The sequence below is a fragment of the Sphaerodactylus townsendi genome, linkage group LG05 (assembly GCF_021028975.2).
Source record: "Sphaerodactylus townsendi isolate TG3544 linkage group LG05, MPM_Stown_v2.3, whole genome shotgun sequence".
Classification (NCBI taxonomy): domain Eukaryota; kingdom Metazoa; phylum Chordata; class Lepidosauria; order Squamata; family Sphaerodactylidae; genus Sphaerodactylus; species Sphaerodactylus townsendi.
Window position 1 is genome coordinate 100,217,232 of NC_059429.1, and position 144,179 is coordinate 100,361,410.

Sequence of the window (144,179 nt, forward strand, 5' to 3'; positions counted from 1 at the left end):
TCAAATCAACAAAATGAACATCTGTCAGAGTCAGAAGGCACCCCTGATGGGATCCACATGGATGCTATGCATGGATACAGTACAACATTCTAGGCCTCAGGCTCGAATTGTAATGAAAAGCCAACAACTAGCTAAAGAACCAGAATCTGTGATATTTAAAAAATTAATAATAGCAATAATAATAAATACCCCACCCTCCCCCAGGACTTCAAACATTGCCATTAAGAGAAGTGTAAGTATATAAAGGATAGGCAAAATCTTTGTTCCACCAGCTTTAGGCTTCCTTATCATCCAAACTTCAATTTTGTCTAGATTAACCTTCGGTTTATTAGCATTCATCCATTCCATCAAAGTGTTTCAGGCATTTATTCAAGGAATGTGCTACTGCTTATGGATTTGATGGGGGGACGAGGAAACAAATGTGGGTGTCATCTTATTGATGACAACACTCAATCCCAAATAGCAAATGTTATTACCAAACAACTGCACAATGTTTTTTCAGGCCACACAAATGAAGTGAGTGAAATGCTTTTTAGGACAAAATTTTTATTGCTCAAAAATGAAAATATTTCACAGGATTTTTTTCAGAACTCCCTAAGAGTTCCCATTTTTTCATGCATGCTAAATGTAAATTTTTCATGCTACGCATTTGAAATACTTTAAGAAGCCTTCACAAATTCTAAAAGAGAAATATTTCAGTTTTGGTAATGCTTCCCTAAGTTTTCAGTTTGTAAAAAAATTGGAAAATTTTAAAACATCCAAAGAATAAAAATTTCCCTTGACCCCCCCGACCACATGTTAATCTCACTAGAATTAAAATAACTAGCACATAACTAGAACTATGTACTAGTTATTTCTGAGTAAACACATCTAGGTTTGAGTCATGTGTTTATTTTATCAGACACTTTGATTCAGTTGAATATTATTTACTGGATTGAGTTGCCAGCATTCAGCTTTTTCTGGTAAATTCAAAATAAAATTTACTACTAAACTATATTGCTTCTAGCATCTGGCATATTTTTAGGAACTAGGGGTCCAGCGTCCCCAGTTTTAGTCATCATGCCCCAAAGTGTGAGAGGAAATGCACTGCCTATAAAAATGATTTTTTAATTGGATATCAGTTAAAATTTAAGTCACCACGAACTCACTGCTTTGTAACTTCATTTGCCACATGCTGGACCCTCTTTTTTTTTAGAAAGCTCTGCTTGGGTCCTAATGCCTACCTAAATCTTTTTTATTTTGCAAAACAAAGAGTCCTGTGGCTCCTTAAAGACTAACAAAACTTTATTCCAACATAGCATTTCATGAGTCACACCTCACTCTGTTAAATATGTCACAAATGCACTAGCAGTGCAATCCTAGTTTCCCTTCTAAATGCATTACTATTCAAGATTTCACTGCAAGTGAAGCTATTTTCAACATCAGCCCAGTGGTGGAATTCAGCAGGTTCGCACCACTTTGGCAGAACCAGTTGTTAAAATGGTGCTTGTAAAAACCAGTTGTTAAATTATTTGAATCCCACCACTGCATGATCAGACCCTTCTGCAGAATCAAGATAACACCAGCCGTTGTGAATATTTCATTGAGTGAATGTATGTGAAGTTCTTTGAACGTGCGAAATGCTAACATATATAAATTATAATATAATAGCAGTGAAATTACAAAATCGGCTGAAGAGAAAGTTCCAAGTCTGAAAATGCTGTTGCTCATCCCTTCCCATCAGAAATATCAATGTAGCTATTGACTGGGTAGGTAAGGGGAACCGATTGCTGGCTAGGATCTGGGATTAAACGATAATGACTTTCTGGATGGTTTAAAATTCATCGAAACGTCTTTACCGGCCTCCTTTGAAAGGGCGTGTGTACAGGGTTAACAAAAAATAAAAGGTCGAAAGAAGGAAAGGCGCATGCGCACATCACTAAAGTCCCCAAACCCTTTCTCCTACTCCTTTCACGGGAAATGCCACACGCATGCGTACTTCCGGTTGAGAACGACGGCGAAAGGGGAAAGAAGACTTCGCACGGCAGGGAGGGCGTCAAGGCGCACGCGCAGTGTGTGTTGTGGAAATAGCGCTCCGGAGCGTGAATTTTCTGGCGCGGCCGGAAGTGTCCGGAGAGATTAGAGCGGCGCGTCCGATTAGCGTCCCCTCACCCTCTGTGGGCACCATGGAGCCGGGCGCTTGAGGGCGAACCTGACGCCTTTACCCCAGACATGTTAGCTGCTCCCCTCGGCGCAGGTGGGTAGTGCTACGAGTCCGTCCTCCGCCTCACTCCCCATCCCGATCGTGGCCCGCAGCGCGCTTCCTCTAGGTGGGCCCGCCGGCCCCCTCCGTCACCCGCTTTTGCGTTCCGTCCTGGTTCCTTCGTCTTCCCCGTCTGGAGGCCTTGGCTCCGGAGAGCAGCTCCTTTTCACGTGGGGGGCATGTGAGGTGCAGCTGGCCACAACGGGTGGGGGGAGTGGCCCTTGGCGGGCTTCCGCGGCCGCCCGTGGCTTCCCCACCTTGTCTACAGTCCGCTTCCTCTTGACTTTAAGGCATAGAGTGTGCCAAAGGAGGAACTCCTTCTTATAGTGGAGCGGTTGCTATTGGGAGAAAGTGTTCCCTAAGGAGGAAGAGCCATCCGGTCGTCGAATCCCGCTTAAAAGGGCGCTGAGGAACCACTAGGCCATATCACCCGACCTCCCCCCCCCCCGTTCCTCCCGTAACCTGAGTGACATCGAGTAAGTTAGTAGCCGTGGCAACCTGGAGAGTAAAGGTGGTCGGAGAACTTCTGTAAGAGTTCACTTCTAACACTCGGATATGTTCATTCGGGTTCTCTGACTTCATCCTGGAATGAATTTTGTTCACCTTTAAGGGCTTCTGTTTGATCGAATGTTAAGGTAGTTCCTATTTTTACTCGTTGGAGTACTGACGCTCATATTTTTAATCAGCCTGATGTAAATTGTACTGATGCTACCACATGATTTGTCTGAAAATGCAGTCCTGTGCCCACTTACTTAAATGTGGCAAGTCTCATTCAACTTTTTTTGCAAATGCACGTGCACAGGTGAATTGGGAAGTTCCTGGTTTGAATCTGTAGGTGTTCTTTCTGGACATGCATGCTTGTTATCTGATCATCTTTTCCCCTTTATATCATAGGATAGAAATGCTGACTTACTGTGCAGTATTGTTGTAAGTGACATGATGACAAGATAGCGTAAGTGAAGTTTTTATAAATGCATGAAAGTGATATATAAAAGCTACGAAGTATTTTCTAGGTAAGGCAATTATTTCCAGAAATTAATTTAGTATATATAGCTTGTGTATATTTATTGTCCTCCTTCCCTGTCACCAGTTGCCTAACCTGAAATCTTGACTACTTCAGAAATGAGATCTTATCAGGATTTGATGTCATGCCTGGCAAATAGCATTTTTGTGTCCATAGTTCTAAAAAAAACCAAAACCCATTCATCATTACTTGTGAAAAGCCTGGTGTTGTAGACAAAGGGGGTGGGATGAAGAAGAGGGGACGGCTGTACTGGCTAAATTCATTGAAGAAAAGCTGTGCCTTGATGGCTCTGTGCCAGCATGTCAGTCCCTTGAGTGGAGATCTGGCCCTGTGTACTGATCAAAACATGTTCTGTTGTTATGCAGTATGTGTGCCAGAGGTGCCATCAGGGACATAGTCTTGTTGATACTAAAGGATGGAGCAATCTGCCCATTTTGGGGGGGGAAATAAACAACGTTGGGTATGGGTGAGCTGGCAAACTCCATGTCAGTTTCTAGTTTCCCCTTTTTTAGGGTACATTGATTGAGCATATAGTAAAACAAAAACTTAAATGCCTCTGGATGAAGTATCATTTTGTGATTCTTTTTTTCAGTCTGGATTTTTTCCCTGATTTTGAAATGTTAACAGCGTTAGGACCCTTGGTGACAGTTCACCTTGAAATTGCTGGTAGGAATATTTCTGCATTGATCTTGCTTGATCTCTCAGGAACTTTTGATACTATCAAGCATAACCATTCTTGTTAAATGATTGGAATGGCTGGTAAAGTTATCTGGACAAGTGATCCAGTGCTGACCTTTGGTAATGCCAGAGCAGCGTCTACCCCAGGCATACATTTTTATCATGCTGTGGGGCTCCATTATTTATCAGTTCTATTTAACATCTGTGAAGGCATTGAGAGATCATCTGAAACTATACTGATGACACTGTGTTTTAAGTGCCTAGGAGCAGTTACCTTGATCCTTAGTATGTCGATAGAGGCTGTGACCAAATGGATAAGATTAAACATGTTGAAACTGAACTCAGGCAAGATGGGAAAAGTGCTGATGGGAAATTCCAGTGTTCTGGAGATCAGTGAAACATTAGGCAGCTTTTTCCTAACTTAGCAGGTTTGAAAGGTCGAGGGTCCAGCCCAGTCTTTAATAGAGCAGCAATACTGTTATCCGGCATGTCGTTTTAGCAGCTGTTTTTGCTTCAAATGTGCACACTCTTTTTTAAAGAGAGTAAGAATCCTGTCACATTTGGTCATGCTTTTGGAGCCTCTAGACTTTTGATCATTGCAGTGGTTATTGTGGACGGGGATTTTCTCTGGAGACTGCTGGAAAGCTGCATTAGGTGCAGAGTTCAGCTGGTTTTCTTCTAACAAATACAGGATAGCAAGAGTATGTTCAGGTAATTCTGTTTCAATGTGAACCTCAGGGCTGTTTTCATGTTGTAGGTAAGGCCATGCTATGAGTCCCCTTACAGTATGAAACTGGGTATTTACTGTACTTGACCTCAGTGCTGTAGATCATTTGTTTTGAGGACATATGGTCAGAGGCGTTCCTCCCATTGGGCAAAGTGGGCAGTTGCCCAGGGAACCCCCCCAATAGTAGGTGTGAATTATTACCTGCAAGAAAAAACTACAGGAGTTCGTTTGTGGGATTTTTTGTATTTTCAGTGTTTTTCCGTTTTTGGCCTGCAGAGGGCGCAGCTTTTAGGCTAGCACAGGGGTAGGGAACCTGCGGCTCTCCAGATGTTCAGGAACTACAATTCCCATCAGCCTCTGTCAGCATGGTCCAATGTGGCCCATGCTGGTAGGGGCTGATGGGAGATGTGAATTCTAGGCTGGAGTATCTGGAACCATGATTTACCCTTCTGAGCTAACAACCTAAACTTTCAGGGGATTTTTTCAGGGGAGTCTACTCCCTGTTGATTATCCCTACCAGGTTTGGAGAGGTTTGGTTTAGGGAGTCCAAAGTTATGGACTCCCAAAGGGAGTGCCCCCATCCCCCATTGTTTCCAATGGGAGCTAATAGGAGATGGGGGCTACACCTTTGAGGGTCCATAACTTTTGACTCCCTGAACCAAACTTCACCAAACCTGGGTGGTATCATCAGTAGGGTCTCACGAAGATACTCTGATATTTTGGTGCTGCTATCTTAATAATTGCTCCCCTGACAGCAGACACCCCCCAAATTTCCCCAGATTTCCCTTTTTAATTCACCCCCTTCCTGCCAATGCTTGTTTTCTTTCTTTCTTTTATTCTCTCAATGCCTAATAAAGGTTATTATTATTATTAAATCCACCCCCTTCGGCATGGATTTAAAGGGAGAATCTGAGGTCCCCAGTTTAAACATTGAAAGGGATGCTGTTTCAGAGTGGGGGATAATCCATCCCAAAATAGCATCACTTTCAATGTTGTTTAAACTGGGGACCCCAGATTCTCCCTTTAAGGTGGATTGAAAAGGAGAATCTGGGCTCTCTAGTTTAAACACCACTGAAAATGATCCTATTTGGGGGTGAATTTCAGCACCACTTGTTTAAACTAGGGAGCCCACAGTCTCCTTTTAAATCCACCTTAAAGGGAGAATCTGGGGTCCCCAGTTTAAATAACATTGAAAGTGATATAACACCATAAAATGTTTTATAGCAGTAATATACCTCCGGGGGGGGGGGGGGCAATATATAAATATAACCAATAAATAAATAAAATAAAATAAATCTTGAAAGCATTTTGAAAATGTTTTTTAAAAATATTTCTGCGGTGTGACATGGCTTATTGCTGTGTTCAGATTTGTGAGTTGGGGCATGTTCTATTATGTGTTGGTGACTTTTAAATGACCTGGTGGAAAAAATCATTGCTTGGTCACGGTGGGAGAGGGTGGCTGCCCATTGGGGGGGGGGGGCATCAAACTCAGGTTTTACCTAGGGCTCCAGTTTGCCTAGGACGGTACACCACTGCATATGGTGGTGTTCTTCTAGAAGGCAATGAGGAAAGATGTATAACATCCACTTACTTCAGAAGGCATTTGCTGATAAGGTTCTAGTTCTTCTGCTTTTGCTATGTTTTGTATTCATCTATGGTTATATGTTTTGTTTATCTGAGCTAGTTAGGTATAGAATTGCAGTTCATACATAGCATTTGTTTCTTGCTACATATAAGCGGTATGATTCTAGAATCTTAGAAACATAGAGTTGGAAGGACCTCCAGAGTCATCTAGGCCAACTCCATGCCGGGAATTCATAACTATCCCCCCCCCCCCCCGCCCCACTGAGCAGTGCTCCATGCTTCTTGGCCACTAAGCACCTGCTTCTATCATTTTGAACATAAACAATTTTGAGCTGTTTCCCCTTATTATCAACTTTGCCAGTTAGTAGAAATTGTGGACTTCCCAACTCTTCATGTTTTCTAGCAGCTCTAGCTGCACCAGTTTCACCATGTGTATCAGGCCTCTTTAGGACTCCATCCTGGTTGGCTGGTGCTTTTGCTCAGGGGGTTCTCTTCATCCTGGTTTGCTCTTCCTTGTGAGCTGTTGTGTGGATTAAATATTCCTATAAGACCTTTCCCTGAAAGTCCCACTCATTTCAAAGAAATCAAAAGTATTAGACGGTGACAAGTGGGGGAGCTGTGATATTCGCAGGGAATGGAAATCCCATCTTCCCCTTGCCCCAGTTCCCCCCTTCTTTCCTGTCCCTTCTCTATCTTCCTCCCCTCCTTTCTTCAGAGTGACCACTTTCTATCTTACCTTACCCCTCCTTCCTCCCCAACCCTCTTGCTCCCTGCATCCTCCATTGGCTGGGCACTGGAAGCAGAGGTGTATGGTCTATAGAGACATGGGGTCACCCATGTCCCCAGGCGCCTCCCCCACTTGACCAAAAGGCATGCGCCATGGCCACACACCACCAAGACGGCCTGCAGGGAGGTGGGGGTGGTGGGGCTCGGTAGCAGGCGACCCCCACAAATTGGTGTATCTTTCCCAATTACTGGGATTTTATTTGTTTTACTTAAAGTATTTATGTACCTTCCTTTCTCTCAGGCATTCCTTTCTAATTGAGAATCAAGGTGGATTACATAATGTAAGTCAGTGCAATCAACAGAATAAGACATCTGATAAACAAAGTAATAGGTAGGATCATATAAATCTGAAACAAAGCAAGAATATTAGAGATTATGTATGAACCCTGCCAGAAAGTGGAATTACATAGGTAGGAAACAATGTAGTTAATTCATGCAATTAATACATACTACATACAGCAGTGTAGCCCAAAATCCTGACCATTTATCAAAGCATCGTTTCGAACCATTGCATTATAATGCAGCCCTATTACCTTTTAAAAAATGCCATTTTGTACATTTAAATTTTACAGAGTTTGCAGAATGCCAGAAATGTGGGGCCATCCTGACCTCTTCAGGCAGGCTGTTCCAGAAGGTGGGGACCACATGGAGAGAATGTGCAAAATGATCTTGCCCATTTACAGGGTAGTACCTGCAGAAGTCTCCTCAGTTGAACAAAAGTGTCAGGATGGGAGAGGCAGTCCTGCAAATATGAATGTCCAAGGCCATGGGATAGCCAGTACCTTAAATTGGGTGAGGTAACTGATTGACAGCCAACGGAGTGACTGTAGAATGGTGTAATCTGCATGCTCCTCCTATCTTCTGATTGTAGCCAAGATGCAGTAATTTGTACCAATTAGAGTTTCTGAGTTTACTTGAAGGACAGACTTATGTAGAGTTCATTACAATCATCTGGTCTTGATGCTGCCATGGCATAAATCCAAAGGTTAATTTTTTTCTTTTTATCTAACATGGTTGATTGCAGCACAACAGCTATAAGTAAAGAGTCTTTATATAGTCAGGGCAAAACTTTTCTATGCAAAAGTGTAGATTGGAATTTTTTCTGCCCCACTGTCCTGAAAACTATAGATAAAGAGACGATGGCCATTTATGCATGCATTACTGACTTCACTGGGGAGAAGCAGTCAGTTCTCTAAGGCCCCTTCCGCACACGCAAAATAATGCGTTTTCAAACCACTTTCACAACTGTTTGCAAGTGGATTTTGCTATTCCGCACAGCTTCAAAGAGCACTGAAAGCAGTTTGAAAGTGAATTATTCTGCATGTGCGGAATGAACCTAATTTTGTTTTGCAGAGGGTTTACACCTGTTTACACCATTCTTTCCCCCCTCCTTTTTTGTTTTACACAGGTTACTGTCCTTCAAAGTGTCTCTATCCAAGCTGATCTGCCATTTGCTCACCCATGTCCATGTTGTTTCCATGCAACCTCCATTTGGGGAGTTGCCTGCCACCGTTGCTGTTGTTGTTGTTGCTGCTGCTGCTGCTGCTGCCACCGCTGCCATCTTTGGTCTAGCAATAGTTTGCAGAAATGCCTCAATTAAACTGGGCTGCTGATAAGAAAAAAGAGCCTGCCATGCCAAGCCATAAAAACTTGTCGTGTAGGAGTCATGGGGGAGGGAGGATGGAAAGAAAGTGGCGGCAGCTGGGAAGGAGAGGAAGAAGGCCCGCTAGAGTTTTGTTAGTGAATCCATCCTTGTCAATTTCACTGAGTTCACCACTCCAGCCATAGATCTTTAGTGTGGAAATTTAAAAACAAGCCCTTTTTGTCCTGAAATGGCGGCAGAAAGAGTGGGAGGAACTACTATGATGTGAGTGGAAAAAGGCGAGGAAGAGTGAGAAAACCTGAGGAAGGCTTAATGCATGGTGATCTCCTTCGTTTTCCCTGCAAAGGGGAAAAAAAGGTCTCACTTAAAGAGTTTTCAGAAACAATGAGGATTCTCTGACCTGAGGGTAAGGTGACTGCGAACAAGAGCAGAGGTGTGTAACTGAGAATCAGACCCCAAGGAAATGTATGCTCAAAGGGAAGGAGACCACATGTTCATAAGTAACCTGCATTTACATATGCAAGGCAGAAATTTTTTTGCACAAAAATGTAGCAGTGGAAAAATTTCTGCCCCACATCACTGGTTCCTAGTATGCTTCCCAGGTTGTGTTCAGTGTCTGCACATATTTTTATTAAAAGGAAATAAATGTTGACTCCATAAGAAGTTTGAGGGTGTAAAGGATATCCTTTTGATAGTGTTAGTTTTATTTTTGGGGAAGTCTCTGATTATGGCAAAGGCAAAGGAAGAAGTTTGTGTGTGAGACATATGCTATTGCAAATATCTGTTTCAAGCTACCACTTGGATATCCCAGGCCTTATTTAATTAGATTTTTTTCTTCTGTTAGCACACTGGTTTCAAATGAGGGTTGGGTTTTTTGCCAGTTCTTCTTTGTCCTCTTCTCTGGTGTGAAGATTAGAGTGAAGGAGGGACTGAATATAAATATGATGTTAAAGAGATGTGGAAAATATGCTTTACTGCTTCTTTTTTGTGGTGTTGTAGAATAAGTACTAATTCTGATAGTCTCTGATCTGTGGAAGACACTTAGATAATTAGCATTGTTGAGTAGGCTAAAAACTTATTCTGAATGAAAAACCGTAAGATCTGTGAGTACAAAATACTGTGACATGAATGTTCTGTGTCTGAGCTGTCTGGAGGCTGCTCAGCATATCTCAAATACCCAACCTTGCGCTGAGACAGGCTATATTAATATAACAAAATGGTTCAGGAAGACACTTTTATAAAATAATATACATATTATCTGTTCTTGAATGTGTTATTCTACTCTCACTACTTTGGCTTTATACTTATGTAATACCATTTTCTGCTTTGTTTAACATAAGGTTAATGCTCGATACTTTTTTATAATGCTCTGTATACTTTTATAATGGTCTATACCGGTGGTTCTCAACCTTCCTAATGCTGCGACCCTTTAATACAGTCCTTCATGTTGTGGTGACCCCCAACCCTAACATTTCTCTATTTTACAGATGGAGAACGCTGATGCAGAGAGTCTTAGGCGACCCCTGTGAAAGGGTCGTTCGACCCCCAAAGGGGTTGAGAACCACTGGTCTATACTTTGTTCTGCTTTGTTTAACATAAAGTTAATGCACTTTGTTTCAGGTCAGTGTAATCCCAGTCCTTCTGTGTTGCTTATAAGGTGTCCCATTTTATTGATTGCATTGACTTATTTTGTAACCTGCCTTGAGTCTCAGCAAGGAAGGTGTGATGAAAATCGTGTCAATAAATAAAACTTGGTTTCAAGGGGCTTTGTTTTGTCTTTAGTTGCATACTTTTGATAGTTTGATAGTTTGCATACTTTTGATAGTTTGATAGTATCTACAAAAAATTGCAATAGCTTTAACACTTAGACATTTTGAATCCACATAGGAGAGAAGATTCTTCATAGTGCCCACTATTTCAGTGCATCATTGTATGTTCATTGAAGTTTATTCACTGCTTCGTTCTGTCAGAGTTATGAGCCACAAGTGGCAAATGGCAAATTACTAGACCTACTAGAAGCAATTACTAGATCAGGCTTATGCAACTCAAACCTTTACCCAGATCACAACTGTCCGCACCAGGCTAAGTAGGTTACTCGGAGCTGTTCTGTGACATCTCCGGATGTTCTATCTGGCAACAGTGAGAAGGCTTCTCCTAAGAGATCTCTGTTGCCGTCTGCTATAACTCAGACCTTTTAGTGAAAGGGGGAGACAGGTTATGGGTACTGGCTGGGACTGTGGGCCAAAGGTCAGGCTCCCACCTCGTGTAACTAGACTATTATAATGGGCCATATACTGTGTACTTCTGTTCCAGATCCTACTATAAATGATGCCAGTCTGTGAACAAAAATCGCTGATCTGTTAGCTTTTTTATAGGATTCAGTGTCATACCTCTTAGTGGTGAGAGCCTGCAGTACACTTGATAATGTTTTTGTGGAACTGCAATCCTTTTTTTTAAACCTCAAATGATATATAATACTTTTAAACTGTTTTCTTTTTTTCTTTGTTCCAGGTACAGACTACTTTGCAGCATAAAGGCACTATGTACTCAGAGTGGAGGTCTCTACATCTAGTAATTCAGAATGATAAGGGTCACACCAGTGTACTTCACAGCTATCCTGACAGTGTGGGTAGAGAGGTCGCAAATGCTGTTGTGCGTCCCCTGGGCCAAGCCTTGAACACTCCATTACCAGCTGAGAGTGTTCTGAAAACAGACAAAGAAGTGAGTGTTTATCTGCAGACCTTTTTAGTACCACTTCTCTTTGGATGTAATTGTCAATGAGATGCTTGCAGTAAGTTTTTTTTAAAAGTCGTAATCCTGGGCCCACTTACTCAGTAGTATGTCCTTTGTTCACATAGAAACTTTGTTCTGAGTAAACATGCATACGATTATCCTGCAAATAACTCATTCTCTGAAGCATATAATAGTGCTGTTCATAGGAAAAAATTCTATTTTTTTCATAGCCAAAGCAAATAATGTCTGTTGTGTTTCTGTAAACTGGGGTACAGACTTTTCTAGTCACTACGTATTTGCATCTAAATGTCTTATTTAGCTAACTTGGCTGGATATGAGGCATAATAACAAAATTGTTTTGCTGTGTTATCTGTATAGTATAGCCTATCAACAGCCATTGATATGATCTCTCATGCCTCGTTAGACTGGTTGGAGCAGGAATTTGGAATTTCTAGCACAATCCTAGAGTGGTTCCAAGTGTTCCTAACAAGACCTCTAGATGCTGTGATCTCTATCCTGAATGCTTTGTTGAAGTTGATGAAAGCAAACGGTCTGTCTGTGGAACTCTACTTTACAGTCCCTCCCACTTTGCATTTCCCAAAGTGCTGCCCCCAGCCTTGACAATACTTCCAGGAACAGCATGATTTACAACATGGGGGGGGGGGGCCTTCAGAGGGAGGAGAGAATTACTAAAACTCCTCCAAAAGCAGAAATGCCCTTCCAGAAGTCGGAAACATATAATAGATCCAAACGGCATGGGAGCCAGCATGATGTCAATGTCTCTAGTCAGCGTGTTGTAAATGCTTCTAGTATTGGAGTGATCCAGCTTCAGGTCTCCGCTCGGTCATGGAAGCTTGCTGCATGGATGACTTTGGACCACTTACATCAGGGGTGTCCAACTCTGGTACTTCAGATATTCATAAACTACAATTCCCATCAGCTCCTGCTGGCATGGCCAATTGGCCATGCCAGTAGGGGCTGATGGGAATTGTAGTCCATGAACATCTGAAGTGCCAGAGTTGGACACCTCTGACTTTCATGCTCTCCATTTAACTAATCTCACAAGAGTTATTGTGAGGATAAAATGGAGAAGGGGAGAATGCTGTAAGCTATTTTAGGTCCCCAGTGAAGAGAAAAGTGGGATACAGATAAAAAAAGTATAATGTCCAACAAATCACACTTTCGAGAGACGGAAGGAAATAAATAGGTGCTAACTCTGCAAGACATTCTCTCTGTTATGGAAAATATAACAGATGTAGTCAAAACCGGGCATGATGAGATGCTTATTCTTTCACATGCTGCATCCAAAGTGATGTCCAGTAACAGAACTGGAATGTATTTACAAGCGCATGAAGATTAGGAAGAGCTTGGTGATCTGAGCTGTAACTCAGACCTGTAAAATGGTAGCATATTAGGAAAGTTTGGGTTGTTGTCTCTTTCCTCAGTATAGTGCTACCATCTTTTCAAAGCCTGAAGATGGGTGGAGCCCAGCTGAGATGAAATTCTACAAAGATTCTTAAGCCCTCCTCCAAAGAGACAAGCCCATGTTTCCAAGGAACTTAAATCTTCCGTGGCTTTAGGTCATTTCAGTGTGGTTATATAAAAATAAGGGGTGCTAGAACAAAAGACTGTACAGCTAAATTCCGAACTGACAAACATATATTTTGTATAAACTTCAAGTGATTTTGCTGCTTCAGGTTCAACAAAGAAACAAGAATTCTTATTTTGTCTCCCAAAAAGGAGTGGTTCTGACCACTTTGTTCATGCAGTCTTCACACTGGCTAAATTGTTCAGTGCTCAGTAGATCAGCAGTCCAGTCCATAAATGTCCCCTTCACCCCACAGGCAATTGTCGTACTCTGTATGATATGCGCATGAGCCAGTATGTTAATTCATTTGTCCACCAGGCATTGGCAATTCTGCTGACCTCTTTCTGAGGTGGGCATATGATTGTCAGAACATACCTTAATGAAGGAAGATATTACACGTATCCTGTTGGAGGCTTGCATGCCTTCTTGCCAACGTGATCTTTTCACTGCAGATATTTATAGTTCTCTGTATAGCTGGTGGGTTAGGGCTGCCAGATGAAACAGTGATATGTAAAAAAAAAGCAACAAAAACCATGTGGTGCTGTAACACTTCACTTTTTTCTAGGTAAAATGGACAGTGGAGGTGATTTGTTATGGCCTTACCCTGCCTTTAGATGGTGACACAGTGAAGTACTGTGTTGATGTTTATACAGATTGGATTATGGCTCTCGTCTTACCGAAGGATTCAATTCCTCCACCCATTGTGAAAGAGCCAAATCTTTATGTTCAGATCATTCTCAAACATCTGCAAAATCTCTTTGTACCAAGGTGAGTAGCAAAAATTAGAAATAACTTTAATTTCCTGCATGCAGTATGGTTCTTAAGCAAGTGTTTCAGGCAGATAGGTAGCTGTAACACAAATTTAATCATATTTCAGTTTAATGTATCCCTCAGAATTAGCATAGAATGTAGAAGATTTTTTCAACTTCCTGTTTTGGAAGATGAATTTTAATAGGTGTAAATTTTAAAGTCAAAGATAACAGAAATTGCTAGCTGCAAGAAAAAAGGATGTATTCGGCATAGGGAAATGTTAACATTTGAAGTAGTAATTATTGTGTATATATGTTGTACACTATATGTATAGCAACTCTGATAGCCCAGACTAGCCTAATCTCATCAGAACTCAGAAGCTAGTTGGATGGGAGATCACCAAGGCAAACAGGTTGCTGTGTAGAGGAAGGCAATGGCAAACTACCTCTGCTTATCTTTGAACTTGAAAACCCTACAAGGTGGACTGCCGTGAGTTCACCTTGGGTTGGTTGTGATTCAATGGCACACATTACCTTTATAGTTTATATATCAGTGTTGCTGAATTCTATACCGAAGCTTACCAAACAAGTTCTGGCATCCTTTTTTTTTCCGTGAAAGGATTATTTACATCTGATTGCTTAGGAAGATGGAAGCTGTGATGTTTTGGGAGGTTTAAAAATGGTGGAAGTATGAACTGGTCAATAGTACTGTCTTCCTGTGCTGATTTTGATAATTTGTTTAGGAAGGAAAGGGGCTGGCTTTTGGCACCGTGGAGACTAACTGACTTTTTGAAGCATAAAATCTTTTTGGATTACAGTTCACTTCATACACAACTTATTCCTATAGAAATTGTATTGAGTTTCCAGCATATCACCATATGTTGTTAGTGGGTTATTTTCAGCCTGGTAGCTCAGAGGTTCATAAATAAATTATATTAATACAATGTCTTTCTTCCATGGAACTCCAGATAGGCTGCCTAGTGTTCTCAGGTAAACAGGTTCAGATGTACTTAGCTTTATCAGGACTGTGGCACTGGGTGTGACCTTTAGACTGTGACCTGCAAATTTGTACATGCATGCAATTATTTAATGATTTTTATTTCTACAAATCTATGATATTGTAATGCTGTTAAAATGATATACCTTATGAGGATTTCAGCTTTCATTAAAAAAAACCCTGTCTTAAGTGTAGATGTTCTGCAGCTTGTTCTTAAGAGCTGTTTCTCTGGCTACAGGCAGGATCAAGGCTCCAGTCAGGTTAAACTGTGCTTGCAAGTTTTGAAAGCCGTCCAGAAATTGGCTCATGAGTCGACCACCATGGCTCGAGAAACATGGGAGGTTTTATTATTGTTTCTGCTGCAGATCAATGATATTCTGTTGGGCGCTCCAACAGTGCAAGGTTTGTATCCACATTTTGCCATATCCGCTGCTTGCAGTGTATGAGTTTCAGTGATATGCGATCTCAAGATGCCTCAGCACATTCATTCCTATCATTAACTTTAGGCTTATACCCATTAAATGAATGAGGTCAAACTGATACTTACATTTTTAATTTCTACAGAATGATCATACACTTCCATTGTGATGATCACACAAGCATTACCTGAGTTGTTGATTTTTATGCTTACAGATACTGTGGACAGAGCATATGATTTCAGCATATGATTTTAATAGCCATGAATAGCTGAACTTTGATTTATCATGAGGAATTGTCTAATTGAAGTGAATCACAGCTATCATTTGCTAAAGAAATGTCTGCAGATATTAAAAAAATGAATGTTGCCCTTTAGAGGCAACAATACAACCCTGAGGACCCCAGCCCTTCATTTTTAGTGAAAGGCCTCCACTTCTGTTATGTTACAGATTGTAGACTGCTCCTAATGCTGTCCTAAAGCCTTTTAGTTGGTCAGGATTGGATGTACTGTGTGTTCCTATTGTTCTCTGAAACACCTCTTGTCTGTATTCCTAGCTACAGGGTTATAAATAGGTCTTTCCAATCAATATGGGGGGTTGTATTACACAGGCATGGGTTGAAGTGTTCAGTACAATGGCTGCAATGACTTTAATGGTCCAAAGCATAGGACTGTTCCTCTATGTTCCTGTGGAGTTTTTTGTTTCATCTGCTGTCCCAGGGTACTTTTGCACATGCAGAATAATGCACTTTCAATCCACTTTCACAATTGTTTGCAAGTGCATTTTGCTATTTTGCACAGTAAATCCAGCTGCAAAGTGGATTGAAAGTGCATTATTCTGCATATGCGAAAATGCCCCCAGAGTTCCATAAAAATAGTATTATGAGCTTATGCTTTCAGAAAAAGGAACAGATTCTCTTGCTGGGCCATAAATACCTCCCACAGTTGTCAACATTGTTTTTGCTTATAGCAGGAAAATACTTTCATAGAAAAGAGAAACTGATCACAAGTTGACTCACGCATAAAAATATGTGCAGGGAGAGATACTGAGGAAAAGTCTACATGGTGTAATTTAAAATTTGCCCCAGATCTTTTGTGATGACAAATGGCTATTTGTTGAAGGAATAAGGTTAATTCTCAGGACAGACTTAAATATGACATTTGATTATAGTAGTGCACTTAAATGTTTGAATAACTGTTTTAAAAAAGCAGTATAGGATAACCCCATATCCAGGCAACTACTATAGGAAATTCAAGTTATTCCCTATTTAAAATGGCTTTTCAAGTTCCTCCTTGTTTTTGCTTAGTTGCAGAAGTAACACAGAGTGGTGCTGGTTTTCTGGAAGGATTTGAATCTGAAAAATTTTAGTGCCTTAATTCGACCATGATCTGGTTTAACATGTTTATTCTGACTTCTATTTAGTTAAATAAAAAACTTAAAAGTACTCCAGACTAATTACTTGTTCCACTAGCAACAGATTCTCAAGCTGAAATGTTTGATTAGGAAAACATTAAGTGTACTTTAAATTTTGTGTTTAAACATGTTCATTGCTTTGTTTAGAAACTCTTTTTCTTGGACTAACACTTGTAAAAACGTTAAGATGATATAGCATGTTCCTTTAACTGTTTAAATTTAAGGGGAAAAACCCGAAGGCACTGAAAATTGTTGTCACCAACATTACCACATCCACAGTAATGGGAATTTAAACCTGGTTCTCACAGATTTGTATGGCACTGTAGTTGTAATACCGTGATGGCTTCCAAAAATAAAGCACTGAAATTTCTGCCCCCCATCTCTGATAACAGTATAGAAACTTACATGATTCTAATTTCTCCCATGAATCTAATGGCTTATGCAGAACTTCAAAGCAGTGGTACTCACTCCACAGCTTGCAGAGAGCCATGTTTCTATTTACTATCAATCAAAAGAACCACATTTGCATCAGTTCTGCCCCTCAGGAAGTCTGGCAGCTTACCCATTCCTTTGGCAGTTTCAGGGTGGGTACTACCTGCCAAGCTTTGGCCATTTGGCTGATATATGGGGCAGATGGCCCATTGGGGGATAAACTGAGAAAGAACCATGTACGGCTCCCAAGGCACTGAAAGAATATCGTTCCTTCAGAGTAACATTGGAGAGAGTTTTGAAAAAGTTTATTGGTGATTCACAAAACAGAATTTCTATTGTGGCTCGTAAGCATGGAATTATAGACCATTTCGTGTTATACATATTTGTACATATTCATGTTATATATATTCATCTTTCTTTTGGACATCTATGCCTGCTGGTTGGTATCCTGAATTGTATGCGCCTCTTCTTGTTCCACATATTTCCAAGCAGTTTTCTGGACTGAGGAGAGTTGCATAATAATCTTGTCATATATTAAGCTGATATCTGAATGATGTTTGACTGGTATGGTACAGAGATGATGATGACAAACTACAAACTTTGTCAATATTCAGTAGTCCTGAACTGTATTTGTACATCTGAATAGGCTTCAGGGCAAATAATAGGTAACAATCCATAATGAGAAAATATTTAAAAGGTCTTAAGGGATTTCCAGAGATGGCGGTAATGAGATGTTCACTAGGTCATTTAGAGAAATGAAACTTAGTTTTTTTGCTCCAATTATAGGTGGAATTGCTGAGAGTCTGGCCGAAAAGCTGATTGGTGTGCTGTTTGAAGTATGGTTGCTAGCTTGTACTCGGTGCTTTCCCACACCACCTTACTGGAAAACTGCCAAAGAGATGGTAGCAAACTGGCGGCATCATTCTGCAGTGGTGGAGCAGTGGAGCAAAGTAATCTGTGCCCTTACTGCTAGGTAGGTGAAACTTGGCCTTTTCCCATCATTCACTTTAATGCTATAAACAACATACCGGTAATACAATATAAGTTAAAAAATTCCAGCAATTGAATTTACAATGACAGGTAACCTTTTTAGGAGTTCTTGCCACAGCATTCTCTCCCAGAAAAGGGATTGCTGTTCACTAAGCATTGGGCTGATGAAAACACTTCTTCTTTGATGTCCAGTTTCCCATGTGGGGGCATTTTTTTGTATGTGGGTGCATTATGGCTGTCTAGAGGGAAAAAAATCCTGCCCCTTCAAATAGAGGAGGGACCGAAGCTTTTCATGGCAGAAGGTACTCCGTATCACCTGCTAAATAAACTTCTGCCTTGAAAAGTTTTGACTACCCATTTCCACACATTAAACCTCAAAAGGGCCAGAACGTTTTACTTCAGATGTGTTGGTAACCCTAAATATTTTCTGAAGTGGTACAACCGAGATACAAGTTGATCAGTGAGAAGTAGGCCTCTTCTCTGGTCAGTGATCTAAATTAGAAAGGAAAGACTGAGAGGCACTGTAGAAACAGCCATGTTGCAGGACCCACTCAAAAGTAACGTGGGCCAGGCTAATGCCTGCTTGAGCAAAAGGAGCAGCAGCAGAAGAATGTTCTCACTGTTCTGTTTGTGAGATCTGGTTTAATGTCTTTTTACTGAAGCCCAGACCACATTTTGTCTCTTGCGTAACTAACGGTTGTTTGCACTTGCATATGCAGTAAATGGCAGGCGTCCTCTGTTTACACAAAATATTCTGCCTTCATAAACTTTGATGTTACATCTGTTGAATCTGAGAGCTATCTTATTTTTTTGTACATGGAAGTTTCAGTATTCATTACTTTCATTTATTTGAAAGACATTAATTTCAGGCTAGGCACATATAAGAAGGAATTAGGTAGCTAGGAGCCTGTAGGGTTGATTTGCTGTATTATTTTAGTTATAAGCGACTTCATCATTCTCTGTTACATTTGATTTCATGGAAGGAAGTGTGCTGTGTTGTGCCTTGACTTCCAGATGGTTGAGTTTCTGTTACTACTCAGGTATACATTTGACATGGATGTCTTAAGATTGGAATTATTTATTTTATAGACTTGCTTTCTTACTGAGACACAAGGAAGATTCCAGCGTCATCAGATAGCATTAAACACCCAGTAAACATTACAATAAAATTAGGGTTGTAAAAGTTAGAAAAACTGTGCAGAAAAGTAGTTACATGATGTGTCATAAACAATGCAGAAAAAAGAATTAGAAAAGTAGGAGTCAATGTAGTAAGAGCAGCATAATAAATGTGATAAACATTAGAATATATTACAGTCCTTTTCATACTTCAGCCACATCCCTTTTATAAAAATGCCCCTGCAATGGTAGAAATGGCTCTCATCAATGAGACAGAGAAGGTCAGCTGAACTCCATTAAATGTGGGAATCATGCTGTCTTTCAGGACCTTTAACCTTCCCAGCCAGCATTACTGCTCTCTGGTCACAATTCAATTTATACTTGTTCACTCTCATCCATTTAAATACAAAAATCAGGCAGTGGCTCAAGATCTCTTCTAAGTCACCAGGCAACCTGGTAAAGAAATACAGCAGTGGTGGTGAACCTATGGCATGGGTGCCAGAGGTGGCACTCAGAGCCCTCTCTGTGGGCACGCGCACATCTAGTGTGGCCTGGGCTGCTGGACTCGATTATTAGCATTAAACCTAAGACCTAGTTTTGTGGAAGCAGTGTAGGTAACCATGTTAAGCGCTGTTAAACCCCGCTGATTTTCATGCGAAGAAGTAAAGTGCAATCCTTTACCTGGGAGTAAGCTCAGTTGCTGGCAATGGGGCTTGCTTCTGAGTAAACCCTCCTAGGGTCGTGATTCATCCGTTGGAAGAGTTGCACGGTTGCTTCAAAGCAAAGCCACCAACTACCACCAAGTTTACTCCTGAATAATGCACGCCTCGAAGCCAACCATTTTTTCTAAACTAAAATCTCAGTATTCAGGTTAAATTGCCATGTTGGCACTTTCAATAAATAAGTGGGTTTTGGGTTGCAATTTGGGCACTCGGTCTTGAAAAGGTTCGCTATCACTGAAATATAGGGTTGCATTTTAAGACCACTGAAGAACCTGCAAAACATACTTTCATATCTTTGTGGTTTAAATGTCAGAACAGATCTTTCCTTGCATTGCTGTATAAGCTATTTGTTCCTTGTCACTTATTCTCTACCAGCAATTTTGCTACATTTGACAGTCCAAGAGTATTCTGAAACTAATTGTGAGGGAAGGCGGATGAAAGAGACACAGAATAATCAAGTTTGAACAGGTGATAGCAGTATTTTAAAAGGTTTTATTGAGGAAATATCTTTAATGGGAAATGGATGCATCGTATCTAATTAGGTAGACTGAAAGCCAGGAGGGCTATAAACACAATGATCTGATTTGTCCTCTAGACTTCTGCGTTTTACGTATGGACCTTCATTTCCACCTTTTAAAATTCCTGATGAAGATGCCAGTCTAATTCCTCCAGAAATGGATAATGAGTGTGTTGCACAAACTTGGTTTCGCTTTTTACATATGCTGAGGTACTGTATATGAGAGATAAAGTATAATGTTACCAGCATATTGATCCAAATTTGTTATGTATGAGTGTTTTGAGGCTACAACTTGTTGAAATAAGATTGGTCCTTGTAGAAATTATAGCTTGAATTCAAAAGTTGCTCCACTGGTGCCAGAGCTAAATTTCTGTTGACTGTAATGTGGGATCCCTAGATATATCTTAATTGCATGTAAATATATTAATTCTGGTAATTTTAAAAAAGTTAATTATCTTTTTATTTTTGTTCAGCCTTGGTATCCTGTACCTCAGCTGCACCCAAAACAACATCTTGGGTTCTGATTCTCAATGTTTTGTGGATGGCGTTAAATGAATTTTGTTTGTAGCTGTTTATACCCTTTCACTGTGTTTCCTGCAGAAACCTAGCTGCAGTCTAATAATTCATCTTTACCTTCTTACCTCTCTGCTGCTGCATATTATCTCTCAGCGCAGTCTTAATTAAGTGCATGGAAACTTCATATACCCCATAGTGACCACCCTTTTAATTTACAACAACTTTTCAGTCTCTTTTGGCCAGATGACAGTTGACCACTGGTCCTGGTAATAGGATGCTGTTTTCTTTTGAGAAACTTTGTTAGAAGTTAGAAGAATTGCTAAGAGAATTGCTAAGTGCAATAACAAGTAGCCATTCCAGAAGAATAGTCATGCAACTGTATGCTAGCTTCTTCAGATCTGATTGCATTTTTTGTTTCTTTAATTTAAAAGTTAAAACACATTAAGTACATTTAAGCATATGTCATTACAATTAATGTTTTTGTTTTTGTAGTAATCCTGTGGATTTGAGTAATCCAGCGATTATAAGCTCTACCCCCAAGTTTCAGGAACAGTTTTTGAATGTGAGTGGAATGGCTCAGGAATTGAATCAGTATCCCTGCCTTAAACATCTGCCTCAAATATTCTTTCGTGCTATGCGTGGGATCAGTTGCTTAGTGGATGCATTTCTAGGTAACATTTCCATTTTTAACTTCTAGGACATTGCTTATCTTGTTTAAATAATTTAGTAGATCTTTTCATATGGATAAATCTTGTTTTACAGTGATACTTATCAGCTGCACAGACAATGACAAGATGTAAATTTCTGAAATATATATTATTCCCAAAAGGATATGTTTTTGCTGTACTTGTTTGTAGAAAAAAGGGCCTGCCTAAACCTCTTTAAAGGGTCTGCTCTTCCAGGATTATTCTGTCATCCGTTGTCTTCTCCCTTTGGTAAAAGGTGGTAGAAAGAACAAGAAAACTTGAGAACCACCCCTGATTTATCTGAGTAGATGAGAATTCAGGAGGGAACTAAGGTCCAAATCAGCACTCAGTAGTCATACATCAGTTAGGAATAAAAATGGCAAACTACTAAAATGCACAAGATCTTGGCTCCGAAAGATCATCTGTACATTAAAATAGTCTTCAACTAAAGTGTAATTACTATATTGGTATATTCAGCACTTCTTTCAAAGAAAACAAGTTTAATTCAACTATCTAAAATTACTAATTGAGAAACTCACTCACATCCATTAAATTTCCATGGAATAACAGTGGAAATCTGTACTCTTTCTCACCAAAAGATGACAGGAGATTTGTTCTTTGTTCTAGATTTGTTCCGCTTGGTCCTAGTGCTTATCTAGTTCTGTTCCCAGAGCACTGGGACCCAAGCAGAGCATTCTAGAACAGAAAAGATCCAGGAAATGGTGGATTAATTCACAAATGCTTTAAAATCAGTCATGTTTTCCATTTTTTCTTTATAACTCAACCTATTCTGGTGGAATCTCAGCAGTTCAGTTTGTTTTAATTAAAGTGGTTCCATCGTTTTATGAAACTGTAAATATTTTAGTAAGTATTACTCACTTCATTTTCCTGAGGAACTGCTTTTTTGGAAATGTTTCCCCTGTGGTGCATAATATAGCAGCAATATAATTTCTTTCTTCTCCAGGCGTTGCAGTCTTTACAACCAGTGGGTGTGAACGATTACCCAGATATGGTAGTAAAACGTGTTGCACTTGCCTAGGTGGCAACAATCTGGGCAGAGGGGTGATGATTTTAACAGTGGCTGGGGACAGTATCAGACTTCGGAAAGTTGCAGTATTCTGTCATAGTAATTTAAATTAAACATTATAAATTCATGGTTGGTTTGGCTTTCATATGTAATTAACATATAGTTTCTGTCTTTTAGTAATATTGGTCTCCATTGCAGTAACTTATGCTATGTACTATAGGTATTTATAAGGAGGTTGCTTATAAAACCAACCACCCTGATCTTTGGTACCTTGGCATTCATATATCTCTCGCACTGTAACAAACATGCATAAATGTAGCCAGTGTTTGTCATTACAGAATACATCAAATGTGACTAGTGATTTTACCACCTAAGCAGTCATGAAGCTGTGCAGGTCCCTGTACAGACTGTCATGATATAGCTGTGAGATTTGTTCCACAGCCCTCCACGTCACATTTGTACAGCTCTTGGTCTCTGTTATAATGTTGAATCTCTCTCTGGCTCTCCTAGTTAGGTGTTTAAACAGTGAAGGCAAAAATATGGTAACTTTTAAAAAACAAGAATGTTAAATGAGTTCTCGTTCCTCTTTTAATCACTAGATGTTCCCTCAAAGGCATTACTTGTGTCTGTTGTTTCTGGGAGCAACCACTTTATGATCTAAACCTAAATCCAAGATGTCTATTAACTTAATTATGCATGAACATGAAATAGCATATCATCCCCAGCCTTTTAGTTGATGATATTAATTATGATAAACCTCCCAGCATTATTAATGAAAGTCAGTTTTGAAGGTAATGGACTCTAAAAGTACTGTAATCTGCTAATAATTGCCATTGGCAAGTGGTGACTTTTAAAGAATGCTGTTTAAAATTTGTTGCAGTATGAGAGAGCAGCTGCCCTTAATTGTAAGGAAATAACAGAGTTCAAATACAGGCATTTCCTTAAATTACATTTATAAGAAAGATTACTATAATTGTACAATATTAAGCTTAAATTAAAATATTTATGTATATTTCAATATTTCAATATATATTTTTAAAAAAACTCTTGAGTTCTTGGATGAATGTTTCCTTACAACAGAATACTGCTTCTTTATGAACCTAATACCACCATTTGTCTTCAATTGTGTTAATTGTTGCACCAGCAGGGAGAAAAGTGATCTCAATCAAACACTTGCAAATTGCCTCTGTCCTTTCACTTCCCATGGATTAAGATTTCTTCCTGATAATTTTATTCATGAATAAAGAACTTTTGAAAGGATAGCATGTGTTCTAGTTCCAAAATCTGAAAGTGTTACCAACTTGTAGGTATTTTGTACCCCAAATAGCTATACTGTGCAATACCATGCTTAAGGGGAAGGAAGGTGGGTCATTTTCATCAGGGAAATGTAGTGGAAGCAAAGTGCCAACCTCTTTCTTAACAATGTTTTGGGAAATGTTACTTTTGAGCTGCACTTGGGTCCCATGGGAAAAGTTATGTTGGATAATGTGGAAATGGTGAAGCAGATACAGGGGTGCTGTGTGGTTTCCGGGCTGTATGGCTGTGTTCTAGCAGCATTTTCTCCTGACGTTTCGCCTGCATCTGTGGCTGGCATCTTCAGAGGATCCTCTGAAGATGCCAGCCACAGATGCAGGCGAAACGTCAGGAGAGAATGCTGCTAGAACACGGCCATACAGCCCGGAAACCACACAGCACCCCAGTGATTCCGGCCATGAAAGCCTTCGACAATACATTGAAGCAGATACTGTTATAGCAGAGTGTGTGCCCTTAGCCTCCAAAAGAAAACCAGAAGGGAGTCTTCACTGTCTTAGTGAAATAAACATCTAGATATCGAGTATTTTTAATATAAAAGAGCAGCTTAAACTCCAGCTGTGCATGAACATTATGTCAAAGGTTCAGCATTACTTTTTACAATCTTATTTGCTCATAATGAGATTAGTCATTACTCAGCTTGGAAGACAAGAAAACCTTTTATGATGGGAACACAATTATACTCCAGTGGTACTATATGCTGATTAACAGCATAACAGTTATAAGAAGTCTTGTTTACATACTTATTCACTGGGTGAAATGATTCTACAGTTTTATGAGCAGAAAGCTTCGTTGCAGAGCACAGTTCACGTGTTTCATGTGTGCTGATTTAAAGATAGTTTCCAGGTATGAACTATCAGTTTATTCCCATTTAATAGTTAAGTCTTGTGTGTATTTCTACATGCTTAATTGCATGCTTGAATGCAGGATTGGGAGCCAATCTAGCTACTCATTTTAATGGGAGGGGGTTTTTCTGTTCAGATTAGGCTGTTCCTGGCTAGCTCAAAATGTACTAAAAGGTACTGTGGCATTTTTGGAAGAAAGTGACTTTCAAATGGTCCTTGTTCCTATGTCCTTCCTATTGGCCCTCTTACTCTTCCCTTCTTAGGTTCAAATGTATGTGTTGCTTCCCCTTTTAAGGTAAGCTGCAAATTTGTATGTGGTCATGTCAAATAATTTTTCTAATCACTTGCCAATCTTAACTAACTCTATATTTTTAACATTGGTGCTGGTACAGAAGGAATTTTTATTTGCTGCTGATGTCTTATTTAAATATGAACGATTGTAAATGTGGGATGATTTGATACTCAGTTTTTCTCTTCATCAGGTATTTCACGGCCACGATCAGACAGTGCTCCACCAACCCCAGTCAATAGGCTGAGCATGCCCCAAACTACTACTGTCAACACAACTCCACCTCACAATCGAAGGCATCGAACTGTAACTGTGAACAAGACAATGAAAAATAGCACAGTAAGCCTTTATGTGTAGTATAGCAAAAATAACCTGTTTCCCATAGTGCTGGTGATAAAGTAACAATTACTGTGACAGAGTTAAGTGACATTTTCTAACTTCTAATCTGATTATGGTTTTCTCTTTTTGTTCAAACAGGCTAGCACAGCTCATTCTTCCAAAGTCCAACACCAGCCGTCCTCTACTTCTCCACTGTCTAGTCCAAACCAAACAGGTTCTGAGCCTCGACCACTCCCAGCTCCCCACAGGCCAAAGGTTAACAGTATCTTGAACCTCTTTGGATCGTGGTTATTTGATGCAGCATTTGTTCACTGTAAACTTCATAATGGAATAAACAGAGACAGCAGTATGACTGGTAAATATTACTTATCAAATTGGCACATTCCCGCTTATGTTTGCTATCATTTCCTACCTGCAAGATTAACATGTCCAGCTAGCCAAAATCCAAATCTGAAAGAGCAGCATGATTGATTGATTAAAAAATTATAGTATAAGTGTTATTGATAACATTTGGCTTTGATCCAGAAAATAAGAAGGCTTGTGTATCAAAATCTAAATGTTGTGCTTGGGTCAAATGTGAACTAATTCTTCCCTGTATCTTGACCTGGATAATGATATAGAACTGAGGAAAGTGTTACAAGGTGCCCTTGAGAGGAGCTTGTGTTTTTTATGAAATATCAAATGGTTAATTAGTTGAAAGGCAAGAAGTCATTGTGACAAATCTGCCGGAATCTTGATTGCTATTTTTGTGAAGTCATCAAACTATGAAATATGCATCTTTTCAACAGTTAGTCAAATATTTTAACTTCAAAGGTTCTGTAAACTTGTGGCTTTTCATCTTTCTAACGGCTACACAAATTTAGTATCTCATTGTTTACCTCATTCAGACTTAGAAGAAGACATTATAGTAATAATGTTTTCTCCAGAATAAATGAATTAATCTCAGCAAGTGGGTTTCTTCATATTAGCAGGAGACAATAAGGCTTGTCACCACAAACCTATTATACCAAAATTGATTTCATGGTTGATGAGCCAAGAAACTTTATCAAAATAAAAGCATTATAATAGCAAGAGTTCTGGTGGAGTTGTGAGTGATTTGTTGTATGTCTGGTTAATTAATGTAGGAAAAACTGCCTGTAATACGGAGCTGCATGTATAGGCAATGGCATATGTAGACCCAAGAGATTTCTTTGCGGGGAATGAGTTTGCAGTGCACCCCAGAAGCTCGGTTGTGTTTTGGTAACAAAAGCACAATCACATCCATTACACTTTCTACAGTGGTCTGCTCGGCCATATGGGTTTGATAGCAATCTAATTATAGAACTGTGAATGACAGGCTCTTAGACTGACTACCACAAAGTATACTCTATTAGAAATAAGTGCTACACCCTGTGTACAAAACATACAGTTAGTAAATATATTCAAAATAAGAATGTGAATATATTTATCAATTGTATGTTTTGTATACAAGGCACAGTGTATATGTCTAATAGAATATACTTTGTGGTAGCCTAATATTGCTGGTTTCTTTGGTTTCATATTACTACAACAGTCACCTCCTGCCGCCCCCCCCCCCCCTTTGGAGTATAGTACAAAACTGCATTTTAAATGTCATAGACATATCCATTCATTTCTTTTGGGGGTGGAAATTAAAACAAGACAATGCTTATTTCTCTTACAAAAATGCCAAACTGGAGTTCTCGTGTAATTTTTCATTAGTTCAATTTCAATAATGGAATTCTCTAGTTAATTGAAAGCTTAAAACCTTTAAGGAGGTAGTTTACAAGAATGATACAAGCTATGCTGTCTTTTGTATGTATGGGCCTTTCTCTTTGCTTCATTATTTACATTTCTACTTGAAGTGGTATAAGGTAGTATATAGCTTCAAGTTCAGGCAAATTTTTACAGCAATGGAACATTGCAGAATATTTTTTGAAACTTTGATTTTTTTCCCCAGAGGTATTTGGTTGTTAACCCAGCCCCCAGCCCCCAACCCCAGAATTCCCAGCCGTATATAACATGCAGAATGTTTACTTATATTTAGCCATATGATACTAAAGATATTTAGCAACTAAGAACATGGCTTATACTGTTCATATTTTCCACTCACCAAAAGAACGTGGTTTGCCTGAGGGACCCTTGCTAAACCTCTACTACCCCCTCTGCTTGTTCTTTGTGCTCCTAATATTTCTTTCCAAACAAAGAGAAGTAAAAGGGCCACACCAGTCACAGTAGATAAAAAATAAGGCTAAGGCTGATGGTGCAAAATAGATAACTATATATTGTGTTGCTCAGATAAAATTCCTTGCATGATTTACCCAAGAGGCTTCTTCAGGGGGATCTGTTAGTCTTGTTGAAGATTTTCAAAGACGAGCATATGTTGAATTTATATTCTTATCTGGAAAACCATTGCAAGACTAAGGTGGATTATGCACGGGCCAAAATCACTGGAGTCAGCCTGGTAAAAACACCATTTGGAGGGGGAACCTCCCACGGCTGCCGCCCCCACATCGATGCAGCGTCGCTCTTTTCCTATCCAAACGGTGTTTTGTTTAGCAAGTCTTTTGAAAAGTGGTGGTGTCCACCTGGTGCCGAGCGAACGGCACCAAGTGGAAGGCACCGTTTTTTGGCATGTTGCTTTTAAAAAAAAACCTACCTCCTTTTCCTATGTAACTCCATCGAGATGAAGGGAGACTCCTTCTGCCCTCAAACGCCGGGACGTTCTCAGGGCTGCAGGTGTGTGTGTCCCCTTATCCTGACAGAGCTATGTAGGAAGAGGAGGTGGTGTTTTTTTTTAAAAAAGCAGTGTGCCTTGTGTAGAGGCACAGTTGTGGGGCGCTGCGGCTCATGCACATGTGCGCAAAGGTCCTTGGGACTGTACTGGTGTCATGTACACTGGTGCTCCGCCGCTCCCTGGCTTGTTCTGAAAAAACCTTTTGGGCAAAGAACATAGAGGATTTTGTTTGAGTAACAAGACTTTTAAAACTTATTTTGCACTAAAAAAATTATTTCCCAACAAAGAGAGAAGAAAATAATTAGTAAGATGATGATCAAAGGGAGGAGCTATAATCCTTCAGGATAGCATTCTAAAGAACTACTGTCCATCTGTATCCAAAACAATTCCTGCAATTGGTGATTAACTTTACTACCTCAGTGATGTTTGGCATCTTTATGATTGTTTGCATTTGATACAGGTTTCCAGACAAATTGTATAACAAATGGTCTGTGTGGGTTTTAGGTGATGCTGATAGTACAGTTTTGCTTGACTTTGGGAGTTCTTGTGGGCCATTTCTGTTTCATATGATTATGCTGTTAGGTTACACAGTATGTTTTAGACATTGATATCACCCATCTTTTTAAATTGGGAAGTCCATTTGTTGAAATCATTTGACTTCATGAAAAGAACTATAATTTGTTTCAACAGAGTTTTAGAGCGGAAGTTGGATAAACTATTTGTAGAGAGGTAGTTTTTCCAGTTTTAACATTTGCACTAACACTTTATTTTTGTGTAGAAAAATAGATGTCTTACAGCACAAGAGACAGATCCCCCTCTGAATGTGGTGTGGGCTTCCACCAGTGTAAATGCCCTGTCCGGGGCACTTATGCCAGCAGAGGGGCAAGTCCACTGATGCCCAGCTGCTGCAGTGCCTTGCGACACCAGGCCACAAGGCCTGGCTTCATGGCGGTGCTTGCATGCCACATCCAGCTATGCTAGTGTTTTGGGGGGCAGGGCCAATCTTAGGCCCTCCAGACCCTCTCAGCCCCCTTAGGTTGGCCTCACCTCCTAAAATGCCCCCAGAACTCCAGCATAGCTGGTTGTGACGTGCAAGCACTGGCACGAGGCTGAACATTATGGGGCACTGCCGCAGCCTGGCACCAGAAGATTTGCCCCTCCGCCGGCATAAGTGCCCTAGAGAGGATGTATCTCTATTCTCCCCGCATGGGTGAGTAGGAGAGAGTTTTTTTAAAAAATAAAACTTTTTTGGGGGTCCCTGCGCTGCAAAAAAGCCCTGTGGAGCAGATGGAGTGACGCTCAAGCAGCTCTGGATTATGCTGTACATGTAGCCGTCCTTCTTGCTTCAAAGAACTTCCATCTGCAACTTAGAATGTAGATTAGTTTTTATGGGCTGAAAAGTCCTACTTTCTTGCCATTTGCTGAGGGTGTGCGTTTTGCTATCCTGCAGTACATCCACATGACACATTCAGCTATCATCAAATGAAAAGAAGGCACTTTTCCTAAATATCATGAGTGGCCTTCTGTACCTTTCTATTATCTTTTAACAAAAACCCCTCTGTAGTAGTAAACCCCTCTGTAGTGTACACACATACACATATACATACACACATACACCCCCACACACAGGTAGTAGTAAACCCCTCTGTAGTGTACACACATACACATATACATACACACATACACCCCCACACACAGTGATTACAGCCACAGATTACAGAACCCTTGAAGGCAGGCTGGGGAAGGCAGTCCTGGTTGTATCCTAGAACAGTTTTCATTTGTAGGTAGGCCTGTCTTTAGTAGCAGAAAATAGAGACCAGTTCACATGTTACTTATGCACTGTGGTTGCTGTTGAGATAATGAGGTATGTGAAAGCCAGATGAGAAGGTCCGTGAAGAAGCTTCCTTATAGGTGAACTGTTAGTGCTATATGGGTAGCTACCCTGACATAGTTAAACTTGCCAATATGCCAGATGGTAGCTGCTTTTCTTGCAATTTCCTGAGATTTGGCAGCGTTGTGAATCTCTGCTGTAACCTCACCAAATTGACATTAACTTTTATTGAAAACAACCAAGCCTTCCAAATTCCAACATAAATATCCATTCATGTTTGCAAAAGCTGGACAGTGTATGTGGTAACATCTTCCAGTGTGCTGGTTAGTGCAATACAACCTTTTCACTTAAATAGCAACAGTTCTCTGCCTGCCTCCTCTTTGGGGGCATGTTAGTTTCTAAGTCTACTTGTATACTTCCAGTTTTCACTTCTCTGAGAAGTATAGTTAAATTCTTGAACAAGAATTCTGTCACTAACTGTTCTATTTTTATTCTGCACTTTTTATATTGGGAGGAAGGAGTCTGGCTTAGTGAAACCCCTTTCTTTCCTTTGTCAGCATTGTGAAGTATAGATAGGCCAGTGTGGGGCAGTGGGGAAGGTATTTACATTCTACCCCCCTAATCCAGCTAGTTTCCTTTTAGAGTAGATTTTCAGCTTGTTGGTACATAAATAATAAGCAAAATAATGCCTGAACTGAGAAAGGATACTTCTTCCTTAAGTCTTAATGTACATTAATATACAAGCCTCACCTTGTGGCAGTATACTACTGTGCTGTTCATTGTTCTGCATGATGCTTTTGAAATTATAGTTTTGGACCCTAACGTCAATTTCCGATGTGTGATAACAACCCTGCTATATTGCAAGCTGTAAATCTGTTTTCAGAAACCTAAGACCAGCTTAACTTGTATTACAGTTTCACCATCTTTAAAGTATTTTATAACTACTGCTGTCCTTTGATTTGTTTCCATTTTATTTCTATTATCTTGCAGCATCTTTTATCCAAATCCTTCTTTCTTATAAATCTTGTAAGTAGGAACTAGTAGCTTCTGTTTAATTGCGGTCATTTTTTAATTTCTTTTTCCATAATCCCATATTTTTTTTCAGTTTGTATCATCCTCATCATCCCTTGTAGCTTTTGCTCTTTACATGGGAAAGACCAGTAACCGTGTGTGGCTTTTTTAAAACGGGGAAGATTGTTGGCAAAAGCAAATTAATCTGCCTGAATTAGTCCCATCATTTTCTGTACTCTCTAGTCTGTGATCATGCCATGAATTTGAGGACTTTGCACTAACCGTGTTTTTTTCTTAAAGCTTATTTTATACAGACCCAGTGTTTTGATTTGTATGCATTTTGCATGTAGTGGTTTTTTCTTTCTAATTATAATATTTTGCTGGATAGCTTATTCAGGACAAAAACGGCTCATGGGAAAACACATAAAGATTTGGGTTTATTTGCTTAGTCACCAAATCCAAGAAGAAATTTTTAAAGTTTAATGAAATCTGCCATTTGTTCTAAATTGTTGATGCAACAAATTTGTAACAAACATTAAAAACCCAACCAGAGCTTCTGTTTGTAAGACTGCAACTAAGGTACGCTTAGTTTGGGGGGCAAGTTTCACAGAACTCAGGATTACTTGCTTCTGAGTAATTGTATTTAGGTTAAGAAAGGCCTTCCCTCATAACTGTTGGGTAGAAAGCATATCTGAATGATAAAGTGGTAATAAACCAGTAGCTTTTTCTAGACTTATCAAAACATGTTCCAGTCATTAGAAATTGGGCAAACCTGTAAAAAAATTACATTCATTGCCCATTCTCTTCCTTGTTGGCTGTTGTTGCCCCAGAAGGAATGCGATGGCTGCATTTGTTGTGCAAGGCATTGACATGAACGATGGTTTTGTAAATATGTGAAGCTTGGCTGCTGTAGAGGAGAGTATAAGCAGAGAAAAGGACAGTCAATCCTGTGGTGTGCTTTTAAATGAATTCTTGTAACTGGGCGATAATTATTTGCTCCTGCCTTTAGTCTATAGCAACAGTGTGATGCAGCCCACATACACTAAGGCACTTTCAACCTTGCTGCAAGACTCACCTCCATCTTTAGTGCTCCTTTAAAAAATCTACTTCAGAAAACTAGATTTTTGTAGCAGACTTCAGTGCCGCTCAAGGAACAGCTGCCTCAAGGCATCCTTGAGGTATGGAGAGCATGAGCATATATGTTCTAGGTCTAGTGGCAGACGTTCCTGAATAGGTATTATCTGCTTATTGGTGTTGGTCCTTGGGCATTTTGAAGCAATGTGTGTGAAAGTTGAAGCTCTCCCACAGCAAGCATGAACAACTCAGTGTTTGCCACTTTTTCCCCAAGCATGCTTTGGTTATTGTTATCTGGCATCTGTGTTACTAAATTATAGGGCTAGTTTCTGCAATACTGAGAGTGCCAGAACAGTTCCCCAATGATGGCAACAGGTGAATAGCATCAGTGGGGGCAGCTTGGAGTGTCTTAGGCCACTTGCTGTGCCAAATGTTAAATAAGTTTTTTGACATTATAGTGTAGAGGACAGAGGAAATGAGTGACAATTATGGAGAAATTGTAGGGATTGTATTGTGAATCATGGCTAGTGGAAGTGGACAGAGGCTTTGGGGTTTGGATGACATGTCTTGTGCAGTACAGAATGCTGAGAGAAATGTTGTGTGTAGGGCCTAAAAAGGCACAGATTCTCATCTTTTCCAGAAGTAGCTGTTTATTCCCTAAACACTTTATAAACAGAGGCAGCAATTCAAATGTAGCGAACTAACAGCTTTTTATGATGACTGAATTTTACTTGATCTTTGTGTCTAGGATCCCATGAGCCTACCGAGTATGTTGACCAATGTAATGAAACTCTGTGCTTCTTGTTTCGTTCTAGCTATAGCAACGCAAGCTAGCATGGAGTTTCGGCGGAAAGGATCGCAAATGTCTACCGACACAGCGGCTTCCAATCCCATGTTTGATGCAGGTGAATTTTCGGACAACTATGAAGCAGGCAGAGCAGAGGCATGTGGAACTCTTTGTAGGATATTTTGTAGCAAGAAGACTGGGGAGGATATACTGCCAGCCTACTTATCTCGGTACTGACTTAACTTTAAATCCTGCTATTGTCAGAATCTTCTGTTGAATATCTGCTGTTTGTCAAAGAGAGGTTTTTGCAGTTTCTGAAAAGTCTCTTTGTGTCTTAGCAACTCAATTTAGAATAAATGTAGTTGCCTTCCAACTGTCAGGATTTACAGAACAAGCTGCGGTCTCTGCTACGTAGACAAAGTTGTCAAATTGGTGGGTGGAAGTTTGTGTTACTATTTTTCATGTTTTGCCAGGAGGTGTAGCATAATGTATTACTGCAGTGTGTTGTTTTTCTTTATACAGCGTGGGAGGGCATTGGTGTGTTTCATGGAGGGAAAAAAAACAGATCCTAGTATTTACTCACGCTATACCTAAACAGCTATTAAACATTGGAAGTGTGTGTATATGGAGTGAGGTAATGTAGAAGCACACAACCCATTTTTTTCTGTAACATAATAGTACTCGTAGGAGAGAATGTTTAATTGAATGATCAATGCAGCTGATATGCTTGGTATGAAATATGCAAATTCTGACGCAGACATGCATCTGAAGTGGGCTTTAAGTTGCCACAAGATTTTGTTTAATTGGGAGAAGCTTGCTTTAATAGAGAAGAGCAGTTCTATTTTTGCCCCATATTTTCATATATTTGTTTATGTTGGATCAGACAGTAAACTTTTTGTTTATTCCTATGAATCCACAGTCCTCTTTGGCTAGCACACGGGTATCTAAGCCAATGCATGTGCATTTTAATTTTGGCTTTAGTAAAAAGATGCTTTTGCAGTGGCTCCTTAATTATTAATGTGTTGTGCCTTATGCCATCTGTCTGAATAGAGTGTGGTCCTTTATGGTTGAAGATTTTAAAGCTATAAACGCCTGTTGTTAGAGGTTTCCATATATCTCCTTGGCAATGGTTGATATTCTCATCTAGCATAACTAATTAAAAATTCTGCAAAGCTGAAAATACCCTTATTGCTTGGTCTATGAAGCATCTTGGTTAAACAGCTGAGATAGCACATGATTTATAGACCCAAATGCAAATACTCAAATTCTCCTATTTTGCTTGTGACCCAGTCCCAATAATATTGGATTGCAAATTCTTGTTTCTTACAACTCATTCAACCTGTCTTTCTCTGCCAGATTTTACATGCTTTTAATTCAGGGTTTGCAGATTGCAGATTCTGTTTGCCATCCAGTTCTGGCTAGTATTATTTTAAACTCTCCTGCGTTGTTCTGCTGCGACTTGAAAGGGATTGACGTTTTAGTTCCTTACTTCATTTCCGCCCTTGAGACTATCTTACCTGACAGGTAAGTACATATATTTCATGTCCTGCTACTACATCTTTTTTTTTTACCTTCTGCATAAAGTCATAGATACAGAGAAATATAAGCAGAGTTCTGCTTGTGGAATGCCTGTTTCCCTCCACCTAATATGCATCTATATGCATCTGTTTAGGCCCCAGCTGTTGAATATTATTAGTGCTAATCTGTTACAGGGCTACATTACAATTATGGCTTGTATCCAGTGTTCCCTGTAAGCCACATGGCTGTCTAGCCACCGTAATGGTGCTGTGCAGTTTGGGTGGCCGCCAGCAGGGGGAGCTCCCTCAGGTGGCTCAGTTCCACAAAGAAGTAGGGAGGAAACTTCCCCACAGTTCCATACCATTGTTAGAGGGACTGTTGCTTGGATCCATAGAAGATTTCTGTGGATCAGGGAGAAGGCAACTTTTTCGATTTCTCCCTCCCACTGCCGACCACCAGCTTTCCCCCTCTGCTGTTCTTGGGCAGAAGCAGTATTTGGAGAAGCATTTTGGGATGGGGAGCTAGAAGTCTCACCCCTTGCAATTCCTTCCATCCACAGACATTTTTAGTGGATCCTAGTCTTTTTACCCAGTACCATTTTGTGCTCAGTTATGAGACTAGTATGTAGTTTGTAGTGTGCTGGATCCTACAAGCTCAGAGCTGTCGCTGAAGATCTTTCCTACCTCCCAGCTGCTCCTTAAGACCCTTGAAAAGCCAGTGGTGGGGTTGGAGGAGCTTGGTGGACAACATGCTGTAAGGCTAAGGGGGCTGTCATGAAAAAGAGGAATTGTGTGAAGTTGCCCCTTCTCTCATAGGAACAGAAAGCTTGTTACATCAGTAGCAGGAGTTTACCGTCACTGTACTTAATTGCTCCTTATTGCTGCAGCCCTTAACCAGGCCTTCTGGCATTTTGTCCATGAGGCTGCCATAAGCCCTGGCATTGGCTTTTGGGGGAAACTGAGGAAGCTGCAAAGTGAATGAGAGGAAAGATCTGCCTCTGGTGCTTGTGTTTCTTAGTAACACATGACCAACATAATTTGCCTGCCATTTTAAGGTAGTGAATATCAAATTACATTTAATTAAAACAGGTTTATTGGAGATAAAGTAGCACTTATTTATCAAAGACGTGTATAGCTTGAAGAAACGAGGAGTGGAAAACTAATTTAGCGTTGTTTTTACTTGCTTCCTGTTGTCCAATCCTCTTTTCCCCTCCCCCTCCCTCCCCTACCAGGCTTCTTTGGTTATGCTGCAAACATTTTTTCAAGGCACTTGGTACTCTTGGGAGTAGGCCACAAACAAGCACCAAAGACTGTGTGTGCAGTCTACCCATATAATAGCTTGAAACCTTGAAAAATGTTCAGATTCTGAGTGTAGAATGTTAATTGTTTTAACACAACAGTGAAAGCTTTCCCTTTTTAACTATAGGCATGATCTGCAGAATTAATTCAGAATGATTGTTCGGGTTCTTGCACTACAGTGAACGCACTCATTTTTTAAAGTCAGTCAGCACATCACAAAATCCCAACACTCACACTTCGACTGTTTTGTAAGCGAAGAGAAAACTTTCACAGCAGTTTTCTTTCATTACACTTAAGACGGTCTGCACTTTGAAACAAACTGATACTGACTTGGTTCCATTTTTAGGGAACTTTCCAAGTTTAAATCATACGTGAATCCCACAGAGCTAAGAAGAGCCTCTATCAACATCTTACTTTCCTTGTTGCCTCTTCCTCATCATTTTGGAATGATAAAGTCTGAGGTAATTGATCCAATAGTTTTCAGTGTCATGTTATGCATATTTTGCCTAAACCTGAAGTCGGGTGTCTGTACAGATCAGTGGTTAAGATAGAGCGTTTCTTTCGTAACGTTGCCAAAAAATGTGCTTCTCGTGTATCAGGTTTCCAGCAGAAAAGGAAATTTAGGATGATTAGTACCTGTCATAAGACTAATTGAACCAGCAAACAGATGCTTGATGTGGAATTGCAGAAGTGACCAGACAGCTGGGCTAGCATAAAAGGATAAGTGGCTGAAATATGAATCCAGAATTACATGGTTTGAATTTGCCTTCTGTCTGTGAACTCGTTAGCTGGCCTTGAGATAATGGAGTCTGTCAAATGATTGGCCAGTAGACCTCTGCTTTTGGAATAAAATTTTCCTGCCAGCCCTGCTTTCTCTCTGATGCTGCCTCTGGAGTTAAAGTGGCCTCTCCTTAGGAATTGTAGTTGGAGGGGGGCGTCTACAGTGGAAGGGGGGAAATCAATAGAAATTGTGTCCTGTCCCCTCTACTACTTTGTTGGCTCAAGGTCCTTTCCCAGAGAACAACTGTAGGATCCAGCTCAATGTGTGTACAATGCTTTAAGCACTGAAATAGATGCTAAGTATTATCCCTGTTCCTAAGCATGAATGACAGTCTAACTTGATTCTATAGAGGCATCTAATCAGAGCCCAAGTAACTATCTGTGGACATCAGTAGAGTTCATTCATATTACATAGAGTAGGAACTGCTATGCTTCATTGATTCTATTTTCATTCTGCTGAAGTTGCATGAATACCAATTTTGCAATATATTTAGCTGCTCCTTTTAGTGCTGTGTGTGTATCAAGCTCTTATAGGGGCAAGAATATCATGCTGCTTTCTGTGTGTTCTGTGTTTTACCAAAGATAATACGTATTTATTTTTCAGGTTGTTCTGGAAGGAAAATTCAGCAATGATGACAGTTCAGCCTACGATAAGCCAGTAACCTTCCTTTCTTTGAAATTGAGGCTTGTGAATATACTTATAGGAGCACTGCAGACGGAAACAGACCCTAATAACACACAGATGATCCTAGGTTGCGTTTTTCTTCTTTAATTTGGTTTATAAAATATGCTTCTCTTTGTAGTTCAGTGGTCGTGGAAGTCTTCAGGGACAATGTTGGTACAGTACCTGACTGGTGGCAAGCTCAAGTTTCAAATGTTGGAAAGTCTGCAAAAGACAGGAACTAGGAAGTTACCTCATTGGAGAGTTTATAGTGCATTCAGGGAGCCAGTGTTCCTCAGGTCGGAGGACATAGGGAACTAGTCTGGAGCAGCTACAGTGTGTATCAGAAAGCAAGAAAGTAGGCTGGGGGGGGGGGGGGCGGCAGTAGGGTGTGAGACCGGTGGGCTCTTATGATAACAAGCTGCACAAATTAAGAGTTCAGTAAGCTTTGAAATGGTTTAGCCTGCAGCATTAGTTCTGCTGGATTGCCTGGCTTCCAGGATCAGAAGGGTACTGGTCCATGGTGCTGCTTATTAGCTTGAATTAGTTTCAGGTCCAACTCCTGACCCTGATGAAGAAGGGAGTAAGGCGATGATGACCTGACAGATTCCTGATTTGAGACCCGTGGTTCCTGACAGTAAGAATGAGGTGGCCAGATTACTTCGTAAATATTGACCAGTTTTGCCCTACACAGTCGGTCTGAATGTGTTAAAATTTGAAATGGCATTTGATGTACATCTAATATTCCAGTTGACCCTTTAATGATACGGAATCTTCCTCAGGGAAACCAACAGTTGAGGAAGCGTGTTTCAATACCTCATTGCTGTATAGGGACTTCATAAATCTAAGAAACTCCTAGTAAGGGAAGATTTTTGTATGTTCAGTGCCAAAGTGGGAACAGACTTAATAGTTTATCAGGAATTTTTATATGTTCATTGGGGTAGCATTCTGCAAGTATTGTCTGGCTTTTCAGGTGCCAGCCTGATACTAGTTCCTCTCACTGCTGGGCTATATGGTTGAGATTAACAGGGTGAATAACTTACTTCTCACAGGAGTTGTTGTTGTAGCAAACATTTAGTCCCAACTTAACTTCAGCAGAAATTTCTGTTCCCACTATGTGTTGTGATGTGGCCACACCTCAGAATAGCTGTGCTAGCTGTGACTGCATCTGTACCATTTTGTGGTGCTCATCTAACTCCCTGCATCCTTTCCCAGTAAGTTAATTTGAATACTGACTCAGGAAGGGATGCAAAGAAGCTTTGCTTCTGGGTATATTTCTCTTTTTAAATTAAAGATATGCCGTGTTAAGAATAAACATACCTCTCCAGCATATATTTTCCACCAGACTTAACCAGGATTCTCTGATCTGTGCAATCTCCTATCTACTTGAATCAACACGAGGACTTCTGTTTTAGTGTCCTCTCAAGGAAAAACTTTTTGTTCCAATATTGAATAAAGGCTAACCTGTGCCTTCTAAAGAGAGTTCAAGGGTCCATTTTTGTTTAAAACATATTTTTTAGGGAGTCCACTTTAAGAAACATGCCAAATTTTATGCAACCGATATTCTATATTTGGCAAGATTGTTCTTTCCAAGCTAAGCAAGGAACATTCTAATTCCAGCAGTTAGTCGTATAAAAAGATCCAGTTGTCCTTTAGATATTGTCCACATAAGCATTCTAACAGATCATAATAGAGACTTTTCTGCATTAATACCTAATATTTCACAATTTCCCTGTATGGATTTGTCTCAGTATTTTCTAACTGTATTCTATCCATATGTGCCCAAAGGACCCTGCTGGGGTCTGCTTCTCATGTAACTCTACATAGCTGTCAGTAAATAGGGCTAATGCCAGCAGTAAATCTGTTTAGGTCAGGAGGTCCTGATCAGTAGCTCACCTGGATTTCTCTGTTCACCATGTTCCAAATGATATTTTAATTTATCATCTTTTTCCTGTTCATCCCAACTTGTTTTATTTTTCCTTTTATTTAAGGAGAAGCTTTTTTCCTTGGGCCTTTATTTAATCAGCACAGTTCTCTCAAGGCCAGTTTAGCAAAACGTTGTGGCTGCGATTGCTGCTTAACATGATAAAACACTTTTGCTGTGTGGAGAAGCAGTAGTTTTTTTAAAGCAGGTTTGTGGGAGGAATTTGAAAGTTTTTCTTGACTGTTTAGGGAAGAGTGTTGCTGTTGGCATTTTTCAAAATTCTCCATTCAGGGAGCTATTTGGATTCAATGAAAAGCTAAGTTTTGCCATAGAGGATTGGAATAATGCCTGATGAAAAGTTCCTGTACAATAAAATCCTTGCTGAGCATCCTTTTTATAAAGCTCACCTGTTCTCCTTAGTAGTTTTTGGCTGCCTTTGCTCACAGCTGTTGCTTAGCTTTGCAGGGCTGTTTATGCTTAGATTTGTACTTGTTTGCAGTCCAGGTCATCCACTTGTTCTTCACCTCATTTTCTTTGCAGCTTTGTATTTTTGAGGCATTTAAAAAGTTTTCCTGTTCTTTCCTATAATATTGTTCATTTAAATATCAGTATTGAATATGGTTATATAGTTATGTTACGGAAGAGTTAGAAACCCTTTCTCATGTTAGTCTCAGAGAAATATTCCTTTGTTTAAAAGTAAATGTAGGGCACAAAATATATGATCTTTTGGCATATGTTTTCTTAGTGTTCATTTATGAAGCAAACCAAGGAAGAATTGTAGTATATTGTTTCAGGAAAATCTATCAATATTTTCAGTACCTCTTTTAAGATGGATTTGAAAATCCAGTTTATTTTGCTGTTTTTTTGTGTCGGAATTCTACTGTAATGCTGCATTCCTAAAGCTTGTGTGCTAAAAAGTAAGTTCTGTTAAAATTAGTGGAATGTTGTTGAAAGCCGGTTGACTTTAGTAAAATGCTTACTACAATTGATACTTGATCAGAATTGTTGCTGACTTCCAGACAGGCTAAAAATGAGAAGTTATAACTTTTGCTTCCTTAAACATTGGGAGCATGCCCCGCCCTCCAGCTCGTTATACTTTTTTCCTCTGAACGATCTCAGTGGAATTGTGAATTCATCCACTGCCACTTCCTGGACTTCCTTTCTTTTTGAATACTCCTGTTGGGCCCTAATTCCTGGTGCCCCTGGTCCAAACACCAAGCCGGGCCAGCCGAACAGCTGTGGCAAGGCTGCCAGGCATGGCAGTAGCTTCCCCATTCCCCCACCCACCCTCCCACTGTCGCAAACAGCAAGCTGGGCCCGGTGGCACTATTTTCTACTGTGGAAGCACCCACTTCCGCCACACCACTACTGACTGCGCTTACGTCTTTCTATGGAAAAGAGTATAGGGAAAGAGGATTAATTGAAAAAACAAAGTTGGAGGGGCTAGTTTTACCAAAAATAGATCTGAAAGGAGTTCTGGAGTTTTCTTAACTTTGAGATACTTAACCCAAACATCCTTTCAAGAGCAACAAGATCACTAGTAACTTACAGTATACAAATGCTATTGATGTCTTATTTTTGGGGAGGTTGCTCATAGGGTCTGTCACAACAAACACATGGTCTGTCTTTTCTTATTCTGCAGGTGCAATGTTAAACATTGTGCAAGATTCTGCACTTCTAGAAGCCATTGGCTGCCAGATGGAGACGGTAAGATTCTTCTCCTTTAGGTGTCATGGAAAGGTTCCGGGATGCTCTGTTGACTCGCAGTTGATGAAAAGAGTGCAAACGATGTTATTCTTAGCAGTAGAATAATAATCAAATAGCCTTCAGCCACTCATAGAAGCTTGTTTCTAACTTAACAGAATGGTGGCGAAAATAATATCTTAAAAAGTCACAGTCGCACAAACAGTGGCATTAGCACAGCAAGTGGAGGAAGCACAGAGCCCACCACTCCTGACAGTGAGAGACCAGCACAAGCTCTCCTAAGGGATTATGGTAAGGACACAGTTTCTTAAACACCAAGATGTCCCACCCTAATGAATTCTTCTTTTAATGTTTCTTTAAGCATGTGTTCAAACATATGGAATCCAGAAGGGATTGTTTTTCATGTTCAAAGATTTTGGCCAATTTGTGCTTAATAAATATAAACACAGGAAAGGGAGAACTGCATTCTTTATTTAATTATGAACTTGGGAAAAATGACATTCATTATTTTGGCTTCCATGGTAGACAGGGACTGTTTCGAAAGCAGGGAGCTGGGTGGGGTATATTTTATTAATCTACTCCCACACCCTCCCCCAGGGGACATATGTAAGATGACTGTCTCATTACAGAGATGTATTACCCCAAGCAAACTGAATTCCTTGGAGATGGGGCACCTGGGAAGTTTAGAGTATGTTGTGTGGGGAAAGGGGGCTCCAGACTTTGTCTGTTCTATTACTGTTGCTCCAGCCCCACCCTCCCTTGCTGCTGTTGATCTTCCCCTCCCATCGCTGCCACTCCGTTGGTCTGCCTCTTAGCCAGAAAAGACTTCAAGATGCGTTATGATGTCACTGGATTTTGTAGGATGGTGCCACCTTCATGGCTTCCACTTATCTGCTCCGTTGTTGCAGCCATTACAGGCCATTGTGACAATGATGGATGATATCACTTAACATTGTGTGCTGTGTTCCAGCTCCCAGCTTGTTTCCAGCTTTGCATTTGTTGTATTTGCATTTTACAAGAGTGATATGAGTGTTAACCCCATCTGTGCCAAGGGCCGTTGCTTTTCATTGAGTTCCACGGTTATCCAAAATGTTCGTCAAATGTTTCTGCCAACAACTTGATATTAACCAGATGTACTTGAAGATTTATGTTTCATGTGGTACTGCAAATGTGTTGAAAGAATATGTCACCTGCCCCAGTATTTTCTTTTTTAGAACTGACTTGAAGAAGCGACATAACAGTGCATAATTGTTGTCTGTAGCAGTCTCATCATCTCCCCCCACCCTGGTGGCAAATGAACTTGGTCTGCAATGTCCTCCTTTTTTGCCTTGAAATGCTCCTGTTCCACATTCCTAACATGTACATGTTTATTTGTTTGTATGTTGTTTGCATTAAGATGCAGTGATGCAATGCCTTCCTCAAGGTTCAATTTAGGTAAACCAGTATTGCAAAAATTCTGTAAGCTTAGCTTCCTGCTCTCACACCTTATTCAAAGTTATTGAATACATGTAACAAATGTAACAGTTAATATGAAACAAATACACAGTCCTCGGTGTCTGCAGAAGATTCCTTATCCTTTAAATGAAGCTTAAGTGGTATCTGAGCACACCAGATTTCCAGACTGTGAAAATTTGCCCTGTCTACTTGTATACTTTAACATGCACATGTTAGCTGTTGTCTTTGCTTAATAATATAATAGCATGAAAAGTTTCAAGTACAGTATTTCTCAGACTACATTTGCCAGAGCCAGTTCAGATATTAAATAGAGGCATGCTTTTTCATTAGCAGGAGTTGTTTCCATATTCTACATTCAAGGTAACAACGCAGACTTCGAACACTGATGCTGTGTTGGTTTGCAGTGGTTAAATTAAGCGTTTTAGGCTTTAGAGGGTTCTAAATTTTTAAAGTAATAATCCTCTCCTCCTCTGAGGCAGCTATGTTCCTCCTTGAAGGCACTCACACTATAAAACATCAATAGCAAATGTGTAAACAAACCATAAAACCTTTCTGAAAAGAGTTAATAAAACAGCAACAAAGGGTCCAACATAAAACCACAATAATAAGACGCCAGCAGGAGACCTGAAGCACTTGCAAGGCTTGCTGATGCAAACACCCCTTACTTTTTTACCCTTCAAGCTAACAACAAAGGTATATTTATGCACTTCAGCAGGGTGCTCGTTCCATAGCCTTAGGGCAGTGGGATTTTAGTGAACTGATTCTTCATCTTGCCTTAGCTTAAGGTAGTATAGCTTACAGTTGATTTGTGGATGTGTTCATGTGGCCTGCTCATGTGAACGAAGGCTAGCGGTACACCAAAACACAACGTGGTTCAGTGGTAGATCATCTGTTTGGTGTGCAGAAGGTCCCAGGTTTAGTCAGTTGCCAACGCCTCCAGTTAAAAAGACCAGGCTGTGGCTGATGAGAAAGCAAGGCCTCTGCCCGAGTCCCTGCAATGCTGCTGCCAGTTTGAGCAGACAGTACTGACTTTGATGGCCAGTGGTCTGATTCAGTATAAGGCAGCATCATGTGCAACACGGAATCATTTCAGAGCATGAGAAGCAACGGCATGGGATATCTGAAAAGTGGCTGCAAGCGCCACAACTTGGGAAGATACTTTTCACGGTAGGGGTGTGGCAGCAATAGTGGCAACAGAGGGGGAGAGTCAAGTAAGTGACCGCACTGTTGTCAGTGCGAAAGAGTGGCAGTTCCCAAGGGAACAGGAAAAAGGAAATCTGGAAGGGGAAGTGGCAAAGAATGGGAGTCCACAGAGAGAATGTAAGTGAGTGCTGGAATAAGCACCTAGAGACTGAGGGAAAGGGGATAGTTTGAAGGAAAGGGATAATTTGAAAGGGGAAATTACTACAGGAAAGGAAGATGGAGCAGTAACCCATAAGGTTGTCTCGTTTGGGAGTGCTGTGGTTAGGGGCATACGAAGAGATTCTGTGGTATATTGAGCCCAGGTAATGAAAGGCTGCAAGGGTTAGAATCCTGAATTAGGCCCAAAAACAAATCATAGGGAGTGTTATCGTCTAATTTAAAATGTGCACCTGGTATCAGTGGCTTGGTCCTTGACAAGCTCATTACAGGATTCAAATTAATGGAGAGATTGAATTAAATATGCCAGTTGTTTTGTCTAGAAGAAAGTCACTGAGAATGCTGAAAGTGAGCAAAAGAAAAAGGGGATTCTGTCCTGGTTTGTACATCTTGCAGTTGGCTGCCAGCTATGAACTTAAATTTGTCACTTGATCAAGGCATCCAGTTTACTTGGTTTTTCATCTTTAAATTGTATATCTTTAAATGTTCAGTATTTCTTCTGGCTGGAAATTGCAAATATAGACTCTCCTTACCACCACCACTGGGTATATCTCGAAATGCAAAACGAAACTATAGGGATTAATATTGTAAAAAAGCCACCTGGTCATAAGTTTGCTACTGAGCGCAGAATTTAAATGATACAACACAACATCCTGAATGAATGGGTAGAAAGGGTGAATTTACAGCTCTGCCTCTATTTTATTATCTGTTTTATTAGATTTTTATCCCAACCAAAAGGGTGTTTGCAGCATCTAACAACATAGCAATACAATACCAAAATAAAACCACAATTTCAATAAAATCTAGTTAAAAACTCAGCACATAGCTTTGGTGGTAGTCCACCAAAATTACATTCGTGGAGTGCCTGGTGGAATAACTCCATTTTACAAGCCCCGTTGAATTCAGACAAGTCCTTCAGGGCACAAGTCTCCTCAGACAAAGAAACTACCAGGTTCGGGCCACAGTGGAAAAGGACTTGCCCTTGTCCCACTCAAATGGGTGAATTGTTGGCCAGGACCACCGAAAACCCACATGTGGCAGAAAGAGGACACTATGGGAGATCATGCAGGAGAGATGGTTCCAGACCATTTAAACTTTTGGGATTTTAAAGGTCAATACCTGCACCTTGAATTTGACCCCAAAACCAATTGAACGCTGGTGCATTTGCCTCAAAATGAGCTGGATGTACGCATGCCATGGTGAATCAGTCAGCAGCCTGGCAGCCACCTTCTGAACAACCCAAAGTTTCTGAAATTCCTTCAAGGGCAGCCCTACATATAATATATTGCAGTAGTTTAGTTTGGAAGTTGCTGTCAGATGAATCACTATAATCTTTCAATGTAGCAGAGTTCTAGGACATTAAAAATGTCCAGTGTATTTCTTCCAGAGGTCTGAATATAAAGATAGTTTGCTACAGAATTTCTTGAACTATGAAGGGCACATTGAGAAGGCAGTTCCCTCTACTATGTTTGCAGTCTCTCTTCTAAAAACAATGGTCATACAATCGCTTAAGTGGAAAAACTTGCTGGATTACCTTGAGGACAACCAGTGGTTGGCTCGGTGCCCCCATAGCCTGAATCATGGAAAATAATTGGGGAAAGTTATCAGTTTCTGAGAACAAGTTCCCCTTGAGAAGGTCAGATGGTTTGGCATTGCTGCTGCACCTCAGCCATTTTCATGTGCCAAGTCTTAATCTAATTAATACTACTTTTAAAAAATCAACTGTGAGCTGTTGCAGCTGTGAAGTTTAAAAGTCTGATTATTATTTCCAAAGTTTAAATGTATTTTAATATTCCACATTTGAACCAAGCACCCTGGGTTGGGACCTCCCAGTCCTTTCCTCTGGAGCTGCCACTTGCGTGTGATGAAAAGCCTTTGCTGAATGCTCCTTGCTCTCGGAGGCATGTACCAGCCTCAGAAGAATGGGCTGGTTGTATTTTGCTGGTTGTTAGAAACCTAATAATGTGGATAGGGGGATCAGCTTGCCAAAGAATTTTATTGTTTTCATTGAAGAAATAGCAGGTAGCTTCTATTTGTTAAATATTATTTAACCTGTGTGAGCTGATAAATGTTTTGCTTCCCAAATCAATGTGTTCATCTGTTTTCTGTGCAAACTGTGGCTGCTTTGGCTTCTGCCGGATGCGTCGCTTTGCTGATTGTTACTAATGCTTAGTTGTTTTCCTTCCCTGTGGTGTGTGGTATTGGGGCTCATATCCTAGCTCTTCATACAGATACAGCAGCTGGACTCCTGATTCGCAGCATTCATTTGGTAACACAAAGGCTCAACACGCAGTGGAGGCAGGAAATGAGCATCTCGTTGGCTGCATTAGAACTTCTTTCTGGTTTGGCAAAGGTAAGTCCCAGGGAGTCCCTGTTCTTGTGACTCTTAGTTAGGATGTGGGACGTAGCCTCAAACTCTCTGACCATTCTTCGCCAATGATTCCTTCCTGAAAATATTGTGGAGAGTTTTGACACTTCCTTATGTAGCAGTTACTTGGGAACAAGCCCCATTGAATAAAGTGAGACTTACTCTGAACAGGCACACACATAAGGTTGCAGTCAAGTCAAAAATATTTGACAACTGTCTCCTATGACTGGAATTCCTTTTTTTGTTGCATATCTCTCTATATATATATCTATATATTGTTTGCGTTCATTAAATTTTTCTTTTATGGCCCCTGGGGAGCCTGGCATTATACTTTACATAGACTTGTAAGTGGAAAACAACAGTTTTTGAGGTGACTTCCTAAAATGGTTTCCAGCTGAACGTTTATCTGTGCTGCTCACTTCAGGTGAAGGTTGGTGTTGATCCTTCTGACAGGAAGAGAGCAATTAGCTCTGTGTGCTGCTATATTGTGTATCAGTGCAGCCGTCCTGCTCCTCTCCACTCCCGAGATCTGCACTCCATGATAGTAGCAGCGTTCCAGTGTCTCTGTGTCTGGCTCACTGAACATCCAGACATGCTTGATGAAAAGGTAATTGCAGCCGAACTGTTTCTGCCTTGTTTATAAGTAAGCTAAGTCCCTTGAATGCTAGAAGGTGCAAAATGCATGAGGGGGTTAGGCAGCAGCTGGCGGTGAGTTCCTTTGTCCTTAGAAGGGCGTTAGTGCCCTAGCTGTGAAGTAGATTCATTAATTTGTGTAAAACACAGTAAGGGTGTCACAGGTCACATTACAAATCTGGCTGTGCTTGATTTTCTCTCTTTCCTCTTGGACTTCCTTTTCCGCATCTCTTTCCTGAATGTTCAAGCTGATGTTTTATTTTTTGAACTCATCCAGGCAATGGGTGGAGTCACCAGGAGTCTGCCTCGTAGCAAAAATGTCTTTTCCCCTCTAAGCTCATGCAGTGAGCAGTGCATCATAGCTGTAGATTAAATCTAGGGTGTGAAATCATGACTGGAGAAAATGTGGTCAAGAAAGAACTGATGTGATGTCATAATTCGAATGCCCGCAGTAGGGTCAAGTCCCCACCTAGCCACAAATCTCACTTTGTGTTCTTGAGCTAGTCTTTCTCAGCTTGACCAACCCTGAAAGGTGTGAAATGGAGCAGGAGAGACTGTATATTGTCTTCAGCTCTTCAGAAGACTTGTGGAATAAAAACATAATTAATACAGTGGGTGTTTATCATGGGAATGAGATTAATGCTGAATGCAGAGAAACAAGACAATAAGTTCTTCCCAAACCGTTCTGGTTCTGTTCAGCTTTTTTGGTGGGTGCTGACAGGTTTGTGTATGGGTGCATGGAATTTGCCAACCAGTCTGAACAGTTTGATGCTTTCCCCTCTAGGACTGCTTGAAAGAAGTCTTGGAGATTGTGGAACTCGGCATCTCAGGAAGTAAATCCAGAAATAGTGAACAAGAGGTCAAATATAAAGGAGATAAAGAGCCAAATCCAGCTTCCATGAGGGTGAAGGATGCAGCTGAAGCTACACTCACATGGTAGGGGAGGTTGCTAGCCATCATTTACACTTGGATAAGGTAGAGAAGGGAGGAATGTGTGTCATTTAGAACAGTGGTGGCTGTCTTCTTTCTCTTGGGTGACCCGATTTTGCTTATTCAGTCTGCTCAGTTTCCTAAAGTTGCTCAGGACTTTAAAACATTTATTTAGACAACTCTTTGTGTGTTCGTTAAAGGAATAAGAATAGGCTCATGTTTTAGAAGCATTGTCTAAAGATTTGCTTCTTCTTTTGGAGTAAGGTTTTGTGATGTACAGAAGTTCCCTCATAGACCTGAGTTGTACTGAATGTATTAGTTAGGGACATAGGCTACATGTTTCCTTAAGATGATTAAATTTGGGAAGATGGTATAGATTTATATTATTTAGAACAATTTTTGTGCGACCTCTGCAGAGAGCAGTACTTCAAGAATGGCTGTTTCAAGGATTAATGTGTTTGACTAAACCTATCTGTTTTTTTTCAGTATCATGCAAATACTTGGAGCTTTCCCTTCCCCCAGTGGCCCTGCTTCCCCCTGCAGCTTGGTGAATGAGATCACCTTAATTAAATACTCTCGTCTGCCTTCCATAAACAAATACAGTTTTCGATACTTTGTCCTGGATAACAGTGTCATCCTTGCAATGTTGGAGCAGCCCCTAGGGAATGAACAAAGTAAGTCAATTCATTTTGGGCATTCTTGCATAGGTGTAGCACAATCTTTTGGAGAATGATGACAAGACTGGTACAGAGCGTGTTCCTGTTTCATTCCAGTGTGATATAGTGGTAGACATAACAGAATAGCGTTTTTGAAGCCAAGATTTGAATCCCACTCAGCTGTGAAAGCTTGCTAGGTGAATTTAGGGTTGCCATCCTCCAGGTGGTAGCTGGGGATCTGCCACTATTACATTTGATCTCCAGATGACCAAGATCAGTTTTCCTGGACAAAATGGCTGCATTGGAGAATGGGCTTTATGGCATTATATTCTGCTAAAGTCCCTCCCCTCCCCAAGCTCCACCCCAAAAATCTCTTAAGTATTTTCCAGTCCAGAGCTGGCAGTCCTATAGCTGATCATGGGCCAGTTAGGATCTCCCAGACTAATCTGCCTCACAGGGTGGCTGTTAGAATAAAATTAGAAGATGAGAAAAATGATGCTAAAATGTGGCTTTGGGTCCCTGTTGGGAAGAAAATGCTAAAAATATCTAAATATATATTGTTACACAGTATTGGCAAAAATGAATATTGGCAGAGGGCACACAGTATTCTGGCAGGAGACCAGAATATTCAGATGTCTACTGGGATATAAAAAAGTCACCTTTCAAATTCTTCAAGCTTTCATTAGATAATAGCTTGAGAATAAATCGTACACTGAACCATAGAATAGCAAAGCTTAAACTCTCCTTTGGTGAATGATCTTGAATCTGTGATCTTAAGACTCCCTAGATCAGCATCTGAATCAGCTGTCTAAAATAAACTAATGAGAATATTGGGTTACAATATAACTAAAGTACTAATTTGCCTAAATCACTGGATATTTCAGGGGAGGGGAGGGGAGGGAGGGGTGGCATGTAAGGGAGGGGAGGGAGGGGGTGGGGCCTGGCATCTGAACATGGCCCATCCACCCTAGTGGAGGGAGTGGGGGTGGGGCCTGGCATCTGATCATGGCCCATCCACCCTAGCGGAGGGAGGGGGAGGGGAGGGAAGGGGAGGGGTGGCATACAAGGGAAGGGGAGGGAGTGAGGAGTGGCATGCAAGGGAAGGGGAGAACATAAGAACATAAGAACAAGCCAGCTGGATCAGACCAAAGTCCACCTAGTCCAGCTCTCTGCTACTCGCAGTGGCCCACCAGGTGCCTTTGGGAGCTCACATGTAGGATGTGAACGCAATGGCCTTCTGCGGGAGAGTGTACTAATGAGAGAATGTTTGAAAACAGAAAATACTAAAGCTTTCATTTGAAACTAGTTGATATTTCTTGAGGTGGAAAACTGATTTTCTTCTGGATGATAAAAAAACTCAGTGCTTAATGACTAAAACCTGGGATTCTTGATTCCTTGCCCTTTAGGTAGATATACAGCTGAATGGATTTTGCTTCACAATCAGAATAAATTATGGGTTATATCAAATTCTTTGTGCTTGTGGAAGGATAGTCCATTTCTTTCTATTTTTTCCCTTTCCCGGTACAGATTCTTGCTTGTATTCTTGCCTAGTATTGTTCTGAACCCCAGGGGAATGTTTTGGAAGATATTATGGGTGGTGGGAAGCAAGAAAAGTTCTCCCTAATCAGAGTTTTGCTTGCAGTTTGTCAAATGTAACACTATGTAAGTTGTGGTTTGGGATTCTTTGGCTTGAAACTTTTATCTTCAAATTATGTTCAATATGATCATCCTTGAAGTAACATGGTAGGTAACAAAATTCATCACATCTGTAGTGGTTTTTGAAAATCCTGAAGCACTTAATGTACAATGTCTCAGTAATCTGTAAGGTATGTCTGTGTTATCCCATGTTGCAGATGAGAGGATGGCTGAGACTGCAGGTCAGGTGATCAGCTAATAGCTTTATGAAAAAAAATAATTTTGAACTGGGGCTCCCTGGTTCACAGGTCAAACGCTGTAGGTGGTATTGCAGGTATTTCTTAATGCTTACACTGGCACAATATCATGTTTATTTTATCTCTATTTAATGCACTAAAGACTTTGATTCCTTTTTCCTGCAGATGACTTTTTCCCTTCAGTCACAATTTTGATCCGAGGGATGTCTGGGAGACACGCCTGGGCCCAGCAGCTTTGTCTTTTGCCAAGAGGAGCCAAAGCAAATCAAAAGGTCTGTGTCAAAGCCCTCAGTGAAACCATTTGCCAAATTAAAAACTGGTCCCCAGGGAGCTGAGAGAGATTGAAAACGAGTACCCTGTAATGTGTTGTTAGTTTTAGCATAACTTTGGGTAGTTTTGTTTTCTTTCAGATGGTACAGTAGCATTCTTTTCTAATTTTGTAATCCTCTGTGAGTCTCAGTTGGCCGGGGCGGGGGGCAGACTATAAATGCTGCAAAATACTTACCCCACCTGTTCTTTGGAGGACACCTTCATTCATTGTAGAGGCACAAATGATCAGTGTAGGTATTATCCTGTTTCTTACCTTCCTTTTTTTTGTTCATTTCACTTTTTTACATATTATGTAGCTATTCTAACTTTTGCAAGCCTAGTTGTAGCTGGAAGCATGCATTGTGATTTTACAATACTGACTATTTCTTGTTTTCTTTGTGGCTGTGATGTGCTACATAATACCTCACATGAATAATTCCACCTATCCATTTTTGACATGAAACTTTCTGTATAAAAGGAAACTGTTTCTTCAATATTCTATTTGGCAATATTTGCTATTCTAATATTTGTCCTGATCTTGGAGGAACTAATAGGACTGGCCTAAAAACCAGTGAGATAAGCCAAATATCCCTGGGGGATCCTAAAGCCCCTTTATGTATTGTTGGCATTTTTAAAACATAGCTGCAGATTTGTGACTTGTATTCATATCTGAAGATAAGTGCTAATTTAAAGGCTGTGTGAGTTCAGACATAAAGGGCAGATATGTTTAGGCATCGGCGTGACTTCCCAATATGCAGTCTTGTTTACACAAAAGATGTTAAAAACAGAACTCTCCGTAGACCTGTAGATTTTTATCTCTACCTGCTGTATGTTCTGATTTGGAAAGTTTTGAGACAGCATGCAAAGAAAATTAAGGATGGTCCTTGTTTTTGGTGGAGGTAAACCAAGCAAGTTATTTTAATAATCATATCTTGCTTTAGTAATAAATTTAGGATAATTAAAAATATCTCAGTTGCTGCAGTAGAAGAAGAAGAAGAGTTTGGATTTATATCCCCCCTTTCTCTCCTATAGGAGACTCAAAGGGGCTTACAATCTCCTTGCCCTTCCCCCCTCACAACAAATACCCTGCGAAGTGGTTGGGGCTGAGAGAGCTGAGAAGAACTGTGACTAGCCCAAAGTCACCCAGCTGGCGTGCGTGGGAGTGCACAGGCTAATCTGAATTCCCCAGATAAGCCTCCACAGCTCAAGCGGCAGAGCGGGGAATCAAACCCAGTTCCTCCAGAGCGGCAGAGCGGGGAATCAAACCCAGTTCCTCCAGAATGCACCTGCTCTTAACCACTATGCCACTGCTGCTCCTAATGAATATTATGCATAGTATACATTATTGCTATTGGATCATCAATATTTGCAGCATTTTCCATACATGTATAAGATTGTTTTTTTCTTGAAACAGATGTTTGTTCCAGAACCTCGGCCTCCACCCAGGAATGATGTTGGACTCAAATATAGTGTGAAACACCGGCCGTTTCCTGAGGAAGTGGACAAGATTCCTTTTGTGAAAGCTGACCTGAGCATTCCAGACTTACATGAAATTGTTACTGAGGAAGTAAGTAGTATTTTGATGATTTTTTAACATTTCCTTGTTCAGTAAAATTTGGTCAGGCGTTCTGTTTAAGGGCTATCAAGGATCTTCTGAGTAGTTTTACTCCTTTGGCTGTATTCTTCTGACCAAAAATTAATTCATGGTGAGCATTTCAGCAGCGAAAACAGAAGAACTTTCAGGACAGTCTTTGCACACTCTATATGCTGAGCAAAACATTGCTGAAGCAGATCTCTTTTTCCAGGAAGTTATTGTTGGATTGGAAAGGAATATCCTAGTCTTATCCCTCACATTTTCTTGGAAGGCAAAAAGTCATGTTGGGTTTTTTAGTCTTGCATTGATTTACCTTGGAGTGTCAAAACGTGAATGCTGAGTAGCAGGAAGTATCTCATCTTAATTTAGCAGCTTGAAGAATAGTCCCAGTCAGAATTTCATTGGATGGAACACAGGAGTGAAACTGCAGCAGCTTTTCAAATGCCACCACTTCGGTGCTGTTCAGCTTAGCAGAGGAAGTGTACAGCTCTTCGTAGCTGGCTGCCCTTGGCAATTCTCTGTGTCTGAAAAGTGTATTAAATACATTTCAGCTTGAAGAGCGGCATGAGAAGCTGAGGAATGGGATGGAACAGCAAGTTCTCTATGAGAAGTCTATAGAGCAACAGATGGAAGAAGAGTGGAGGAAGAAGAGTTTCCCTGATCCCATCACGGAGTGCGAACCGCCACCTCCTGCACAGGAGTTCCAGACTGCACGTCTCTTCCTCTCCCACTTTGGATTTCTGTCACTAGAAGCATTGAAGGTGACCTGAGGCAACGTTGCTAGAGAATGTGCAGTTTGCTTTAGTTGTTGCCAGTATTTCATACTTTTGCTATCTAATATTTGTTTAGCTTAACAGCTAACAGTTTAGGTTAGGCGGAGCTGTATGTAACAAAATGATAAAAGATTTGAGAATTGTTTTCAGAATACCATTTAGTGTGATGCTGTCACTTTTTGTGAGATTTGTAGTTTCTAGTCCTGGGTTGTCTATGGAAAAGAAAAGTAAATTTCTGTTTTGGCACAAAAATAGATTTTTTTCATTATACTTGATAGTTAAGAGAGCTACATGTATATTTTCTTTAATACTGTATTAAGAAAACTGCATTATTGTTGCAGTATCCTGCACTGAGCAGTGGTAGTACTTCCCCTTCCTTTGGGTTGTTGTCATATTCTTTGCTAGAATGTAAACAGTAACCATGGTCCTCTTCCATCTCTCACCCCATTACGCAGTATTATAAGTAATACTTATGCAACCTTCTCCCAAATGTTAGCAGTAATACTTGAGTCTTATTTAGTCCACCTGTTACAAATCATGAAACATAAATAGCTTGTCATAATTAATGGATAACCCCCAAAAGGGTACTGTGTCAAGGTGAGACATCGGAGTTATTTCTTTGTTTGCTTAGGAACCTGCTAACAGTAGACTACCTCCTCACCTGATTGCACTTGATTCTTCCTTACCTGGCTTTTTTGATGATATCGGCTACCTGGATCTGCTGCCATGTCGCCCTTTCGATACAGTTTTCATTTTCTACATGAAAGCAGGCCAAAAAACAAGCCAAGAAGTAAGTCTTGTGCTGATTTTGCTTTGTATTTGCTTTAAACAGTAGTATCAGGTTGTGAAAATGCTCACAGTAATACAGGAAGAATCTCAACAGGTGAATTTTGTGCTGTTAGAGGTGAGCCCAAGGCGAGCTGCTTTCATACCTCTGAAAAGTCATTTTTACAAACTTTTGAGAACTGTGTTCAATTGGGAGATTTCACATGCAATTCTCTTGTAACACTTACACCTGCCTTAACTTAATTTTATTTGTTCTACATCATCATTGTACATGACGCTTTGTGGAGGTTCACCAGACAAAAGGAGATGTCCTTGGCCCCCAAGGATCACTGCAGAAAACTTAGCCTCTTGATTTAATAATGGCATTACTAATGTATTACTGTCAGCTCTTTGGAAACACTTTTTGTCATTAAGAAAAGGTGCCTACTCAGGTAATTTTTAAAAGGCATAAATCTTTGCCAAGTGAACATCTGTACTGAGAAAAGCTGAGTTCTGCCACCTGTATAATTCCTATTTTGCACAGTTCTGCACCTTGTTCATACTTTATTTAATGTTCTGCTTCTGATAATCTTGGAGAGGGATGAAGAGTTCTCTGTGGCACTCAATCCTCACTCCCTTTACAGAAGTTTGTTGTCCTCATCCTCTTTCAAGTAGCTGTGATAGGGGCGTAACTAGGGCAAAAATCACATGGCAAAATCACCCATTAGTAACCCCCTCTCGGCACACACAAATAATTAGTAACTTTACAAAAGCTGAGTTTGAATTCTGTTCCCAGTGACACTTTCCATGGAAGTTCCTCTTCCATTCTTGAATGGGACTGTGGCATATTCACAGCCCTAGGCTATATTCCTGGTTGATGTGAACAAGATGTACGGTACTGTCAGTTCTGTCTAACGTGCTCTTCTCTTGTCTTGATATTTCAAAGATACCCATGTCCAAACTTATCATTTCATTTGGGGGGCTTCAGTAAAAGGATTTCCTGCATAGCTGTCTGTTCTCACTGCAATTCTGGTTGTTTTTCTTCTAGATCTTGAAGAACGCAGAGTCTTCCAAGAGTGTCCAGCCACACTTCCTAGAGTTCTTGCTGTCTCTTGGTTGGTCAGTTGACGTAGGCAAGCATCCTGGATGGGCAGGGCATGTTTCAACTAGTTGGTCCATTAACAGCTTCTGTGATGATGAGGGAACTGAACAAGGTAAGAGGCTCTCAGTGAGAGCTCTGTTTGATTTAATACCTGTGTCTTTAGGATGACCCTGCACCTTAAGAGCTATAACACTTTTTTCATACATGCATGTCTGTTTTGCACTGAACACTGGCTTCATTTTTATCAAGACCAGGATTTAGCAGACCAGATGCTTGGGAGCAGCAGCAGCAGAAGGCCATTGCTTTCACATCCTGCATGTGAGCTCCCCAAGGCATCTGGTAGCAGAGTGCTGGACTAAATGGACTCTGGTCTGATCCAGCAGGCTCTTTCTTATGTTCTTAAGACTCTTAACAACAAGAGAATTTGTAAACACAGGAAAATCTTCACTGTTACAATCTGGCTATGCATCGCATTGTGTGCATGTTTTCTCTTATTATTTGGAAAATAAAGTCAGATTTGGAAAGTCATGATTCATAACAAAAAATCTTTCCGTTATGGAAAATTGGCTAAGAACAACTTATGGAATTTGGGCAGTAGTGAAAAGTGAGTAGAAAAGAAATGGAAAATGTAGACTAGGCTAGTCTTGGTCATCCAGCAAGATTACAGGGAGACTGCTTGCAAGGCACATCCTAATTTCAACAAAAATCTAATTAGGGAACTTTCAATATGAGCACTGTCTCGTTTTTCTACAAGACTTTATAGTATCATACAAACCATAGAAGCTGAAATGCGTCGTGGCACATTGGGTGGCACCTGGAGTTTGGATGGCGGTGATGGAAATCCCTTCTCAGTCATCATGAAGTTGCCTCAGCATAAGGCACTCTTTCAAATAAAACTGCATTACAGAGTGGCTATAGTTATTACATGAGATAATTTGAAAACAAACCTGAAACTCTTTTGAGAAATTATTAATAATTCCTCCTGCTTGAAAAGTTTTTTACACAAAGGTGGTGATGTGCCGTTGCAGTGTGGATTAGTGGAGCATCACTGGAGCTTGATAGACTTTGGGCTAGATTTTTAAGGGTAATCCTAAAAGTACCCAGTTGTCTCTCCAATGCAGTCCTTTTACTAGAAACGGGTTAATCTCCCCTGACCAACAGGACGTGGTTTGCACCATTGAACCTTTGGCTGAAGAGACAGACCTTCTCACGGGGCCCAGGTTTATTAACCTACTTAGCCCAGGATGTGATTACTCCAGCAGATGGATGAAAATGACTGCATGAAAAGCTGCCTCAATCAGTCTCTCTTCCTCTTTTCTTGCCCTTCTGGGGCACGATTTAGCATTCAAATCAATAAAGTAGAGATGATGGGATAACACATCAACTGATCTTTAGTACCACTCCCATGCTGTTTGTTCTCTGGCCTTTTTTCATATAAACTGTGGCTCCTTTTTGCTATGCCAGTTATCTGAAGACCTGGGCTGTTTTCCATTATCTTCGGGTGTTTACAAAAGCAAGGTCAAATGCATTCCCATCAGAAGACCTTTGTGGTAGGTTTACAGGTGTTCCATACTCTTGTAATTTCCAGGACACTGGAACCCTGCAGCACATCCTTTTATTTTGCAAGTTTTACCGTTGTGAATGCCAACCAAGGATTCTGTCAAATCTGAGAGGACGTTCAGTACAGTCTTGCATTTGCTGTCTGTTAGAAGACAATAACTTCAGAATCAGACTGAAGGCAGCAAAATTTTGGGCAGAGGTATTCAGAATTAAAAATTAGAGAACACAAGAAGTTGACTCCTTGTGTTAATTTTATTCATTTTACTAATTAACAAAACTTATTGTTTAGTTAATTGACTTTGTGTACTGTACTTGTAAATTGCACATGGTTTCTTGTATGTCTCAGTTGACTGTACTAGATTAAACAAACAATGATTAACAATAAAGAAAACAAACAAGGACCATAAATAAATCTTGGGAGAAGACCAGAGGGAAAAATCATCATTTTGCCACTCATTCCACCCAGATACTTCCTGTCCTTCCCAGTCTTCATTTACCCTCTTTCAGCTGCTTCCTCATCTTACTTCCTGCCTCCCATTCTTACTTTCCCTTTTAACGGGTGGGAGGGGGGAGAGAGAAGTGGTCTATTGTAAAAGAATACTGCTGGCTCCATACTTCTTGCCTTCCTCCGTTCCCCAGCAGTGGAGTTAAGTTACCCTTAACAAAATAAGTGAGACCATTTCCTTTCTGACAGACATAGGGTTACCAGCTAAATGCTGCCCTCTGCTGTTGATGCTTCTAGTGACTGTAGGAAAACGTTTGTCCACATGCCCTCTTACCATGGCAACGGTGAGGACACAGCTGGGTTTAAATAGCTAATGATATTGGCAATTTGAAGTTCTTTTTCAGCTAACTAAAATTCTGGATAAGAATGACTAATGTCAGTTTTGAATGTCAGATGGCAGTTGTCACATATTATTCCTTAAGAATGTGTTTTCTAGTTGGGCTTCTTATTTGATCCTGTTTGTTCCAATACTCACAAGGGGTTTCCAAGGCAGGGCCCAATATAAACATAAAAACAGCAGATAGATTTTTAAAGTGCATAAGTAAGCAAACAGTACATTAATAACACAGCATCAAAATCCGGTGGAGCAGTAGCTAAAACTTGTAATAAAATCTGAAATCAGCTAATACAATGTCTGTAAAGTAGCAATATAAATGACTAGGTAAAAACTTGGCGTGGGGATGGAATGTTTTCACCTGGTGTTCAAAACTGTACAGACGATGCAGCTGTCAAGTAAAGTAGTCAGATCTCTCCCCTTGAAGTCAATATAGAAGACTGACAGTCCCGGGGAGGGGGTAACTGTGCTGCGGCCAGGGATGGCACATCCATGGCGCAACTGTGCCACCTCCTATGAGCCTTGCTTTGCTATGGCCATCAATCAGACAGTGATGCTCCCCCTGGCTCCATGAAAGTGCTATATGCAGCACAATGGGCTATGCCACCATTTTTGCCCACGTAAGTCCATGCTGGCAAATGGGGCACTTGAGCTGAAAGGACTCAAGATGCTAATGTTGGCCCCACCACCAGGAACACTTACTTCTATGCTGGCAGAACTGTGCCCCCAACCATGGTTGTACTGACACCCCGCATGGTGCTCCTGTATTGCTCTCTGGTGCTGGCGTGTGTGCACCAGAGTACATGCCCCTTACAGTGGCTCAAGTGGCATTTATGCCAGCACCAGGGTCATGCTGCTTCCACAGCCCTTTTGGTTCCCCCGCTCCCCTGATTTCCACTGTAAGTTATCTAACTGTGGCAGGATACTTTTAAGGCCAAGTGGGCATACATAGAGGGAAGTATGGTTCTACAGTGGAGAGGACCTAGAAACAGGTAATGCCTGCCATCCCTTTCCAACCAAGAGCTGAGTGTGATGGCCCTGTCAGTTGATCCAAATTTGCTGAGTCAAACTGTATTTGTGGCTGCACCCTTATTGTCCCATTAATCCAATGTGATTTGGGGAAAGGAAAGCACAAAGAGCTCGTGTTTTGTGCTTATATTTATTTATGCATGGTTTAGGAGGGCACTGGAGAGGTCCCAGTCTGTTCTTCTCATGCAAGTGCTGGAATGAATATATCCTCATTCACAGATTCTTGTATGAAGCAGCAGCTGTTACACATATGACAGCATTTGAGGATCTCTACCTGTTAAGGTAGAGTAAGCTTTGTGGGTGAGGTAGGACTACGTTCAAATAGTTTGAGTAACACAGCTTGATGGATGAACTTCATAAGGAACAAGAGGACTTTCATTTTTTATTTGTGTTTCCTTCTCAGATGAAATAATCTCTTCAGAAGACATTGGGGCAAGTATCTTCAATGGGCAAAGAAAGGTGCTATATTATGCAGATGCACTTACAGAAATAGCATTTGTTGTCCCTTCACCTTTGGAATCCTTGAGTAAGTAATTTCTATGTGTGTCTTTATGTAAATGATTCAAAGTTATTTCAGTGTTCACGTTAGAACTGCATCATGCATTGCAATAGAAGTGTCTGTGTGAATTAAACATTTAGTACAAGTCTACTTCAGCCTTGTAACTGAGCCAGCTATATCATCCCGCTGTGGAAATGCATTGTGGGAAACTTGATTGTGCTTTCTTATGTTTGTGCTTTCTTATGATGCATATTTGCAGTGTGCCCCTGAAAAACTTTGTGTAATCATTCCTCATGCATTGTGCAGTACATTTTAAAATTCTAATGTGTGCTTCTTCATAAAATGCAGCATAACTGTTAAAAGAGCGTCAAAACTCCTAGGCAGAGGAAGGACTCAAAGCAGGCTTTGTTCATATATACAATCTTGCAGCTTACCTTGAATTGTACAGAATGCACTATTTCTTTTTTTTATTTTATTTCAGTGCTTAGCACAAAAAAATTATGTACAATATTACATTCATTAATCCTGAGTTCCAGTGAATGACAATTTCCATTTTCCCCCAAGTTTACTTTTTAACACAGCTATTCCTATTTTGCATTTTATTGATTAATCTCTGTCCATTTATGCTGAGTCTAAGACCTTTTATTAACCATTTCAGGAGAAGGAATTGATGCTGTTTCCCAATAACGTGTGAATACTATCTTTCAGCATCCAGTTGGCCCTGCAGTAGTTTAAGTTACAAGTAACTCATTAGATTTCGGCCAAATCCCTTTTACTTGAAAAAACAGTGACACCAGCAATTTGTATCCAAATGTATTTGGGCACCGTAGCTATTTCCACTGAATATGACCTTGATACTGCCAGTGTTTAAACCTAGCTGTTGTAAAACTTGTGTTTAATTTAACAGGAGTTGATTTAAAAAAAAATATATTGTATTGGGCTTCTCTTCTTTCCAAGTTGTGCTGGAAAATGTAGTGTCAATATCCCTGTTCCAAACTTATTTGTAAAGGTATATTCTGCCAATATATTCTGTAATTGAGACAAAGGGCCTTTCTTCTCATAGCACTTCTCTAATTCATCTTTACAGTGTATTTGTTTTCTCAATTGGCCCAAAAACTCCTGCATGATAAAGAATCACACTAGAATGAAATGAAACCATAGTTGTGTCTCTGTCTTATTCTCAGTAGAATTAATCCCTTTCCAACCATGAGCTCTTTGAATTTGAATGCTTTATGTGATTTCAGTGGGGAGATATTATGTAATAAGGTATTCTGTTAAATGCAGAATTTCTGACCGCTTAGGCATAAATGCATTAAAATCAAAATCAGGTGTGATACAGCCAGGATAGTTTGATATGTCAGATGTGCATTTTGTAAAATACTTTATAATGGATGGAAGAAAAAGGCTGGTTATGTCTTGGCGACTAGCAACTGCAGCACAATTCACAAGCGCATTGGTGTAATTGTGGGAAACTGTGGAAAAGTGTTGCATGATGAATGGTAGCTTGAGGTGATTGCTGTTTACATGCTTCCTGGCTGTGACACACTTTTCTCCTCTCTTTTTCTTTTTAGCTGATTCACTGGAAAGCAATGTCTCTGACCAGGAGAGTGATTCCAATATGGATCTCCTACCTGGAGTAATAAAGCAGCCAGCACTGACCCTTGAGCTCTTTCCCAATCATACAGACAATCTCAATTCTTCACAAAGGGTAAGACATTGTCTGATCAATGAATAAAGGTACAGGAGGTGTTTTAACAACAGGATAGCTTGGTCCTTTAAGCTCTGAGGGTTAGGAATAATTATGCTGTGGTTTGTGATAGTTACAATAATCAAAGTTAATTTTTAGGCACATACTGCAGTAGATCTTTCCTAGCTAGTAAAAGCACTCTGGGGCTGAGTTGCTCACAGCCTTCTCAGGATCTGCTTTTGTCATAGAGAGAGGTCATTTATCAAGCACTCAACACCCCATGGTTTGTACTTGGGAAACTGTCCCCAGAAAAACCATCCATGGTTGGTACTGGAACTCTAAGCCTGAACATCTTCCATTATCAGTGCAGTATTCAGAGCTGAGAATGAAAAGAAGTTGAAGTAAGTTATATGTTTGTCTTAACAGACATCTGAAATAGGGATGAATGAATCAATTAGTTTAAAAAATGCTTGAATTGGCAAATGCCTATGTGTTTTCTGTTTGCAACAGCTCAGTCCTACTTCCAGATCCAAGAGGTTGCCTCAGGGTCGGGCTGTTCCCCCAATGGGACCTGAAACCAAGGTGTACGTGGTCTGGGTTGAACGCTATGATGATATAGGTGTGTAAATCTCAGAGTTGTATTTCCGACTGAATGGATAAGAAGAGAAGGGGACATTTTTTGTATTTGAATACTAGACACTTGTTGACTTGGTTTTCTGATTTTCTGTGTTCTTTGTACCTTTCCTTGGTTTCTGACAAAAGTAATACAGTTGACCATACAGTGAACATTTTTGTCTTGCAGAGAATTTCCCTCTCTCTGACTTGGGTTCAGAGACCAGTACTGGTGTAGAAACAACTGCAAACAGCAGCACTTCATTGAGGTATGACTGAATTTCTCTTCTATTTGCAAATATTTTCTGAGATCTCATTCAGACATTATGTTCTTCTGTTGTCTTCAGTCTTGGAAGTTGCCTGCTGGCAAGAGTAATGCAGCATATGAGCTGGATTCTCATAGATCATGGCCCCAACAGCTGTTGTAATCTGAGAAGTATGCTTTGACAACCCAGCTATTGTAGGAGTTGTTGTGGCCAATATCTGTGAGCCAGGTGTGGTAGGTTGCCCAATATTTTCCACTTGTTTGCACTCACCATGCATGAGGGAAGTGCAGTGCAATGGCCACAAAATACATGAACACGTTTCAGCGGTCCAGCTGCAAGTCACATCAAGCTTCCCACTGACATGTGCACGTTATATGCCATTTTATGAATCTTTCCTATGGCCAATAGCATTGTTACAATGTCCCCTGGACTTTCCCCATACTATTGGTTAGATTAATAGAATGAGTTTTATGGGGGACTGCCTTTGTAAAGTGGGTGGAAAATTCAGTTTGTAATAGCGACTGCACGAATTCTAACTTGAGTTCAGCATGGAGTGCTGATCTTCTAATACCCAATTGCCAGGGCTGACAGTTTTTTTTCTGAGTCCACTTCCTAGAATTCATGTTGGGTGGGGACCTTTAAAGACCCAGATGACTTGGGACCCTAGTACTTGAAGGCCTATATCTGTCCTGTAACCTGCTCATGCTTTGAGGTTGAATTCCCTTGCCTTCTATACATGCCTTCATCAGTAGGATGAGGGTGGTAGATACTCAGGGCAGGACTTTTTAGCCAGAGCTCTCAGATTGTGGAATTCTCTAACTCTTGATGCTACTTCACTTGTGACCTTATGGAGGTTGAGGTCCCTAGATCCAGGATTAGGGAACCTCTGCTGGCTCTCCAAGATAGTGCATCCAGGAACTTCTAAATCCCATCAGCCTCTCTCAGCATGGCCAATTGGCCCATGCTTGACGAAACTTGTGGGAATAGGGTGGACCCTGGTTCTCGAACATCTGGAGAGCCGCAGGTTCCCTACCCCTGGTCTAGATTTTTTATACACACATGCACAGGAGAATTCATAGTGTTTCCTTTTCTGATGGTTTTAATCTTCATTTCTAGTTCTGTCTTACTGCTAATTCTGTCACTGGCTTTATTGATCACTTTTATTGATTTGAGTTTCTTTATTAGTCTTAAATTTTCTGTTGCTGATTATTGTCGTCTTAGTAGTGTGTTACTTTGGTGCTTTTTGCCATGTTTTTTATACGTTTAGTATTTGTTGCGGGTTTTTTGTTGTAATCTGCCTGAAGTAAAATGGCAAATGTATGTCTGGCTTTTCTAAGTAAGTGAAGAACATTGGTGTCAAGTAAAGTAAATATACCTGGATCCTTCTATTTATATATCATTTTTCTGCTTTGACAAGTGGGGATACTTCAATGTTTTTGATATTTAAATCAGCTCTTGTGTGTTTAAGATCCAGTACTCCTGAAAAAGAAGTTCCAGTGATCTTCATCCATCCTCTGAATACTGGTTTATTCAGGGTAAAAGTGCAAGGAGTTACTGGGAAATTCAACATGGTCATCCCATTGGTGGATGGTATGATAGTGAGCAGACGAGCTCTAGGTAAGCCTTTGAACCTGTCAATATGTGTTAATTTATTTGTCTGAATTAGGATATTAGTGCAGATGAGTAAGGTGGATCCCCTTCCCCCTCCCACTGCCAGCCTTCCTGTGTCTCCTGGAAATGTTGCTGGTGGCAGGGATGGTAGTAATATGCACATATGGCACTTTTGACGGAGGCATTTTTTCTCATATTCCAAGGAGACAGGAAGAAATATGAGCTGGGGGTGGGGAGGCACACTCCTTCGCACCAAAATGGAGTGGTAGTGATATGATTTAATTTACTCTGCACTGAAATGAAACCCTTCAAAAGTATAAGTAGGACTTTTAACATTTAAGTGGTTACTTTGAGATTGACAACTGTAATAAGTATCCAAACCCTCATAAGTCATGTTGACTTGATCGGGCTAAGAATACTTTACTTTGGCCTCAAGCTGCCTTTAAAAATAACCTTCTGGGATTGTTAACTTGGCTGTTGACTTCTCTTTTTTTTTAAAGGCTTCCTAGTGAGACAGACAGTAATAAACATTTGCCGAAGAAAAAGGCTGGAAAGTGACTCGTACAATCCTCCTCATGTTCGCCGAAAACAGAAAATAGCTGACATTGTCAATAAATACAAGAACAAACAGCTGGAGCCGGAGTTTTATACCTCCCTTTTCCAAGAGGTCGGGCTAAAAAACTGCAATCTTTAGACCAATATCCTTCTTGAACAATTAGATCAGAGCTTGGTGTCTACTGTAATGAAGAAAAAAAACCTTTCCCCATCTTGGAACTCCTGTATAAAGAAACCACAACTTGAGCATGACATCTGCTTTTGCTGCCAGGAAGAAATGGGGACTAGATCTAGACCCTCGCGCTGCAAGTCTGAATACAGCCCCACACAGAAGGAGAACATTAACATCTCTCACCATCAAGCATTGTTAGCGGTAGACAATATTAGTCAATGTGTAGCTGAGAAAGGGTGAGCTACGCTTCTCATAGTGTCACACAGTTGCATAAAGTGCCCTGTTCTGGGCCTAGAGCTAATGTCTGAAGTTTCAATTTTAACTTCTCAAGCAGGTTAGGTTTAAGGGCAAATTCTCTCAGAGACCAAACAATTTCCAGACAGCCTCTGTGCAGTTGACCAAGTTCTTGCTTTTTCACTTCATGACCAGTCTTGGTGCCCGATTTTTTTCACCTTCAAGTTAAAGACCTGCAGTTGGTTCTTCTCAATATCCAAGGTGTATGCATCATGGATCTATTGCTCAGAGTTTGTTCACCAGGGTAGATTAGTATCACTCCTGCCTGCTGCTTTGGCCTGTTTTAAGGTGAATACCCTGAGCAGGATAGGAGCACAGAAAATGATAGCTGCCCTGAGCCAAGAAAGAGAGACTAACCGGCTTTGATGTTTTGCTTGTGTAGCAGTTGTTTCTCGTAATTGAGTTCATGACCAGCCCTTAGTTGCAAGTGTGTCTTCTAGAGTTGGTGATTGCTTTATTTCTTATTCTGAGGGAAAGAAGTAAAATAATTAGTACAGAAAAGGATGCAACTGGAACACGTCTTTCTCTGTCCTCGAGGATGGAAAACTAGATTACCACAAGGAACAGTCTATTAGTATGAAAGTGCTTAATTGCTCCCATTCTGCTTTATTGGTTGCTATGTTTCATGTTAGGTATTATTTGAGGAATAGGTAAACATACAATTACTGTTTTGGCAGCAGCCCTCTGTCCCCCATCACATCAGGTTCTCACCTTTTAGGAAAAAAATCTTCTGGCTTTATAGGGGATTATGGGTTTTCTTGTGGTTCACCACCATTTTAACACAACTTTTTTGATGCTGGTGAAAAGTTAAAAAATTAACCTATGTTTTTTAGTCACCCAAAAGAGAATCCAGAAAATCCATACTTGAAGAAAAAGTGCTTTTTATGAGCAGTATTTTCAGAGTGGACTGAGATGCATCCAATCATAAACACATTTATCATGCTTCTTGAAAGATACATTCTACTGACTTCAATGGAACTTTCTTCCAAGTAACTATATAAAAAGATATTTAAACCAACAAGAATTAAGTTCCTGTGCTTCCAGCTTGGTGTGTTGCTTTTAAAACTTCTCTCTGTTCTGACTTTTTAAAGCCATTCATTAACTGCAGGGTGATGCATGTTGGCCAGAACCCTTTGTGCTGCTGCTTAATTGCTGCAGGTGTCCACAGTTAAAATGTTAATTATAGCTACTCATAAAAGAGCATCATCAAACTCAGTGGGATGCTTCATGGAAAATGTATTTAGAATTTAGGTGCCAGTTTATCCTTATAGGTGTTCAGCGGTTATTGGAACGTAACTGAGAAATTTCATAAGGTGGCCAACGTTAAGTAAACCTTTCTAGTATCCCTTTTGTTTTCCAAATTAATACACGGATAGGTGGGTCATAACTGATCATACAGTATCTTTGCTTTTATTTGTTCATGTCTGCTAATGAGTTCCTGCTTTCCCTGCGTGGGCAAAGGGCCAATAATATTCTGTAGCACACAGAATTCTGTCCCAGTATTAGCAACAAGTAGTCAGAGGGCCTTTACATTGTCTGAATCGAATGAGCTTTTGCTATATTTAGTTTCTATGCCCAGTTATGCCTGTAGGACAGAATTACAACATTGACTCTATTGTTCTTCATAACCATATTTAAACTCTGCAAAACAGTTAACCTTTACTTGTCTCTGCCTTTTCCTTTTTATATTCAATCCTTCCAGTGGGTTAGTCTGGGAGCTTTGAAAACCTTGAGTTTGTATAAAAACAACAACAACAACTGTAGAGTACGGTTTTGCTTCGTTAGACCTGTTCTTCTAAATATTAATATGCAAAACTTTGTTTGAGAGAAGAAAGGCAAGCTACAGTCCAGTAGTAGAAAGTGCAAAGGTAAGTTACGTTTCGTATCATTAAGATCAAAAGAAAAAAAATGAAACTGGCTTGAAGTTGCTAGATTTTTAATGCTTGATACCTAATTGAATTGAGCCAAAGCAACAGGTGTGTCCAATTGTAGAGTAACTTGTGAAGCAAAAAATATGGGGAAATCAGACCATTCATTCAGTAGCTTTGCATGAATTTCAGGGGACTTTTTAAAAAGCAACTCCTTGCAGAAGTACTGACTTAATTGCTTGTATAGCAAGGAAAGTCTATCTTTGTACAGCATTTCCTTAGAGGGATTACCTGTTCATCCAAGCTGTCATTGGGGCTTATTGAGGAGAAAAATGACCCATGAAAAAGATTACAAAGGGCCTCAAATTTCTACACAAAAGACTGAGCAATAGATCATGTGGCTTACACTTGGCCAAGGAGTAGCGTCACGTTGATTGGTGTATTGGTGCGACTAGTATTCTTTTTGAAGAATAAAATCACTCTGAGGTCTGGCAAGTTTGATGGTCTTACCAATTAACCCACAAAACTGGAATGGAAACTAATGCAGTTGCTGCAGATCGTAGACTTACTGGCACTTGTATAGCACCATCCACTTGATAATGAGTGTTTGCCAGAAATAGTGCCTGTGCTCTAAACTGACTTTCACTCTTAGATATTGCTTGCATCCATAAGGTGACCTGTCACATTTAGTGTTTGGATTAAATGCCATTATTGTACTACTAAAACTATGCTAGATAAGTGGTTGAGTGATTGTCTGCATATAAAAAGAATTGACAGCATTAGCTATGATTGTTTGAACCATGCTTTTACTCTGCACCAACTGTATTAGTTCATGTGATTAATGACTGCCCTAAACCATCTTTCTGAGTTGCTCAGATTAGAAAAAGTTTCTGAACTTGCAATGACTTTGGAACTGAGAGAAACTTGGCCAAGGTTAGTGAAACCTCATCTAAAATAAATTGCCTTTAATTATATGCTCTTGCATTTGAAGACCTGCTCTGGTGTAAGGGAACTTTCAGGGCATTAGAAACTCTGTCACAAAGCTAGAAGAATCACCTGTGCTGTAAAGGCTTTTTTTCTTCAGGAGTTCCTTTCTATTGTGCATGTCTGTATTTATCCCCAGAATTTGACAGGACTTTATAATTTGCTTGAAGCAGCCTTAATTTAGCCTATTTCAGAAGCTCTCAAACAGGCATGCTGTCCTGAATCTACTTGCATGTTTGTAAGTCTTCCAATGTGTACTTACCAGCACACAAGTGGACTCAGCATTGAGGCATAAATTTGCATGCGTGACTTTGGTTCTGCTAATAATGATGTTAAGAAGGTGGAGACAGAGCAGTGGCTCCTCCAAACAGCACTGAACAATGAATGGAAATGCGTAAGGGCTCACTTTCACTGTGTTCTCCCAGGTGTTGCGTGTGATGTGGTCCTTCTGTACAGATGCTGGTTGTCTGTGTGTACATGTGTAAAAGAGAAGGCTTCCAAATGCACTGATACCTTCCTGTCACCAGTGTGGAACTGTAGGTTGCCCGCAATAAAATGCTCCAGTCAAGATCTGTCTAATGCTGTTGCGCTGGACAAACTGGCTCTTATTAAGTCAAGTGAGACGTCAGAATATCATACTTCAAGGAGCTATCAGGATAACATTTTTAAATTTCCAGCCCTTTTTTTAAAAAAATAATAACATTCCACAATTTTAAAAAAGGTAGTAGAGAAGTTTGAAGGGACTTGGTTCTTTCTATTTGTGCTGCTTGTTTTCCTAGTACCATTTCATTTGGTTGTTTTAATTTCCATGTAGTATTTATTTTCATTCTCTTGAAGAGATACAATATTAGAGCTACAAATATTTACCTAGTCTGTTTCTGTCATAAAGGCGTTATGCTCACAATCCTCTTAGGAGAGAGTATTATGCTAATATAAATTGAGGTTGTCAAATGTTGTCATCTTCATAGCACTTTGATATGGAAACTGTCAGTTTTAATACCTTGGTGAAAAGTTTCCATTTAAGAAATGAAAAGCACCTTTCTTAAGGGCCCTTCGAGGAGATTTTAAATGCAAAGCAAAAAATCAAACAGGAGGAGAGATGAGGGGAATCATGTCGGTGGGGGAGGGGGGGGGCATAGTCTTTTTTTTTTAATGCAGAACCACTGTAAAGCAACTTTACAGGAAACACGGTTTGTTTCCACTCCTCAACATAATCCCATTGACTTCAGTGAGCTGTGAAACTGACAGGAGTGCCTTGAGGATTGGGCTGCCCATTGTCTGTAGTTATTTCCCAGCAGGGAAGTATGCAGTTCTCATGCAGTGCGCAGAATATATAGCCCAGGAGGATTATAGGACTGTGACTTCGCATGAACAGTGAATAAAAATACATCTGTAACTCACTGATGGGTTTTGCGATGGCAAGGAATTACTGCTTGAAGGATAACTTGGGTCCTTGCAGGGAGTGGCTGGGAAGAGGATGACAAGATACCATGTGCTTAAAAATCATGTACAATTGTGTATAAAGTTCTGTTTGTTGCCAAGACATGGTCTTTTTGTTCTTATTGTACTTTCTGTAAATATTCCTAGCACTAAGTTGTAAAGGCAGACTGTAAATATGAAGCTGGAAGCTGTGTTCCCCTGTCTCTAGTACTTTATCTCTTGTTTAGGGAAGACACAAAGGCTTGTTTGTATTTATGCCAACTCCTTGTCCAGAAAAAAACACATCTGATATTGAATGTAACACAATTAGTCAAATAAATTTTAAAGATATTCTTACGTATGAAGTTGGTTGTCTTCAGTTTGTGAACTCCTTTTCTCTGCGAGCAAGGGTAGCCAAACTTCTCGTTATGTTTGGGGATCTGTGGTTGGAAAAGTAGGGTGAGTGTTCATGTGCATGTACACCCAATGAGGACTTGGGCCAGCAGCACTGAGGGAAAAGGGTCAAACTATTCCTCCATGTCAAAAATGCTTCCATGTTTAGCACAAATTGGGCAAGGGGGTACAATACGGGCGTGTATTTACTTCATTTATTTGCCGTTTTTCTACCCAGTGGGGCCCCAAGGTGGCTTACAACATTCTCCCCTTTATTTTATTTTCACATCAACCCTGTGAGGTAGGTTAGGTTGTGTGTAATTATCTCAAAATCACCCAGCAAGCTAGGTACTCGCAGGTACTAACTTGACACTCTAACCACCACACAACATCACCCTGTCACTTTTTGGTCAGGGAACTGGCATGTAGGATCCTTTTTTCCTCAGTGCTACAGTCTTGATCCATATTGGAGCCTGCAACTGCTTCTTGCAAATACAAGTTGGAGGGATCCACTTGGAAAGTTCCAGTGTTTCTTGTATTACAGTTTGGTTCTACTATGCTGAGTCCAAGATGTTTCCAGTGCACTAATGAATCCAAACTTGTAAGTCAGTCTGTATGTGTTAAAACAGAGTGGAAAAATATATTGAATTGCTTCAGTGCCATGCTTCTTAAGTTCTCAGTCCTTTCAACAACTCTGTAAGTAAGTATGTGTTTGATTCCTAATTCAAATCCTGAGAATTGCACATCATTTTTGTAGAATAATAACTAGTAGGTCTCTGACTGCTTAGTCCTAGGGACTGTACCCTAGTTCTTCTTGCAATGGACAAGCCTCATACTGAAGGATATTTTGTTAGTACATTATGGAACCAGAAGAAAATCTGGATCCTGAAAAAATAGAAGACTGATTCATTTAGAAAATGAAAACATCCCCTAATGAAAGTTGAAGGGATTTAATAAGTCTTCTTCCCTAGGAAGAAAAAGAAATTATCTTTCTTATTGGAGTTTTTTTTCCCATTTCTCTTTGTAGAGATCTCAATGCACCCTTTTGTAACTTGAGCCTTGGTAGTTATATACTACACACAGAGTAGTTCTCTGACAGCAGGAAGGTTTGGGAGGATGTTGTCTTCCCCTGAGCATTTATGGTGTTCTTAAATTTTGAAGGATCTCTCTTCCTGCCCCTTCACTCTTCAGATATCCGTGTGATCAAAATGGAATTGATTAGAAACTGACTCCAGATTCCTCAAAAGAGAGGGAGAAATGGATTGTTGGCTCATTGGGGAGTAAGGTGGGGTGGCATGCAGGGGAGTGAGGGGTGGCATGCAAGGGAGGGGACGGGCCCGGCATCTAGACCTGGCCCACCCACCCTACTGGAGGGAGGGGTGGCATGCAAGGGAGGGGAAAGGGGCCCAGCATCTAGACATGGCCCACCCACCCTAGCGGAGGGATGGGGAGGGGTGGCATGCAAGGGGAGGGAGGCATGGCATGCAAGGGAGGAGCGGGAGGGAGGGGTGGCATGCAAGGGAGGGGAGGGGCGTTTCTAAAACTCTTGTATTGGCAGTTGGAAATGAGAAGACACATCAGGAGTTGTATGTGATTTACACTTCTAAGGGCAATTAGTTCAGACTATAAAAATAAAAAGGCATTGGCGCATTTGTTGTTATTTGTAAGTTATCAGTGCATTGAGAGTGCAGATTAACAGACAGTTGTGTAAAGAACTTGTAGAGGGATTTTTGTTTCATCCACTTTCCATTTTGAGAAGGTTTTTTAAACATCTGTACACCCATGAACTGCGATCAGATAAGTACCTCACAGCTTTGCGGTGACTTGGACCCTCTCCCAGTAACAGTGTCTTACATGTGATCAGTATTCTGAATCTAAGCATCAGACGTCTAAATTCTACATGTTTTCAGGGTGCTGATTGCTGCTAATTGAGACAGTCTAGCAGGATGCTGAAGCATCCAGAATAATACCTTGACTGTGAACTCGGAAGATCTCAGTTTAAATCTTGTGTCTGTCTACTCACTAGATAGCTTTAATAAAATCAATTTTAAAATATTGTTGAAGGCTTTCGTGGCTGGAATAACTGAAGATGCCAGCCACAGATGCAAGCGAAACATCAGAAGAAAATGCTACTAGAACACAGCCATACAGCCTGGAAACCACACAACACCCCAATTTTAAAATACTCTGAACCGAACGGTTTCTGATGTTTAGGAGCTGAGAGAAGATTTCTTAACTGCCAATTATCACAACACTATGTTTTCTGGGATTGGCTTCTTGCAAGAGTTAGTGAGGGGGATGAATGACTCAGAGGATGTGTGCCTGACATCATCCAAGCAGATCAGTTATCCTAACTTTCTCCCAAACAGCACACTGTCAAGAATTGGTAACTGGCTCTCCAATTGTACAACTCCCTGGCTCAGCCACAGGACTTCAGACTTTGATGAACTTACTTTCAGTCAGCAATGTCTCAAACCATTTCACCACAGCCTCCAGACACCTGGCCAAAATCTCCAAGGCGCTATCTGGCTGGCCATCACCAGACACAGCTGCCCTTGATGAGAATGTGCCTGTACTTCATTTGAGGTCCCCTTGGTTTCTCATGGATCTTTAATCAACATCTAATAACACATGTGAAATCAGAGTCTGACTCTGCCGCTTAACCTCTAAGGCTCATTTTGCAGGCCACTTCTGTGGCTGTTTTTGCTGCCCCCTCCCTCAATCCTTAGTTAATATGTTTAGTTTCCCTGTACATATTCGCTTATTAAATCACGGCAGCAATCAGCACCATGAAGGAACTGTTGATATATAAAGAGTTAACAGACCTCTGTCAAAATAAGGGTGATTCTGCAACTCATATCTATACATCTGGTCTGGATCATCTCCATTATCTTCCCACAGGTGATTTCAGTGCAGCTATTCGTATCGGCAAAGTCACATAGCACTTAGAGCTTGGGTGCTTCTTTCAGCGTGGCTTTGATACGTCAGTTACTTTTCCAGCTCTGCTGCTGTGTAAATGTGCATTCCAAACAGTTTCTACGCAAGAGAGCTGAATACGTAGTACGTCTAACTGCATCATACCTACATGAATACAACAGGAATTATATCCCATATAGCTGTCTTTCCTGCTATTATACCTTAGTTGAAGCCTTCCCAGTTCTACGCATGCTGGCCAGAGAGAATGCTAATTGTTGCAAAACGCTTCATCACATGTTTTGCTAGTTCCTGGCTAAGCTTTCTCTAGAGTCAGGAATTTGATTCTAGGATTCTAAGGACTGTGGTGGCCAGACCCAGCTTGGCTTGTATCTCCTGCTGTAAGAATTATGGATGACTTAGCAGTCCTTTGGTTGTCAGTGGCTATCAGCTGCAGGTTATCTGACACCTCCCTATTGTATGTGTTTTGAAATTGTTGCAATCCACACTTAAAGAATCAAGTGCAATTAAGTACATCAAAAGCAGGAAGCCAGCTAGGGAAGCGGTAGGCCCATTAGATGATGAAGGAACAAAAGGTGTGCTAAAAGATGACAGGGAGATTGCAGAGAAGCTGAATGAATTCTTTGCATCTGTCTTCACCCAAGAGGAGGTGAGGAACATTCCTGCACCTGAACCAAGCTTCTTAGGAAGTGAATCCGAGGAACTAGCGAAGATAGTGGTAGACAAGGAAGAAGTTCTGGCAGCCATTGATAAACTAAATGCTACCAAATCCCCTGGCCCAGATTGCATTCATCCAAGAGTTCTTAAAGAGCTCAAGCATGAAATTGCTGATGTTCTCACACTAATATGCAACTTATCCCTGAAATCAGGCTCCATCCCTGAAGACTGGAAGATGGCCAATGTCACACCAATCTTTAAGAAAGGGTCTAGGGGGGACCCAGGAAATTACAGGCCAGTCAGTTTGACATCTGTTCCTGGTAAATTAGTAGAATCTATCATTAAAGATAAAATTATTAAACATGTAGAAAAGCAAGACCTGCTGAGGAAGAGTCAGCATGGCTTTTGTAGAGGCAAGTCCTGTCTTACAAACTTACTAGAGTTCTTTGGGGGTGTAAACAGACATGTGGATAAGGGGGAACCAGTGGACATTGTCTACTTGGATTTCCAAAAGGTTTTTGACAAAGTTCCTCACCAGAGACTGTTGAGAAAACTCAGCAATGAAGGAATAAGAGGGGAAGTCCTCCTATGGATTAAAAACTGGTTGAGGAACAGGAAACAAAGGGTGGGTATAAATGGGAAGTTCTCACAATGGAGAGATGTAGGGAGTGGTGTCCCCCAAGGATCCGTTTTGGGACCAGTGCTCTTTAACTTATTCATAAATGACCTGGAAGTAGGGGTGGGTAGCGTGGTGGCCAAGTTTGCAGATGATACCAAATTATGTAGGGTGGTAAGAACTACAAAGGATTGCGAAGAGCTCCAAGCAGACCTTGATAAATTAGGTGAGTGGGCTAAGAAATGGCAAATGCAGTTCAATGTAGCAAAATGTAAAGTGATGCACATAGGGGCAAAAAATCCAAACTTCACATACATGCTACAGGGGTCAGTGCTATCAGTCACAGACCAGGAAAGGGATTTGGGCGTCTTAGTTGATAGTTCCATGGGAATGTCAACTCAATGCATGGCAGCTGTGAAAAAGGCAAACTCTATGCTGGGGATAATTAGGAAAGGAGTTGATAATAAAACTGCAAGGATTGTCTTGCCCTTATATAAAGCAGTGGTGCGACCGCACTTGGAGTACTGTGTTCAGTTCTGGTCGCCACATCTCAAAAAGGATATCGAAGAGATAGAAAAAGTGCAGAGAAGGCAACGAGGATGATTGAAGGATTGGAGCACCTTCCTTATGAGGAGAGGCTGCAGCGTTTGGGACTCTTTAGTTTGGAGAGGAGACGTCTGCTGGCCGTAGTTTGAATGATATGATTGAAGTCTATAAAATTATGAATGGGGTAGAAAATGTTGACAGAGAGAAATTTTTCTCTCTTTCTCACAATACTAGAACCAGGGGGCATTCATTGAAAATGCTGGGGGGAAGAATTAGGACTAATAAAAGGAAACACTTCTTCACACAACGTGTGATTGGTCTTTGGAATATGCTGCCACAGGAGGTGGTGATGGCCACTAACCTGGATAGCTTTAAAAAGGGCTTGGACAGATTTATGGAGAAGTCAATCTATGGCTACCAATCTTGATCCTCCTTGATCTCAGATTGCAAATGCCTTAGCAGACCAGGTGCTCAGGAGCAGCAGCAGCAGCAGAAGGCCATTGCTTTCACATCCTGCATGTGAGCTCCCAAAGGCACCTGGTGGGCCACTGCGAGTAGCAGAATGCTGGACTAGATGGACTCTGGTCTGATCCAGCAGGCTAGTTCTTATGTTCTTAAGTTCTTAAATTGTTTAAAGTAGTAGAACTAAAAATAATCCATATTGATTTGGACACAAGAATAGAAGATCTGGAATACCCAAACTGTACAGAGTCCCCCTCCCCCCGCCCTTTTAAACAAAAGCATTAAGAATACATCCTAGAAGGCACCAGGAATCCTGTGGTTTTCTCTGGCAGATTGAGCTGAATGTGTTTCATATCTCCCACTGTCTGCTTTTGGGCTACTGATGCACAAAATGGCATTGATACTATGTCAAGTTGGAGTTTGTCTGTATTTGAATTTTCTAGGTATTCTCAAGAAATAGTGAAATTCCAGGCACAGATTTTTTATATCCAGAAACTTGAGTCACAGAGGGTTGCTGTGGTTTCTGCTTATCTTGTTCCATTCACAAATGCAATTTTCCCCAGTGGGATTGTGCTATAACATGATGGGCATAGATTTTGTCTCTGACAAAAGTGAACCCCGCTGCTCACCAATATAGCTATGAATCACAGTTCAGAATGCTGGTGGTAGTCCAAGAGATTTTCCTCAGTATTATTTAAACTATTATGATAGAAGGCTACCCTGCAAAAGTAGCACCTGTTGGTAGTTTATTGCTTCAAAATCTTGTGGAGATGTAGAATGCAAAGAAGGCCCAGTTAGCATGACACAAGGTTAGAAAAATCCTTCTAAGCAAAAAGATCACCGAATACTCTGACCCCTGAGAAGCCAAAGATCTTCTAAACGGCTGAGTTTAGCATAATGAGCTACAAATGACTGCTTATTTGCTGCATGGCATGTTTGTTTAAGAAAAGTGCCCCTGTTGGGGAACATTGCCTTTCCCCATAAAATTACAATATAGTATTGTTTGAGAAAACACAATTATTCCCTTCCTAGTTGTAACAATAAAATCACTGCTAATGAGTTACGCTAATTTCTCACCAGCAGTCAGCCTACAAAAGGGGAATTCTTAGTGGGGTAGAAGAATTAAAGGTAAATTTTTAAATACAGCTAAACTGGCTTCTAGATTGAGTTCAGTTCAGGTTGTAATTTACAACCTTTAAGGCCTGGGACCCTAGTAGCTGAAGGGCTATATCTCTTCATATGTCCCTGTGTTCAACAGACCTCTGGTTGCCACCCTCTGGTTATACCCGTGCTTAAATCTGCCCATTGCATATCTACTAGACCTGTTCCTTCCTTCTCAATAGTATCTCCCACTTTATGGAACAGACATCTCAAGGAGATTATGGGGTACCATCCTTGGATGTTTTTAAGAGGCATTGTAAAGCTATTTCATTTGCTTGGTGTTCGCTGCTTGTTTTCTTGGGATTTTGTGTTTTAATGAACCATGTTGTTTTAATTAAGAATTATAATGTATTTTGAGCCACAAAGGAAAGGCAGAGAATAAATAAAAATATGAGATACTTCCTATCAAATTTCCTTTTGCATAGTCTTTAGACTTCGCCTTGAGAGTGGCTTGATCATTCATAACATTTTTCCTGGGAAGATACTTCTGGAAATCTATAGCCATTTATGCACTTGTGGTCTCCTTAGCACTGAGTTTCATTACCTTTGGGTTGGATTCTTGGATATGCACACATTTCCCTCTCTCCTGAACTTATCACGCTTCAGATCAGAGAATTTCCACGGTTTCTGAAACCTTTGAAAGTGTGACTTTTCCTCTCCCTACACAGAGAGAGCAAAAGGAATCAACATGCATTTTGCTTTCTTTAGGTTTTCTCGCTCTCCCGGCTTTCCCCACCCACACAGCAGCAGCCCCTCCTCCCGCTTTTCCGGGCACCATTTCAAAAGGATCGAAAGGGCTGTTGGTTTTAATTTTCATGCTGAGGGTGTATCACTTGAACAACAGACCTTTGAAATTGACCTAAAACTTACATGGTTTAACAAATTAATGCTAGACCAAAGATGGCAATTCCCCAAAAAGGCAGCAGGCAATTTTTCCAATTGGAGGTTGCACAGATAGAACACGGAAGTGGTGACGGGAGTACAAAACGGAATATTAACTCAGTTGGAGTATACTTCGCAACAGTAAAATCCTGTTTAAACAAAATGCTGCAGAAAAATCCCACTACAAAGCAAACAGCCATGAGGAAAGCATTGCATGAATAAATGGCCCATTTTTTCATGTTAAAATTGCAACCTTACATTTACGTAACAAGACATCGTCTTGATAGATCAACTCAGATGGCCACTACTTGTTCTGTGCCTCTCAGTGTATGATGCCCTCTGTTGTATGAGTGAGGACTAGAAAGAATTATTTGGAATGGTTTAAATGTGGCTAGTTATGGAGAAAACAGCCTTAGAGGTAGAAAGGAAAACAATTTCTAGCTGGCACAAGCAGTTAGGTGCTGGAAGTGATGTTTGGGATCAGCAATGGCTCTTTGTGTGTGTGGATGCTTACTGACTCCACAACACAATCATTTTGTAAATAAATTATTTTAATAATTCGTATCTCTAGTGTGCCCTCTCTCATCCAAATGGATCTTACAGTGAGCTACCCTGGAATTTTCTATACCTTTGGAAAATAAGGGAAATTAAATAGCACACAAGGTCCTGTAAGCATCCTAAATGTGACCAAACAAGTTCCAGATAAGAAATAGTGAAAACTGAGCAGCATCATTCTCTTTGACAGCCTCTCAGGCATATGTCTCTCTCTTCTAGCACCAGCAGCAGCTGGGTGGGAGAGAAGCAGTGTTCTGTCCCCCAAGTAAAACAATCTAAAGGTGCCCTGTTCTTGGGTGGAACAGAGTGGGAGACACATAAGCAAGGTGTAACAGTCCAAAACAAGGTTTATTGCTTAGAGAAATGAGACCCTAACTCCTCCCAGGGTCTGACTAAAACAGAGTACTTGCTTGACTGGAACAGTTTGAAGCTTGAGACTTTTGTCCTTTCTTTGACTGCTTCCAAGAAAGTCCACTTTGTGTTTCTTCTGGGTTCCTTGAGTGTCCTTTATCTGGATTCTACTTTCTGTACACCTTAACTTTATGCTATTTCTGTGCACCTTATACGTAACATATATTGCAGCCTTCCAACTACCCTAGGCACTTTAGACTGACTGACTGACCAGAGGGATTACTGGGTAATAACAGGAAGACTGCCTCTAGTGAGATTTCTTAAAGGAACAGGGTCCACTAAAATTCCCTCCCTTAGAAGACTATACAAGGAACTAAACCCATGCTAACTATAGGGAAACTTATACTTAATAGGAAAATAACAAAAGCTTCTGTGGGGGCATGACAGGCAAGTTCTACTGGGAAAACTAGTGGGGCGATTCAATCTTCTCTCTCCCATTATCCCAGCATGTCTGCAGTATGTGCTAAGTGCCAGCTAAAGGGGACATTATGTCAAATATCTAGACCCTAATTTAAAAAAAATTGCCTATACAGAAAGCATGCTCAGATGAGCTAGGGAGCCAGGGGAAAATGTTAGTAGTATTGCCCAAAGCACAACATTTCTGGTAGCAGCAGCATGAGAACTTCCATGCCAAGAGAATGGAGAAAGGTCTGCATGTCATCTGTCCGCACCTGTTGAAGTGGAGGGAACAAGCCTCTATTCATTCTTATCCGATTCTTGTGGTCATTTGATCCAAACGTTAATGTTTACAAATATCAAAAACAAAATTGAAATAGGAGGAGGAGCTGCCCCCAGAAGAGTAATCCAGTCCTACCCCACTTTGTAATATTTTAGACTCCAAATGACCATGTGGCACCATTAGACGCCACCACCATTTTGGCAGTTGTGTAGAGATGAAGTGTTTCAACACCTCCCTAATACTTTCCGATAGCCAAAGGTGGTGTCTTATTTGGATAGTAGATCACCAAGGAAGTCCAGGGTTTCTATGCAGAGACAGGCAATGCAGAGACAGCAAACCACCTCTGAATGTCTCTTGCCTTGAAAACCCTACAGGATCACCATAAATCGATTGTGACTTGACACCACCATCAATGTGACAGGTATCATCTTTACTAATAATAAAATATATCATCTTTACTAATATGAAGTTATTAGAGTTCAAATTGTTCCAACATTTGTAAGCTTCTTTGTAGTGGGCATGAATGTGAACGAATGCTCTGACTCTGTATATATATTTTCATCAGATTGGAGGCTATGTAAGGTCCTAGTTAAATCTCTACTGTACTTGAGAAACAAGCTGTCATTGAATCCACACATATGGCGATATTGATGGGGCCTTACTTTGAGCAACCCACGCCCACACAAAGCAGATTAATTGTTTCTGAGGCCAGAAAATCTGGAATGTCAGAAGATTCTGAAGATACAGTTCTATGAAGTGTTACATCCCAGCTACTTCCTGGTCTCCAAAACCTGCAAGACTGCCTGCAGCAGCAGTAACACCATCTGGTTACTCTCAATAATATTTAATAGAACTTCAGAGGCAGCCAACACGCTACTTGTTTAATTGTGAGATTTAATTGAGCAAGACTTAACGTCCATTTATTTAAATAACGTTTTTTTCTTAGCTGGAGAAATACTGTTCTTGGTCAAGGCAATTCAGATGGATGAAAGACGTGGAAAACTGCGCCTGTTGTAGCTGTAACTATGCAGAGCCCATATCTGTTAATTAGTTATGGGTTCAGGGCCTCTCAATGCTCTTTAATCCAGCCCTGCAGATACCTGAGGCTGCAATCCTTTGTACTCCTAAAAGCCGTAAATCCCACTGAAACAGTTGGTTAGGCTGTTGACTACATCGGACCCTTCAAATGATTCTTTCTTCCTTAGTAAATATTCCTCAGGTCCAAAGGATAAGACCTATAAGCCATCCACATAATAGGCTTCAACTATAATTTCTTTCCTCCACCATTTCAAATATCTTTCTTTTAACCATGTCCCTCAGAATATTCCACAGTGATCTCTGGCATCATGTCACCAAATGTGCAGATGTTTTGTTTTTAGAAGAAATCCCAATCTTTAAGCATCATTTATTCCAAGGAGAAGTTGTATTAAAAGGCTGAACGAGATGTTACAGCTTCTATGAGTCCACCACAAGGGCCCACAGATACATTGGGACTTGGAGTTCTTGGTGGGAACACCTTTCAAAATTGCTTTGGAGACCTGATTTGTCCAGTGAGTGCAGTGACAGTGCTTTTGGAGTCTTTCTCCTGCTGACTGTGACATGCCTTTTTTTTCTTACTGAGGAAATGCACACAGTCGCCTATGATTTTGGGGATCTAGGTTTGTCTGGAACTACAAACTTTCTCCTCAGTTTCCAGGTATTCTACAGGTAGTGAGTGTATAGGCTTTGGGTTTGCTGTTGTGAGGTAAGTTTTGTGGTGCGCAAGGAGATTATTGAGATAACTGAGGCTAGATTACTATATTAACAGCTAAGAAGATTTATTTATCTGCAGGTTGGTTTTAAAGATAAACGAAGGTACAAACCTAGCTGAGGCACAAACGTTAAAATAATGATGACTTCAGAGAGTAGTTAAGACTTTTCTACGATGCTTTCAGGCACAAGCAGGTTTTTATTGATTAGCCACTAGGTTGGATTCTCTCTCACACACAAGATTCTCCCCACACCATCCTGCCCTTAGTCAAACTAAGTTTAGTCAAACTAAACTGTACAAGGCCTTCTCATCACCAGATCTAACAACTGAACACTGTCCCAGAGGTAGAGCTAACCCATTCTGCTGCACTACCAGGCAGAACTACCCTTCACTAAGTCTGCTCTCTTTCCTGAGCCAGACCTGAGCTGTAACTGCTCTCCCTCCCTGAGGTAGAACACAACCCCCTCTTCTCCTGCGTTCCCTCTAACATCTCATCCCCCTTTTTGAAGGTGATTGAATGTTGAAGCAGCATTCCTGTGGGCTTATCTGAGTGGCTGATTTTCCTCTCAGTGGCAGGTCAGTCTCCTGTCCATCACAGAGACTCTTCTTGAGTTGACAGGAGAGGGCAGATAAGCTGTAGAAATAGCATTTTGGAGGTCTGAGTAGGGCGAAGGCAGAGAGAGGGCTAAAGGTAAAACACCTTTAGGGTACCTCTCTGTTTCTATGGTGACCTGAGGCAGGTCAGTGGATGTACTACCTTGTAGGAGGGTCTCTTTTCTTCTACTGATCAACTTGCATATCTGTATATAAGCAACAATTATGAAGCTACTGAGATTCCATTAGTCTGTCATCCAAACTCTAACACATTGTTTTAGTTGCTTCAAGGAATTAGGGAACCTAGTAATACCATAGTTTCATTAATGGGTTCACTGCATATATTAAATCCCCCTGTACATTGTACTGAATTAGGAACAGGAATCTTTCCCATTAAAATACAACCTCAGAATATCATCACCATCTCACGGAGCTTTTCCAAAATCCTTAAAATAGATTATTTGCTTTACTGACATTTAAAGCTAAATAAAATAACTTAAACTAAATAAAAATAATTTTTATAACAAACCTGGATATGCTTCAGGAGGATAAATGAAAAAAGCCATGTTTCAGGGTACAAAAAGACACAGATTCTGAGTGCACGTTAACAGGTCGATGCTCCTCTACTCTATTGTTCAGTACCTACTATGTCTATTATGTGATCTACTTTTTTAGTTTAAGTACTGTATAGAATAAGATTTTTTTGGTTTTTTTTAATAATGAAATATGTTTGAAATTATATTAGGATTACTGAGTTCAAGAGTTATATGTATTCAATTGCATTTTGATTGCTACATCTGCAGAATTCAGTCTTCTTATTATATGAGATATGTTTTAGGAGGTTTTGGGTTCAAATCTTGCCCTTGTTTTGAGCTCAATGGGTGGCCCAAGGCAAGCGACTCTTTCCCAATCTCAGCCCTCACCTGCCGGTTGGAGCTGAAAATACTGACCTTCCTTACAAGGCTGCTGTAAGGATTACAACATTATTTGGACACTGGACGCACTATGTAACTGTACAGTATTATTTAAAGATCAACACTCAGCTGAATTTCATTAGAGTGTATTGTTTAATAAATAAAATTTACCATAAATGGAGTTGTCTTCAGGTGTTCACATATCTGATTTTCTCTGTGAAGTCCCATAAGTGTTATCAGAACAAGTTAGCAACAGTTGTTTCACCCTGCAACAAATAAAGACATCACCAAACTCTTTGTTGATTTCCCCGGTATGCATGTTTTATATAATTTAGGATGACTCTAAAAATCTGGGCTTTTCTAAGCAATCTTAAACAAAATTATGTTCTTCTAAACCCATAAAAGTAGTTAGGTTGGGAAATACTTGGAGATTTTGGAGCCTGACAAGGGTGAGGTTTGGGGAGGGGCAGCTCTTCTACGACTGAAATACCACAGAATCCACCTTCCAAAGCAGCTATTTTCTCTAAGTGAACTGATCTCGGTTGCCTGGAGTACAGTTGTAATCCTCCAGTCACCACTTGGAGGTTGGCAACCCTATATATGACACATGTTCTTTCCTAACTGTGGATGTTTCCTGAGTGTGGAGTTCACCTGGATCTGAAATGAATGTACGACAGATGACTCTTGAGAAACTATATGGACAAAAAGAGGGGAAGCTGAGAGCTTGCCATAGAAGAAACACTTTGGTGTAGAAAAACTTTCTGGAGATCAGATGTGGGTCTTTAGACCTGTTGCTGGGCAGATGTTCATCTCTGCCACTTGGACCTATGTTTTACTCATATATTAGCAAATCACTAAAAAATTTTTAAACCCCAGAAGTTTTGACTGTGCATTCTCATCCCCTGAAGTTTTCTATACCATTTGGGGAAGCAGGAAGCACACAATACATCTTTTTCAATGTAGATCTTTTGCAGCCTGCGCAGTGTTTCACAGCAGGAGTGCAAAAATAGCAGCCCAAGATTCTTTGGAGTAGTTGATTAAAATTGTGTTTAAAAGGTTGTAAACCTGATTATTGTATCTGTGACATATTTAACATTATTAATATTTTAAGTTTCACAAAGCTGAATGATTATCAAACTGAAAATAATGTCTATGGAAGACATTATTTCATGGAAGATCTTTTTCACTAACCACAACACCATCACTGTTCTTTACTGTATGCTCTCTTCCCTGCAAGAGCATGAAGGGGAAAAACAAAACAAGACACTGCCTCATAATCAGCGCTGTGAATGTTAAATACTTGTATACATGGATAATATCATGCATCCCATTTTAAAGATACAGACACAAGCCAGGATTAAGCAATGGCGGATGCAGTCCCTTTGTTTGCAGAGTCTGTACGAAGGCTCTGTGGATAGCCAGTTTCCAAGAAAATGGCTCTCCTCCAAGCTCTAGCTCTCTCTGCAGTTTGTCACATGCTGCATCATTGCGTTCGTTCTCTTCTCCCAGAGCCAGCGGCAAAGTGGAATACACATGCTGAGCACATGGATATCAAGGGAGTCGTTTCCTTGACAACAGAAATCATGTGACAGGAACACATGGAGACCAAGAAAGTTGTCGCTAAGCAACAATAATCAGATAAAGGTCTCTGAACTTCTCTGCTCACTTCTTTCTGTTTGTGTTTCTGTTTTTTTTTTAAAACAGGAAGATGTCTTAATAGGAAATTCCTTTTGTTCTGGTTGTTTCTTTGTACTTCAAAACAGAGTAAATCCTCAACAAAGTGTTCCAGTAACATTATTTCCTCTGGAATGGAGGTAATATTGAATACCAAGGATCTCCTCCAAACACTTTAACAACTCACACAATAGAACACAACTTTTGCTGAGGGCTTTGCAATCAACATCCGACTTTCTACAGTGGCATTTTATGACCAGGCTTCAGTCGGCGAACCTTTAAAGGACTTCACTTTTTCAGATATTTTTTCAGATATTTTTTCAGATATTTTTGCATTTTTCAGATATTTTTAACACAGACATGTGGAGCAAATTTGGATGCGTATTATGTGGGTATCTTACCTTTAGGAATGTAGGACAGAAAAAATGATGCTAATATCCAGAATAGCATGTTTGATGGATTTTACAAGAAGATAGACAAGAATGAGGTGGAGCTAATATTTGAAACTAAAGCTGCTTAATATTAAAATGTAGTGCATCTGAATAGTTGTGGAAGTAGTTTTGATGTTTCACTGGGTCTATTTTTATATCCTTAATTTGGAAGAAAATAGTTGACTAGAGTAGGGCTATTAAACGGAGGTTATCATATTGATCCAAAAGTCAATCCTCTCCAGACCTTCAAAACAAAACTGAATATGTGCATTTGAGGTTTGGATCAAGCCCCTTTGTCTCACACCCTACTAATGTGTGGTGACTAAAGTGTATAAATAAGAGTGAGGCAAGGTGAAAATCTTCCCTCCCACTGTCAAACTGTGACAATGGGATGGGAGTGGCAAAAGGATTTGCATGCTGGAACAGGTAGTAGTAGCATCTTGGGAACATTGCTATGGTTGACTACCCTTTTGTGGGCTGAAGTCTGCATTGCTTAATGCAGTATCTAAGTGACTTCCAATGAATCATTTGATCAAGAGAAGAGACTGTCTTAGGTCTGTTCCCAGTGCCTTTGTTGAAAATTGAATGTCAGAACCACTTCACAAGTCTATTTTCCTACTACAGCCACCATTTCCATGTAGAAAATCTGAGTGTATAAAGTCTGCACATGAAGAGAAAATGCAAGAAGAAAAAGAGGCAGGGGAAAGGAAAATGTAAGAAGCACACTGCTGAAATATTAAGGCTTACGAAAATTTAAAAAACATACTTCAAAAGCAGGAAGCATGCCAGGGTGGAGGTCTTGGCTAATAAAGGTTCAAAGGCTAGGTGAAAGCAGACAGGTAGATTGCAGCAATGCTGAATTAATTCTGTGTGTCAGATTTCACTGCAGAACATGTATGGTGGTTCCCACCAGTGTCAGTATTTTCAGGAAGGCTGTCAGAAAAACTGAATAAAATAGAAATGACAAGAGATTAATTTTACGGTTAATGGACAAATTAAAAACTAACACGTCACTAGGCTGCTAAAATTGCAGAGTAGTAAGCAGTGGGATTCTGCGGGTACTACTCAGTTGTTCATAAATTATCTGGAAACAAGAGTGAACAGAGAAGTGGTCGGGTTTTCAGATGACACCCAATTTTTGAGATGGTGAGAACCAAATCATTTGCGTAAAGATCTCAAACAGTCTCTCAAAACTGGATGAATGGGAAACAATACAATGAATGCTTGCACATAAGAACCTTGATGAACCTCAGCTACAGTAAATGCAACCCTGTTGTATGGTTCTGGTTGCTATATATCAAAAATAATACTATTGTGCTGGAAAAGGTGCAGGAAAAAAGTACCAAACTACCAGATAAGTTACTGGACCACCTCACCTATGATAAAAGTTTCTAACATTATTCATGGTGTGATGAAAATGGATAAGAAGATGTTTTTCTCCCATTCCATTTTATGAAGACTCAGGGTTACCCAATGAAATTGATGGGGCTTTTTTCTTCCCTTTTCCTTCACTCAAGAAGTATTTAACTTTTAGAATTCAGTGCCACAAGATGTAGTGATTGCCAGTAGTTGGCTTTAAAAAAGGATTAGACATATTTGAGGAGAATAGGTCCATCAATAGCTATTAACCATGACTAAATGAAACCTCTACTTTTCAGAAGCAGTAACCTACTGATTACTCACACTTGGTGCAACACAGTGGAAGTTTTAAACTCTGAGCTGCACTTGTAGTCCTTTCAGCATAATCTAGTTTGTCATTTTGTGAAATAGGGTGCTATCCTAGGTGGACAATAGCCCTACTCCAGTGCAGCATATTCTTATGATGCCCATATTTGTGTTAATGAATGTCATCTGTGAAACACTAATCACAGAAGTCAAATTTCCATATATTTTAACTTCCATTTTTTAATTAAACATTTATTATATCAAATGATCAGTATTTTTTTATATTATTCATAATCCTTTGCCTGACTTGTGTCCACTAGGTCAAAATAATTTCCCTCTTAATTCCCAATGTGTTGATATAAACCTAAGATATACTAAAGAAGGCTGTAGCTTGTATAGCACCATTGCCATATATGCTAGTGTAGTGTTATCAGTGGAGTACTCATAGCAATACCGTAGATCATCCCCAGTTCAAAAGGAAAAATTTGGAGGAATCTGGGTAGACAGTAGTGGAAGCTAGCTAGAGCCCTACTCTAGCAAAAAAAGTGTAAGTTAATAGTTAGGCACAGGGAAAGATAATTTGAGGAGTGGATTGCTAAAAGCATCAAGGCAAACAATAAGCATCTCATATATATCCAGAGCAGGAATCCAGCCAGAGTAGTAGTTGTGCTTTTGAATGACCAAGGCCTGAAAGAATTGCTAAATGAAGATGAAGAGCTGGCAGAGAAGTTCAATTAATTCTTCCACCTCTGTGGAAAGTGTAGGGCATATACCCCTGCCACAGGTCCTATTTTAAGGAAGAGAGTCTGAAGAACTAAGTCGGACTGAAATGATGAGACGTGAAATTCTAGATCTATTGGGGAAATTAAAAACCAATAAATCTCCACGTCCTTATGGTTTAAACCTGAGAATTCTTAGAGAACTCAAAGGTGAGACTGTTGATCTACTAACCTGTATATGCAATGTGTCAATAAATTCAGGCACTGCACCAAAAGACTGGAGATTAGCACAATATCACACTGATTTTTAAAAAGAGGTCTTGAGAGGAACCAGAAAATTACAGGCCAGTAAGCCTACTCTTTATCCTATGCATATTAGTAGAAACTGTAATCAAAGATAGAATTGTTAGGTACATAGAAGGTTAAAATCTGCTGAGGGATAATTAGCAAGACTTCTGAAAAGGGCCTCATCAATCTTTTGGGATTCTCTGAATAAGAGAACAAGTATGGTGACCTGGTAGATGGTGACCTGGTAGACATTATATACTTGGGCTTCCAAAAAGCTTTCAACAAGGAACGTCACCAAACACACCTGAGCCACTGGGTGTTGTTGTTTTTCTGGTTGTATGATTGTGGTATGCCTGGAAAACCCACAACATCAGTTGATTCCAGCTGTGAAAGCCTTTGACAACACATCTGAGTAAACTTGGCAGTTACAGGATAAGACGACGGGTTTTCTTATGGATTAAAAATTGGTTACATGATAGGGAGCAAACAGAAGGAATAAATGGACAAATCTTGCAACGGAGGGACCATAACTGTGAGACAACTTCTTTCAGTTCCATTATCAGCATTATGCAACATGGAATTGCAGTAATATTTTGTGATGTATAACTGGCAATACAAGTTTCTGGGTAGAGCAAACTGTGGCTCCCTGGGGCCTTATGAGGTTTGGAAATAGAACAGGGGAAGAAAGCTGAACCCTCTTCTCTACCTGTGCTGTGATCTTGATCTGAACTGCTTGGGAAGCACAGAATGCTAATGCAGATGTGATCCAAAATCTTTGGCCCCTTCCGCACATGCAAAATAATGTGTTTTCAAACCACTTTCACAACTGTTTGCAAGTGGATTTTGCCATTCCGCACAGCTTCAAAGAGCACTGAAAGCAGTTTGAAAGTGCATTATTCTGCATGTGCGGAATGAGTCTATGTGACAGGCAGCCATGGGGACTTGACATTTGTGAGTCAGCCCAAAAGCACTGAAGTCATGAATATATGACGTATGTTCATGTATATACTTGATTTAAGTAACAATGGTTTTGAGATGAAGGGCTGGGGAATTATGCCCTATGCCACTTGGGGAATTTCCAGAAGCCATGGATTTTAAGCATGTAATTCTAAATTCTTGTAAAGTTCATGCCCATTGCAGAAGTCAGCCATTGTCTGTCTTCAGGCTTGCTGTAGACAAACCAACTGCTTACTCCCCTGGGAGAGATTTACTTACTAACATTGCTAAATTATGTGCTGCATTTCCCCCTTTTTAAAAGTTCTCAGTACATATGTGTTCCTGATTCATTATTATTATCTAATGAAAGATGATATGACTTGCTTTCATGTTTTTTCCCCCAATTACACATTGAAATTGTTACCACTATGACCTTGCAGCTGCTGGATTTTCTAAAATTAGCCATAATGATGCATTTCGCTACGATAATTAATTATCTAAACTGAGGAAATTGAGTAGTAGAGCTGGTGCGCATGCTGCTAATTATCCTTTATTATGTCATTTTTCTATGCAAATAAAGAAATATTGTGATTGTATTAAATATGTTTTTTATTAGCTAATGTTCATTAACATTGCAAAGATCTCTTCCTTGATTAAAAACAAAATGTTGGCTGCAAAAGTATATTTATATATTAATAAATGATGATTAGTCTAATTTAAACGTGTTTTGTAAAAGCACACAAGCAAGTTTCAGCACTTCCCTACCAGGAAAATTGGGATAATTAATCCATGGAACATAATAGAGTTTAAAAATATTTGCCCTTTTTGTTCTGCATATTTCATTCTTCCATTGTTACTGTTTATTATTCATTCATTATAATGTTTTGAAGAACCCAAGCAGGGTTAAGTGATTTTATATGCCTTTTTAGTAAGTGTCATTAAGAATCCAGAATTAATTCTAATTTTATGAATCACTGTGGATCAAGCCTCAGTGATCACAAGCAAAAGTGTTACAGGGTGCTAGGATTCTGCCACAAAAATCCACACATCTCATCTGGTACAAGCCAATTTAATTTCAACAACTATTTCATTAGGTCAGACATTCAACTTATTGGATTGGGAAAGAACAAGCAATGGTTTCAGTATCTTAAAATGTCATCCTAAGAACCCTATCCTTGGAGTAAGTCCCTAACTTCAGTAGGATTCTGAGGAGACTGATCACTGGAAGTGCATTGTTGGTTTGCCCAGTGGGCAGTTACCTAAGGCTCCAATCTGTCAAATACTGGGGGGCCAAGGCAACCCTCCTTGCAGCAAGCAGAAGCCCCAGGCATTGCACCAGCACTGCTTCCAGGCAGCAGGCAACTGGGCTTTCCCCCATTGCTAGAAGTGGTACGTGTCATTGCCCTGTCTTCCCACAAACCTCAGTCTTCCATGATCTTGCACTCCTCATGGAGGCAGAGTGGAAGAAAGAGCAGACCACCCCAACCAACTCCATGCTTGCCTGGATCTGCTTGCAGTGGGTCACCCTCTGATGGTAGCAGCATCAGCAGTTCTATGTGCATCCACGTCAGCTTGCCTAAAGCTCCAAAAAGCCTTGCACTGACTCTGTCTAGGGCCCCTTCCCCACAGGCCAATTAACCCAGGATAATACCAGTAAAAAACCCATTTTGGGAACTTTGCATGGCTCCTGCCTCTAAGGCTCCCAGAGAGTCAGGTTCCAGCTAATAGTAGCCACAGAAGCAAGAGGGGGTGAAAGCAGTCTTACTCTGAGTCCAGAGAAGCAGAGTCTAAGCAGGCCTGGTAAGAGACAGTCAAGGGTCTAAGCAAGATCAGGCCAGGCAACCTGGTCCAAGTCAGAGTTTCAATGAATTAGTCAGCAAGCAGGAATGGCAGAAAGCTGTCAGACTTTCAACAAGGTTGCTCCTGCAACTTCCACTTCCTGAAGCAGTCTCTCATAAGCCAGTGCTGTGACTCAGTCTTGATCCTGAGCTGACTCACAGCATTCTCTATGTTGCCTTAGAGCAGGGGTGTCAAACTTGCAGCCCTCCAGATGTTCATGAACTACAATTCCCATCAGTCCCTCCCAACATGAGCATTGGCTATACTGGGCTGATGGGAATTGTAGTTCATGAACATCTGGAGGGGCGCGAGTTTGACACCTGTGCCTTAGAGCTCCCAAGCATGCACTGCGTCTTTTAGAGTGCAGTTCCTGCTGGGTGCGAATCCTCAGCTGCCTTACAAGCTCAGGTGAGCTGGATGCACTGCTAGGCTGGCCCTCAGTGGCTGGAGGTGCTTCTGCAACCACTCTGGCTTCCAGCTGTTGACGTGAGCCAGCTCTGTCTGCATCCTGTGAGGCTTCTGGCTGTGCTTGAGGTTCAGCTGACTGGGGTTCCGGCAGTGGTGTCGTCCTGCCAGTGTTCCTCATCAGAGGACTCCTGGCTGGCTGATTCTGAGCCCACGACAGGTTATTTGAGAATCACACTATTCACAATTCTTTCATTTTACTGCATTTTCCAGCTGCTCGCAAGAGGACGGCTGCCCTGGGAAGCGCTTAACTTTGGCCGTGCTTTTCAACAGCTCCTGTGCTTTGTAACTTCCAGCCCAAAGAGATCCTTTGGAAAACTGCTCTGCAGAACATTCACTGGCAGATAAATGCATTCTTTATATCATATATACCTGCTCTGGCATTGATTGATTATGAATTATTATTATTATTGCTGCTTTTGTGGTTACTGTTCTTTCCCTATTTGTAATTGCCATAGTCTTCTTTTAGTATGTCGTTTTAAACTGTTTTACGAGTCTAATTTCTGTTGATAGTTTTTTAATGTTCTAACATTGCTTTCAGTGTACTTTTACAGAAAATCAGCTACCAGTGTATACATAATAACAGTAACCCAATTGCTGGGTTTTCTTGTCTGTTGACTTGTCTTGTTTTCTTGTCATGTATTTCATGGCCTCATGACCCTGCTGTTTACTTTTTCTTTTGCTTCATAACCTCTATATGACTGCATTAATGAGAATCCACCCATATATCGGAGGAAATGGGCTTCAGAAACTTCATGCCACATTTGTTAGTCTTTGAGGTGCCTGAAGTTCACAGTTAATTTTTGATGCAACAGACAAATTTGCCAGTTTTTCCAGAACTATTCAGTACAGTAAATCAGGAGCATGATGCAATTCTTCTGTTACTATTTGTTTTGTATATACAAAGAATGTACGGTTATTTTTCCATTTACCCTCAGTAAATTCTCATCATGCTCTTCTTTTTTAAAATACAATTGTTATTCTTTGGCTGTTTCTAATGTTTTTATATTCCAGTATCTGGATTCATAGATATTTTAAAGTACTCAGTCTCATCTGTTTCTAGGGTACTGTAACATGCTAGTTACATTAATCAGACTGCTTGTTCAAGTTGCTCATACTATATACATATTTGTGTCGTTTAGAATTTCACTGAAACATTAGTCAGTGCCAAAGCAAATGATGCAGTATGAGTTAGATCAAGTTTTAGTTTATTGTTTATTCGGAGGCAAAAACAAAGAGTATTGATACTAGCACTCCCCCGCCCTGAATGGCACAAAGTAATATAACATTATCAACATACATTTTCAGTTGTGCTATTTACAATGCAAAAGAGCATAAACACAGATATGCAAATTAGCTCCATCAGCCCAATGAGGTTCTTCTTTCTGTGTTTCTTGAAAAATTATTGCCACAGCCCACTAGGGGCATTCTCAAGAAATCCTAATCTGGTTTGTTTTTAAGTGATTTTTATCCTGGGAGTGTTCTGATTCTGCCAACTGGGGGAGTGGGCTTTTAAAAGATGGTTTCAGCTATTCCCCCTCCTACCAACCAATGTAGCACTTAATAGTACAAGCCTACATAGAATCCTACTTGTCTATGTGTTTTACTCCCAGAACAGTGTTTTTAGGATGGCATTTTAATCTCTTACATGCACACAGTTTTGATCTTACTATATAATTGAGCAGCATGGCCCCAACAATGAACCAGAAAAAACTAGGGCTGCTGGGAAGTGTAGTCCTCAGCCATCTGGGAGGACCCAGATTCCAGTGCCTTCAGAAGCAGCAAGGACAACACTTCCCAACAGCCCTTGCTGTAGGAAGCAGAATTCCTCCTCCCCCCCCCCCCTGTGTGCTTCTCCTTGGCGGTGGTGAGCCTGGAAACGGGGAGAAAGTGGAGGAGGAAACCATGTTCCCCTTCTCCCCCCATGTGTACTTCTCCCTACCAGGGCTAGTTCTAACATTGCTGTGGTGAACTTTGAAGAACTTCCTACCTGGGAACACAGGACAAACTCTGTCAAGCCATGGCTGAGCTGGAAGAGCCCATTAATAAAGTTAGGGGAGTGCCTGTTCGTGTGTGTGTGTGTGTGTGGGGGAATCTCTAAGTTTTTTTCCATTGAATAATTAGGCTAGGTTTTTGTTATCTGTGGTAAATTGCAGGCCCAAGTGGGAAGGAAAGGTAGGAGACATTGGCTTCCTGGTGTGCACCGTTAACCACCCAAAAGTTTTCTAGAGTCCATTGTATTTGTTCATACAATGGGCTTTACTGCTAGCCTGTCATAATTCAAAATGGTCCTGACATCACAGACTCTCCCACCCCAGTCAGATTATGAACTGTGGAACTCTCTTTTTCAGCAAAATCTCTTTTCTGCTGTGCCAGTTTTAATCCCACTCCTAGCATGTAGATGTGACCAGCCCAGTTCTAGTAATGTGAATTGACTAGCAACATCCATAAGCAAATACTTTAATGAGTTAAACTTCATAAAAAACCTATGTAGAAGTTCATATTGTATCTTTGAAACAAAGAACAGCATGTTCCTCTACAGGGTATAAATGGTCCTGTGAACTTCAAACAAATGTCTGAACCCACATTCTGATTCTGTGAGTGCATTATAGTGAAATATCGAGCATTCAGGTTTTTCCCCTAGAAAAAGGGGAACATCTTGAGAATGTCGCTTTGCAGCAATGGTTTGAGAAAATATATATTTGATTTAAACTATGGAGCGAGTACATTCCAATAAAATCCAAGGCGACAACATCGAGGCTGGAATCTAAGGAGAAACACATACGGTGGCCAACTGGCCATGAAAAGACAACATAATATTATATATCAAAATACCTTGACTGGACCAAAATATTTTTAACAATAGTCTATGAGCCTTCCGTGCACGACTGAGACAATTTCCTGTCAGAACTTCCATTATGCCAAGGACCTTCTCTCTGAACTTCTGGTGTGCTTTGCAGGCTGACCATTGTAATACTATGGGTTGGGTTGGGTGTTCTCAAACACACTGGAAGCTAGAGATAGGCCTTTTCCTCAAAAGTCAGAACTTTTCTGCAACATTTTGATCACCCCTTTTATCATGACATTTGTCCACATTCACATGCTTCAAATGTTTCAGGGCCACCGTAATGGTTTTTCAAAAATTTGCTTATTCATTGAAATGATGCTTTGTTGATCCATTCATTTGATGCTTTGTAGAACAGTTTAATGGATGCTTTATTGATTCACCTGAAACAGCAAAAAACAAAACAATACAAAGACACACAAAATGATGAAAATGAAGAGGTGAAGGGGAAAGGAGGTGAGGGACATGAAAAAATGGTGGATCCGCCATCAAAGGGGGAGTTGGGTGATGGCACAGGGGATTGTCTTGAAAACAGCCATGATTTTTGGCATGAAAGATAAAATGGTTCAAGTATGACGGCACTGCAAAGGGAGCTTGCTTAGCAATATTTTAAAAAATACATCGTTGTAAAAGTGTTTTCAGAAACAACAGAGAAAATGTTGTTTGGAAATGTTTCCAAAATGGGGTGGGGGTAGAACAGTGTGGAACTCCATAGAGGAACCATTTTATTTCCAGGCTGGAAATGTCATAAATGGCATGTGCAGAAAAGGCTATAGAATTCAATGAGATCTGAACACACTGAAAAAGTCGTCAGATGTGAGCAAAATGTTAGTCAACAAGGATAAGTATTGAGTTCTACAGGAAAATTGGATGCGGGATACATTTTTGGATAACTGTGTTTGAACAAGATATTGGAGTACGGGTGAACTTTAAGTTAAATATGAGCAGCCAATGTGATGCAGTGACAAAAAAGACTAATGCAAAATTGGGATGTATCAACAGAGGTATAACATCCCAATCGCAAGATGTCATAGTCCTGGTGTACACTTCATTGACCAGACCTCACGTGGAGTATTGTGTACAGTTCTGGAGGCTCACTTCAAGAAGGATGTGGACAGAATGGAGCAGATGCAGAGGAGAACATCTCACTGCTGCCTCATTGGCAGTCTTTGAGCAGTGGCTGGACAAACACTTGTCAGGGACACTCTAGGATGATCCTGCAATGAGCAGGTGGTTGAACTAGATGGCCTGAATGGCCCCTTCCAACTCTAGGATTCTATTCTATGATTCTTCCCAGTCCACAAATTACTCTGTCTGCACAAATCCCATTTGTTTAAAGGGTCTTCTAGCAGAACACTCTGGGGAGCATTGGATTACAGTGTGCCCCATTAAAATGGAGCTAACTTGCTTGATAGTAGCTATTTAGTTTGCTGTGAATAATCATTTTATTGCGTCTGCAATTTGTATTTAATAGCTGGACTAAAATTGCTCTTGCTCAATAATTCAATTCCTTATAATTAATTAGTAGTTCAATTACTCAGTGTAAATAACTCAGCTACTTAAGCCTTGTTCACATTAACAGGTTTCTCTTTCAGAGATAACTGGGTTGCGAAATTGGCCCTGTAACTTGGTACACAGCTTTGGGGATATTTTTGCTCTGTACCAAAGAAGGATTGTCTTCGTAATTCCACAAGGAAAGTGAAAACTATATTTTTAAGAAGTGCTTCTGATAATTCTGTTCCTCAGGATCTTAATATATATTTAAAGTTGCTCTGGATAATTATAGAGTGAGAGCATCATGAGCTGCCTCCGTAGCTTGCACTTGAATGGAAGAAAAAAAATCTCAACTTCACTTATTATTTCACTTGGGCTTTGAGATCTTTGGGGCTTTGGAAGATAGCTCAATTAAACTGTCAAAACAGTGTACAACAGCAATTTTAAAAATGCTAATTGTATGTTAAGGTTATTAGGAGAGAGAATTTAAAATAAAATGGACAGTATCACAAAATCTTTATATAAATCTCTGATAGAGCTATATTTGGAATACTGTATTAGTCTGTTCTCTGTATCTCAGAAAAAACATCACTGGGTTGGAAAATGTGCCCAAGGGGAAACCAAATGGCTCAGAGGGTTGAAGAATATTTTCTGCATGGACTCTGCCTTTGGGCCCCCACTGAGGAGAGCAGCAGGGTATAAATGAATCAAATAAATCCCAACACGAGTGATTGTTGTGGAAGCTTAAGTAGCTGAGTATGAAATTAGCCTTGGGTGGATGTATTTGGAGTTGCTCCAGACAACAATGCTCAAATGAGCAGTCCTGAGGACTACTTAAGCCTCTCTGGATGAAGGAGAGAGCAGGAGACAATGGCATGAGCTCTAGGGGTAATCTCATCTATGTGTGATCATGTAAAGAACACTTACCATAGTGATCCCATGAAGTTGAGAAGCCCAAGCGAAGTGGCATTGCCATCTTGTCTAGTTTGAGCTATGAATCTTCCCATGGGAGAAAACATCCAAGCTGAGTATCTCTGAAGAAACAAATGTTTTTTGAAAAAGACTGAAAAAAGATGTCCAAACATCCCTGCCAATAGCCTAACAGAAACCACAAGATTTTCCTAAAATGTATGTGACTGATAGAAAAAATAAATTTAATGATCTGAATGGTTATGAAGCTAAAATAAAAAGAACTCCCAGTAGAAAAGATGCTAGAAGGTTTTTAAAATCAGTAAGACTTTTGACCATATCTCTGTTTGAACTGCCAGGCTGCCAAAATAAAGACTGTCAAAGAACAATACATCACCAATCAGAAAGGGGGAGGAAGGGAAGTAGCTGGTCTCTGTGTAAAGACTTGGTAAACTATAGTAAGCTGTGGAAGCAGTTAAAACTACTGGGAAAAATTGCAACTACATGAAAGGGATCACTTGTGGAATAACAGAGATGTGAAACAGTTTGCAAACGACAACCAGTAATCTGTGGAAGTGGACTACTTGAAGGACAGTGTTAATAAGAATTTACCAACAATGATGTCAGAGCTCATGGAAGAAATTAAGGACCTCAAAACAGATTTTCAAAAGATTGTATAACTGGAGAAAAATAAGTGAAAAACATCAAGAAAATAGTGCACTCAGGTCAATCTAAAATCAAATTGCAGAATTAAGCCATTCTTTATTTAGAATATTTTATTAAAGAGAGGGGTCTAAGGCTGAGGAAGGTTCCAGAGAACAAAGATCCATCAAAAGAAAACTTGACAAAGAAGATCTCCTCAACCTTAGCCAACTTTATAAAGATGGATGAAGAAGAGTTGGTGCCAAAGATTTTTTTAAAATTACAAAAATCCATAGATACATTGTTATCTATTTCTCCCAAAAGGAAATGATACAGCAAATTTTGGAAGTACACAAGAAATCAACAATCAAGATAGAAGATACAGACATCATCATAATGAGAGAGATACCGTTGAAAGTTCTACAGAAAAGGAAATAACATACTTTTTTGGTGGACATTTTAAAGAAAAACCAATTAAGTTTCTCTTGGCTCAAGTGGGAAGGTGTGTTCTTTAGTTACAAGGGACAATAATACAGAACAACTTCTGTAACAGTGGCTAAAGATCTTCAAGAAGATGAAAAAAGACTTTTCTAAAAATGGACAGTCAGTCTAAATAAAGGTTGTCTTTGAATAAGATCTCATGTTAAATCCTTTAAATTTAATTAGATATTTTTAAGGATAATTCAAGATGAGATAGAAATGTAAAATATAGGGGATGAGAAGAGATAATGGTGGAGGGTGAAATTAAACAGGTTTAGAAATAATGTTGAATGTAATTTTAAATGTTGGGATAATAAGTTAGGCAGATAGATTGTTGATATTGTATAATTTCATGACTTAACAAAGACTGAAATAATGATTTGATGTTGGGCTTCAGGTTGTCATTTTTGTTAACAAGATTAAAAGGGTGTGGATAATGTTGACAGCAGTGTTTGGGTGGGAAGTCATATAGTTGTATGTAGGTATAAGTTTTTATGTTTGCTATTTTTGCCTTTATTCCTATCTATTTTCTGGATGTATAACTCTTAAATTCTTTCCTGCAGAATTACAGCTGAACATCAAGAAGACGAAAGTAATGACTTATGGGAAATTACACACAATTACACAACTTTAAGATTGATGAAGAAATTGAAATTGTTGCAGATTTCCTGTTCCTTGGCTCCATCATCAACCAAAACGGGACTACAAGCAAGAAATCAGAAAAGATTGAGACTGGCAAAGGTAGCTATGAGGGAGCTGAAAAAGATAAATGTAAAGATGTAACCAAGTAAAGATGGCAACCAAGATCAGAATAATTCACACCATTTTTTATTTTATTTTGGGCAATGAAGAAAGCTGACAAGAGCAAAGTTGATTCATTTGAAATGTGGAGAAAAGTTTTACAGATACCATGGATTGCTAAAAAGACAAAGGAGTGGGTTCTAGGTCAAATCAAGCCTGAACTATCCCCTAGAAGCTAAAATGACAAAAGGCTATCGTACTTTGGTCATGATGACAAAATCACTGGAAAAGACCATAATTCTAGCAAAAGTTGAAGGCAACAGAAAAAGAGAAAGAACCAACATGAGCTAGATTGATGCAATCAAGGAAGCCAGGGCCCTCAGTTTGCAAGACCGGAGCAACAGAACATTTTGGAGGTCATTAATTCATATGGTCATCATAAGTCAGAAGACAGCACTTAATATTCACATAATTCCTACTCACAACAGTTCCATAAGTGTATCAATATTGCCATTTTATAGATAGGATCCAAGGTGACAGGTGTTGAAATGTGCCCAGACTTGACTGGTTGTGCTTAGGGTTGCCAGCTCCAGGTTGGGAAATCCTTGGAGTGTAAAGTTTGGAGCCTGGGGAGGGTGGGGTTTGGAGAGGGGTGGGACCTCAGTAAGGTGTGATGCCGTAGAATCCCTCTCCAAAGCAGCCACTTTCTCCAAGGGAATTGATTCTTGTATTCTGGAGATCAGTTGTAATTCCAAGGGACCTCCAGGGTCCATCTGGAGGTTGGCAGCCCTATTATTGCAAGATGGCTGTCTGGAGGTTTTTTGTGGGATAAACAGAAGATGTGGAACAGGAAGAGAGGTAATTCTAGAGATTTATTATCTCGGGTGAAGCTATTTAGATGTAATGTAACTGGCCCTTATTTTAATTACCCAAACATGGACTATGGCAACTACTTGGAATTGAAAATGGGTAGCATTGATTACAAACCAGGGCAGAAGCAAGGGTCATTATTCTCCAGGGCAGCAAGCACTATTCCTCTGGAGCTAGAATGAAGCACCAAGAGGCTTCATCAGAAAAAGGCATGCTTTTATTTTCTATAGGAAACCATTAGAAATAGGACATTGGACAATGGGCAGAGTGACACAACGTGTAACCTGTGCAAATTGAGTGCGTAAGATACTCACTTGGCAAGAGATAGCTTTGGTTTTATCAGGCAGGCCTTGTGTTGAAACAGTGTACAAGGAATGAACACAGTAGACATGCTGGGAGGCAGATATGCTGAGATAGCTGGACCTCGAATGAATCAACTTGTCTACAATAGTGATGAGCACTTCTATAAATAGCACAAAGAAGCAGAGCAACAAAATGTGCACATCTCACTCTCTCTAAAATGCAGATACTAGAAAAGACTGCAAGCTTCCAGCCATTCTGAAGCAACATTTAGGGGACTATTAGCAGCAGCATGCTACATGCTCTTAGCGGGTACCAGTAATTTTGTGGAGTTCTTTGCAGAGGTTCCATGATTGATTCCCCTTCCCATTATTCTTTGGGTAGTAATGGAAAATGCCACTAATCAGGAATTCAGGGGTCTTTTCCAGGGCTACATTTCCCACAATGGGTTCTTAGAAAATAATTCAGTTTCCTCCTCTTTAATGCATATACCGGTATATATAACTGGAGATAATTCCATTGTTACATAGCCTTACTATTTTTTTTAAACCTAGTTCTTCATAGACATGTTTCAGAAAAATTTGGTTAATAAATCACAAATATAGAAGGGACTCTTGTTGGTCTCCTCGGTGTTTCATAGGAAGGCCTGGTATGTACTGGCAGCTACAGTAACTTCAATGTTTTGGAATACAGAGGAAAAGTCACCCCAAGGCCAAAAGTTGCCAGTTAATATTATCCTCCTGGTTAACTTTACAGTCAGCAGCAGATATAATTAGGAACACCTGTCTATATTGTTTCATTTCCCATCTGGTTTAAGAAATGTAGCTGGTAGGTACCAAAGCTGGTAGACTGCAAAACTTCCTCCCTTTGTGCAGTATTGAGCTCTGGCAGCAGATAGCACCGTAGTTTCTGTGAATGTTGTCCTCAAGAAAGGCTTTTGGGGAAAAAATTACAGAGAGCCTACAATGAAAGACAAAACTTGTTCAGATGCTGTTTCAGCAGTTCCATCACCTGATTTTTATTATTACAGGAAAACATACGGCAGAAGTTAATACTTCTCAGCCATTGGCAGCAACAGTGGGCGCTGGTAAACCATGGTTCAGAATTATGTAACAAGTCACTGGGTCCCTCCTTCTGTCCCCCACTTCTCCCTTCACAGCCAGGAATAGTTTGTCCTTACATCTGATCTTTCAAACAGCTTGGTTTTTACTTGTCTCCTGATCATAACTGAAAACAACAGTTTGGTAATTTGATAATGGGGTTTTTATCCTGAGCATTCTCTATAATACTCAGGGTAGTATGCATGGTTCTTACTTTCCCTGTTTTATCCTTACAACAAACTTGGGAAGTACTTTAGGAGGAGAAATGGTGACTAACTCAAGATCACTCAGCAAGCTTTAATATTTGTTTTGTTATTTAGTCCCACCTTTCAGCAAGTTGGTATTCAAAGTTGCTCACAGGAATCAAAACCCAGTAGAAATGGAAGAACAGGGGTTTGTATTTAGGTCTCCTCAGTTATAACTAACTTATATTCACTATGGCCCCTTCCGCACACGGAAAATACTGCATTTTCAAATCACTTTCACAACTGTTTGCAAGTGGATTTTGCCATTCCGCACAGCTTCAAAGAGCACTGAAAGCAGTTTGAAAGTGCATTATTCTGCATGTGCGGAATGAGCCTTTAAGTTATATACACTAACCAGGTATATACACGAACCACATCAGTGCACTAGTTCACTAGTTTCCAATGCTGATTTGAAGGGCAAAACCAAAACATTTCTGATGTAATAGCAATATGTAGTTTGCTGAAAAGGGGAGGGAATCACAGTGCACAAAGGAAGCTGGGATGAGATGGAGACAGCTTGTGAATCTGAGGTTTTCTCATATACTGCAGATCCATAGTATGGAAGTACATCTATGTATTTAATTCTGAAGTGTGCTCCCTGATATAGATACTTGAATCTGAAGATAGGCACACACAGGTTTTTCTGCAGGTCAGGGTGTTGGTAATTGTCTCTGGGAAGAGATACCTTTGCATTACAAACAGAGTTCACTGGTACAAAGTACAGCGAAGCTTACCCATGCATGTGTATGCTGGCAACAAAAGAATCTCAGAGCCAAGTCATAGTTTCCAATTAATAAGAGGAGTCTTTATCAGTGAACTCTATTCTGTCTGGATAGAAAAGTGGAGAGATATGTTCTGTATTCTAATCTATACAGCTGATGGTAAGAGATGCTGTCATGCTTCATGGGTGCCTAGCATTCGGACATCACATTAAATGGGAGCTTAATCAAACTGTGGACTGGCATGATTTCTGAAAGATGACACACTAATCCATTCCAAAGAGAAATCTGTCAGCCAATCCTGGCCAAAAAACTTATTTTGAGCAACTGAAGTGGAATAGCGGCAGCTTTCCCGGACAACAACCTGTTGGAAGAGATTTTGGATCAAGTATCACAGTCCCCTCACTTCCAAATTTTGATTAGAAAATTCTTCGTTCCATTATAAAATCTCTCATGTTTTGACAAACGTGGTTACAAACATTATGGATTTTCATTTGTGATAATTGGCTATGTAATATTTAAGATTGTTTAGTGAATGCAGTAAAGTTTCTGTAATGATGTGATGTATGTATTTTCATAGTATTGAATTCTCATCTTGAAACAAGCTTTACTAATCCATTGCTTCACTTTATTATGATTTTTTTTCCCGCCCTACCCCAGCCAAAGACCAAGCCCAGGGTGGCTCCCAACATAATATGATATACACAATTCGATATACGATATAAAGTAATTAAATAAAAATAGTTAAGATACTCATCCATATCAGTATGAAATTTGTTATACAAAATTATGAAAGTTAAGTACTTCAGTATTTCTTATCTTATTTTCCAACAGGAATCTCATTCCATAATCCAGCTACATCACTGTAGCCCATCCCCCATTATTTTACCCTGTTCAAGAGGGGGAAAGGGAGGGAAGTATAAGAGGGGGAGAGGAAAAAAATATAGGGAAAGGGCAAAGAGGGAAAGAAGGGGAAAGGGATAGGGAAAGAGAGGGTAAAAGAAAGTAAAATAAAAGAAGGGAGGGGAAGGGAAGGGAAGGGAAGGGGAGGGGAGGGGAGGGGAGGGGAGGCCAAACAGTTGGTATAATCGTACTACCTCAACCATAGGCCTGGCAGAACATCTCTGCCTTCCAGACCCTGTGAAATTGTACTGCATCCTACAGGGCTGTGGTTTCAGGTGGCAGACAGTTCCACCAGGTGGGGGCTAGGGCCAGTCAAATCATTTTTGGGCTGAGGACACCCAGAAGATTACTACTAAATGAACGTAATACTCTCCGGGGGTGGTATTGGGAGATGCAGTCCCTCAGATATGAGGATCCCAGACCATTCAGAGCTTTGAAGGTTAACACTAAAACCTTGAACCTGATCCAAAATTCAATCAGTAACCAATGCAGCTGACAAAGTACAGGTGAAATCATTGCTGCTGAATTCTGGAACAATGGTAATTTCAACTTTGTATTTATTTTAATACATTCTGTTATATTAAGAATCCCCTCATAAATGCTTTACTGGCGTCCCACACTACATTTAGATCTATTCCTTTTTCCAAGTCTAACTGAAAAAATTCCCGTAGTTTCTGCCCTCCGTTTCTGATTTTTTTAAAGTAGTGTCTCATTTAATCTCCATCTAAATGTAGAACTTTTTCTTTTCCATGAAAACACCACTGTGTTATGGTCTGCAAAAGTTCTAGGTAAGATAACTGTTTTTTGTATGTTTAGATCTAAAGACTTTGCAATCCAAACTATGTCAATGCTTGAATGAGATTTGTATCTTTCCAAGTAATAAGCTTCAGCATTACCGTTTTTGAATCTCCATAAATCTTGCAAACTCAGATTGTTCACCAGGTCAAAAAAACTCTTAAGTAGTTTACCTTGGCCCCTTCCGCACACGCAAAATAATGCATTTTCAAACCACTTTCACAACTGTTTGCAATTGGATTTTGCTGTTCCGCACAGCTTCAAAGAGCACTGAAAGCAGTTTGAAAGTGCATTATTCTGCATGCGTGGAATGAGCCCTTCTGTGGTCTTCATAATTTTCTCCACTTTTCTGTTTAGATCTGTCAAGACCACTGCATTAAAATCTCCCAGTAATGTAATGTTTTCACATGGAAGTTCCAGTAATCTTTGCTCTAATTCATATAAAAATATAATTTCTTATCATTTGGGGCATAAATGCCCACTAAAACAATAGTAACCTCCACAGCCAAAAGCCTGCCTTAGTTATCTTTAAATATACATTTTAGTTCAAATTGTGTTTTTACATAAAGACCACTCCTCTCTTTTTCTTAAGATTAGAAGAAACAAATTCTTGACCTAAAAGTTTATTTGTCAAATATTTCCTCTCTTGTCTTCTTATATATGTCTCTTGCGGGCAAATTATTTCTAATTTTTTAATGGAAAATCTTTCTCCTTTTTGCCAGTCCATTAAAAATATTAATGTTCCAAGGCAGTGCTTTATAATCCATCAAGTTTATATTTCTTCTGTTGTTTCAAAGTCTTCTTTTATATTTATGAAGGAATTCCTCAGTCTAAGATTTCAAGAATCCTATGTCTTTTGCCTTTGTAAGAGAATGACCCCCCCCCCGATTTCCCATATGAATGGCATGCCATTTTTTTTTCAAACTGTCCATCAAAAATCTGTAACCTCTCATTTTCTTCAAAAATCTGAATGGCCTTTCCTTTAATATTATAATTTGTTTTCCAACAGAAATTACAAAATGTAGTAGACTTGATAGCTATGAAAGAACAGGAGATGAAAAAAATACCCCAATAAGAAGGAAACTTGCAAAGCATTAAGCTTTTACAAGTATCAATGCTGACATTAAAAGAAATAGAATCAAATCTGAATTTTACAAAACAAAAGATTTTTGAATTTGCCAACAAACCTGGAAAGATGTTAGCAGCTTAGTTAAGAAAGGCAAAAGAGAATAGATTTATCACTAAAATAAGATAGACCGGCAATACAGTGGCAGATGAGAAAAATATAAGGAGTACATTTTATAAATACTATTTGAAATTATATGAAAACAGTAAAATCAGGAAGTCAGAAGAGAACAATTGTTTAGCACTTAACTAAACGAAACTTTTAAAATATTTTCTTATTTTCTCAGATAAAAAGACAACACACAAAACACATAAACACACCCACACCCAGAGGTGGGATCCAACCAGTTCTCACCACTTCTCTAGAAGTGGTTACTAATTTTTTCTGAGTGTCGAGAAGGGGTTACTAAAGCAACCTCCCTGCCCAATAGGGACTGGAGGTGCGTGTGTGCGGTGGCGCCACTGTTTGAATCCCACCACCATCAGAACCTGTTATTAAAATTTTTGGATCCCACCACTGCCCACACCCACCCACCCACCCACCCACATACATACATACATACATACATACATACATACATAACACATTGTAGTATAGTGACTTCCAGCTATCTCATCTTTGACTACAGGTTAACTCTAACTTGAGTGCATATAATTAATATGTTGATTCAGTAATTCTTTCTTAAATGTCTTCCCATGCCGTTGGAAAGTCTCTTTGGGAGCAGTAAAGCAGAGCAACTGTAGCAGCACATCAGTGTGCCTGGCCCTTTGAATGGGGCTGCCCTTCTTGTAGTCAGAAGCGTGTTATTCTGTACGGTGCTCTACTTTGGAAGAATGGCTCCAGAGCCAACTAACAAACATGGATAGATTGTACAAAACCACAGTTTATTATTAAAATAATATACATTTCATTCATCTGTAGTCACTAATGGGAATTTTTTGTCTTCACCAAAAGCTATCACAATTTATATATAAAAGGATAGCTAACACAAGTGCTGCTAGGAGGTAGGCGTTATGATCTCCAGGATGGGGATTTGTGGAAACCCATTGTAGAGAAATGACTATACCTAATAAAATAAAATGAAATTTAATAAATCAATTGCATATCATTCTGAGGAGAGTTATATCCTGTAATAAAAAAGAGTAGGGACATCAGAAATACAAACAAGAATGTATTAATATCTGAGGGTGACAATTACAGCACTGAATGGCAAAACCCTTTATGTAACAACATACAGGTAACACATGCATGTGCCTAAGATCCAAGTGCTCTCAATATGCTGTAAAATGATTGCTGACTTCAGCTCCTCCATTGATGAGGGTTTTTTGTCCCTGTAGCAGCAACAGAAGGATATCTCTGGGTCAGCTTGATGCCTCCTTGACTTGTTTCAGGGAATGGGAATAATACCACACAGCAGTTGGTAGGCAAGACATAAGGAATAGGCATGGCAGAGAGAAGCAACTGCAAAGGTCAGAGCCTTGGCTGGAGTTCTCTAAAAACCTGGATCCAGGTAGGCATAAGTGGTTTTCTAAAATACATCAAAAATTCAGCAGAAATGAACCATTGTACAGAGTAGGAGTGGAATTTAAAACCGTGAGTCATATTTTCTAGCACTATGGGTTCTTTTTTAAATGGCTGGTTCTCTCTCAAAAGCACAAGGCACACATGTTGCCAGATTCCCTCACTGCCTTCTATCACGTTCCCATCCGACTGAAGAATCCTTGTCTGCTTAGGACTGAAATCTAGTACTGAGCCTAAGGCTACTGTTCCTGCATAATCTTCCTCTGAGGATCCATCCCATCTCACAGGTAAGGAAACTAATTATTTTGCTGTCTCACAGACAGTTTTCCTTTTCCTCATAAACAAGTGAGGCCAGGTAGAAGGTGTACAAGCCTGCTTCCTTTGTTTTAGCTCTGGGTTCAGTAATATACAGGTACTAATTGGTACCCTTGTGACTGGTTTTTTTTGTCAATTTTAGCAGTAATTGCTTAATGAATTCTTGGAATATAAAGATGCCAGCCTGTTTCTAACAAAGAAACATCTGGGCTCTAGGACTGATAGGAAATTAAAAAGGAAGAGTTTAATTTTTCCCCAACAAATTTTTCTCTCAGTTGAGGAAGGCTGAGAAGCAGCAGCTGTTGACTTCTCCAGAAATGAAGAAGCATACGTTTGGTTTTGTATTTTATAGATGCAGAAGCTGGAATCCCTCAATTTTGAGAGAGCTAACTATAAAAATCAGTATGGCCCCAAGGAATTAAGAAGTCTACAAAAGAAGTTGCATGCAAGGTGCTACCTTCTTTTCTGAGCTATTTCCCTTTCCAATTGAACAGTAAAACACTTTCACTGGCATTTGGCCAGTATCCTTCCTAGCCAGAAAGGTGCCTTGGAAGTATGCAAAGTGAAGAAGCAAAAACCTACATATGTATTGACTGTTAAAAAGTAAGGCCGTTTCCGCATGGAGGCGGAAACGGCTAGGTTGGCGCATTTTGCGCCGACCCGACGACGCTGGGACCGTCCGCATGGCGCAGGGCAGGGGGGCGTGTCCCCAGGCCTCGGCAACGCGCCGGAGGCCCGGGGACAAGGTGAGTGCCAGGGACAAGGTGGGGGTGGAGGCGTCGTGAAGCCGCTGCCGTTCGCTCGGCAGCAGCTTCACGGCGGCATTTCCCCGAAAAGAGCGCTTCCAAGCGCTCTGGGGAAACGCTGGTGTGGGGACGGGCGGGCGGCGCGAGGGCGGTGCGGCTGCGATGCAGCTGCGCCCCCTGTGCGAATGGCGGCCTGGAGACGGCGTTTATGCCGTCTCCAGGCCGCCATTATATGCCCGTGCGGAAACGGCCTAAGTTATTTATTAAAGGAGGCTGATAAAATAGAGTTTAATGTAAGTGTCTTATTCTGATCATTTCAAACCATCTAAGGTCAATTACGCACAAGGTGTTTGCTGTATGGTGGAGACGAATGTCTGCCATGGCAAGATTTCTTGTATAGACATATTTCCTCTAGACTTGCTTTCATTTTCTACTCCTTCTGCAGCAAGCGGAACCACTTATATCACGATTTTAATTTTGCTTCAGCACCAGAGTAGGAGAAATTTGCCAGTGGGCACTGCTTTGCCTCTGACCTCTTCCCTCTGTCCACAGCCAGCCTGCCTAGTCTCACCCCCCCACCCACACTCCCTCGGGCTGTTTTGCAGCTTTCCTCCTCACCCTCCTCCCTGTTGCTGACTTCTTCCTGCTTCTTGTCCTGCCAGATCATTTCTATTGCCTATGGCCTTCCCCCGCCTGTATATCTTTAGATATTCTTAAAATTTTAAAGTAACAATTTCAATTAATCAATACATGGATATATCAATGTAAAAGTAATAATAATAAAAAGAAAAAGAAGACTAATCGACCAGTCAAAACACCAGATTTGCCCATGCATTTGATCAACAAACTAGGACATTTCCACCCTCATAGTTTTATACACAGTCAGTTTAAATGATTATTGTTCTGTTCTTGCTTCCTCTAGTGGTGGGAAATTCAAGTTGTCTTTGAAGAGTCAGTTTTATTCACAAGAGAAAGCACCAGAAACTTTGTTTTAAAATCTGTTTGTACATTTGCAGGTGGTGAATGCAGTTGTAGATCAGCATTTCAGAAGAAATTCTGTGAAACTGTTCAGGTCTGAACAAGCAAAACCCACATTATTCCTTCCCTTCCGTATGCAGAAGGCTTGTTCCAAAATGCCAACATCTTCTCATCAAGTTTAGGGTATTTAATGCTTGACACCAAATGTACCCTTGAGCCTCTCTCATGTTATCTGTGTCCATATGGCAATGCTGCTTATGAGGCTGAAAACTGCTATTTATAAATCAATAGTTTTGTATGTACAGATGTCTCAATTATGAGTATTTCCCTCAAATCTTTAAGAATGTTATATATGGAAACGTGGTGGTCCCAAGTTTTTACAACCCTAATGATGTGACTGCTCTCATGGGACAATTTTCCTGTCCTGATTGGGTCCAGTCATTTTCTATTAGATACTGTGATTCTACCACACTGTGTACACTTTACATCTGAATTACAGAAGCGGGAAATGCAAAATGAAAGATCTTGGTCTCTGATATGAATCTGGACTACTGTATTTGTATTATAATGCAGTTTGGAAACTTCAGATGGTCCAGAGTGTGGTAGCCAACCTGACAATACATGCAAAAAGTGAGAATACAAAATACCAACACTGTAGGTGCTTGACCTTGTATTAAATTGTTTCTGGGCTAATGTCAAGTTGCTGGTTCTTATACTTGAATTCCTTTATGCCCCATATCCAGCATACCTGAGGGAGCATTTGCTCCTACGTAGATCCACTGATCATTGAGATCCTGCGATTACTTTTTGATGCAGGTGCGGTCAGCTCCTTCAGAGGCTAGATTGTTGTCAGCAGTTAATAAAGAATTACTATCCTGGGTTTCTGGGATTTATTACAATTTGAGACTCAGTAGATTGAGAGCTTGAGCTTTTTAGATGGGCTACTGTGACTTCTTTTTAAAGTAGGCTTTTAACCTCTAAGTATGTGAGGCACACTCACATTTCATGAGTTTGGGCCTATTGGAAAAAGAGGAGGGAACAACTTCATTCCCTGATTCCTTCTCAATGCAGTGGTCTTACCCTGCTTGTCTCTTACTCCACATGAGTCCCTCAAACTAAGGAACCAACTTCCTCTGGGTCAAAATTGGGGTGGGGGGCAGAATCCTGCAAAGTTTTATGATCATTGTGCCACCCATTCACTGGATACAGCCCATTATGCATTATTTTATTTTTTGAAACGTTTATATCCCACCTTTTCCCTTGGTTCGTGGTAAATTACAACGGTGATTAAAGAACCCCTGGCTAAAAAAGAAAGATAAAATAGCAAGCCTCAAATCCTTCTTCCCCTTAAAAGATGATGGAAAGTGCTGTCAAATTGCAGCCAATTTATGGAAACCCCATAGGGTTTTCAAGGCAAAAGATGTTCAGAGCGGGGTTGAGATTGCCTGCTTCTGTGTCATGACTCTGGACTACCTTGGTTGACTTCTTTCTAAATACTAACCAAGGCTGATCCTGCTTAGCTTCCAAGATCTGAGGAGATTGTGACTCAAATTAATCTGGTCTGTTCCTTTTAATGGTTGGGGGAATTAGCTGGAAACCGACCTGCAATATGAGAGGTGGGTAGGGGATCTCCACCAATTCATACAGAGATCTGTTTCTCAAAGAAATCCACTCAAAACCCAAGACTGAAAGGAGGAAGGTTACAATTTTATTGTGGGATTAAAATAATGAAAATACACTCACAAGTTTGCAAACACACAGAGTGAATTTTTAAGGAGACTAGTGATAGGCACAGGGCAAGGCCCTGTGCACAGAGCAAAAGCTCTGACCGGTTACAAAAATAACCATCCAAAAGCTTCTTCAGTGTTCAGAGATTTATTGTTTCTATTCAATTCTGCGCAGAAGAGGGAACTCTCCTCTGTTAGCAACAGGGAGGAGGCTCAAGGGGCTGTTGCTTGTGTAACATAATTTATACCCTCTTACAAACACCCCTCCTTGTCTTCTGACCATTCTAACAGCATCTTACTGATCTTTTATAAATTACCTCTAATATACTTAAATGATTAAATGTATAGCTTAAAACATTATAAACTATATGCTCATATCACTAGGATGATCGATAGCAGGAATAGAAGAGGGTGTTGAAGGGAGGGCAATATTTATCATTGCAGAAGAAGTCTGGAGTGGGAGAGAAAACGGCCAGCACTTCTCACAGGAAAACGTCAGGAAGTCCAACAATGATTCCCCATGGATTTTGAGTGTCTAGTTTTAGGAAAAATAGACTCTCTGGCAATGATAAGAAGGACAATCTTCCTGAAATGAAGCAAAGTTTCATTCCCAGCCATGGACAATGCTGTGGAAAAATAATTTGATTGGATTGAGACCTGGGAGCACCCAAGACATGAAGAGTTTTAGGCTGAGTTGATGAAATTAACACAGGGACACTCCAAGTCGGACTTGTTAAGACAAAGGAACTCTAGAAGGTTGATGACCCGAATAGTTGGACAGGAGGTTTAAGATTAAGTTAACATTTAAGAGAGAAGGCAATATAGCCAGTTTGCTGATGAAATCTGGGTGCAGATATTTGCAAGTTCTTTGTGAAGCCAGAGCACAGTTTCAAGGCTGATCTGTTGTGACCCAGATTCGAGTGGCTGTGCCCTCAGGAGGGGCATTGCTTGAAACCATCCATTCTTAATTCAGGGGTGAAAAGAATGATGTAATGTATCAGGCAGACCCTCTTGGTATCAAAGCCCTTGAATTAAGATTGGCATTCATCTTACCCTTGCTTTGCTCCATGAGTCTAAGCTATTTATGAAGCAAGATTATAACTGGTAGGGCACTCACTGGTCCCAGTAGAAATGCCTCCCCATCTGACTATCGGTATCAATTGGGCTAGCCTGGGCCACCTTAAAAGATGCCTGCCTTTTAACCACCACCCCTTCCCCGAAAATAGCCCTGGCAAACAGACATGCCTTGCAATAGCAGCTGAAAACCTTCAGGGAGGTGGTCCCCTCACCTGTTCAGGGAGCTGATTCCAGAGACCTGAAGCCGCAATGGAAAAGGCCCAAACTCTGGTCAGAGCCAGACAGGCCATTCTAACTGGTAGAATAGCCAGCAGATGGCTGATTACTGTAGTTGGTGACAGGGACATATGGAAGGAGATGGTTCTATAAGTTATGAAGCAGATTACAAATCCTGAAGTAAATAAATCAAAATTAAAAGCACTTTTATAGCTTGATCTTAACCATCTATGTGAGGTGTTTAACATTTAAATTGCCTTTAAACAGTTAAAGTCAAATACTAGATTGGCAGTGAAAATGCACGGAAACTCTGTTGCTGCAGCCCTGATTTTGCAGCTGCAGAAACAGCCATAAAACCATGGAGTGCTATTGCCATTGGGTAGTCACTTTGTGTAAGTAGAAAGAGAAATTCAACATAAGTGTTTCCCAGCATGAACGTGAAGCACGGCAAAGGTTTGTCTATTGCATTTCTGTTGTCTATTGCATTTCATATTAACACAGCTGTTAAATATGCGGGAACCAGAGCAGAAAAAAGTAGCAGTTACAGATAGCAAGTTGTAGCCCAGGTGTCTTGAGAAAATCCAGAAAGCTTATGCAAGGGATCCAGTCAATGCACTTCTGGGCAGTACGGCAAATGAAGATATAAGGAACCCTGAGAATCCAGTTCAATGAGAAAAAAGGAGGCGAAGCTTGGATGCATAGAATCATAGGGTTGGAAGAGACCACAAGGGCCATCAACTTTAACCCCCAAAACAGAAAACAGAGTTAATCATGCACTTGGAATATAAGCGGGAGAAATCCGCCTAAAGATCATATCCTTTTCTCTGGATGCAACTGGAGACAATTAGCAATTGGAAGTTCACCACAACTTTGGTTGTATTCACATGACAGGATATTGTGTTGTGCTACAGCAATCATTTATCTCTTGGACTGTCTTGTCCAAACAGGAAACTTTAGTTACCAATGACTGGGATAACAGAACAATAGCGTGTAAAAGCCACTGATGAATGGATGCAGCCAAAGTTTGAGAAACTCTTCTTACTGATGAAACGAGACATCACCCACTTTTCTTGAAAGGAGCTGCAGCTCTGACATACATGGTATGCCATGCAGAGGTAAAGCCATAAAACCAAGCTGAGTTGCGCATTTGTGAGAAGAGCTGTAGACATCTGTACTGACTTCAGAGATGTGCATGCTGAATATTAATTTGATACCTCAAATTCCCAGACCTCTTGCCCAAACGAGTGTTGCATTTGTTATTTCCCTGAAGTCCACTGCAGAACACTGAATGCTGTATTAGCTCATGTTCTGGGAGTGGGTAGCTGACTGGGGCTTTCCTGAATACCAAGGATGACAAACTTTCTTGTCTATCATGTATCACACAACATACCTAGCACAGAGTCTGTTAAAATCCAAAGCCTTCTATACTCTGACATAATTATGTGCTTACTTCTTAGATTGAGTGATATATGTACTCTGTATTTTCCCCAGATTGCTAAATTCCTAAACATGTCTAGTAAGTAGGGTTGCTAGGCCTCAGATGGCAACTCTAGGCTTGCCAAGTACCCCATAGCAAACTGTGGAGGATGTAGAGTTGCCAACTTCCAGGTGATGTCTGGAGGTTGGCAAATCTGCTACAACTACCTTATTATAACTGATCTCCAGGTGGCAGAGACCAGTTCACCTGAAGAAAATTGATATTTTAGAAGGTGGACTCTATGATATTGTACTCCTTTGGAGTCCTTCCCTCACTAAACCTTGCCCTCTTCAGGCTCCACCCCTAAGATCTCCAAGTATTTCCCAACCCAGAACTGACAACTTTAGAGGGATGAGGAGAACTTACCAGGAACAAACTGTGGTCTAGGCCTGTGTTGCAGTGACATTGGGATGCTCTTGTAGTTGGGTAAAAACTCTATGGTTGAGGCTATTTTTTACTATAGATTCTTTGTCCAACTACCAGAGTGATTCCACATATCACTGGCAACATGACGATATCACTTCAGTTGAGCACTGGAAGTGACATTGACGCATCACTGTTGTCAGAGGCCTGGCCCTCAATTTGCTGCTGGTAAGTCCCCCTACTGGCTGGCTAAACGTCACTGAGGTGATCCCTCCATCCCAAATCAAGGGTAGGGTGGAACAAGAATGCAGGCTACATACAGTCTCTCTCATATTAGAATTACAGCAAATGTGAAAGAGTGGCTGGTCCCCTCTTGCTGCAAACAATGTTGCTTTTCAACAATGGGTCCTCAATATTTGAGGTTTCATTCTAGTTTAATTCCAAGAATAATTTATCGTAAATGCTGAAATAGCTGTCTGACCTGTTATTCTACTATATAACTGAAACATTAATTTCTCAGGTGTTTAAATAATGCATATTCAACTCAAAAGGTGTTAAACTATAAGTTTATTCATGAAGACCTAAAGATCAATATTGCTATGTTCATGCTTTTACCATTTATAACTGTCAGAGAAACCTGATCTATCCAGATACTTGGAATCATCACATACTTGGAATCATCCCCTACGGGGATGGGGCGGTATAATAAATCGAAAATAAATAAATAAATAAATAAATAAAATATTTGTAAAAATGGCTGAAATGTTGCAGAAGTTGTACTTTCTGCACAAGTACAATTTTCTGCACTTTTTGCACAAGTAACCGAAAGTCACCGAAAATGTTTGCAAAATGTTTTCGATCCCCCCTTTAGCATGATGTTTGTCCGCACTTATCCCCTCAAAACAATTAATGGCTACTGTGAGGTGTTTTCACAGAAAATGTTTGCAAAATGTTTCCGATCCCCCCTTTACCATGATGTTTGTCCGCACTTATCCCCTCAAAACAATTCATGGCTGCTGTGAGGTGTTTTCTCTTTTTAGGTTTTCTTAGGGGTTTATTTGATTCATTGCTTCAGTGCTTCCTAGCTGTAATACTCTGTAGCTACGTTTATTCGATGGTTCAAAGATTCAACCCAAACAAGGAAAAAAAAAAACCCATGCAAATGATGAAAATAAAGAGGCTAGTGGGAATGAAGTGAGCTCAGGGACGCAATAAAATGGCACTAAGAATACCATTTGGGGATGGCATGAAAAACTGAAAGATAAAACAATTTAAATATGCTCACACAGCAAGGTAAAACGTCTTGAAAGTATTTCAAACCAAAGAATCATTGAAAAAGGTGATTCAAATAAAACATTTCCAAACTGGAAATAACATGTTTTTTGGAACCAAATGGGGAAAAACAATGTGGAACTCCACGGAGGAAAAGTTTTATTTCCTGCCTGAAAATATTTTTTAAAATTTGTGTGGAATGTGTCATAGATAACTTTCTTGATCCAATTTAAATAATTCAGAATCTAACATTCCACTAAAAAACAAAACAAAATAAAAGGACCGGGTCTCAGAATATTTCTAACTGTGGAAAAAGAAGCATTCCAAATATGTGGTGATGCATTCTGGATTCCTTGTCTGTGTAGGGCAGGAGAAGAGGCTGCCCCTTCATATTTGAAGGTGGCAGCTTTTAAACAGCAAGCCCTAGTTAGTTACTCAAGCATTCCTCTAATTCAGGCTCTTTCAGCCAGTAAGTCTCCTACACAGTGTGGCTTGGACCCCTCCAAAAACACTCAACCAGTTTAATGTGCACCGAAGGAAACTTTGGGTTTGGATTTCTGGAGCAGCAGCTGCATGTGCCTCTCAGTAGTAGATCTCTCTTGAATCTGAATGGGTTTTTAAAAGCAGAATAGGGATAGATTGGTTGTTCAAAGGAAAACATCCTACTGGGTCTGCCCAAGTCCTTGGCCTAAGGGAAAGAAGTTAGGTCCTGGCCTTACCTAAGCTACATTCTATCACATAACTGATCCTACAACATTTACAGTGCAATTCACAGGCTGTGGTGGGTGTGGTGTGAAAACTTGTGGACTTGTTGACAAGGTGTGAGGGGTGCCTATGATGGTATGGGTGCAGATGTTACAGCGATGGAGCTGATTTTAGTCAGCTTCCACAGAGCTTTCAGCTGGAGAAAGCCCCCTGTGCCTTCCAGAAGCTTATGCCATGAAAACAGAAGGGGTAAGCAATGAAAAAGAACGGTGAGTAGGTTTTTTGGAGGGAATTTCAGTTTTCTTTGCTCCTCTCTGTGCCTCCCCAGTCTTCTTTGGAGGCAGCGCAGCTGTGTGTGGTGGCAACGTCCCTGGCCTCCATGAAACAGCCCCCCCCCCCCCCCGGATTGCACTGTCTACAAGGCACAATCCACTGGGCATCTGTATCCAGATAGTGCACATTAATTTTAGAGGGAGTCTGCAGGAGGAGAATGCAATAGGCTGTGGCTCAATGCATTTTAACAATTCCTTATATATTCATTTTGAATAACTAGAAAACAGCCATAGAAATGGAAGCAACTAAACCCGTAATATCCATTAACAAAAACAAGAAAAATCCTCAGGTAAAAAGGGCAGTCCTAGATAATATTAGACTTTAGGGCACCAATTGAAATTGATGGAGAATAGGTACAGAACAAAAAGAAATACTTGCTTACTCAATGCGTAATTAAAATGTGGAATTCACTGCCATTGGAGGTAGTGATGGTCACAGACACAAGATTTTAGAAAGGGCCTTATACAAATTCTGGGAGCATAGGTTCATCAATGTCTGCTAGCTATATTAAGTAAAAGGAACCTCTGTATTCAGAAACAGTAAACTCTGAAACACAGTATTAGGAAGGAACATCAAGGGAAGGCATGGGTCTCTGACCTCTTCATGTTGACCCTCCAGGGCATCTAGTTGGCTGGAATAAGAAACAAGATGTGAGACTATATGACCATTAGTCTAATTCAGTAGGGCTCTTTTTATATTACGTAAAGACAGAATATTGTTAAATAATATGGTTAAATAAAGAATAACATGGACAGAGAAAAGCAAAGCATTCCACTGAGTAGTAAACATATGTTAAATTAATATTTAGTCAGGGCGCTACTTTTTAATAGATATGAAGGAAAGCCAGCATTCAAGGTAAGCTTCAGACTTACCTTGTTACAATCTTGCACTTGATTGGTCCTGGATGGGCCAGTGGTCTGACTCAGTACAAAACAAGTTTATTTATTCAGATTGAGAGTTTACACAACAAGCATAGAGAACGTGATTAATCTTCTTTTTAACTAGTAGATGCAGATATTCCACAGTATCTAGGTGTCATGCCCATCCTTCTTCCATATAATCAAAAAAGTGTTCAGATTATTTAGAAAATTTGCTGCTTTTTGTCATATTCTCTGAGCCTCTCATTCGATGCATTAATATTGGTTTTGTTCCTCCACACATAAACTATGATAAAATTGACTACAGTTAATTCAGATTAGCAGTTCCTCGTGTTTTTATCAGAACTGTCTTCTGGATTTCCAAGATTAGATATTGTGTTAAAGGTGTTTTGATTCAGTGATAGCTTGTATGGCATTTGTCACTAATTTTCAAGACATCTTAATTGTAGAGAAATCTCAATGGGATAGCGCCCAAATTCCTTGCAGTCCTTTTCAGCAGTTTTTTGACAGATTATATATCTTGTGTCTTTAAAAGTTTTCATTAAGGGGAAATTGCTGCAGATACATTTTCTCAGCATGGCATGGTAGGCTGCATCTCCCACAATTCTCTGTTTTGCACAATAATCTGTTTATCTTTCAGTTTGGTCTTCCTAGCTTCAGCCAACATAAAACACTTGAAAGTCCCCGTGATTTTAATGTAACAGCTAAGGTGCTTCTTCCAGTGGGTAGAATGATCTTGATAAATTTGTCTATTTATTTAAACATTCTTGGCCATCGTTATTCATTAACAATAAAAACAACTAGCAGGAGACTTGCTGAAAGGAATTGTGGGAAGCTGAGAAAATCCCATGCTACCTTCAAAATCCTCCGTCTAGGATTCTCTGGAACTTAGTTAGGCTTTCTCCCTTTTTAAAATGTTACCTGACATTCAACAAATTTCAACGTTCTGTCCCTTGGGGAGAATTTTCAGTTCTCCTGAGCTTGCTTTTTCTTTTCTTCATCTTTTTTTAAGGGTTCTTTCTTTTGGTTAGCTTACAAAGTCATATTTTCTGCATATCCGAGGAGTCTCTTGAGTAGGTAGGAATCTCTGCTTCATCTGTGGCCCAGTTTTGCTGCTTTCATTATTTGTGTGGGAGCCAGCTAGTTTACCTTTCGATGGCAAGGCCTTCAGGGAGCATCTAATTTCTCCCTTCCTGGGTTCCTGTCCCAGCCCAGTTTGGCCCATCTCCCCAAAGTAAGGAGGGAGAGATAGAGGCAATCTGCTAACCTGGCCTCACTCTTTCAGAAGGAGGGGAAGAAGGTGGGATGAAAGAAGAGGCACATTGCCTAAGAAATTGGCTGGGTATAACTTTCCATGTCTCACATGGGTGTGTGAGGTGCTACTTCCCACACCTCCGATGGGCTGGATGCGGCATTCCTGGTTTTGCTCAGGGCTTGGGTGAGCTGAACCAGACATTGCATCTCCCTTCACTTCAGGTAGGTCAGGCCTGGAACTTTTCTGCATCAGACTTCTGGCTCTTTCTCCCTTTCTCTCTGCTGCTGTTTACTGTCTCCACCTGCTTAGCTCAAGCAGAAACAACAGCAACTCCTCCAACTATAAAGCCTTCCACTGACTCCCTTCTTTGTGAGAAGAGTGGATGAGACTCCCTGACAGTCATATTCTTTGTTCAAGTGCATTCCGTGTTACTGTCTTTTTTTTTGGGGGGGGGGGTATTTAACCCCTCTTCATTTTTGTTTGAAGTTGTAAGATTTTTCCTCAAACTGAAAAGGTCTCTGTCTCCCAAATTTGAAAAACAATCTATTTTCTGTCAGTGTGACCCTGATCCACAGATTTACGAATCTACAGATGGACCTGCACTTGACTGTTAGTCTATAAGCTGTTACGCACAGTTTAACCATGGCTCACAGCCCCAGACTGAGTAGCTGACCTTGGGACATTGACCGTGCTCTCCTGATCCACTCACACCACCATGCCTTCTAATCCCTAGAAGGTTCTTCTGCTGGCCTACCTGTTGGCAGAAGGCATTAGTGCAGCCTTGCCTCCTCCACCCCAAGTCGGATGTAACCTCTGGCCTTTGTCTGTAGCAACCATGCCATTGCCATGTGCTTTGTCTCTTCTTCCCTTTCCTTTCTTTCCTCCCCTTCTGTTCGCCTTTTACCTCACCCTCCCACCGGCATCTGAGTGTCCCTTTTAGCCCAGCCATGTTTTCTTCTGGTTGGGCTGTCAGGACGCCTCAACATCATCCAAACTCTGCAGGGCTGTCTGCATTTCTTGTCATCCCAAAAAAGGATTGATGCACAATTACTTGGAAGTAAGCCTCCCTAAGTATATGATTATGGCTTTAAAATGAATTTGGGTTGTACTGAGGTTCAGACTTTGATACACTTTTAGGGGAAGGTTCCATTGTTTGTAGAGCTTCCACTAAGAATGCCATTATATGCATTTGTGATGAAACATGAAGAGGAAGAGGTCTTTCTGATATATAGGACCAAAGCCAGTTAGAGGCGTTGATCAAAATAACAACAGTGCCATGCTAAGCATAGCTTCTGACTTCAGTGGACTTAGAAGGGTGTAACTTTGCTTAGAATTGCAACATAAATTGTTCAATGCAAGTACTGGTGAAATGTGTTCTAAGCAATATAACCTTTCAGGAGATGAGTTGGTTTAAGCTTATCAAAACAATGTGGTACTTCTTTTGCTGCTCTTCCCAATAGGATTTCAGCTTCACAATGAATCCAATTATACAGTAATTATTTGGGGGGTGGGGTGAGCTATCAAAAGCAGCACCATCTGACTACAGTTGAGTTTTTTGAAATGTCCTCTATAGCTAGGCATTTCATGGGCAGGAGGCATGCTGCAATGCTGTTAATAATACAGAAGACTATCACAACCTGCTGTTTTTGCCTGGAGTTACGGCTGCTTTTACCATCTGACTAAGAACAGCACCACTAGATCTAGCTCAGACTGGGAGTGGTAGATGAGCTTCCATTACAAAGCTATATTTTTAGATTTTTATAGAAAAGCTGTAAAAAAAATTGCCCCATGATGAAACTTAAATGCAGAGCCATATTTGAGAAGATTTATTTCGTTTTGTACTATTTCTTTAGCTATCTACAGCTCCACGATTGCTAGCTAGCTTTTTGTGTTTTGCTGAGATCAGAAACTGAAGGATGTAATCCAGTGTACATCTAACTGGGAGCAATTGCCACTGGGCTCAGTGAGAATTTCTTAAGAAAAAGCACACATTAGATAATTAGTGCTTTGATAGTAATGCTACAGTTTATTTTATTGCAGCTAATGTCCAATTTTCCTTAATAACGTTAGGACAAATATATTTCGCTGTCTAATGCAGTGATTTTCAAACTGTATTTCTGAGAACGTCTGGGGATCTGAAGCTTATTAAGCATTTCTCACTGAGAAAATTTACAATGGTTGGAAAAGGCATCCTGTTTTCTATTACTGATTTTCCTGCCTGATAAGCAGCTACAGGGGAGTAATGAATATCTTCTGGTGCAACCTCACACACTCAGCTGAAGAATGAGGCTCCTAAAGACTTGGCCAGTGCCCAGGTGACCCGAAGGTGCGCCTTAACAATCTATTTGTTTATATTTCAAACATTTCTATTCCACTTTTCCAATACTATATGTTAGGTGGCCAGAAAAAGACAATCCACAAAGAACAGGCAGCAAAACTAACAGTAACATCTTAATCATATGTGATATATCATATATTTTTAAAAAACAGTGAAAATCACAAGAGCTCCAAAGAACAGAATCTCAACAGGGTACATGAAAGAAGTGGACAGTTGACTGAAAAAAGAAAGGTTTTGAATATAAAATCTGAAGAGATCTGGCTTTCCTCACCTCCTCTAGATGAGTCCAAAAAGTGGGAGTAATCACTGAAAAAGTGTTCTCACTCTAGCTTTTGTTCACTTCACTCAACAGCGTGATGGTATATCCAGCAGTACTTAACTCAAAGGTGATCCTGCAGGTATGTGACTCCCAAAGAACGAAGTGCTTAAAGGTTAACACCAGCAGATTATTAAGCAGAAAACTCCAAAAAAATGGTGAGAAACAACCTATTGATCTTATTTTAGCTTCTAAATTGTCTTCACAGGCAGCCCCACATAAAATTAATAACAGTATTCAAACCATCTGGGAGGGAAAAGAGCTGATGAACATGGTAAAGTTGGAAAGAGGCACTCCTGGCAATCCAACCTGCTTCTGAAATAGAAGGCTTGGATCCAGAAGTATCCCCAGAACCTCACTGGTCAGATGGGATCAAAACAATCCTATCTAGTTCAGGCAAATCAATTCCTTCCAGAACATTTGTATTTTCCCCTACTAGCATCACCTTAATCTTGCCAAACCATAGTCTGTTCACCTTGATCTAGATGGGAACTTGCTGGGTGACCTTGGGCCAAACACACTCTCAGCCTAACATACCACACAGGGTTGTTACAACAGGGAAGAGAATAAAACAGATTTAGATCTTCACTGGAGATAAATGAGAGGATATATGAAATAAATAAATCCACAGGCACAGCTGGAAGATACCAAGTTCAGAGACAGCTGCTCCTGGATGTTTTGATAACGAAATATATAACTAGGTGATCTCAGAACATTACTGACATAGCTATGGATGATCTCACTCGGCAGCATTACATAAATATTAAAAAGCACTAGTGATAATGTTGATTCTTGCATAACTCCTAATAAATCCTAAGGGTATTACTTAGAATCTCCAGTGATGGCCCTGAATCCTTTCAGAAACAGAAAGGGCTGGAATCACTGGATAGTTGAGCATGACAGCCAGGATGGTGTAGTGGTTAAGAGTGCTGGACTCTAATCTGGAGAGCCATGTTTGATTTCCCACTCTTCCGCATGAGCAGTGGATTCTAATCTGGTGAACCGGGTTTGATTCCCTACTCCTCCTCATGACACCTACTGGATGATCTTGGTCTAGTCGCAGTTTTCTCAGAACTCTCTCAGCTTTACCTACCTCACAAGGTGTCTATTGTGGGGAGAGGAAGGGAAGGAGTTTGTAAGCCACTTTGAGACTCCTTACGGTTGGAAAAAAGGGGGTATAATACAAACTCTTCTTCTTCTTGAGATTGCAAAAAATGGTCCAAACGGAACAGAATGATCAACTGTGACACAAAACACTGAGGAGTCCAAAATAATCAACATAGAGGTTTTCTAACACTCATCTATACATGTAAACCATTCCCAAAATCTACTACAATGTGCTGAGATTCTGTTGCACAAACAGTTTCATCAGGAAATGAATTGCGATGAAAAGAGTTCTATGAAAATTTAAAATTTGAAAACCACTTGACTTGTCAATCGACAGTCAATGCAAGATTATCCTGAATCAAAAAAATGTTAAAACTGTGTCATTTTACATCTCACTAAGACAGGCAAAAGTGCAATGTCTCAAACCAGATTAGAAAAAGGAAGACTTGCCAGTTCTAGGGTCACAAACTCAGGAAGGACCAAAGTAAAAGGAAAGGAATGGTGATATGAGCGACTTGATGTGTTTTGTACATTATATGGAGGATCTTATCCATGAAACACCACTCTAGTTGGTCCACAGCAGGGGTCTGCAACCTGCGGCTCTCCAGATGTTCATGGACTACAATTCCCATCAGCCCCTGGTGGGATTTGTAGTCCATAAACATCTGAGAGCCACAGGTTGCAGACCCCTGGTCCACAGAATCAGAATCAAACATCAACTGCACAACCCTTATAACACTGCCCACATTGCATTCCCTGAGAACTCCACAGTGCTTCCTCACTCTGCTGAAATAGGATCTTGTACCATCTTTGAGAGGCCTGACTGGTCCAAACTCTGATGGGTCACATCTCTTCATTGTATTTCCATTCTGCAAATTTGAATGTCTGAACAGCTGTCCCCTCCAATTTTAATTTTAATTCTTCACAATGTTTTCACTTTATGACAATGGTGTTTCCCTCCAGCTTGAATCAGCAGTGACGATTTCTACTGGGGTTTCTGATGCCAACAATGTTGAAGTATTCAGACATTGGCCATTTGTGCTCTTACAATTCATGGTGTGGCTGTGTGCTTCACAAGGGGGTTTCCCTGCGTTTCCTCATTTACCTGCGAGGAGATGCCCTGCTGCTTCTGCTGAATCTAGGCACCGTTTTGCCTGCCCTCTGCTTCCAGGTCAGGAAGTTGTTTGAAAAATATAAACACTAACAATCTATCTCAGGATCAAAAACTCAAAAGTATCAACAATATTTTAAAAAGAAGCCTCATCGATACTGCAGAAACGCCACTGGGGGAGTGAGCAGGATTGCTCCTGTGGGTGGGGGAAGGCGGGAATGAGCAGAAAACCTGAGGGAAGCAAAACACACACTTGGCTACTTCACTTTCCTTGTGCAGGAAGGGAAAACATCACACTTTGCCTGCTTTTGGAAACCACAGTGGCACAGTGAGTTTTGAAGGGGGCAAACACCTGCATAACTCAGAACCAAACCCGAAGGGAATATATGCTCTATGTGAAGGAGACCACGTACAAAAATGGACTATGTAATTGTTGGTCTTCTTAACGATTACCAAAAGTGAAGTCCATCTTATGTAATGGATGTGAGTGCAAAGAATTTGATGCTGGGTATGAAATTTTTCCCCAGAAATTGTGTTAAAAACATAGAATCATAGAGTTGGGAGAGACCCCAAGGGCCATCAAGTCCAACCCCATGCAATGCAGGAACACGCAATTAAAGCACTCCTGACAGATGGCCATCCAGCCCCTCTTTAAAAATCTTCAAAGAAGGAGACTCCACCACACTCCAAGGTAGTGCATTCCACTGTCGAACAGTCCTTACTGTCAGGAAGTTTTTCCTGATGTTTAGGTGGAATCTCATTGATTAGCTCTTTGATTAATAGCTCATTGATTAATTCAGAAATGTGTGCTCAGTATTTTAATCTAGAAAGATTAGGTGGTGGAGAAAATAAGAAAGAAGGTGAGAGAATTCAATTTGGAAAAAGGCAAAGGAAATAATACAAAGACAGAAGAACTATAACAAACAGAAGCAAGAACGTGAACCTGTGGTATAGCATGCTTATTTAATGACGAAGCTTGTGAAGATTCTCTGAAATAACTGAACCAAACTACCAGCAGTACTTAATTTCTCAGTTCATAAATGTAGCTGAGAAAAAACTTTTTGTGATGTTAACAGAAAAGTTGAAGTTCTAATATCAAACTATTATTTCCTTTCATTTTTTGCAAGATTTGGTAGGCCCTGATCTGAGCATTCCCCACTACTAAACAAGTTAACAGAAGGAATCTTATCCTTGTAGAATTTGTGTGATAGCTGAATGGTGGCTCTGGGAAAAAATACAGGTTTTCTTAATGCGTCTATCAAATGATTATGTGACTGAGGACTAGTTAACATTCCTAAATAGGCATTTTTAGATTTGAAGCTGAATGGATCTGTTCAAATTAGGGTCAGCTTGACCTCCAACGTAGGGCTGCAAGATGTCAGGGAATCTGAGCGGTATATTCTAAGGTCCCTTGTAATGTCACAGAGAATCTTGATTGGGTGATGCAGTGCCTTAGATGGCCTACCCATGCAGAATTTTGTCATCATTCAACCATTTGTAGTCCATCTTTCCTGGGAGAACCAAGGCAGATTACAATTTTTTAAACAGTGCAATAAAATGAATATATTTGACAATGTAGTAAAACTAGATTGCCAAGATTAGAAAGCAATGCAGTAAAACAGAGTAGTACATGCAATAAATATATGGGAGACTCCAGTACAATCAGATGAAATCACTTTGTGTGAACTAGCCCACTTGCCACAATCTACTTCGTCTGGCAGTGGCTCTGTAGAAAAACACAAGTTTTTCCCAAACTTGGTAGACATTGTTACCACTGCTACTCAGGTAACAATAAGTGATTTCAGCTCAGCAACGTAATGAGGCGCAGGAAGCTGACGTTCTTCAAAGCAAAAGGATTTTATTGGCAGGTGATGGTCACAGCTCGGTCAGGAGAATCGCGCCTTGCAACGCAGTGCAAGAACTTTTATTCCCAAACTTCAAAGGGGGCAAAGGGGCAGGTAAAAGGGGAGGAAGAGGGGGCAAGTCCCTCTCCAAACACCAATCAAAACAAACAACACGAAAACAGGATACATTTACAACTTCTGAAAGAGATTACAAATCTCGCTGTCAAGCGTCTTCCCGCGAGATCTCGCAATGGTGCTGAATGGAAAGCAGATAACGTCCATTCATAAAATTCCAGGTGGGCTCGCTGCCACACCCAGCTATCTCCTCTATCAGATGGTTGTACCCTTCAGTAATACCCTGAGGCTCCCGCCTCACGTTGTTGTAACAAAGAAAAGTTCAAACTGTCCAATGGTGGTCCCTGCACATCTTCCAAAGGCTGCGGACCTTTGGGTGCTGGCAACAGATTCGATTTGCAAGTCCAAAGAGGGTCTTTGTCTTTGTCAAGGAGTCGGCTGGGCATTGGTCTAAGCTGCATTCCAGAGCCAACTTCCTTGTCCCTTAATATCAAACCTTTCAGGCCACTGCTTTGGCCATCAGATACAAATTTCAAAAATAACATTTCTAAACTTAAACATTCGGGAAACCTTCAAGGGATAAACACATATACTTATAGACAAAACTTTCCTAAACCTAGCAATAACAAGATCTTAAACTTAACGGGAGAACCTAACCAAACTAAATCCTAAACAGCGGGTACATAATAAATTCAACGAAAGGGGCTTTTATTACATCCTAGAATGGCATAAGCAAGAGGGAAATCACATAACGTTGGCACAAACATACATATACGTTCTCTGTGAGCCTTATGGAGGCTTCTGAACCACATAAGTCTCTGCGTCCGGGCATGGAGCCAGTGTAGTCAGGCAACCTGACTCAGGAAAATATTTTGTTTATTTTCCTGTGACGGTAACAACATCAGGAATTGATGGACTCCCTGTAAAGCATCCACTGTACTATCCTACCATAGCCTCTTGCAATTGTGGGACTGGCTCTCCATATATACTTGGGGCACTTGGTAAATCTACCAGCATTTGCCATTTCAGAGCAAAATTGGATCAAACCATCAATATTATGAATGTGGGTTGGGATGTGACGAACCAATTCCATGCCTCCTTTGCTGAGTACAGATGTTTGGGATGACTTTACTTCATCCCTACCATATCAATTTGGTCATATTTTCCAAAGGCTAACATCCTACGCATGGTCTGCATGCGGAAACATAAATAATGTAACAGCCATGAGAAAAATGGTTCCAATCCAATGTTTCCATTCTAGGGATTACTCAATGAATGCTTAGTAGGAACACTGCTTAAGTAGTGTTGCAACTGAAGACACCAGCTGGGCACCAATTAAATGACATTAAAATCAGTTAACAAAATGCAGTGCTTCGGGATGCGTTTTGTTAACACTCATTGCAGTCATCAGCAAGCAGATTTTTTGGGGAAGGGCGTGAGGAAGATCCTGCATCTCCGGAGTTTTAAGACCAAGGAAACTTGACCCCCATCCATGCCCATAGCTTCTTCTTTCCAGATGAGAAAGAAAGACCTGCAGCGTCCTGCTCGGTTGCACATCCCACCTCCAGACACTGTGCTTTAAATGCAGGAAATTTCACATCCGGGAAATGAAAAGCGAGCAAAGACGTGGAATGCAAAAGGGAGAGGTTTCCCCCCTCCCTTCTTCATCGCTTTTAATGCTGGCTGAAGTAAGTAAAAAACCCCTTGATTGGAGGACGCGGAGATGGGGGGACTCTTTCTCGCCCCTGCAACCACTAGAAAGTTGCAACTCCGACTGCCTTAGCGAGCAGAGCTGGAAATCTTAGTAGGGAGCAAGCGAAGGACTGGGGCTGCAGATCCGGGAGGCACAAGGAATTACCGGGGGGTGGGGGGGGGGAATTACACGGTCCCTGCCCCAGCCAATCCCAGCCGCGATCACATCAATGCAAATAGGAGCACAATGGAGCTAGCAATAAGCGCGCTGCAGCCAAGCTTGGAGCGGGCCGCACTTGGCTGACGGGCCGCCTCTCCAATGGCAGGCGCCGGGGGGCTGCGGACGGCCAGTGGCTGCGGCATGGGGGCGTGCCAGGACCAGGCTAGGCTGTCCTTGCAGGGTGTCTGGGCTAAACTTCACCAAATAATAGCTGTTTGTATTTTGGCTGCTGCAGGAGCCATTTTAGGTAAGTTGGGCTCTGAACTTTTTATTGGCGCGCCGAGCGCGAGTGGGGGGCGCAGGGGGTGCAGCAGCCGGCCCCGGGGCAGCCTATGAATGAACTCTGAGCTCGCAGTGCAGGGGAGGCACCGAGAGGCAAAGGAGCCGGCGGCCGGTCCAGGCAGGCGGCCCGGGCTCGTTGGCGGCGGGGGAGGGGGCTCGCCAGGCGCTTGGCTTTCCTCTCAGACACTGTCATGGCGTTGGGGAGGCTCTGTCCTTGGGAACGGATCTGGTCGTTGGGAGAGAGAGGGAGGGGACGGTGCATGTGATGTCCTTGCGCAGAGTTGGGAGGGAGGGGGGGAGGATGAGGATGCCCATGTGGAGCCCGGCAGGGATGCCCCTCAGGTTTCCCCTTGCAAACCTGCCCCTTTCATGCACTAGGGTCTGGAGAGGGTGAGGGGAGATAAGCAGCTCCTCCCCTCCTCTGTGCGGGCAGCCCGTGGGGGTATGACTGTGGCTGCTGCTGCTGTTGACCCTCTCGCCCCGTAAGTTCTCTGCGCCTGCCCACAGTTTCTCATGGGGGGCGACGAGTAGGATGCGCTGCTCATCCCCAGCTGCGACTCCCCTGGGTCTGGTCCCACGCACTGCAGTTTGCTTTCTCTCTCCACCCCCCGCAAAAATGGAAAAAAAAAAAACCCGAGTCCAGCCCACCTGCCTCTTTGCAGATCAATCCACACAATACGTCCATGAGTCATGTGCATTCCTGCAACCATGACCAAGTTTGGTGCAATTCGGGGGTTGGAGAGAGATTAGCATCGGTGGAGTGAGTTGGAAACTCAATCTGTCTCTCCACCCCTCCCTTTCATTGTTTTTTTGTGTTTGCCGACATCATTTCCATCTCCTTCGGTGTTACCGCGCCTGGAGCTGGTTGTGTTTTGTGTTGGGTTGGTAAATCTTTACAGACTTGAACATCCCCCCACCCCACCCGCCGGGAGAGCTGTCACTCCTGAGACTTCCAAGGCGAGAAGGCGGGTTCCCACTTTGAGTGACATTTGTAACTTCCATAGTGCAGTATGTTGTGGTTCTGTGACATGTTTTGTGATGATTGGGGAGTAATTTGCATAGAATGACATATGCAAGGCTGCATGTCTGAATGGAGTCATAATGAAAAATGTGAACCTGCCATACCGACTTCGAGGGTTAGTAACTTGAGAAGCACAGTGTGATATACGCCTAAGCAGAACCCCTAGTTCAGTGAAGGGTTCCTGAACAACCTTTTGGGATTGGGAATACCTATGTATACTATGATGATTTTGGATATTGGATATGCTATAGCATCCTATAATGTAATATCTAAAACAGGGGAAATGCCACTATGTGGTACCATGAGGACATTGTAATAGATGAATGAAATAATAAAGACTGCTGCTTTGATGCCTGTTTTGTACTTTCCATAATATTTAGTAGAATGTTAATTGATGTGGACTGGTACAGTAACACGGTTGCCAGCAAAATGTCTCATTATCTTAAAGTCATCTCCCAGGGCTTCTTGACCTAGGGCAAGCAAGGACATCTTCTAACCCTGAATTGATTAGAAGACAACAAATGAACGCAGTTAATGAGGCAGGCTTTCTGCTCTTTGTAAGCAGCTGTGGGTAACCGTAGTCACTGGCTGCCAACTGATCCATCCCTTTTTTCTTTCCGTTTGCAGTGCAAACACAGAACTGTTGTGATGTTGCAGTAGCTGTCACAATTGAAAAGGCATGGCAAGTTACATTCAGTCTTGCTGCCATCTCCCTGTAAACTCATGATTGTATTACACTCTCTTAATCCTCATCGTTTTGATGACATCTCCAGGGAATTCTTTATGTCTTGTACCAGTGACTCTTTCTGGTAATCGGAATAGACTTCTTAGGATTGATCGATAACCTTCTTAGGTTAAACATTTTAAGAAGTCAGAGGGAAACCTGTGTGGTCACAGACAGCATGTAAAGAGGGGAAATAAATTGTCACGACATTTCTGTGTAGTGAGACCATTTTTTATACAGTGCTGAGTGTTTTCTGTGTATTGATTTTATTTTTCTGACAATTCTAAACTTTAAATAAACTTGAGAAGTTCTGATGAGGCATTTGTTATTCTTTGGCAAGGATGTTTACTCCAATGAGGGCTTGCCTAGGTAAGATACTGAGAGGCCTATGACTTGGATCTTTCTGGTGTTTTAAAAATAGCAGGTGTGGTAGTAGACCAGTTTGAATCAGGGATGGAAGAGAGGGACTTGACTCCAGTAACCCAACATGATTTTGGGTAACCTAGCTCCCTTGTTGTACTGTTATGAACCTTGAGATGAAAAAAGATAGGCTAAAGGGGGCAATTGTCATTTTCTTTGCAAGGCTGTTAACAGGAGGGTGGTTTTATTTTGCAAAATCCTGCAGAGCTCAAAGAGTTAAACCTTTTTCTCCTCTTTGTTGTCCTGATCAGCCTATAGGCCCCACCAGGTGTCTTTTCTACTTTAGAAAATACTGATTTGATCACTGATCTCCCAGTATCTCATCTAGTGAGTCTTTGAGAGACAGTGTAGTGTGGTATAGTGGATAGAGAGCTGGACAAATGCCTAGAAAAAACAGGTTCCTTTTTCTGTTTAACTATGAAGCTTATCAGGTAACCTTGGATGAATCACTGTCTGTCAGCCTAACGCAGCTCTTCTACTCTGTCTTGAGATCCTTGGAGGGAAGGTGGGATGTAAACAGGTTTTTTTTTTAAAAAAACACACACCTGAAGATCCCTTTTCTGGCATATAATTTGCTCAGACATAGTTCTCACACAGGTGGTAGGCACAGGTGGACAATCAGAACTGATGTAGTTCTTCATGCTGGAAAAGAAAAATCTCTGCACATAGGAAATGATTCTGACATCTGTTTTATATACAGAAGGAATTTTTCCTTTTAGAAGAGCATTCAGTCATTTGAGCCCCCCCCCCCCCCCGTGGTGGTACAGCCAGGCACAGGTTGACTACCTCATTGAGAACTTCTCTGTGGAAGAGTTACTAATGTTTTATTGAGCTTTAAAATGACCTTTGGATGGAGAGCATTGTTGTTCCAGTGTGACTTTGTAAACTTCGATGTTTTGATGGTGTTATTTAAATTGTCACTACAAATATGAAAATGTATAAGAGCCACTTTCTTTATGGGTGTTATTCTGATGTTGCAGGTGTATATATTGAAATGCATGTTCCAGATTGAATATTTGTTGTGTAAATTTTGGGGGAATACTTTCAACAATTCTTGAAAAAGAAAGATTTTTCCTTTAATTGCAATGTGTGACATATGCTTACAGGCTATGCTTCTAGACTGTTATTCAGTTTGAACTCTGTCTTTAGTTTAAATGACTGACATATTTTGTCATGTGGGATTTCCAGTATCATATTTTACCTGTGGAGAGTTTGACGAACAAGTCCCAAAAGTTGAACTTTGCTACTGCTATCTTTTTATTGAGTAGTGCTAATGGGGGATTTCAGGAACATTTTTCAGAGGTATATCCTAGGCCGTTTCCGCACGGCCCATTTATGACGGCCTGGGGGCGCCAAAAAAGGCGCCCCCAGGCCGCCGTTCGCACAGGCGCCACTGCTGCAACGCAGCAGCGGCGACCTGACTCTTCTTCCCTCCCCCCAGGGCGGGCGCTGTCAAGCTTCTTCCCTAAACAAATGCAACCCTTTAAAGCGGTTGTTGTTGGGAAGGGAAGTCTTCCTGTATGCGGGCGCAGTGCGCTAGACTGGCCATGCCGTGGAAGACGCTGGCATCTCCTGTCTCCGCCCTCCACTCACGGTGTCCTCCCTGCAGTCGCCTGCCCGGGGCGTCGCAGCCCGCCACACTGTCCTCCCGACTTCCAGGGGTCGGAGGGCAGCGATGGCGAATGGCTGACTTTTCGCAACGCCCCGCAGGCTTAATTTTAGTGAGGACACCGTCCGGAGTGGGCGGGATGCAGAGGCGCTCCATCGCGGATGCCGCATGCCGTTCTGCCGACCTCGGCTTCTCCCATCCGCATGCTAAATGCATGCTTAACGGGCTTATGCCCCCACGCCGCATACCTCTTTGGCGGCGTGGGGGCGCAAGGAGGCCGTGCGGAAACGGCCTTTGTATCAGGAGAGAATGAAGTTGTGCCTCTTGGGACAATAGGAACTGAACAACCTGCTCATTGGAGTCCCTGGTGAGACCTTTTCTGTGTGATCCTGGTGGAACCTCTGGTAAATTAGCTAATCTCTGTGGGATGCTATTTCTTCAATACCTTTAACACACTGGGGTCCTGAGATAGTTGCGGCAGAGAAATGCAAGTTACTGGTGATGGCTCTGGCTGCAAACTTTTATTTATTTGTATGTTTCCATCTTTCTACCATCCAAACATTTTTTGTGAAAAGCAGAAAGAACTTCATTTTTACCTGGCATTCACAAGTGGGATCTAATTGTTGAATTAGGATCTGGTTATCCCAATGGCCATTCTGCCATGAAAGATTGCTGGGTGACGTTGGACCAGTCACTCTCAACCTAAACTACCTCACAGGGTTGTTGTGAGGATAAAATGGAAGAGAGGAGAACAATGTAAGCTGCTTTGGGTCCCCACTGGAGAGAAAGGCAGAATGTAAATAAAGTTAAAAAAACAAGATTTTGTTTTGGAAATCTGTCTTTATTGTGATCCAGTTTGATTGTTTACACTTTCACTTCAAATATAAACTAATGCAAGAGTTGCTTCTACACTTGGCTACGAATGTAAGTGAAACATGATGATCTGACCGGTTTGGGGCAGTAGACCTTCATATAAAGGCATGTCTAGGAATGGGCTTGAACTTTTGCAAATAACAGTGAATCCTATCAGAGTAGGCTGAAAGCTTAGGATTCAAGACTGATCTACAGAATTTGCAGAATCAGATGTTTCCTGAATGATATTACCTGTAACTGCATTACACATTCTCCCACCCAAAGAATTCCCAGCACGTGGCAAAATAGCATGCCACACAAAAGGCTAACTTTGATTTGTGTAACAGTGTTTCATAGTAGTCGAGATGTGAAGGGATGGGAAAAATTTAGAAGGAACCACAGTTCTTACCCTCATCCCCCCCCCCCGCCATGGACCCCTCCCTCCAGTTTTAAATTGAAAACGTGGAACTTAAAAAAAAATTCTACAAAATATTTTCTGTTTTTGCATGTGTTAACTTTTAAAGGTAACATTTTATTCTGCTTAGAATGAGTTCCAAGAACTGAGTAGTATGAAGATTTTCTTATGAGTGTATGACAGTGTTAGATAACATGAATTTTTGTGATTGTGAAAAGTGGCCCTTAAGGAATGGACAGAAGTAATACTCTGAGAGCTTATTGCATATTCTTTAGCCATAGTGATGAACTGAGCCTTGCTTCACAATGGAAATGACAGGTGTGCATACTAACAAACTGAATATTTCTTGGCTATCAGGTTTATCCTTCCCCTTCAGACTACTTTTAAAAATGAAAAAGATAAAACACATCCATATGTTTATCTTCTTATCCCTCATGAATAATTTTTTTAATAACTCATTCAGTTTTTTAAAGGGCAAAACTGCTCTGTCAATATGTGGCATAATATGTGTTTATTTAGAATGTTTGTATTCTGCTTTCCCCCCCTAAAGGGGTCCAGAACAAAAAAAGAAATACAGTAAGCCAGATAGACAAAATAACAGCATGTCTTGAGTTTGCTGAGATTAAGCAGATGATTCATCCCAGGCATCTACTGCAAACCATGGGCTAAATGCTCTGGGGCTGATGTCTTTGGATTTACGCAGGCTCTATAGTTAGCTGTAGGGAGAGGAAGACCAAACTTTGATAAAAGTGAGCTGCTGCTAGCCTCCTGCCAGCAAGATCTTCCTTGATTCCCTTCTTCTCCAGGAACAAGAGCCCAGTGGTTTGTGTACTCCAGCATCCTGGATCACAAGTGGCTAACCATTAACTGGGGGTGGGGGGCACCGTAGAAGGCACAGTGTCCAAGACCTTCCCTTCCTGTTGCCTTCTATCACTAGTATTCAGAAATAATTTGCATCTGGATTTGGAAGTTCCTTCACCATATTTACTACCCATTGATGGACATGTATTCCATGAATCTGTCTAATACGATTTTAGAGGGATCTGTGCTCATGGGCATCATGATGTCTACTGGCAATGAATTCCAGGCAGTGCCATGCATGTCTGGCTTCTTCTAAAACTTATTAATCCCCCCCCCCCCCCCGAGCTTGATTATAGAGAGGAAACACAGTGAGGATACTCCACTTCTCTAAAATGTTAGTTCTGTCTTGACATTATCATGATGTTACAGCACCCCTGATCTGCCTTTTTGTTTATAACAAAGCTAGGATTGTGATTTTTTTAAAGGAAAAATTCACCAGTGGATCAATCACGTCAGGTGGACATTTTTTAATATTAACATTCAACTGTGTAGCAAGGCCAGCTTTGCTTTGGGCTCCGCTGAGCAGGATGCAGACATTATTTGATCACTAGCTCTCTTTACTGAAATTTTCCTTAGCAGTGCCATTTGCATTCTATTCCTGGATTGCATTTATTTTTGTTCTCTAATGTATGGATGGTAATTCATTTTTTAAAAAATAGTTTTTAGGAAAGGATTGTGGGTTGTTATAAGATTGGTTGATCCACAGAATGATTTCTTTTCCATGGTATGTTCATCCTCAAGGATTCCATGCCTGGGGAGATCTACCAAGCTAATTTCTCACTTTCTGGTTCCAGATGACAACATTTCAGTATATAAGAACATTTCCTTGTTCTTGAACCATGAATGTTATTGCTCTTAGTTTTTCTTATTGCAGTTTTGGTTGTTAGTGTTTATTTGGAAGATTTTATTATCTGTACTATAAGTTACTTTGTAAACTTGTTTTAGTGGAAAAATACTTTATTTTACTTGCCAAGCAATCTTGAAGTACAATTGTGCTGGGGCATCTGGTTGTGATGTAACGATGGTACTGCTAGTCTGTTCCCTGTAGAGTTTCATTATGTAGAGCCCGGCAGGAAAAAAGTATCAGTAACTGGCTTTAAGTGACCACATCAGTGTCCCCAGCAACCATTCCATGGCATTTCTTGGAGGGATTGCAGTGTGGCAGCTGAGCTGTGAAGGACAGGGCAACCTGAACCAATCCGGGACAGTCCAGCATCTGTCACAGCCCAGGGGCAGAAGGGGGCATGGCCAGGGATGGTGACTTTCTGTCAGGGCCTCCCAATAGGTTCAAGTCCTTCCAGAAGTTCTTGGGTACCTGTCTGTGTTGGCGTGGGACCAAACACCACCCCACAAAGACCACATAGAGCAGTGGACTTCTACATCTTGGAAGGGAAAGGGGAGATGTTGTGGCTAGTCTGTAGTCACAGGTGTCCTCTGTATCTTCCATTAGGATGCCCATGCTGTTGAGGATGCCCCCATGTCATACTCACTGGTGGTGGAAAGAAGGGAGGCTACTGGGCCAGGGAGTTGTGTGAGGGCTCAAAGCACCTCGTGTAGGTCCTCCACAGCTCACCTCATGAGGGGCAGCCATGAAGTTGGTCTACAACATCAGAACCTCAGGTAAAATAAAACATCCAAGCTCAGCACAAGTAGACAGTGTCTGGTTTATTGGGCCTGAGGGTCTCAGATGAGCACTCTGGTGAGAGAGATGGCCATATTGGTGGTGGCTGTGCCTTGGCCTTAGGCACTGCTGGTGCATCCCTCGTCCACTACCATAGATGGTTCCGTGATGGTGTCCCCACTTGGAGAGCTGTCTGCTGGGGAAGGGAGAAGTCATCAAGTGATGGGAATCTGGGAAGGGTGGGTATGGTAGGGGGAATGCTCACCCACAATTCAGGGGCTGAGCGCATAGGCCTACTTGGTCAGTTCAAGCAGATGTATGATGGTTACTATCTGCTCTGCAGTGCAAATCATCCTTCCCACACCCCCTCAAATGACACATACATAGATTCAGTTGTCGCCAATGAAGATGCTTTATTGGACTGTGCTGGGGGAATGAAGCTGAAAGTGCCACAACTGAACTCTGCATAAACTCTAGGAAATGGGTGTAACTCTCCAGGGGTGGTATCTAAATGGAGTGGAAGACCAAGAGATCTAGCATGCTCTATACAACTGATCCCTTCCAATGGCAGGATTGTTCTGTGAGCAGGGCACAGAGTGGCACAGGTTATCATCAACTGGACTTCCATCTGTTGGATCTCCACTGAAGAATGACAAAATACAGACGTGCTTCTGAAACAAGGGGGCAAAGAACTCCTGGGGAGGGGGGAATGATAGGTCCCTCATGAGTCACCAGTCCATTGTCCTTAGGACAGACCTTGGGGCAGCTGCCCTTCCCCCCAGCAAAAGTCCATGTTGTTCAAAACACCCTGATGTGTCTGGCATTTATGTTCAACCCAACAACAAATAATGGGTTCAGCTTGGCATCCACTCCACAGGAGTCTGTTTTTGCAATGGAATGAGTTCAAAGATAGCATGATTAGTCACTCCACACACATGTAGGTAGGGGAGCTCTTTCTGCTCATAACGTCCTGTCTGAGGGGACGCTCAGCAACTCCCTGAGCTTCCAGTTCACTGCAGAGCTGAATGCTTGGGCCCCTTCCCCAGAAGCTGTTCTGGCCCATTCCCAACATACCAAACCACCTTGTGTGAGAGAATGATGGGAAAGGTGGGCTCCTGCCACCCCCTCTGGTTGCTGGGGCAGCTTTTGCCTTAGTTGAGGGAAAGGAGGTTTGGGGGGAAAATCTCCTGCTTGCTTGTGAGTGCGCACCTGTTTTTGTTCTGACTGAGGAGATGGGTGGTGTACCTGGTTGGGTTCAGAACTGAGACAGCTCAGCTACAAAGTGGTGACTTTGTTCTCCTTGTTTGCTGTTGGCACAGTGGTGCTAAGCGCCCTCTGTTTGCTTCTCCTGTCACCAATGTGCCTTGGCACCCCCTTTGTCCATACCAGGATGCTGTCAGGCAGTATCCTATTCTGTTGCCCTATCTCAAGAGTTGTGGGGCAACCTGGCCGGGGTTTTTGTAGGGTTGGCAGGGCTGTGATTCGGTGCCAGGGAGGGGATTGGTAGCATCTTTGGTTGGCATCCAGAGCTACTTGGGGCCTCATGGGTGTGGCTGTGGCAATGGGGGGCACTTGTTTTTTGCTGCTCTGTGGCTGCCTATGAACTGCACCACCTTTTCTCTTGGCACAACTTTGTGCCTCTGCCAGGGCATTCCTGGACTGAAAGTCATTGGTTAGCACACTAATGTCATCCCTGACCTGTGATCTGCCCACAACTATGTCAGCACAGAGTCCTGTGCCTGAGTTGTGCTAGTACCCAAGAGCGACGCAGCAGCACCTCGTGCATCAGCATATCAGTGTATCACCAAGTGAGGGTTGGTTGCCCCTCTAAGCCCATTCAGATATTGCTTTTTGTTTATTACATTTTTGTTGTTTTATTAAATAATGAAATAGTAGATCTACAGGGTTGATAGATCAGTTATCTTTTTGCACTTAAAAGAAACTAACAGGCTTAAAATTAAGTTCTTGTGTACAAATGAATGGCTGGTGTTTAAAAGGAAAACTGTGTTTTGGAAAACATACGGGGTGGTTGCAGCGGCAGGTTGATTATTTGCTTCTGCTAGCTATAAGCAAACAACTTGAAATATTTGTTAATTCTTCTGAAGTTGTCATGTATGGAGTTACTTCATTGGCCTGTCTAGCCCCATACCGTGTGCTTTGACTGGCATCAGCTCTTATGAGAAAGAGAAAGGCCATTTAGAGTACATGCCAGCTGAGACCTGTGAAGTGTGTGCTCTACCATTAAGTTAGTTTCTTTCTTTCTTTCTTTCTTTCTTTCTTTCTTTCTTTCTTTCTTTCTTTCTTTCTTTCTTTCTTTCTTTCTTTCTTTCTTTCTTTCTTTCTTTCTTTCTTTCTTTCTTTCTTTCTTTCTTTCTTTCTTTCTTTCTTTCTTTCTTTCTTTCTTTCTTTCTTTCTTTCTTTCTTTCTTTCTTTCTTTCTTTCTTTCTTTCTTTCCACAAAACGTAAAACAAATCCCTGATTGTTGGTTTTAATTTTTTATTGTTGCTTTCTAAAGACCAAATGTGTTTCCCTTCCCGGCCCACATGGTTGTTAAAAGTAGAAGTAATATTGTAAATAGGAACTTGCAGAAGACTTCTCATATCCCCCTATCCCAGTATTTCCTTTTTCCCTTTCCTGGAAGCCCCCCATAGCCTCTCCCCTTTTCCAGATTCCTTCTCTCCTTTAGGGTTGCTGACCTTCAGGTGTGGCCTGGAGATCCCCCAGAATTAACAACTGAACTCGAGACAACAGTGATCTGTCCCCCTAGAGAAAATGGCTGCTCAGGAGGGTGGACTTTGTGGCATTATACCCTGCTGAGGCCTCTCCCCTCTCCAAACCCCGCCTTCTTCAGACTTTTCCACGGAATCTCTAGTAATTGCCCAACCTGGAGCTGGCAACCTAGCCAGGCCTGGCCCCAGTGAGTACTGCCTCAAAAGCCAAAATGGGAGGGCCCTCCCTCCACCTTTACTCACAGCTGTAAAGCTGTGGTTGCCTAGCAACAGCCACTGAGGGAAATCTATTGCTTAAAGTTACTGCTGCTTCTTTTATCATTTTTTGAGTTTTTAAACCCACCAATGTATATTTTTTAGATTTCTCATTTTTCTACAAACCTGGAGCAATTTTCAGGTTTGTGGAATGTTCGGTGTTGCCTGTTTGCATCTCTGGTCGCCAGTTTTAAGTATCCAGAATTTGTCCGACTTCACTATTAAAAGTATAAGATGTTGCCCTTCGGAGAACAATTTAGTACTTCATGTGCATTATCACACTAATCTGAGTACTGTGAAGGAAAAACTAAATTATGAACAGATTGTCACACGTGACAATTACAAGTGTATCTTTTTTTGTTGAGGGACCTCTGGCAATCCAGTGTATTCATACACATCAAAATAGATACATGTTCATAGTTTGCATGTTCCCTGCATTTATTTATTTCCATAATTTAGATCCTGCCCATCTGCCAAAACACTTTAGGTGGCATACACATAAAACGATGCGAAAGTAAACATTGAGCTAAAAATAATCAAGGCAACAGTAAAAGCGGATTAATGTAGAAGGAAATGTTACATGGAAATATTATCCATGGAAGAAGAAAATGGTTCTGAAAAATGTGGAAGGCTGTGTGGCAAGTGGTAATTAGGGACCTCATAAAATTAGCACACAGTGTTTGTGTGTGTGTTTTGCCATATCCTGCAGTGCATAATTGTTGTATATGTTTTCTATGGGTGCTCCTGGGCCATGGCTTATATTTCAACATATGAAATAGCATACATGCTGGAGAAGACTGGATAAATGAATGTTTGCATTAGAACAACTGCATTTCTTCTCAGTATTATGTCCTGAACATGGCCTTTTTAAAATTCATCTCTCTCCACCTATCCCAAGAGTCCATTCTATCTGTAGTTGATTAAACTAGAATAATCTTGGCAGTAATTTGCTACATAGGACAATAATTACATATTTCCCTGACTCAGTGTTTGTATCAGATGGAGAGCCTAGGTGGTGTAATGGACAGAAAGAAAGAAACTGGGTGGATAGAGGGTTATATCTAATGATCATTTTCTGCTGGTATAAGAATATTTATATTGGTGTGTATGAATAGCTTTTTTTCCAGTTTTCTTTTGCAGTATACCACCACATTATATGTAGTGTTGTTCTTGGGCAGCCCCCCATCCCCTGGAGACAGTATTTTAGGAGGCATCATGAGGTGCTGTGGGAGGGTAGAGGTACAAAAGTCCTCGTTCTTGATGTGGGTGATTCACATCAATTGCTCAGGGAGGCAAGACCAACTTTAACAACTTCTTCAACATAGAGTTTGCCTACAACTCCAACATCTTTTTCTCTCAGTCTCAGTAGGTTAGCTTATACTAGGAGATTGGCTTTTGATTTCACTGTGCACCTTATACAAAGCTGAATTCCTGCCACACTGGTGTCCACTCACCCAATTTTTGGGGATCCTCCTGGAGCTCTTCATAGTTATTCTTGGTTTTCATCATACTGAATAATTGTCATCTGGAAACTTGGCCACCGCACTGCTCACTGCTAGTTCCAGATCATTAACGATCAAATTAAATAGTACCAACTAGATTGGGATCTTTTCTTTATCTTTCTGTGTATGTCTTATCTAGATGTGTAAAATAAATAATAAATTCTCATTAAATAATGATCCTTGTGAAACCCCACTGTGCCACCTTCATTGTAAGTACTGTCCAATCATTTCTGCTCTTGGTTGCTGTCATTTAGCCAGTTTTTTAATCCATAAGAGAGCCCATCTTCTTCTCCCATGAGTGCTGAGTTTACTCAGGAATCTTTGGGGAGGTCCCTTGTCAAAAGCCTTTTGAACGTCCAAGTATGTAATGTCTGCTTTTATCTACATTCTTGTTCACTTTCTCAAAGGACTCAAAAGGTTGGTGAAGCAGGACTTCCCTTTACAGAGACATGATAAAAGTATCACAGAGTGTAAATATGAGGATAATTGTGGTTGTCTTAACACAGCAAAAGCCTGACCTCTAACCTTAGCCTAACTGCTTCCCAATATTTCATAATTCAGTTATTTCTTTAAAATGCTCTATTTCAAATTAAATATTGCATCCACTGTATGAAGCCACTGGTTAAGAAGTGAATTAATTCTCTGTCAGTGAGGTGTTAAGAATTGCATGTACTATGCATTGCAGAAGAGATGCAACCATGAAATCATTGCTGAACATACCAGGCACCATGATGACATTTGTAGGCAACATGGCAACCTGATGTCTAGACTTTGTCTAGCTCTGTTATAGCTGAGACCCTGGAGACTCACTGCCAGCCAGAGTGGACAGTACTGACCTGTGAAGACCAGTGGCCTGGCTCACTATAAGGCTTTGTTGTGTGTACCAGCTCTGACTGGCAGCAGCTCTCCAAGATCTCACAAAGAGGTCCTTTCTGTGACAATTTTTTTATAGAGGTACCAGGTATTAAACCTAGGACTTTCTGCAAGGGAAGTATGTATGTGCTCTACCACAGTTCTGCACGTGGAAGGCGTAAAATCCTTGAGAATTATTTGTCATTGTGGTACAGGGTAAAAATTACTTTCTGAATAAAAATGTGGCAGATCCTGATTATAACATGAAAGCGTGTGTGGGAAAGTTTCTTTTGGAGTTTGAATAAAGAACTTCTCCATTAAAGAAAGGAATGCAACACTGAACAATAGTTACTGGTAGAGGTAATTGACATGATTTAGTTAATTGGATTCATAGCGAATCTCTCTGATTCTTGTACAAACTAGCAGATACATCAAGGGTTTGATGTATACCTGAAGTATCTATTATGGAAGCCCTACAGAATTGTTTGAAAGTTGCCCAGTAGTGTATGTGTACAATTCTCATTCATCTCCTGTACAAATATTTTGATAATTGCATTTAGTAAACATGAAGTGAGAGTTTAAATATACAGCTCATCATTTTCCAACTGTCCTCAACAGCTGGCAGATTTAATCTCACAGAAGTGGCGCAGAAGTTGCTGAATACATTCAACTTGGGCATAAGGTAAAATTGAGGAGTGTATTGTAAGCATACAAAATGAAAAGGAATAAAAATGTACCTCAGTCTATTGTGTCAGATCCTGGTTTCCAGAAAACTCCAGTTAGACTTTACCATAATTAAGGGTGTTTCTCGTGATCTCCAGAGAGGGAAACGGTTGCAATGAAGGAACTTGCATTCTTGAGTCCAGCTTCTACCTTTAACTGGTGAGCAGGGAGCCATTGTGATTTGCAGTGGCTCTGTTCCTTTGAGTAGGTTTATTTCCATTTGATAGTATTAGGTACTTTCATTTTTCTCCCTTTCAACACTATGCATGGTGTTTACACCTGGTATTGCTTCCTATTCCTTCTGTCAGAAATCTGTTGCTATGTAGTGTGTCTTCAGTCCAGACTACCATTTCCATGGGTGCCAGGTATTCTAGCTCCCACAGGACCCTGTCATGACCCCAATGTTTTGAGGTCCCATTGGAGGGGAGAGGGGGAAAATCATTCTCCTCAAGTTCAGCACTTTGCACCCATGGAAATGCTAGTTGGGATCCAAACCTATACTTACAGTTGCATCAGTAATGTTCACTTAAACCAGAAGTGGTTCTCACTGAGCATGTTAATCATATGAATTTTTTGTACTTTGTGACACAAATTTATATCTACAAATGAGATAAGGAGAAATCAGTTGATTCTAGGTAGGAATATACATGAACCTCAGCAATCATAGTCATCAATTACCCCTTCTGGGTATAATCCAGAGGTGTGGCAGAACGAGGTAGTCAAATGGTTGGGTTTTAGTTAAGGTGTGGTGGTCACATTTTTATTGATTCCCTGTGTAAAAACTTACTGAAAATAAAAAGTACACCAGATAGAGAAATTCTGTCCTCTTCACATGTCATGCTGGCATTCCTCTCATTTATAATTATTGATGTAGGGGAACTTTGAAAAAGGTAATCCCTCAACTGTAGTCTGAAGTGGTTTGGTTCATTTGCTACTTCATTGTGACTTTGTGGTTCTGCTTGTGTAGGGCAGGTCTCAGAGGGCTTTTTTGTGGGGGTGGGAAGGGAATCTATTCACTACCAGTTCTATACATAAATCCTCATATTTCACTCTAAACAAGTTTAGAAAATATATATTCTATGGAAAACTGAGCATATTAGAGTGAACTTTAACTTTAGAAGTTAGTGTTGGTTTGGGCCGTTACGTATCTCAAACTCAAAAAGGTCTCAAACAGTGATCTATGTCTAGTGACTAATTTATTTTATTTACATCATTTATACCCACCTTTCTCCCTAGTGGGTACTTAAGGTGGCATACATGAGCTTCCAGTCTTCCACTTTGCCCACACAACAATCCTGTGAGATAGGTTAGACTGAGAGTTTATCACTCGCCAAAGGTCATGTAGCAAATTTCCATGGCGAAGTGTGGTTTCAAAGTGGGGTCACCCAGATCCTATTCCAGCACTCTGACCACACTGGCTCCTTATTTGATTTGTTTTTACCCTGCTTTCGTCCCCAGTGAGGATCCAAAGCGGCTTATAACATGATTTGTCCACTTTATCCTTTCAATAACTACCTTGTGGAGTAGATTGTGCTGAGAAAGGGTGTCTGGCCAAGGTCACTTAGTAAGCTTCCATGACAGAGGGAATCCAGTAGGAAAATCTCCTGCACGATGCCCTTAGAAATTAATGGGAGCTATGCAAGAATTATAGAGCTCTCTGAAGATGCTGTGAGCTGCTGGGCTGAGTCATAGATATTTTTTACAGCATACCTAGAGAAGTGAATAAAATGTAGAATAATTCTTTTCCAAATTTGAATGGTTTTGCTTTAACAAAGAAAAACGATAATGCCATTAGAAATAGAAATCTATTTGAAATTAAAAACATGCCAACCTATGTTAAACCTTGAAAATCCCTGTAATTTATTACATCACTTGAATAAAGTTTTTTAAAACATGCTGACTCAATAAGGCTTCATCAAACTTTAATGACTTTTTATGTGCAGGCTGTTTTTTCCCTTTATATGGTACTCAAGAGGTAGAGGAACATCTTTAACTAGATTTCAAGGTCAATCTTTGTAAATATAGATCAGGTTATCGCATATTGAAGAATTGTGGCTTTAAAACTAAAGCGTAATCAAATGGTTGGTTTTTTCACACTGTTGTGAGATGTACCAAATTCAGCTTGAGTTCTATACAATTAGTAAAGTAGTTAGTGCTGGGTACCTTTCTATCAGGATAGCTTCTAGGCCTATTGGCCATGCTGGCAGGGGCTGATGGGAATCGTAGTCCATAACATCTGGAGTGCCAAAGGTTCGCCACCACTGAAATAGGAGGAATGTTGTACCCCAGAGATGCTGATGCATATTGTTTCACAGGTTAGATAGATTAATGTTGGTTGGGGTCCTGAGGCAGATACAATGTTGAGGCCTTCTCGATAAACAGTCTTCAAATAAAGAACTCTGGGTTGCTGAATCGTTTAATTAAATAATGATAATAACAACAATAATACCAAAGGGGATTACAATTAGAAGCAGAGGAATTGATTGAATAGGTCAATATGTAAAGTGACAAGTAACTGTTTATTTGATATGTGTCAGTGTATGTTATTTGAATAGCAGAATGTTAGGTGAAATAAGTAATATGAAAGGTTCTCTCAAATCTGTATCATGTTTTCAATGAACATTAAGATCCATTTTATTGCTATTAGAGTTATACACACATATATAAAAGCTAATGTGTTGTATTTTATATTTTAAAAATAATTTATTTTGTATGTGTAATAAATAAATATTTAAAAAATAAAGAATCCTGGGTGCTTTCTTTGGTGAGGATTTGGAAGTGGTTTATATGAATCATTAGTATGATTGGATGGAGAGAGAGAATTTCCCTGTTGATTTTCCTTAATCTCTCAGAGGCTTTTGATACCATAGATCAGTGGTTCTCAATCTGTGGGTTGCAATCCCTTTGGGGGTCGAACAACCCTTTCACAGGGGTCGCCTAAGACTCTTCATCAGTGCTGCCCATCAGTAAAATGGATAAATGTTAGGGTTGGGGGTCACCACAACATGAGAAACTGTATTAAAGGGTCACGGCATTATGAAGGTTGAGAACCACTGCTATAGATCATGGTATTTTGCTGGACCTGCTCTGGGGAATGGGATTGGGGGTCACTGTGTTTCAGTGGCACTTCTGTCTTCAGGGTCAGTGCCAGAAGATAACGTTGAGGTGCTTCCAGTCCTGGGAGCTCACTTGTGGGTTTCCCCAGGGCTTGGTTCTGTCCCCATGGCTATTAAACATCTACATGAAGCTGCTGGGTGAAGTCATCAGGGGATCTGGAGTCAAGTGTCATCAGTATGTGGATCACATCCTGCTCTGTCTCTCCATTTCATCAGATTAAGGAGAGGCACTTCATGTGCTGGACTACTGCCTGGAAGCAGTTATGTGCTGGATGAGAACCAATAAACTGAGGTTGAATCCAGACAAGAAGAAGGTTCTCTGTGTTCTGGGCTCACAACTGTGCGAGGTCATGGGGAAAACAGTTCTGAATGGGGTTGCATTGCCCCAGAAGGACTGGGTGTGTCTGGGGATGCTCCAGGATTCATTGCTGCCCTTTGAAATTCAGGTGATGGCGGTGGCCTCAAGGGCCTTCCAGCAGCTCTGTCTGGTTCACTAGCTCCCCTCTGTTTTTGGACAAAGGGGACCTGGCCACAGTGTTGTATGCTCTGGTAACCTCTCAGTTGCACTACTGTAATGCTCTCTACATGAGGTTGCATTTGAAAATGGTCTGGAAGCTGGAGCTGGTGTAGCATGTGGCAACTAGGCTGTTAGCCAGTACATCTGGCAGACGCACATTTAAGGAACTATACCGACTCCCAGTCTACTCCTGGACTAATTCAAGGGGTTGACGTACAAGGCCCTAAACTTTTTGGGCCCTGCTTATCTGAAGGAGTGCCTACATCCATAAGCACTTGCTAGGGCACTGAGGTCACAGGAGGCTTTTATAGATTTTAACCTGTAAGCCACGTAGAGACGCAAGTATGAGGTGGGATATAAATATTTCTAAAAATAAATAAATAAAAATAATCAAGCTTGCACACAATCCCATTCATAGTGCTAGAAATTGTCTGCCCACTGCATGGCTAATTCATCTTTTTTGAAGAATTGGTTTCCACTTCAAAAGTGGGTTATTACCCAAATACATATTTGAAAGAAAGTTCTGATTCCTTGTTTCTGTGGAAAGGCTGTAGCATTAATTACAGCATAATTTTAGTATAGTTATCTGTGCTGACTCATACTGAAAATGTGCTATGATGATAGCTCAATCAGCTCAGGCTTTAAGGTGGTAATGGCCTCACAGATTGGAAAATAATGTTAAAACAAACTTGACATAGTTAAATAATTAAATGGATGGATGGTAAAGGAGAATTGAGGTCAGGTATGACCATCGAATAACACTCATTGTATGAGAACAAAGACTTGTATTCCTGTGTTCATTTCTCTTTGGATGCTGTGAAATCATCCCGTGGCTCTGTTTTCAGAAATTTTTTAGAAGGTTTGTCAGTGTACTGGAGCCCAGTTCTCAAATGGAGTAGCTTATTCCTGGCAACAGTCGGAACGCCTTTGGCAACAAGCGGAACAACTTTGGTCCATTCCTGTTCAAGTGTCTGTGGGCTCCTTGATCTTGATCCTGTCAATGAAATGCAAAGATGCCGGGCTGTTAACTGAAATTTAAACCTGCTGTCCAGCAGCGCATCATTTTCCAGGGTGTTTGAAGTTGCTTTTTTGGAATCTGGTTGGCCTGTCTGCTTGCTTGCCAAGAAAAGTAGCTTCTCCCTGGGTTTTTATAGTTTCTGTTAAGAGACTACTGTAATGTTGGGAACATGAAATAAAATTCCTCCCCTTCCCCTAGAAATAAAAGAATACTTTAAAAAAATGGAAACAATACATTAGTTATTTATTTGTGCTTTAAAAGTCTGCAGTTCTTTTTGAATTTAATCAAAGCTTTACATTCTTGTTTGATGCTTTCTTGATATAGAATGATGGATTTGCAACCTTTAATTCAGATTTTAATGGCAGCTATAACTATAGTAGTTGCAGAAAGTACTGTAATGCTGCAATTCTGTGTTTAGTATTTTTGTTTGAAACATTTTTACCATGCCCCTTTACTACTGTATATACTCGTGTTTAAGTCAACCCGCATATAAGTCAAGGCACCTAATTTTACCACAAAAAACAGGGGAAACTTATTGACTCGCATATAAGTCAAGGGTGGGAAATGCAGCAGCTTCTGGTAAATTTCAAAAATAAAAATAGATACCAATAAAATTACATTAATTGAGGCATCAGTAGGTTAAATGTTTTTGAATATTTATTTCAAAGAAAAACAGTAAACTAGCTCTGCAAGCCCTGATTCTCCCTTTAAATCCACTCAGAAGGGGCGGAGTGATTTGAAGGGAGAATTTGGGGGAAATTTGAGGGCGCCTGTCAGTGGAGGAATGTTTATGTTAGCAGTACTAACATTCCAGAGTATATTTAGGAGACCCTCCCAGTGATACCCCCCAGGTTTAGTGAAGTTTGGCTCAAGGGGTCCAAAGTTATGGACCCTCAAAATGTAGCCCCATCTACTATTAGCTCCCATTGGAAACAATGGGGGATGGGGACACCCCCTTTGGGGGTCCATAACTTTGGACCCCCTGAACCAAACTTCACCAAACCTGGCTGGTATCATCAGGAGTGTCACCTGATGATAGCCTGAAATTTTGGTGCCGCTAGCCTAAAACTGCGCCCCCTGGAGGTCGACAAAGTAAAAACCCTAAAATATTTTTTAAAATACTGCTGACTCGCGTATAAGTCGAGGGGGGCTTTTTCAGCACAAAAAATGTGCTGAAAAATTTGACTTATATGCGAGTATATACAGTAGTTGTCCAGAGTACTCATCCCACTGAAGTGAACTACTTAGCTGAGGGCAGGGTTTCTTTTCCTTTTAGAAAATGTGGACAGACAGAATACTTTGCAACCGAAAATGTCATAGCTGTGCACAAAATAGAAAAATATAATCTTAATTCCACAAAGAAAGCTGTCTTAACACTGCAGAAGTAATTAATGGTTTCATTCATATGTCACGCAATGCCACAATTAAACCAATTTGTGATGGACATGAACGCATATTGTTCATTGTGCTTCCTTCCTCTACCTGCAGTGTTTTGTGTGGAGCATGAAAACAAAATCTTGGGGGAAGCTAGCTCTAGTTGACTGTGATGTCTGACTTCAGATACCTGGGAAAGCTGGAGCTTCCCTCCAGAAGCTGGAATCCTAAACAGTGACTGAACAGTAGCTTAGAATCCCTGTTTGTGAGTAGTTTTCATATTAAAGCAGACAGGTTGAGTTGCAGGTTATCTTGATGTGTGAATATAGCCAGAGTTCCTAAAGAAAAGAGTTCTGGCAATCCTCTGATTCATGGTTTGATAGATTAACTCAGTTGAACCTGAATTTGTGTAAATGGAGAACAGAATTAAGGATCAACAAAAAATTGGTTTATATGAGCCAACCCCCAGAGTAATAATAGTGTACGTTCTGTATATATAATATAATATAATATAATAATAATGTGCTGGAGACTGTAATTGTAATCAAAGTGTTATGCATCCTGTGATCCAGTATAATATCATTCATAATCCTTTACCTCAACCTGCTCAAAATGCTTCGGGAAGATTTATAGGCTCTTGTTATGAACTCTCATTGCAGCATTCATGTACTTTGGGGCACGCAACACAAATCAGAATTTACAAGGATTCTTCCTATGCCCTTGCAGTTTGCATGGGCTGTAATGTTAAAGCCTGTGCACAGAACACTGCATACTCTTGAGACTTTCTGACGAATGTTTTTGGAGAAAATAAACATAGCTATGTAGATACGGTTCTTAGCATGAACCTGTTATCTGGTATGGTATCCTCCTGGCAAAAGTTTTTCATCTTGGAACTTTGTATGCATCTTTCTATCTCAGTGACCTTGGATGTTTGAGAGGCTGTGAACTGCTAGTTCCGTGGTGGCGAACCTTTGGCACTCCAGATGTTATGGACTACAATTCCCATCAGCCCCAATTGGCCATGCTGGCAGGGGCTGATGGGAATTGTAGTCCATAACATCTGGAGTGTCAAAGGTTCGCCAGCTAGTTCATATGACAG

General features: G+C 40.7%; 2 protein-coding genes across 9 annotated transcripts in view; both read left to right on the plus strand.

The window, feature by feature from the left end:
• The first annotated feature begins 2,025 nt into the window (after positions 1–2,025).
• RALGAPB (Ral GTPase activating protein non-catalytic subunit beta) lies at positions 2,026–68,244 on the plus strand. Of its 6 annotated transcripts, XM_048496324.1 has the most exons (32): positions 2,027–2,236; positions 3,137–3,194; positions 11,156–11,365; positions 13,531–13,733; positions 14,950–15,113; positions 17,759–17,945; positions 20,396–20,527; positions 21,326–21,504; positions 25,185–25,330; positions 25,469–25,685; positions 30,886–30,921; positions 32,796–32,997; positions 34,124–34,291; positions 35,930–36,044; positions 36,968–37,115; positions 40,591–40,655; positions 40,811–40,943; positions 45,686–45,819; positions 46,259–46,441; positions 47,252–47,403; positions 47,884–48,071; positions 50,111–50,217; positions 51,669–51,821; positions 52,400–52,609; positions 53,253–53,411; positions 54,435–54,600; positions 58,320–58,442; positions 59,987–60,123; positions 60,613–60,721; positions 60,905–60,983; positions 62,449–62,597; positions 63,092–68,244. In XM_048496324.1, the coding sequence occupies exons 3-32, from the start codon at positions 11,186–11,188 to the stop codon at positions 63,283–63,285; spliced, it is 4,518 nt and encodes a 1,505-aa protein (XP_048352281.1). In that variant the 5' UTR covers positions 2,027–2,236; positions 3,137–3,194; positions 11,156–11,185; the 3' UTR covers positions 63,286–68,244. The 6 variants fall into 6 exon arrangements, with proteins under 6 accessions (XP_048352283.1, XP_048352281.1, XP_048352280.1 ...); XM_048496326.1 differs by lacking the exon at positions 3,137–3,194 and having other exon boundaries at positions 2,026–2,236; positions 45,698–45,819; XM_048496323.1 differs by lacking the exon at positions 3,137–3,194.
• Positions 68,245–123,325: 55,081 nt separating this feature from the next.
• CHD6 (chromodomain helicase DNA binding protein 6) overlaps positions 123,326–144,179 on the plus strand; it is a 139,655-nt gene continuing 118,801 nt past the window's right edge. Inside the window, exons 1-2 of one of the 3 annotated variants that reach the window (XM_048498810.1) lie at positions 123,363–123,436; positions 136,951–137,014. The gene's annotated coding sequence lies outside the window, so the exon portion shown is untranslated. Of the gene's footprint in view, positions 123,437–136,950; positions 137,015–144,179 lie in introns of all 3 variants that reach the window. The other 2 variants (XM_048498808.1, XM_048498809.1) reach the window with 2 other exon arrangements.

Excerpts from the sequence above, each read along its gene's own strand:
- RALGAPB (XM_048496324.1), top strand. The coding sequence starts at position 11,186 with ATGTACTCAGAGTGGAGGTCTCTACATCTAGTAATTCAGAATGATAAG. Across the intron at positions 51,822-52,399 it reads ATGAAATTGTTACTGAGGAA|CTTGAAGAGCGGCATGAGAA; the intron begins GTAAGTAGTATT and ends AATACATTTCAG. Across the intron at positions 60,124-60,612 it reads ATCTCAATTCTTCACAAAGG|CTCAGTCCTACTTCCAGATC; the intron begins GTAAGACATTGT and ends TGTTTGCAACAG.